General features: G+C 44.3%; 3 long non-coding RNA genes across 5 annotated transcripts; 2 read left to right on the plus strand and 1 right to left on the minus strand.

Annotated features, from left to right (window-relative positions):
- The first annotated feature begins 18134 nt into the window (after positions 1 to 18134).
- LOC129653965 (uncharacterized) lies at positions 18135 to 35012 on the plus strand. Its single transcript, XR_008715325.1, has 4 exons — positions 18135 to 18357; positions 18738 to 18825; positions 23600 to 23751; positions 34648 to 35012. It is a non-coding gene; the product is annotated as an uncharacterized LOC129653965 (long non-coding RNA).
- Positions 35013 to 42753: 7741 nt separating this feature from the next.
- LOC129653966 (uncharacterized) lies at positions 42754 to 54406 on the minus strand. Its single transcript, XR_008715326.1, has 3 exons — positions 53881 to 54406; positions 53600 to 53742; positions 42754 to 42981 (listed from the first exon to the last, which is right to left on the minus strand). It is a non-coding gene; the product is annotated as an uncharacterized LOC129653966 (long non-coding RNA).
- A 6427-nt stretch (positions 54407 to 60833) lies between these two features.
- LOC129653967 (uncharacterized) lies at positions 60834 to 75882 on the plus strand. Of its 3 annotated transcripts, XR_008715327.1 has the most exons (4): positions 60834 to 61165; positions 71468 to 71787; positions 75082 to 75140; positions 75470 to 75882. It is a non-coding gene; the product is annotated as an uncharacterized LOC129653967 (long non-coding RNA). The 3 variants fall into 3 exon arrangements; XR_008715329.1 differs by lacking the exons at positions 75082 to 75140; positions 75470 to 75882 and adding an exon at positions 72072 to 72090 and having other exon boundaries at positions 60846 to 61165; XR_008715328.1 differs by lacking the exon at positions 75082 to 75140 and having other exon boundaries at positions 60849 to 61165; positions 75470 to 75880.
- Positions 75883 to 144179: the final 68297 nt, after the last annotated feature.

The following is a 144179-nucleotide window of genomic DNA, read 5'->3' on the forward strand; positions in this document are numbered from 1 at the left end:
AGGGGCTGCAGGGACTGGCCAACATCTCCAGCAGTGTACAGAGAGGCCAGGTTCTCAGAGTGCTGAGTCTGAGAATGGGGGATGGGGGGGAGTGGGGGATGTATTGACTATATTTTCTTATTCTCTGTATTCTTGGTGCTCTGGTATCTGGGTCTTTGATTCTGAAGAGACTGCTACTCCCAGGGCTACTCATTCCTAGAGAGAGCAAATGACTCCCATGCGAGTGCACGTCTCATATGCACACCAACCCATCCTAAACCCATATTCCCCAACTGTCTCCTTTAAGAGATTCCCACACACCAAGCCAATATCACCCCAGGGCTGGGAATGGGACAACTGTGGACCACTCTTATAGTCCAGAACCTGGGTAAATTATTCTAACTATGCAGTCTTAAATCTACTCAGAGTACTGTTGCAGGAAGTGGGAGGGGGGGCCCTTCCAAGGCCTGAGAGTGGGCTCTTGTCTAATACTCAGAAGTGAATTGTCTGAAGAGAAACACGTGATGACAAAGCAAGAGACTTTACTGGGAGGGGCGCCCAAGTGGAGAGCAGCAGGGTAAGGGAACCCAGGAAAAGTGCTCTGCCACGTGGCTCACAGTCTTGGGTTTTATGATGATGGGATTAGTTTCTAGGTTGTCTCTGACCAATCATTCTGATTCAGGGTCTTTCCTGGTGGTACACACATTGCTCAGTCAAGATAGATTCCAAAAAGGAGGATTCTAAGAGGTTGGTAGGACATGTGGCATCTCCTTTGGAACTTTCCTGAATTTTGTGGTTGGTGGTGGCTTGTTGGTTCTGTGTTCCTTACCAGGATCTTCCACTGTAAAATACTCTAATGGTTACTCAAATGTGAAATACTCAAATGGTTACTCAAATGTGAAATCCCAAATGGTTACTATGGTGCGTGGCCAGGGTGGACAGTTTCAGTCTGTGTTTCCCCTAATAGTACCTGCCTCGCTTATTCCTTTCCAAGAAAACCCTCCAAAGGCTCTGGGTCACACTCTCCTCTTCCTTCTTCTGACTCCAAGCCATCCCTTCTCTTTCCCCATATGGTTCTGCATGGGTGTCGTGCCTCCTGTGTCTGGGTATCTGTGAGTATAAATGTCTTCCTTCAAAACAACCATTTCCATGTCTGCTATCTTACCAAACCCATTTAGACAAATTCTGGGTATATATTTATATTATGAGGTAGAAAATACAGTTGGATAAGGGAAATTTTATAGATACTGGAGCATTCTCCTGGGATATAAGATTTAACTCTCTGGCAAAGATCCCAGGAGACAGAGCAAAGATAGCTCCCAGAAGATTGGAGGAAGCAATGGCCCATGTTAAATCAAGTAGATGTGCCAAAATGCTGTGGCAGGAAGTGGAGGGAAAGGTCAGAGAAGCGGGCCATAATTATCTGTACAGTATAAGGCTGGAAAACCCACCCCAATGACCACATGCTGCAGGAGGTAGGAGGTGACTGGCAGGTCAGTCGGTCAGCCAAGGGACCAAATCTACACAGTTATGGAGATGGTTAATACAACACGTGTTGCTAAGACACTATAGATGGGCACCAAACACAGGCAATATTAACAACCAGAAGAGTAAAGGACAGACAGGGGCAGCTGCCACAATTAAAAGTCACAATCCTTTTCCCATTTTCTGGTCCTGAGATAGTTTTCAGACCCATTGATTGAAGAAGAAACTGGGTTATTTCAAGGAAAAACTCCACAACATCACAATTGTATGTAGTAATGTTTGTCCTAGTCTTTCTAGAGTGATTGTTGTGGTTATTTTCTTGCATAATGACGTTGATCACCCTCAGAGTTAGATGATCATGGCACCCCTGTTTGAATGGAGACATATGAGGACCAGGTAACAAATGGTATTCTGGCCTGAGTCTGGCTTATAGGGAGTCCACTGGGCTCACTGACCCATCTGGTGGTCTTTTCCCCAGAACCTGAATGCACAATCATGAAGGAAGTACTTGGTGCTGGTTTTACCCCTACATTGGTTCCTTGGTATAGCTACTATAGTTAAGCAGGAAGAGAAGGAGTCTTTGAAACTCTCCTCTTCTTCCCTGGATTATCGAAGACAGTAAAACAAAACCAATACTCCATCCTAAGTGCACGCTCAGTCTCTTTTATCAGGTCTGACTCTTTGTGAACCTATGGACTGTAGCCCATCAGGCTCCTCTGTCCATGGAACTCTCCAGGTAAGAATACTGGAGTGGGTTGTCATGCCCTCCTCCAGGGCATCTTCCTTACCTAGGGATCTAACCTGAGTCTTCGGCATCTTCTGCATTGCAGGCAGATTCTTTACCACTGAGCCATCAGGAAAGGCCATTCCATCCTGGAGGAAATGGCAAAAGTCAGATACAGAGATGTAGGGGTAGGGAATGAGAGATGTTTTATGATATGGAGAGAAAATGAGACTCCTATTCATCTCTTGTTAAGATTTTCCAAGTGCATCTGGGAGGTACAGAATGGATCCTGATAATAGAGGTTCACCTTGGAGAGAACTGCTTTGTTATTTTAAAAACTCATTGAGAATAATCTCCACATTGGCCAATTTTTCCAGTACTGTCTTTGGAGGGAAGCCTGGAGGACCACACACCCAGCAACCTTTCCTGGCCAGCCTGGAAGGAAGGTGACACACCTTGGAAATAAGCATATTGGAAACAGACAGAAAAACAAGTCTTGTATGGGCCTGAGAATGGTACCTCTGCAGAATTCCTATCCAGGGCTCAGGGCCAAATGGGTCAACCACATCCAGCCAGGCTGCTGTGACCTCCTTGACCCCGTCCTTTCGCCTTGTGAAATGTCATAGGTCACCAGCACGTTTCATTCAAAATTTGGTTAGATATTAAAGATCACTGACTTTAAAACACAGATGATTGGATTATGTGAGATGTAAACAATATTTTTAAGAGAATCATAGCCCTAGAGTGGATGAAATTTCTGAAGAGAGGGCAAGGATTCTGTGAGGACTATGGTGGGAACTAGACTAGAGGTTTCCAAGACAGATGGGAAATACAGCCTGCAGGGTCACTGCTCTAAATGCCTCATACCCTAGGGATCATCCTCTTAACAGTCACTGTCAAAGCCAGTCATTGCAAGGAAGAGGAAGAAAAGGAAAGAAGGAAAATCAGGGCAGGATGATAAACGGCCAATGGAAGTTTGAAAGATTAAAGGTAAAAAGTAAACGTAAGAAAAGTAAAACAAAGAGCAGTCAACAACCCACTAAACCTGAAAGGTAACGAGAAACAATAAAGGATAAAGTGAGATTTTAAGCAGAAAAATAAAAGGCAAAGCCCTTTTATGGGCTAGATTAAAAGGTTAAAAACACGCAGAGATAGATTTTAGATTGAGAGTAGAAACATGTGTGATGGGCAAAAAGGAATTGTGTTTCTCTTTCTTTGACAGGAGCTTCCCTGGTAGGTCAGCTGGTAAATACTCTGCCTGCAATCCAGGAGATGCCTGTTTGATTCCTGGGTCAGGAAGACCCACTGGAGAAGGGAATGGCTACCCACTCCAGTATTCTGGCCTGGAGAATTCAAAGAGTTCTGGGTCGCAAAGAGTTGGACACGACTGAGTGACTTTCACTTTTCTTTGATAGGAATAAAAAGAAAAGAAAATAAGGAAAGACAAAGTAAGAGCAAAAAGGCTAAACATGAGTCTAAAGTCAAATTAAAAATAAAAACTGAAGGCACGCAGCACATGTGGCACTGGGTGATCCTTAGGCCAATGCGTGGGTGCCCAGCCCTGGAGGCAAGGGCACAGCCCCCAGCCTTGTGACCCAGATGAACCACTACCCTCACTCTTAGGTTTTGCTTGAACAAACCCTCTCACCTGTGTTAGTTGCTCAGTAGTGTCTGACTCTTTGTGACCCCATGGACGGTAGCCCTCCAGGCTCCTCAGTCCATGGAATTTTTGAGACAAGAATATGGAGTGGGTAGCCATTCCCTAGTCTAGGGGAGTCTTCCGGGCCCAGGGATCGAACCCCAGTATCCTGAATTGCAAGCAGATGCTTTACCATCTGAGTCACCAGGGAAGCCCCAAACTTCTCATGATTATGGCCAAATTCTAAATCAGTTCCCTCTGAAATTTGAACTCCTTGACCCCAAAACAATATTTAAAACCCTGGAAAATGCTGAAGATGTGAAAGGGCAAGACATTGAGAGGAATGGGGGTTCTCATGCTCTTTCCTACCCAGTCAAGGAGGGTTGTCCCCAAACTTTGAGACCCTCAAACAAGATGACAAATGGTGGCTAAACCCATGGAAGCTTAAACATCTTGCTTATTGTTTCTTGAATATTGCCCCATGAAAACTTTCAATAAAGGTCAAAAGCAGGTTTTTAAAAATTTAAATGATTCATTTGGAAATAATTTCAAGTGTATAGAAAGTTGTGAGAATGTTCCACAAAGAATTCTTGAGTCCCTCATTATCACTATCTGAGCTTTTTGAGAGCAAGCTGCATGCACAACGCCCTGTCATCCCTAAACACTCCAGTGTGTGTTTCTGGATACAACCCTATTGTGGGTTGAATAGCGTTCCCTCAAAATTTTTTTCCCACCTGGAACCTCAGAATGTGGTCTTATTTTGAAATAGACTGATGGAATTAAAGGTCTCGACATGAGATCACTTGGGATTAGTGTGGTCCCTAAATCCAGTAGACTGATGCTCTTATAGTAAGAGGTAAGGACAAAGAGGGACCCGAGACATACAGAGGAGAAGGCCGTGTGAAGATGGAAGCAGAGACTGAAGTGATGCTGCCACAGGCCTGGGAATGGCAGGGATTGCCGGCACCCTTCAGAAGCTAGGAGAAAGGCATGGGGCAGTTTTGCCCCCGGTCTTCAGAAGTGATTTAGCTTCCAGGTGGTGCTAGTGGTAAAGGATCGGCCTGCAACATAGGAGACACAGGAGATGCAGGAGACGCAGGTTTGAGCCCTGGGTCAGGAAGAGGCCCTGGAGTAGGACATGGCAACCTGCTGTGTATTCTTGCCTGGGAAATCCCACGGACAGAGAAGCCTGGGGGGCTACCATCCCTGGGGTCGCAAAGAGTTGGACATGACTGAGCGACTGAACACACACACTTCAGTGAATAGATTTCTCTCATTTTAAGCTCCACTTGTGGTAATTTGTGATGGTAGTCCTAGGAAGCTAATGCAAACCCTTCAAATGAGGAACTAACAAGGGCCCAACATTAACATCCAGTCCACAGACCTCCTTCAAAGTTTGCCAGCTCAGCCAACTCTCTTTCCCTTTTGGTTCAGGATCCAGTCAATCCTGGAACACACACATTGCATTCAATGGCCACATCATTTCAATCTCCTTCAACTTGGAGTAATTTCTCAGAGTTTTTCTGTCATTAATGTCCTTTAGATTTAAAAAAAAATTATTTTGCATTGGGGTATAGCTGATTAACAAACAATGTTGGATGGTTTCAGGTGAAGAGTGAAGGGACTGAACCATATGTATATATGTATCCATTCTCCCCCAAATTCCCCTCCCATCCAGGCTGCCACATAACAATGAGCAGAGTTTCCCGTGCTATACAGTAAGTCCTTGTTGGTTATTCCTTTTAAATATAGCAGTGTGTACATATCCATCCCAAACTCCCTACATATCCCTTCCCCCTATCCTTCCCTCCAGCAACCGTAAGTTCTTTCTCTAGGTCTGTGAGTCTCTTTCTGTTTCTCTTATAATACAAATAAGCTTATTTGTATTATATCTTTTTAGATTCCCATGTGAGGATGTCATACAGTATTTCTCCTTCTCTGTCTGTCTTACTTCACTCAGTATGACAATCTCTAGGTCCATCCATGTTGCTGCAAATGGCATTATTTCATTCTTTTTAAAAGCTGAGTAATAATTCATTGTATATATGTACCACATCTTCTTTATCCATTCCTCTGTTGATAATGTCCTTTGGTTTTAAAGAGTACAGGCCTTTTATTCTGTAAGATGACCACAGATATGGTTCTATTTGATATTTCCTTTTGGTTAGACCTCACTATTCATTCTTGGCAGCAACACCATGGAAAAGAAGCTGGACTTTACATATTATGGCATAAGATGTCATCCTGTCTAGCCATGGGATATTGATCTTCATAGCTTGGTTGTGCAGGCATCTTCCAGATTTCTCATCAAATTACTACTTTCTCTTTAGTAATGGTAAGCATTTTGTGGGGAGATTTTCTGAGATACCAAGATCCTAGTCCTTATCAACCTCCAGTAGTCAGTTTTGCATTCATTGTGGACCCTTACCTGAATAAATCACCGCAGTGGTGTCCTATGATGGTTTTCTATCTTCATCATTTTGTTTCCATTTACAGCTTGGCAGTCTACTAGAAGAAAGAGCTTTCACACACACACATCCCATGAACTTATTTATTCATTTATCAATACAGATTCTTATTTCATTTAATAAATGAAAGTAAGATACTAGCATATCATTTTGATGTTTAGATTGTCCCAGATTTAGCCAATGGGATCTCCTTCAGCTTGTTCCTGTGTCCTTTTGACATGTCCTAGTCATTGGTGGCTCAGATGGTAAAGCATCTGCCTGCAATGCGGGAGACCCGGGTTCGATTCCTGGGTCAGGAAGATCCCCTGGAGAAGGAAATGGCAATCCACTCCAGCACTCTTGCCTGGAAAATCCCATGGACGGAGGAGCCTGATAGGCCACAGTCCATGGGGTCGCAAAGAGTCAGACACGACTGAGCGACTTCTTTCACCTTCACTTTTAGTCATTCTTTAAGCATCTCATTACTTTCTGGCATAAGAAGAAGTTCCAGGCTTATTTAATTCCTGGTTCCTTTTAGTGAAGAATGGTAGGGAGAAACCAATGTTAGATGGTCCATATGCTCACGGCTACTGGGATGTTATAATTTCTGGGCCCTCTCAGCTGATAGGGCTAAAATTTGTTTATATGCCTTTGTGTATCTCTCTCTATATATCTGTATTATCATCTATATCTATGTATGCAGGTTTATATTTTTATGTTTATATATTTAAAAACTATGAACTTGTACTATACTTCCAATTATAATCTAATACCTCAATAATACGAGTTCCTTTTCAGTCTTTCCTTTCTCCTCCCGTCATCTCTCCAGCCTGGCTCTCACTGCCCTCCCTACATTTACTCACTTGCTCAAGTTAATTATTTGCTCAGTGTAACCCACTCCAAGCTCATCATGGCCTCCACGGGGGACAGCTCCCTTCCCCTCACCTCCATGCAGCTCAGTCCCTCAACACTAAGGCCTCTGAGAGAGGACAGGAGGGAAGAGAAAGCTTGAAAGCAGTTTAAAAGAAAAACACAGAAAAGATAACTCTCCTGGAAGCCAGTTGCAGAAGGTGAACTTTGATTTTATAGCACACGTTTTGCCCTTAACGAAAGGAGGAAGTGAAAGGCATTATGTTATGCTGAGTCAGAAGAAGAGAGGCCTGAACTTCCCCTGACTCCACCATGATATCCACAATTAAGTAAAACTGATAGAGGAAGAAAGTGGGCTGGTGTGAGACCAGAGAGAAGAAAAAAGAAGAAAGGGGTGGAGAGAGCCTCAGTGGCAGACATAAGGCACTGACACTGGAGGCAAAATTCCTTCCCAGGGCTTCTTCCTCATCATTTGCCATCGGGGCCACCCCAAACCTGACTGTTACCCTTCCTGGGCCCAGCCTTTCTTTGTCCCCAGTACCTCTTCTCTTGGACCACCAGCACTGGGGTTCCCTCAACATAGCCCCTCCCCGTGGGCCCTGAGGCCCAACGCATTTTCCTTTCATCCTTAGGATTCACACTGACGTCTTTAGCACTTTGGGATTTCCTCTGCCTAAACTCCTATGCTGTAGATAACAAGTTGGCTCTGAAATCAGGCAGCCCTAGAATTAAAAATTCTACTTCTTCAACTGTCTAGCTTTGTGTCTTTGGGCAAAGATACTTTGAGTATCTCTGAGTATCTATTTCATCACCTTTAGATTGCACATGACAATATAAACCCTACAGGGCTGCTTGAGTATCATGTGAGTGATTTAGCTTTCCTTTTCTCCTTGCACAAATCAGGATGACTGATTTTAGGCTGCTTGTAAGTTCCCATTCGTTCAGAAGCCAAAGTCCAGTGCAGTCTTGGCAAAGACTCAGAGAAATGACCTTGTTTGTCTACAATGAAACAGTTTCTTAAGAAAACATTGCTATGAAAACGGAGATAGAGCTAATAGCAAAAGAAATTTTAGCCATGAAAAACTTCCATGACTCAGTAACCTGGAGAAAATTGATAAGGAGTAAGAAATTGTTTTGAAAGAGAGGAGAAACAAATTACGTAATATTATAAGAATTATATACTGACGTATGTAATTCAGTGGGTTCTGGCAGAAAGAATCCAGGATTCAAAGATTTAGGTCTAGTCTCCCTTCTCAAAACTGCTTCATTACAATCATAGTATTCCCTCTTTGTTACTTACTTCCTGGGTTGTGCTGTAAATCAATCACAGGGCCATTAGGGGAAAAAAAAACAGTTACTGGAAAAACCTGCGCAGGCTCACAGGGCGAGCTCTTGACTCACACCCTCCCCATAACAGCCTCCCTACTGTCTTTGTCAAAGACACACTTTCTCTTTCCAGTGTGGGTGAGGACTTCTAAAGGAAGAGAGCCCAGCCACCTGGGATGAATGTGTCACTTGAAACAGGAGTGAGTCCTCTTCCTTCCTCTGAGCAAGGACCACCCTTTATTTTGGCAAAGATGCTGATTTGCAAATCTGTTGTAAGGGGCTGGGGGGGTGTGTCTACAGCCCATCCTGGGAGGCTTCAGCACTGAGTTAACTCAAGAATCTCCTTATAAACCAGCCTCCTTGGAGGAAGGCACGGAGGTCTAGGTGGCTCCTAGAGCCTCCAGCATAGCCTCCTCCTCGATGCTTTGTTCCTTTTAGCCTGGTCCGTACCAACGGGCCTATTTCCGGGCAGCAGTGAAAAGTTGCTTTGTGACTTTCTGATGTACAAATTTGGCTTCAGAACTCAGCTCTCAGCAAACTGCTTCTGTAATTGAGGCTGGCTGCCTCCAGGTGGCACCAGAATGCCATCATCCTGAAGCGGATCTGCCCTGGGATAGAAGCAAGAATAGTTTCTCTCCCCCACCAGTTCATTTCCGCAACTACTGCCAAGATGAATCTTCTTAATGATGAGGTTTCTTCTCTGCTCAAAGCCCATCAGAGGCTTCCTGTTGTCTGCTGAATCAAGCCAGACTGTCAGTGGTCTGGGCTTGAGATCAAGCTGAGATTCAGTCTTGTCTGAGCAAGCAGGATGATGGAAGAGGCTGGAGTAGAGGGAGGAGGTTGTCTAAGTCTGGGGAAAAAAGTTGAAGCAACAAAAACAACGAGCCTGAGGAGGAAGCCCTGATGACCATGTCTTTGTGTCTGGGCAGAAGGGCACTGCAGGCAGAAAGTGCAGGCTCTACTTTCACACAAGACTCAGGACTCACTGTGTAGGTAATGAAATGAGACACAGGCTTGGGGATGGGGGTGGTGTATCCAGGCACGCCCGACACCCGTGACAGCGTCTGGTGGCAGCCCTCACCGACCTTCATGGGCAGCAAGCGATACAGGGCCAGGGCCAAAGGACGTGAGGGGACCCTGTGAACACATAAAACACACTCCAAGGGCCCCACAAACCCTGAGAGGCTTTTGCAAAGTCAGATAGCCTCTAATTAAGGGTGTCAGGGCAAGAGCCAGCGAAACAGGCTTAGGACCGTTGCTGAGGTCTCATTCCCACCTCCATGCTGAGAGACAGAGTGGTTATCTGAGCGACAGCAAAATATCACAGACTGGGAGGCTTATACACAGCAGAAACTTATTTCCCACAATTCTGGAGCTGGAAGTCCAAGGTTAAGGCACCAGCATGGTTGAGGGGGGTTGAGACCCCACTTCCTGGTTCATAGCTGATGCCTTCTCATTGTGTTATCACATGGTAGAAGGAAGAGTGGGATCTCTTCTGTAAGGGCACTAATCCCACCCTTGAAGGCTCCACCCTCATGACCTAAGGCCCCATCTCCTAATGCCATCACTTTAGGGGTTCGGATTTCAACATGTGCATTTCGGGGGGACACAGACATTTTGGACCATAGCAGTGGCCATACACTTTATCATCCTGGGTGTTTTTTGTTGTTGTTGTTATTTTTTACTAAAGTAATTCAAGAACACCCTTTTCCCCTTTTCTAGACACTTGCTGTTTTATGACCAGAAGAAAAACGATTATTATTTTTTTCCTATCACTGCACTCAAATACATTTGGTCAGATATTCTTTTTCTACTCCTGGACAGTCTCTTGGGCAAAGCCTATAACTTCTTCAGTCTCGAAAAGTCCCAAGCTTTCAGGAATTGGGATAGTTTCAGTTTTGAATGTAAAGTCAGAGCTTCGTCTTCCAGCCAATGCAAAGCTGAGGACTGACCAGCAGCCTTAGGGGAAGCTCCCGTTTTTCCTGTTGCTCAGCTCACTCTACTACCTCTGGGTTCTCCAGAGTTGGGGGCAGGGGGAGAAATGAGAGTAACTTTATTTTTGGCTGTGCTGGGTTTTCACTACTGTTTGCGGGCTTTCTCTAGCTGCAGCAAGCGGGAACTACTCCTCCTTGCAGTGCACGGGCTCCTCATTCTAGTGGCTTCTCTTGTTGTGGAGCACAGGCTCCAGGGCACAGGGTTGGTAGTTGGTGCACAGGCTTACTTGCCCTTGGCATGTAGAATCTTCCCAGAGCAGGGACTGAACCTGTATCCCCTGCATTGGCAGGTGGACTCCCAACCACTGGACCACCAGGGAAGTCCCTGACACTTCTGATAGTGAAAGGGGTGCTCCTAATATTTATGCTGGGGCAACTGATCTAAGTGCACACTCTTCTCGAGATGAGTGCAAAGCCATCCTCAAGGCCTGGGTGGCCAGGCCCCGGCCTACTTTTGCAGTCATACTTACTCTCACTCCCACTTCTGAGAGCAATACTTCAGTGTTCGGGCCAAGATACGTTACCCTCTCCCACACCTCCAGCTCCCCCAGGCTTCTGTGCTTCCTTGGGAACCTGGGTGATAAAGTGTGAAGACACAAGACCAGGATGCTGGTGACCTGGGGAATTGAGTCCAGCTCTGCATGTCATCTGCTGTGTGACTGTGGGCACGTCACATGTCCTCCCTGAGTCTTGCCTTCTTTACCTATGAAGGGGAGTAATGCATCTATTCCTTGGGGTTTCGAGATTAAATTATGTGAAAGTGAGATGGGAACTTCACACGGCCATTCAGATTCTAGAATTTTTTTCCTCGATCTTTTTTCTGGTCTCAATTTCCTGAGAAAAAGGAAACCATGAATTTAGTGTGGAGGGAGTGACGGAAATGGTGCAAGTATCTTTATTTTTATTTCTCTGATTTCCCCCAGCATTCATTCCTCATGTCCCCACCAGCTCACATGGGGTGGTTTGCTTTCGATAGAGTGAAAGTGTCTCCAGAGGTTTGTCAGTTTTGTCCAGCTTTATCCTACAACCATGCTTGATACGGGGTAAGAACTCAGTAGATATTTGTTGAGTAGATATAGTTTGTAATATAACAATAAGAAATAGGTTGATGGTGCTGTTTCTAAGCCCATCACCGACGTCCCTGTTTCCATTTGAGGGTCACTGGTCTGAGCTTGTTTGAAACACGTTGAGCCCAATTCCGTGCCAGATTCCAGTGGGGGTGTGGGGGGGTGGTGTCAGATGAACAGATGGATGAGAAGACCCTTGGCCTTTAAAAATCTAAAATCTAAAAGGGGAGAAAGGATACAAATATAAATGAAAACAATACCCTTACTTTCTTCAACTAAGAGGTATTACAAGTATCTTAGTGCTCAGAAAACACAGAAGTCCACACATTTCATCGATCAAATTGTATACAAAATTGTACATTTAAAAAACTTAAAAACCCTCTTTTTGAAAATGATTGACTTTGCCTTTTTTATTTTTTCTCTTAAGCTATCTGATAAAACCTTGCTTGCAACACATTCCTAATTTCCTAACAGTAGTGATTCCTAAAAATGACATGCTACAAGCTTTTTATAGTCTCACCCTGGATGTTAACTTGTAGTGAAGATCCCTTAAAGTTTAAACAGTCATCTAGCTCAAAATGGAAATTATGAATAGCCGATTACACTTGGTTGCCGAATGGGACCCCTGTGATGAATAGCTTCTCCTCTCTGACTGTAAAGTAGAATGGATAGAACCTCACAGCTGAAGACAGAAATGATTCTCTGTGTTAAATGTACATGCAAATTCATAATAGATAGGAAATTAACTGGAAGGCAACGGAACAAGTAGGGCTTCAGAATAGGGAGCTGTGAAGTCTGCAGGGCAGCTAGAGAAATGACCCAGAAATCAGAGCAAAGGAGGCAGCAGAGGATTGGAAGAGAAATACTGACAAATGAGGTGGTTTCGGTACTTTGGAAAGAGACAGATTTAAGAGCCATTGTGGGGGGTTGGGAAGGCCAGGGAGCATCGAGGCTGGAGTGTCAGGCAGATGCTGGCTCGTCTGTTCTGCATTTAACCTGGAGACTGAGCACAAAAGAGGGCGGGTTGTGCTGCCTAGGTCCTACTGCTGACCCAGCAAAGTGAGAGTATGAGTCACTACAACTTTCGACCTCAGTGTCCTCGGCGGCTTCCTAGAGGGTTAGGCTAGACCAGTGGTTCTCAGCTTTTACTAGAAATTAGAATCATCTAGGGAGTTTTAAAAATCCACTGCTGCCTGGGCTTCATCTCCAGACAGTCTGAAGTAATGGGATAGGACAGGGCACAGTTGTGGATGTATTTTAACAACTTTATGGAGATATCATACATATGCCAAAAAACCCCACAAAACTACCCTTTGAAAGTGTATGATTTGGTGGGTTTTAGGATGTGCACAGCATTGTATAACCAGCTCTAATTTTATAACATTTTTCACCCCCAAGAGAAACCCATGTATCCATAAGCAGTCACTCTTACTTCCCTCTCCACTAAGCCCTAAGCAACTACTAATCTACTTTCTGCCTCTATAGATTTGCTTTTCCTGGACATTTCATAAATGAAATCATATGTGGCCATTTGTGATTGGCTTCTTTCTCCTAGTGTAATGGTTTCAAGTATGTTCCATGTTGTAGCCTATGTCAGTAAAGAATCCACGTGCAATGCAGGAAGTGTGAGTTCGATCCCCGGGTTGAGACGATCCTCTGGAGAAGGGCATGGCAATCCACTCCAGTATTATTGCTTGGAGAATTCCATGGACAGAGGAACCTGGAAGGCTACAGTCCATGGGATCACAAACAGTCAGACATGGCTGAGTGACTCACACACACACACACACACACACACACACACAATATTCCATCATCTGGATATACCATATAATAAGCCTGAATAGTTTTTAAAGTACTTTTTAAAAAATAGAACTTATTTCTAGGAATAGTTTTAGGTCCACATTAAAATTGAGAGGAAGATACAAAGTTATCCTGTATCCCCCCTGCCCCAACACACGCATAGCCTCCCCTACCATTAACACCCCCACCAGATGGTACATTTATTACAACTGATGGACCTACAGAGGCACAACATCATCACTGAGTCCATGGCTTCCATCAGGGTTCACTCTTGCTGTTGTATGTTCTGTGCATTTGGAAAAATGTGTAATGACTTGTATCCATCATCATAGTATCATACAAAGTAGTCTCACCCCCACAATCTTCTGTGCTCCACTATTCATCCTTACCTCCCCTTGAACTCCAGGCAACCAATGATCTTTTTACTGTGTCCATAGTTATGCCTTTTCCAGCTATGATGAATAACCAGTAGATGATCATTAAGACTGTGCTGGGCTCCATGGGGCTCATGGGTGGGACAGGAGAGCCAACCAGAGCCTCTGTCTGGCAAAGCCAGTCTCCAAAAGAGCCACGTCTGTATCCTGACTTACAGGCCAGAAGAGAGCTTGTACCTCCAGTTTGGACCACATTTTTCAGTGAGGCTGACTGTTGTGCTCTGGGAGCTGGACATGTGTGAGTCTGTAGGTGAGGCACAGAACACCAGGGCCCTGGCTCAGTGTCTTTGTGACCAGAAGTCACAAATAAGTCCTAGAAAAAGGTGCTTCTAAAACCCAAAAAGGATTTCATGGAGTTTAAGAGGCTCCCCTGTTGTGGAGAAACAGATTTAGTTGTAAAGTCATCCTAATAAATTCACTGGTTGAGCAAACTCGTAGCTGTGCCAAGTTCCTCTTCTGGAGCCTTTGTTCGGCCCTTTGACCCTCCCACTACTAGACTCTTGCCCCTTAAGTGGGTTGATGCCAACCTACTGAAAATACCATTCACTGGGTCAGAAAAGATGGTCTCACCTGTTCACAACTTGGTTGGAATCTTTACTGTAGCCGGAGGTGTTTCAGCAGCTGTTCAGACCATTAATGGGAAGTGGGTTCATACTTCTGTCCCCGCCTTTTTTTAACCTGAGAAGAAACTTGGTGCTTTTCAACACTATCACAAAGCAGAATGAAGATGGATGAAGGCATAAAACTCGTAAAAGCAGCGTGAAGTCACCTCCCATTATCCTGGGGTCACAGAAGGGACCCCTGGTTCCACTGCCACCCGCACCAGCCAATCAGCTCTAGCGATCTTTGTAAAATATGAATGAGATAATGTTCTTCCTCTTCTTGGCTTAATAACCCCACAATGACGTTCCTATACTTAGGATGAAATCCAAGACGCTTAACCTGGTTGAGAAAGACTGAGGGATCTGGCCTTTGCACTTGCTTTTCTCTCTCTTTTCCTGTCAGTTTATTCATAACCCTCTGTCTCAGTATCAATGTCTTTTCCTCAGAGATGCCATCTCTTTCTCCTTTGAAAGTAAAAGTTGCTCAGTTGTGTCTGACTCTTCACGACCTCATGGACCATACAGTCCATGGAATTCTCCAGGCCAGAATATTGGAGTGGGTAGCCGTTCCTTCCTCCAGGGGATCTTCCCAACCCAGGGATAGAACTCAGGTCTCCTGTGTTGCAGGCAGATTCTTCCCATTCTTTCTTTTTCTTATGGCATCCTTTACTGGCTTCATACAGCTCCTCACCTTTAGTAATTCTATTTTTCTTGTGTTAGTTTCACAACCTTTCCCCGACTAGACTGTAAACTCCATGTTGAGTTTGTACCTGCTCTGTTCTGTGTGGTGCCTGGCTGTGGTTTCATACTCAGAGATACTTGTTGAAGAAGTGACTGAATGGTGCATGGATGGATTCCTGGGAGTCCGGAGTCCTGGGGCTCAGGTCAATGGTGAGTGGGTGTTTAGGACCAGGAAACAGAGGCTCAGACACCAAGCACGTTGTCAAGAAGAGAGATTCATGATACAACTGATGGCTTTACAAACAAGGCATTTCTGACTAGTGGGGCAGGAAAGGTGCTTTAGGGAGACGGTAGGTGACCACCAGATCTCTGAGTTTAGGGTGGTTCCCCAGGCTGCAGAACATGTTCTGTAATCTGGAAATCTAGATGAAAAGTCAGGGGAAGCCTTGTGGATATTGTTGCTGTTTGAGTCATAAGAGATCTTCCTCCTTCCCTTGAAGGCTAGAATGGAAACCTGGCTTCCCAGAGGGCTACCTCCTCCACAGGTAATTTGAAGCACTGAGGATGGCCAGGGGTCATGGTTGCCCAGTAGCCACAGACTGGCACCCAGTGCAGGGAGGGGCCTATGCCTTAAAGTCCCCTCAGAAGCCAGCAGTGTGGGCGAGCCGTGGTCTGCCCCCTCCACTTCTGGACCACAGCGGTGACATGAGATATTGGAAGGCTGAGGTAGGCAGAATAACAGTCCCCTCCCAGCTGCGGTCGGAGATGTGACGACAGAAGCTGAGTCAGAGAGATGCCACGCTGCTTGCCTTGAAGACGTGTGGTGACCTCTAGATTCTGGGGAAGGCAAGGAAATGGATTCCCCCTTTGCCCAAGATATGATGCCCACCTCAGGTGTTTATAATCGGTTCATAGCTCCTCCCAGTTCTTAGGTGATTTACCAATCAGGGGAAAATTTTAACATGAGCAAAGTTGCCTGGCAGTATAGTTGGCATTCCCATTTTATCTGGTTTCCCGGGTGTGGTAGGCAGCATAATGAACAGCTTCCTGAAGGTGTCCACCCCCTAATCACTGGAAACTGAACACATTACTGTTAAGTGGCAGAGGGGAACTGAGGTAGCAGATGTGATTAAGGTTATTAATCAGCTGACTTTTAAAATAGGATGATTATCCTGAATTATCTGGGTGGGTCCTTGCAAGTGGAAGAGGGAGGCAGGAGTGTTCGCATCAGAGGGATTCAATATGAGGAAGACTCCCGCAGACCCTTCTTGGCTGAAGCAAAGAGGGATCACGTGGCAAGAAAGACAGGAAAAGGCTAGCAATAGATTTTCTCCTAGAGACTTTCCCAGCCAATGATTGATTTTCATCCAGTGAGACCTGAGTTGAAATTCTAACCAACAGAACTAGGACAGATTTGTGTAGTTTAAAGCTGCTAAACTTATGATGATTTGTTACAGCCACCCTGGAAAACTAATACAAAGGCTCCCCGGACCTAGTGCAAACAGACTAAGATCCCAGACCAGATATAGACAAGTGTTACTGAACCAGGTTCATTTTGCCCAAGGCACAGCAAACCAAGACACAGAGACACCGAGGTTTGCAGCAAAGAGAGAGTTTATTTGTAAGGCAGCCATGTGAGGACATGGGAGAAAACATCTCAAATTTACCTCCCTGGAGGCAAGGAACTTGAGGTGCTTATGGGACAAGGAGTAAAGAAGCAGGGCAGCCTGAAGTGTGGGAAAGGTGACTGGATAAAGGGGTGATCATTCTGCTCACATACACTCACAGGGGCACCAAGTTGCACACACCCAGTTGAAGGGTTGATGCTTCTATCCAGTCTCAACCAGCTCAGCTCGAACTAGATGCTGCTGACTCTCAGTCCCTAGATAACAACTTGGGCAAACATCTTTTTTTAAAAAAAATATATTTTAAACTTTATTTGGCTTTGCCAGGTCTCAGTGGTGGTAAACAGCTTCTTCACTGTGGCATGTGGGATGTAATTCCAGACCAGTGGTCCAATCTGGGTCCTCTGCATTGGGAGCGTGGAGCCTTAGACACTGGACCACCAGGGAAGTCCCTCGGGCAAATGTCTTGCTGTTTAGGCTATGGGCAACTTGGAGGACGTGCAAGTCTTAAAATGACCTTGATTAGTGAAGACAAGTGAGGTAGATTTGACTAATAAAGTCACATTCTGAGGTTCCAGGTGGACATGAATTTTGAGGAGGCCGTGTTGGTATTTCGAGGTGGCATCAGTGGTAAAGAGTGGGATTCCCTGGTGGCTCAGATGGTAAAGCGTCTGCCCGCAATGAGGGAGACCCGGGTTCTATCCCTGGGTTGGGAAGATCCCCTGGAGAAGGCAATGGCAACCCACTCCAGAACTCTTGCCTAGAAAACTCCATGGATGGAGGAGCCTGGTAGGCTACAGTCCATGGGGTTGCAAAGAGTTGGACATGACTGAGCAACTTCATTTTCACTTTCAGTGGTAAAGAATTTGCCTGCCAATGCAGGAGACATAGGAGATGGGGGTTCGATCCCTGGGTTGGGAAGATCCCCGGGATAGGAAATGGCAACCCACTCTGGTATTCTTGGCTGGGAAATATCATGGACAGAGAAACATGGTGGGCTATAGTCCATGGTGTTGCAGAGTGACATGACTAAGCACACACACACACAAGGATTTACTGTGTCTCTGGCACCCTGCCAGGTTCTGGAAGAAGAAGTTCTATAAAAAAAGGGACTAAAGAAGGCCGCAAGCGAACTAGGATTGTGATAAATGTCCTGAAAGCCATGAGCAGGGGCATCCATGGGAATCAGTAGGGGTGGTAAGGAGGCCTTAGAAGGCCAGTCTGCAGAGCAGAGCTGAGCTCCCAAAGCCAACAAGGACCAGCCCACACAAAGTGAGCCGGAGAGCCTGCACACGATGGATAGGTGGAGCCAAGGGCCTTGGCAAGTTCCCAGTGGAAGAAATCCAGTGAGACTGGGGCAGGGGAGAGGGAAGGCAGTGATGTGAACTGAGCTTGTCTAGAGCAACCTGTGAGAATTTGGAGTAGTAAAGAAGACATTAGACCACGTGTCAGAAGGTTCCTTCTTGCCTGGAGGATGGGGCTGGAGGAAGCAGGGAGATAAAACAAGACACTATCTCAGCCTTCCTGGAGAAAAGATGCTGAGAGCTTGCCAGTTCACAGGTCCCCAGGAAGGGGTCCAGGCGGCTCAGAGAGGCTCCCAGGGGAAGAACGAACAGGACTCAGCTGGTGACTAGACTTGAGGTGAGGCAGGAGGAAGAACTCAAGAGGCCTTCCAGTACAGGTAAAAAGCAGTGCCATTTATTTCCAGGAAGATGCAGGAAAGAAAATGCCCAGTCATTTGGGACAAACAGCTCAGAAAAGGCTCTGCCACCCTGAACAGTCCTCCTCTGGGAGCTCGCTGTCTGCACCTACCTCAGGTCCAGGCATGATGGAACCACCACTCTGCCACATGTGGACGGCCATTGTTCTGTTCTCCACATGGCCCAGAGTGAGGAGACTGAGGGAGTGTATCCCCATCACTTCCAGCTGTGAGCCCATCATTTGGGGGATGTTTAGAATTATGGACAAGAGACTTCAGGTCCCACTGGGGGTCTCCAGAGGGAGGGAGGGGGGCCATGGCCACGTTCCTTCATATAGAATCTCCTTTATTTCTGCAAACAGCCCTTTCAGATAGCTGGTGTGATTCCCATTTTGAGAGATGAGGAACTAGCTGAAGAAGGTGAACATCCTGATCAAGCTCGCACAGCCAGTAAGTTGCAGAGCCAAGACCAGTTTCCTGATTGGGGCAACTCTCTTCTCTTTCCTGGCTCTCTGTAACCGGAGGAAGGCATTGTGGAAAACATGCGTCAGGGGTCCTGGGGTGGTTCAGGGTGAGCATTGACACAGGCCTGATTTCATGAGGTCAGCTTGAAGTAAAAGGATGTCAGTCTGTTTCAGAGACTCTGCTTCTTCTGTGAGGATGGGTTTGAAGAGGCTTGGGTGTAAGGGAGCTCTTTCTGGAGTGCTTATATAACATTTTTGAAAGATATTCATGCACTGTCTTTTATTCTGCTTCCAGGCAGAATAAAGTCAGCCACAGAATCAAACTAATCACACTCATAAATTCACGGGATGTAAGGAATTGTCCTGACAAGTCTCTTTTGTTGTTTAATTAGTTATTATTTTCTCAGTCAGTCTCCCAGCTCCAATCCCATTGCCCTCCTCCTCCCCTGCCCCTCTGTGCATACCTAGACATATTTTTAACACATCTCCTTCCAGTCCCCCTTCCATCACACATATGTGTGTGGAGACATCCTTGACAATATAGAGTGCTGTTTTGTGTGCTGTTTTAAAATTTTTATAAGTGTTGTGCTATAAATATTCTGTTTCTTTCATTTTGAGCTTAGCAGTGTGATTTTGAGAGTTATACATGGTTTATGTAGTCTGGGTAATTTCTTCTGTCTGCTGCAAAGTGTTTCACCAAATACCTGTAACATATGTTGCTTGTTCATTTCCCCAGTAAGGGCCCCTGGTTGCCTCCAGCTCTGTGACAGCATCCAAGTCTGTGTGAAACTCTTCACACACATGTCTCTTTGTGAACTTGTGATGGTTTCTCTAGTGGATAAACCCAAAGGTGGCTTTACGGGGTTCTAGGGATACACGTAGAAAATGCCCTTGGAAATGGCTCACCAGCTACCTTCGAACCAACAATGCTCAAAGGTCACATTTCCCCACATCCTTTTCCAGTATTTGATATGGTCTGGCTTTCTTGTTCTTGCCAACTTGATGCGTATAAAGTGGCATTTTGTTGACTCAGTATGATTCTCCCCAAATTCTAGTGTCCATCATCATCTTTGCTAGGACTGAAGGGAACATAATTAATGTATCAAGTGTTGTGGTAAGTGTATTTCTACATGCCTTACAGTCTTTCTTTTCCTGACATAAGTTTATAAGTTCATGAGCCTGCCTCACAGTGTTGTTGTAAGGCTGATCTAAGAATTTGGCCCACAGTTCATGCTCAGTAGAGGCAAGTTATCATCACTGTCATAAACTGTGAGTATAAAGTAAGTATCACAGTGTTAGCTCCAGTAGAATGTAGGCTCCATGAGAAAAGGGATTTGTGTGTCTCTTGTGCACAGCTATATCTCCAGAACCTAGAAGAGTGTTTGGCCCACAGTTAGTGCTCAGTAGGAATTTATTGAATGAATGGATAATAATAACTGTAAGCTGCTATAGTGATGGTGATGATGCTTATAAAGTAACTAGGACAGTGGATGGCACATAGACTTCAATCAGTTCAGTTCAGTCGCTCAGTCGTGTCCGACTCTTTGCGACCCCATGAATCGCAGCACGCCAGGCCTCCCTGTCCATCACCAACTCCCGGAGTTCACTCAGACTCACGTCCATCGAGTCAGTGATGCCATCCAGCCATCTCACCCTCTGTCGTCCCCTTCTCCTCCTGCCCCCAATCCCTCCCAGCATCAGAGTCTTTTCCAATGAGTCAACTCTTCGCATGAGGTGGCCAAAGTACTGGAGTTTCAGCTTTAGCATCATTCCCTCCAAAGAAATCCCAGGGCTGATCTCCTTCAGAATGGACTGGTTGGATCTCCTTGCAGTCCAAGGGACTCTCAAGAGTCTTCTCCAACACCACAGTTCAAAAGCATCAATTCTTCAGCGCTCAGCCTTCTTCACAGTCCAACTCTCACATCCATACATGACCACAGGAAAAACCATAGCCTTGACTAGATGGACCTTTGTTGGCAAAGTAATGTCTCTGCTTTTGAAATATGCTATCTAGGTTGGACATAACTTTCCTTCTAAGGAGTAAGTGTCTTTTAATTTCATGGCCGCAGTCACCATCTGCAGTGATTTTGGAGCCCCCCAAAAATAAAGTCTGACACTGTTTCCACTGTTTTGCCATCTATTTCCCATGAAGTGATGGGACCAGATGCCATGATCTTCGTTTTCTGAATGTTGAACTTTAAGCCAACTTTTTCACTCTCCACTTTCACTTTCATCAAGAGGCTTTTTAGTCCCTCTTCATTTTCTGCCAAAAGGGTGGTGTCATCTGCATATCTGAGGTTATTGATATTTCTCCTGGCAATCTTGATTCCAGCTTGTGTTTCTTCCAGTCCAGTGTTTCTCATGATAATGTTAACTAATACAGTTGGCTCTTCTTAGCATTAACTCAATGGCACCCCACTCCAGTACTCTTGCCTGGAAAATCCCATGGATGGAGGAGCCTGGTAGGCTGCAGTCTATGGGGTTGCTAGGAGTCGGACATGACTGAGCGACTTCACTTTCACTTTTCACTTTCTTGCATTGGAGAAGGAAATGGCAACCCACTCCAGTATTCTTGCCTGGAGAATACCAGGGACGGGGAAGCCTGGTGGGCTGCCATCTATGGGGGCGCACAAAGTCGGACACGACTGAAGCGACTTAGCAGCAGCAGCAACAGCAGCATTAACTCGTGTCACAAAGGCCCCATGTCTTTGCTGATGCTTTATTCACAGGAAGAAGTTAGGCCACTGATTCTCCAAGCTGGTTGCACTGTGAAATCACCTGAGGAGATGTAAAAGTAACTGATGGCTAGTCAGTCTCTCAATATGCAGCTCACTTCTTGCCTCTCATCACAAAATGCTAATTAATTTACAAAAGGAAAAAGAGTCCTTTTACAAAAGAGAAGTCTGGCAGACACCATCTTAATTAAATGATCAAAGTAAATGTCATCAGTAACAGGAAAATAAACGTGGACCACCCAAAAGGATGCAATGAGAACACAGCATCATTTCTGTGACATTCTTGTTAAAGAAGAATGAACCAGATCCCTTCATAAGGAAATGCTGGACAGACCCAAGCTGAAAGACATTCTACAAAATAATCTTCAGAAGTGTCAAGGTCATGAAAGTCAAGGAAAGGCTGAGGAATTTTCCAGACTGAACAAGACTAAAGACACCTGACCAATAGCTGCAACTCATGATTCTGAATTGGACCCTTTCCTGTAAAGAATGTTATTAGGACAACCCGTGAAATGTGAATGAAATCTGAGGACTAGTTAGTAGAGCTATAACAACAGTAATATCCTGATTTAGGGTTTTCTATTGAGTTGGACATGACTGAGCAACTTCACTTCACTTCACTATTGAGGTTATATAGGACAAAGTCTTTGTGGGAAACAGACACTAAAATGATTGGGGAAGATGGTGCACGAGGTTGGCAAATTACTCTCAGTTGGCTCAGGAAGGAATTTTTTTGTATTGTCACTCAGTCGTGTCCAATTCTTTGTGACCCCATGGACTGTAGCCTGCCAGGTTCCTCTGTTTATGGGGATTCTCCAGGTAAGAATACTGGAGTGGATTGCCATGCCCTTCTCCAGGGGGTCTTCCCAACCCAGGGATCAAACCCAGGTCTCCTGCATTGCAGGCCAATTCTTTAGCATCTGAGCCACCACAGAATGACTAAGTTAGATCACTTCTGAAAGTTGATGAGTTAATTTTCTGTGATGAATTATTTCCCATAATCTGAAACCTCAGAACTGGGAAGTGTTTGAGAGAGTGGTGGATCTTCATGTCCTGGTCTGTAACCTCAGGAAAAGGCCAGGTTATGTGAGAGGGGTGAGGGTGAGCTTCCCTTTTGGGGATGGAAGTGCCAAGACTGGCTAGGACTACCTCACCAGACCAGCAACGCCTTGACACCTGCAGCTGAGCCCCTGCATCATGGAGAGGATCTTGGATGATGGCTGAAAAGCTCACTTGTCAGATGAGACCGGGTTTCAAGTTCCGGTTTTGCCCCTCCCTGGCTGGGTGACATGGATAATTCACTTCAGTTCACAAGCCTTAGATTCATCCCACAAACCTCCTCATAGGATTAGCGTGAGGATTAAATGAAGTCATTAGGGCATAAAAATCAGTCAGCACAGTGCCCAGAATGGAATAAGCATTCAATTCATGCTAGCTATGTAATAGAATATCAGCATAATGTAAGAAGGAGGTACATGATTTCCTGAAAATACTAATATTACCAAGAGTTTCTGAGTGTGTGTGTGTCCGGGGAGATTTAGCAGACCAAGAAGGGGAACAGTGTGCTGACAGTGACATCAGTTAAGAGAGCTAAGACCCCAGGTGGGTGGGAATAACCTTGCCATCTGTCCTTTCTCCCTGCAGGCAGGCCTGGCAAACTCTGAGAGGTGAGTGCGGCCCGATGTGGGAGGCTAACTTTGGCCAGACTCCCCTCGGCTACAATCTCTTCACCACCGAAGCATTAGAGAAAATTCCTGTTCTCAGGAGGTGTAAGGTCCAGAAGGCAGTGGTGAAATTAGTGGAGCAAAGAGGGCAGTGGTGGCAGGAAGAAGCCCTGGGGACAATCCAATCTACCTTTTTATCTGAAGACTTTGAAGGGCACAGTCCACTTTTGACAGCGTCTTCGGCTCGCATCTTGCTAGTGCAGAGCCGCGGAGAACAGTTGTTTGAAGGGGAAAGGAGGTTAATTGTCTTAACTTGAGCAGAGCAAACTTGGAAAGTGAGAAATCCTCCCTCTTCCAATAGGTCTCCGGTCCAAAACCACACCTGGCCTCGCATCCTTCTAATGATAATCCCCACAGAGTTCCAGGTGTTCAGCCCAGTGACTGATGGTGAGCCCTGCCGAGTTCGGAGGGACAAGATGGAGGCTATATATAAATCCGACAAAGTTTCAAAAGGTAAAAGACGCATGACCGATTACGAAACCCTACGCTGCTCTGGGAGAGTGCCGAGGCCTCACTTCTGCCCTGGCTGATCCGCTGTCTTTGTTCCCTCTTGGAAGACACGGCAGTTTCTCCACCGCAGCTCCCCATTTGTTATAAGAGGTGAGATTATCCGCCCCGTGGGACTCATCTGGGCGAGGCACCTTTGAAGGCCTCAGGGCACGACTGCGCGCTGCGCTCTGAAGGGCAGGTGCCAGGACTCCCAATGGCAAAGGCGCCAGGGCCAGCTGACGCCTCCTGAGGCGTCCGACAGCCTGGTGGGGAGGGCGGGTGGCAGGCCACACCTGCGGTCATGATGAGGACTGCACGGTGGAGGCAGCGGTGGAGCGAGGTCAGCGGGCAGCCCAGGAAGCAGTCGGGCAAGACGCAGCCTCTTGGAAGGTGGCGGCTGGCATGGGGCTCTGCTCCCAGCTCAGCTGTCGTCACCGAGCCACACACATCGGCAGGAGGAGGCCAAACCAGGCTGATGCCAGGAGGGAGGAAACTCGGAAAAGTCGTGAAAGGTGAACGCAGAGCCACTCAACAAGATCCTGTCTCTAGAATTAAGATGCGCCCTGTTAGGGCAGATGGTCTAGCGCCAATCCAGGCTCTCCACAGAGGCAAGGGCTGAGACATTACCTTTCCTAATCCCTTTATTTTATATAATACAGGTGGGAACTCAGGCCTGGAGAGCATTGGTGACTTGCCCAAAGTCTCACAGCTAAAGAGCAACAGAACAGCCAATCATTTCTTACTTGGTTATTATATTCAGAATAACTTAGGCTCCCTAAATGGTTCATACAGGCTCTTTCGTTAAGTCGTATTTGACTCTTTGTGACCCCATGGGCTGTAGCCTGCCAGGCTACTCTGTCCATGGGATTTTCCCAGGCAAGAATACTGGAGCGGGTTGCCATTTCCTTCTCCAGGGGCTCTTCCCAACCCAGGGATCAAACTTAGAGCTCCTGTGGTGTCTTCTTTTCTGTGTGTGTGTTTTTTTTTCCTGACAACCATGAAGCTCTCCTAAAAGCGGCTAGGTCCCTCTCATCTCTGCTAAACAAATGCTGTCTCTACCTAAACCAAAACAAATAAATCAAGACCAAGCATCACTTAAGGGCAGCGTTCCTCTCGTTCATCTCTCTTGTGTCTGCCAAGTAAACCACTTAATGCAAACAAACTCTACTCCCACGCTTCAAAAGTGATGTTGATTTTTTTCTGATTGTGACATTACTTTGCTTATTATGGAGAGTTTAAAAATCATGTAGAAGTAAAACAAAGAAAGTGACAAAAGAAAAGTCACTTGTCATCCAACAAACTCTGGAACAATCTGTGTTAAAATTTTAGTCCTTTTTTCCCAAAGTTCACTTATTAAAACAAAACACAACCGCAAACTAATACCAACAATGACATTTTGGATTTTTTTCTTTTCCGATATTAGAGCAGGAACTTCTCCATGTGATTAAATAGACTTTGAAAATATAATTTTTAATGTCTGTAAATTATTTCCTCACTTAGCTCTCTCTTTGTTTCTATAACCAGATTCCTATAATATATTCAAGTTTCCAGCTGCCCAGTATTATATGTAATTTGGTGATTATCATCCTTGCACACAAATTCCTATCCACATCTCAGACATCATGGACATCTCAGACATCATGGACATCTCAGACATCATGGACATCTCAGACATCACCTGGACTGTTGAGGCTGTCCAGGTGAAATGGTCTGAAAACTGCTAATTCTGAAGCTAGTGGAAGCTGAAGACATCATCGAGGTTGCTGCTAACTAGGGGGGGTGGGGGCGGGTCTGGGTTCCCTGGCCTCCTCTGTTCCAGGTCTGGCCTTCCTCTGGGCTGCCTCAGTCCTGACCACATTTACCCTGACAAGGAACTCAGCTCCTTCTCTGGTTTTCACAAGATAAAATCACTTAAACAAAACTGTGATGTGTTTAGAAGATACTGCTGAAGATTTGGGGGTCCCTGATGGGGCCACTGGGTTGTCCTTTCCCTCCCTCCTTATTCTGTTCATCCTGGCATAGTCTTCTCTTTCTGTCACGCAGTGCTGTGACCTTATTATCATTGGTATGGCATAAGGCCACCTAATACTAGGCCCTTAAGAGTGGGGCTCATCTTCTAGCTAAGTAATCATCTCAACAAAGACAGTTCTCAGCCATAGAGGAATTCTAGTGCCAGCAGTGAATTCCTATATGTAGAAGAGATTGGAATGTTCCAGGGGAATGACTGAGTTGAATGGTATAAAAAGTAGGCATTGAAAGATGTTTAAAGCCTAGAATTAGATGTGGGATAATAAATATAAATAACATAGAACTAGAAAAAGTCATTTTAAAATCTGTATGGAATCACTAAAGACCTCAAATAGCAAAAATATCTTGAAAATGAAGAATCAAGCTGGAGGAATCACACTCCATGTCTTTAGACGACACTACAAAGCTACAATAATAAAGCAGCATGGTACTGACACGTAAAGAGAAATATAGACCAAGGGAACAAGACAAAAACCCCATAGATAAACTCATGTACTCATGGTAAATTAATCTACAACAAAGGAGGCAAGAATATACAATTGAGAAATGACCATCTCTTCAATAAGTGGTGCTGTGAAAACTGGACAGCCATGTGTAAAAGAATGAAATTAGGACATTCTCTAAAGTCATATACAAAAATAAGCTCAAATTGGATTAAAAACCAAATGTAAGTCTGGAAACCATAAAACCCCTAAGGAAAAACATGGGCAGAACACTCTTTGACATAAATCAAAGCTATATATTTTGGGATCTGTCTCTTAAATCAAAGGAAGTAAAAGCAAAAATAAACAAATGGGACCTAAACTTAAAAGCTTTTGCACAGCAAAGGAAAACATCGACAAAACAAAAAGACAACCTACTGAATGGGAGAAAACATTTGCAAGTGATCTGACCAATGAGGGGTTAATATCCAAAATATATAAAAAGCTATACAACTCAATATAAAAAACTGTAATTTAAAAAATGGGCAGAAGACCTGTGTAGCCATTTTTCCAAACACACACAGATGGCCAACAGGCACTTGAAAAGATGGTCCACATTGTTAATCATCATAGACATTAAAACAGGAATAAGATATCACATCATACCAGTCAGAATGGCTTTCATCAAAAAGAACACAGCAAATGTTGGTGAGGCTGTGGAGAAAAGGGAACCTTCATACAGTGTTGGTGTGAATGTAAATTGGTATAGCCACTGTGGTGAGCAGCATGGAGGTTACTCAAAAAACTAAAAATAGAGCTGCCATATGACCAAGCAATTCCACTCCTGGGTATATATCTGAAAAATAAATAAAAACAATAACTTGAAAAGATACATGAACCCAATGTCCAGAGCAGCATTATTTATAATTGCCAAGATATGGAAGCAATCTAAGTATCCATCAACAGATGAATGGATAAAGAAGACATGATATGCATACTTGTGTATATATATATATGTATATATATACATATGCATATCATACAATGGAATACAACTCAGCCATAAAAAGAAAGAAATTCTGTCATTTGTGATAACATGGATGGACTTTGAAGGTGTTATGTTAAGTGAAATAAGTCAGACAGAGAAAGACAAGTACTGGATGATATCACTTATAAGTGGAATCTAAAAAATACAACAAACTAGTGAGTATAAGTTCCGTCTAGTCAAGGCTATGGTTTTTCCAGTGGTCAGGTATGGATGTGAGAGTTGAACTATAAAGAAAGCTGAGCGCTGAAGAATTGATGCTTTTGAACTGTGGTGTTGGAAAAGACTCTTGAGAGTCCCTTGGACTTCAAGGAGATCCAACCAGTCCATCCTAAAGGAGATCAGTCCTGGGTGTTCATTGGAAGGACTGATGCTGAAGCTGAAACTCCAATACTTTGGCCACCTGATGCAAAGAGCTGACTCATTAGAAAAGACCCTGATGCTGGGAAAGATTGAAGGTGGGAGGAGAAGGGGACGACAGAGGAAATGGTTGGATGGCATCACTGACTCAGTGGACATGAGTTTGAGTAAATTGTGTGAGTTGGTGATGGACAGGGAGGCCTAGTGTGCTGGCCCAGTCCATGGGGTCGCAAAGAGTTGGACACGACTGAGCGACTGAACTGAACTGAGTGAGTATTAAAAAAAAGGAACAGACTCACAAATACAGAGAACAAACCATGGTTACCAGTAAGGAGATGGGAGGGGGTAGGACATATGCGTTGGGGATTAAGAGGTACAAACTACTCTATAAAGTAAATAAACTACAAGGACATATTGTACAACACAGAGACTATAGCCAATATTTTATAATAACTATAAAAGGAATATAACCTTTAAAAATTATGAATCACTATGTTGTACACCTGAAACTTACATAATATACATCCACAGTACTTAATAAGAAATTGCCAAAAAATAAAAATAAAGAGCCAGCTATTAGTTTCAACAACAACAAAAAGACTATAAATGACAACACAAGTATTTGTTTACATTGCCAGACTTGAAAGTCATTATTTTAATGTGAACAGCTGACTTAGTCTAAGGGCCTAGGCCTGGGCTATCCATTTGCCTATAAATAACCTGAGAATGATTCATTAGAAATGATTAGAAAATGAAAAATCAGTAGAGATTCTCTTCTCCTCCTAAACCATGCCCTTAACCTTCAGCCCCCTCCCCTGTCCCCTGCCCCCTGCCTTGCCCAGATGACACAGCAGGGCATCATGCTACTGGTGTGCCTCAACTCTTCTCTCCAGAAGAACCACCTATTAGAGCAGCTGTAGGACCAGCTGTAGATGCTTCTAGAAATCTGTTACTTCTATGACTGATATATGTATTAAAATTATTTTAATCATATCCTAATTTAATCATATTTAATCATATCCATTAAAATGGATATGAACTACAGAATGACTGGATAGTTCATCATACCAAGTTTTGCTTTTTAAAGTATTTATTTTTATTTACTTATTTATTGGGCTTCCCTGGTGGCTCAGTGGTAAAGAATCTGTGTGACAATGCAGGAGATGTGGGTTCGATCCCTGGGTTGGGAAGATCCCCTGGAAAAGGAAATGGCAACCCACTCTAGTATTCTTGCTTGGAAAATTCCATGGACAGAGCAGCCTGGCAGGTTACAGTCCATGGGGTTGTAAGAAGAGTTGGACATAACCTAGAGACTAAAGAGCAATCTTAATAATTAAAAATGAACCTCCAGAAAATTATGAGTTCAGTCGCTCAGTTGTGAAACCGTGAAGGCTGGCAGAATGAACCTTCTGGAGGCAAGGATGGAGCTCAAGAGGCACGCAGGTGCCCTTAAGTGCCTAAGTGGTGCACTTCATTGAGAAAGTATTTATGAAGGTTCAGATGTGTTTCCAGACCTCAGAGACCCTGTGAGACCAGTAAAAGTTTTTAAGGACAAAAACACTCAAAGACTAGAACCAGACCAAATCCCAGGGGAAAAGACACACGATGGGGACCTCATTCATGAAGAAATTGTGGAGCCTGTAGGTCCTGAGGATTCAAGCATTCTGAGGCCAACTCTGGGACACAGAAAATGAACCCAACTGGGTAGGGCAGGAAATGTTCTGTGGAAAATTCGGGAATAACTGATGCAAAGTGAAGAGAACAGGCCTCCCTGGCCCAACCTGGGTCTTTTTTTGAATGTCAGTTGCCCAGGCCTTTGTCTCCTCCGAAGGCTGTCTCCTTGGGGTCCACCAGTATCAGTTCTTTTGGTTGAGCTTGCTGTCTGTTTCCCATGGGGTTGGTTTTTTCTCACGTAGTTGGTGTCTCCTGGTGGGGGGATCAAAACTGCACTCAGGATTTCCTCATGCTTGCCTGGGCCTGGGGACTGCAGGGAGGGAGGCAGGCTGTGAGGTGATGTGTCAAAAGGGCTCTCTCTTTTTCAGTGGTACACCTTTCAAACCTAAATGTCCCAACTCATGAATCCCCCACGGCTACTCCAAGGCAGTCACAGCGATGGCCCCCAAGCCTGCCCTGTGCACTTGGCGGGCAGCACCAGTAGGGGGCTCCACCTGGGGGCACTGTCTTCTCACCTTCCTGCCTTGTGCTGTAGCTTCCTCCTTTAATTCCATCCTTACCTGCCACCTGGGTTTTGAGGATTTGGCATAATTTCTAAGTCATTAAGAGCATACCCTTGGTTTCCTTGTGTGCTTGTGATTTTAAAAAATGTCTTTCTAAAAGTATTGTTTAGGGATTTGTTCTGATGATTATCATCAATGGACCTCCCAGTAGAACAGTCTAAATTCCCAGTTCACAGGAAAGGGGCTCAGCATCATTAATCATCAGGGAAATGCAAATCAAAACCACAGGAGATATCACTTCACACCTGTCACAATGGGTATCACAAAAAATAAAAAAGACAGGAGAAAACAAGTTTTGGTGAGGATGTGAAGAAAAGGGAAACCTCGAGCGTACAGTGTTGGTGGGAATGTAAATTGGTGCAGCAGCCATGAGAAACAGCATGGAGTTTCCTCAAAATAATGAAAATAAAACTATCATATGATCTAGCAATTCCACTTCTGGGTATGATATCTGCACTCCCATGTTCACTTCTGCATTATTTATAATAACAAGACATAGAACTTAAGTGTCCACTGAAGGATGAATGGATAAAGAAGATGTGGTACATATATTCAGTGGAATATTATCCAGCAATAAAAGAAGGAACTCCTACCATTTGCAACAGTATAGATGGGCCTTGAGGGCATTATGCTAAGTGAAATAAGTCAGACATAGAAAGACAAATACTGTCTGATATCATTTATAAGTGGAATCTACAAAAAGTCAAACTCATAGATACAGAGCAGATTGGTGGTTGCCAGAGGTGGGGACAAGGTGGTAGGGGACATGGATGAAGGTGGGCAAAAGGTATAAACTTCCAGTTACAAATAAGTTCTGAGATGTAGTGTATGGCATGCTAAGTGTAGTTAATAATACTGCATCATATATTTGAAAGCTGTTAAGAGAGTAGATCTTAAAAATCTGCACACATGCAAATCTTAAAAATCTACACACACACAAAATTGTAAGTCTGTAAATGTGTGGTGAAGTATGTTAACGGAACTTATTCTGATAATCATTTAACAATTTATACAAGTATAAAATATTATGTTGTACACCTAAAACTAATCCCAGTGTTACATGTCAATTATATCTCAATTAAAAAAAAAAGTAAAACTTCCAGTTCAAAGGAAGGGTCTCTTAAAACATATCAGATTCCTCTTTAGCAGTTCCTTTCCCTGGAAAGGGAATCTGATATGTTTTAAGCAGTTCCTTTTCCTTTCCAGCTGGAGAAGTAAATGGCAATCCACTCCAGCACTATTGCCTGGAAAATCCCATGGACAGAGGACTCTGGTAGGCTACAGTCCATGGGGTCACAAAGAGTCGGACATGACTGAGCGACTTCGCTTCCACTTTCCCTTTCCAGAGAAGAAAACTAGCTTCATGTTATTATTGGTTTTTGGACTCTGGTATAAAGTGCCACTAAGTTCTTATGGCCCAGATTGTAGGAGAAAACAAGCTAATGAGAGTTCATGTAAGGGGATTTGAGTATAAAGGTGAAGAGACAGACGGACGGAGAGAGCCTCCCAGGGCACTTGTAAGCTCCAGGACAGAAATGACACTTAGAAGAGTACAGGTGGGGATGGGGCTGATCTGGGGGGTCAGGTGGGGCCCGATCCACACCCCATGCTGGGCAATGGGCAGTGAATACTCTGTTACATAATTAACTTACTCATTCAACCCACACGCACTATTGGATGTTTCTTCTGTAACAAGGGAGGCGAACGTGAACAAACATTAGGGCCCACACCAGTGCACCCTTGTGAATTTCCCCAGGGCTGTCTGTGATTTCTTCCACTGTGCAGTGTAATTCATGAATTAAGGCACACCCTCAACATGACTTCCCTCACTTCAGAAGCCAGCTTCTGGGTTGGGGGTTCCCAGGCCTTGTCCTCTGACCAACTGGCTAAAATCTGGGGGCTTCCCAGCACCACCTCAGGTTCCACAGTTTGTGGGGATGACTCACAGAACCCAGGGAAGTGCTGTACTTTATGACAGTTCACATAAAGGATGCAGATGGGGACGAGCCAGGGCAAGGCCAGGAGGGGCCTGGATATGCTCTTCCCTTGTCCTCAGGATTTGGTACTGTGTCAGCACGTCAGTGTGTGACCACCATCCAGGGAAGCCGGTGCACGTCCTGGATGGCCAGAGTTTTGACTGAGTTTTAGTTATGCAGGAATGATCCATTGAATCGTTGGCCACAGTGACTGAACCCCAACTCTCCTCCCTAGAGGCTGCGCTGACATCACATGGCTCAAAAGTCCAACTCTAATCACATGTAGGTCTTTCCAGCTCTGCCAGACCCCATCCTGAATCTACCTAGGAATGCACCATGGGTCACCTCATTAGCATAAACTCAGAGGTGGTCTGAGGGGCCACCATGAATAATAAGACTCCTGTGACTCCAGGAAGTCCAAGGGTTTAGAGGTGAACAGGGACAAAGGCCAGTCAAAATCTTTACTGTAGCCATAATCTGTATAGAAGCTTCCCTGGTGGCACTATTGGTAAAGAATCTGCCTGCCAGTGCAAGAGGTGCAAGAGACTTGGGTTCTATTCCTGGGTGGGGAAGATCCCCTGGAGTAGGAAATGGCCACCCACTCCAGTATTCTTGCCTGGAAAATCCCATGGACAGAGGGGTCTGGTGGGCTACAGTCCATGGGCTCACATGAGTCAGAGTTGGACATGACTGAGCACAGCACACGTGTAATACACATTATATTACATATATAGTATATATTTATATACACATAGCCATATATATCATATTTAAAGCTGATAGTACCCCCGCTTCCACAGCACCTATCACAGTTGAACGTGTGATTGTGAGAGCACCCAGTCCCGAGGGCATTCTGACACCCCCACACTCTGATCTCTGGCTGCCTCTTGCACATTGTTGGCACTCACACCTACATGCTTGAATTCCCAAAATCCATCTTTATCAACTCACAACAAAAACTAATAATGTTGCCAGCAGTCTCAGTGCGCTGACAATCACCTTCACTTTGTCAGATCATATGAACTTCAGCTCAGAACGTTTCGCCACCATACCTTTGGTTCCTACTCTCATTTGGCCGATATAAGTAGTTTATAAAGTGAGGAAAAACTCTGAAGAAAAACCTGACCCTCTTATAGCTTCCAGACAGAAAAACCTTGACTGCTGCCCCTCATGGTTGCAGCAGAAGGAAGAACCACCGCCCCACCTCCGTAGGGGTGACCTTGGAGAAAGGCTTTTCCACAGGCTGGTCTCTGTGAGAGATTCTGGGGCAGCCCAGTGAGGACTAGAAGGGGGAATGAGTGGCCTCTCTGGCTGTGGAGGTCTGCTCAGCCTAGGGAAGGAGACCCTCACTGGGCAGGACAGGAGCATGACCTTCTCTTCTGTCCCCCTCACCTGCCACAGGACCTTCCTTGGTCCCCCTCACCTGCTAACACACAGGCTCACCGGTAATATTCGGAAATCTGAAGGTGGCTTCCTGAGGACAGGCCTAGATGAACAAAACTTGGAAACAGGTGGAAGTGGAGCCCAGCCTGGGGGGCAGATGGCCTGGAAATCTGAGTCAGAGCTCCTCACCACTCACCCAAGGATTTGATGTCCTTTTGGCTGGCATGCTATTTTCTGTCTGCAAAACTAGTGATCCTGCTGCCAAATGTGCCCTAAGCCTGCCTCCTGCATCAATGAGACGTGTGATAAACTGTAACTGGAGGACGAAAAGGGCCAGCCCGTGGGTGGGAAACCTCTGAGATCAGGCTAGGGCCTTGGACATTCTTATCAGTAGACCCAGGACCGGCTAGTCCGCCAACCCAGGCTGGGCAGAAATTTTAGCACAAAGTGAGGACTGCAACATTTGAGTTTGTTCACCAAGTCCAGAGCAAGGCACCAGAAATTTTTGGCTTCCTCCAAACAGCTGCACAGAAGCAGCGGCCAAACCCATCTTGTGTTTGATGAGTCATCCCGCGTCAGCCCTGTGCAGCTCAGGCCTCTGCGGGTGCTTCCTCAGCAGCTGCATCTGGCTCAGGCTTTTTCCAGAAGACAAGGTAGCCAAGTACTCAAGCTCAGGCATTAATGGGCACTCTGTGACTCCAGGTAAGCAGAGTTTAACCTCCAAAAGCTCACTGATGTTCCTTGTTCCTCATGACTGATTTGCTGGCCCTATGAAGAAAGGCTGAAGAAACTGGTTTTACTTGCATCAGGAAAGTGAAAGTTAAGGAATTTGACAGTATGCATTTAGGAAAGCATGGAGCAGTGTGAAGTCCTAAGGCTCAGGCTTTATCCTTAAGGAGGTTAGGTAGCGAAACAGGCTTTGAGTCTCTGAAAAAAGTCTTACCGAGTATAGTGAGATAATCTACTTCTTTAGAGATATTACCCACTCCAGTGTTCTTGCCTGGAGAATCCCAGGGACAGGGGAGCCTGGTAGGCTGCCGTCTATGGGGTCACACAGAGTCGGACACGACTGAAGTGACTTAGCATAGCATAGCATAGCATGTGTGCCTACTCAGTCACTTCAGTTGTGTCTGTCTCTTTGTGACCCCAATAGACTGTAGCCTGCTAGGCTCCTCTGTCCATGGGATTCTCCAGGCAAGAATACTGGAGTGGGTTGCCATGCCCTCCTCCAGTGGATTTTCCCTGTGTCTCCTGCATTGCAGGTGGATTCTTTACCCACTGAGCCACCTGGGAAGCTCATATTTATGTGTATTTGTGTATAAAGTTTACAAGTCACTTTTTATATGAAGTCTTATCTAAGCTTCATGAAACTCAAGAATCAAACATTTATTATGACCTCTACTTTACAGATGAAAAAACTTCATAAAAATGAAATGATTTGCTCAAGCGTGATGCCTCGAGAGGTGGACGGGCGCTGAGATACAGAACGACATTCTGACTCCAAACCCAATCTATATCCTCCCCAAACAATCAGATCTATCTTCTCAAGGTGTCTGCAATGAAAGCCTGTCTAAATATTTGGAAGATTCCTTCAAACAACCTGTGTTCTATGATGTTTGGCAGTTGATTGTCTCTAAACTTGCACATTCGGGAGATGGCCACAAGATGGCAGGGTAGCCTCGATGATCGGTGAATTGGCTCCATCTCTTGCACCGGTAGAGGGCTGTAGCTCCTTGTTTCAAAAAGTGAGAAATGAAAACAGAAAAAGATAAAGCAAAACAATAAAACTTCAGTGGCTACACTGATGAAATGGGATGGTGGTAGGTGTTTTTTTCTTTTTTTTTTCTTTTCCTTTTTTAAGTTACCCAGTGAGAGTTCAAACAAACAAGTCTCCACGTTCACCACCGTGCTTGCTTTTGGAGGCACGAGGTCAGGGCTCGGGCTAGCCGCCTAGCCTACATTATTCATCTGTCCAGCTCCAGCCCTGGAACGAATGTGAAGAAATGAAGTAGCTCCAGCGGAGGGGAAACAGTGTTGTTATTGTTGTTGGTGACACTTTCATTTGCCAACAAACATAAAAACATACTTTGGAACCCAGAATGGGCTTGTCAGAGGGAACTTTTGTTCCATGTTTGGGCTGGGAGGCTTCCAGATAGAAATCAGGCTGGCATTTGAACTTGGGGAGGCAGGGAGAGAACTGAACACAGCAGCCACTGACCCGAAAGGTCTGGCCCTCAGCTGCAGTTTGCATCTGGGTGTTCTTTGACTGCTGTCCATGCGGCCCCGTGCTGCCAGCTGGGGTCACTGGCCTGCATGGGTACTACGGGGGAGGAGTGTAGGGCAGGCAGTCCAGGACCAGGCGCTATCCACAAAGGGGATGAACAGACTTTGGATTCTGAGCTTTTGGAAGGTGGTCCTCACTTTGGGGCTTTGGGAAAAACGAGTCCTAATTCTGCAGGATTTATTTGCTGTCAGGTCCCAGTTATCCCAAGACTGTTGGCAGCATCCTTAGGATCCCTTTACTACATGGACTAATTGCTCTAGAGATAAAGCCATCCTTAACCGTGTCTGCCGGTGCTAGTTTTGGGTAGGTAAACTCATGCTGATGCCCGTCTAGAAGGCATAATTCAGAGGGCCAATTATGTGACTGCTGCCACATAATTCAAGGTGGAGGGCCTGTCCAAAGCTGTCCAGGGGCTACTGTCTTTCTCTACAGACAGACTGGACTTACAGTAGCATGGTGTCTATTTGGAAAGAGGTAAGCTCGATGAATTATGACCGTGGTGAATGTCATTAAGACACGGTAGAACTGGAAGCATCCCATGCATGTAAATTCACTGCTTCTCACATAACCGTCCCCAAGGCCACGGTCTCACAATGTCAAGTCTCACTTTACATTAAGCTTTAAAGCTGGAAAAGTATCTTGGAGAGGACACGGCCAAAATTTCCATATCTGTGTTGGCAAGTTCCCTCCCAGGAGTAGTTCAAAGATGGTGGATGACGAGCCCCTTATTTTGCAAATAAAGTAACGGCTCCTGGAAGGGCAGCCATGGCCCCAATCACACTCCTAATTGGGGCTGGAACACAGCTGCCAACATTCACGTTACTGCTGCTTCTACCCCATCCTGCTTCCTCTGTCTGCAAACCCCCACAATAATTTTTTTTTCTGTAGTAAACAATGTTTATGCAGTTGTAATATAGGAAATATCAACTATTGATATAAATAAAAATGTTTTAAGTACAATTTTTGATGTAATTATATTGGGTGGATGGGGAGATAAATGTGTATTTTTTTAGAAGGGAGATGAGGTGATGTAAGAGCTCAATAATCATTCATGTCATCCATGATAGAAAATCAATAGGTAACATGAAAAAATTTTATATATTTACAATTGGAAAATATTCACTTAATTACTAGTTGCTTTGGGCTGTAGAATTTTGTTGGGGGGGAATGGTAGACAGAAGAAAACCCCCACAATAATTTCAAAGCCTTATTTTAACCTACAATTTGCTTCAGGACTACACAGTAACAAGCCAGATGTAACCTGGAGAGAGTCTCTCTTATTTCCAAACTTCAGATTCATTTGAGTCTCAATTTCAACCACTGGGTCTTGTGAACCTCAACTGACTTGAGAGCTAAAAAGTTTAATTTCCAACATTCAGCTTCAAATTTATGGATATTTGCGATAGAGGAACAGAAGGTATTCAATAGAGCAGAGGTTGACAGCCTCTCTCTCTTTTTTTTTCTGTAAAGGGCCAGATTGTAAATATTTTAGGCTTCATGGGCCATACATTTTCTGTTACAGTGATTCAGTTTTGTGGTTCTGGCATGAAAACAGCCAAAGAGGATTTGTAGGTGAATGAGCATGGCTGTGATGCGATATAACTTTATTTACAAAAACAGGCAGGGGTGGGGAGTGGGGGTGAGGTGGGACAGATTTGGCTTGTGGGCCCAAATTTGCTGTCCTTCTGCAAGAGAAGGCTTCCCTGGTGGCTCAGACAGTAAAAAAAAATCCACCTGTAATGCAGGAGACTCTGGTTCGATCCCTGGCTCGGGAAGATCTCCTGGAGAAGGGAATGACTACCCACTTCAGTATTCTTGCCTGGAGAATTCCATGGACAGAAGAGCCTGGCAGGCTACAGTTCATGGGGTCCCAAAGAGATGGACACAACTAAAGGACTAGAACAACTCAACACTGCCAGAGAAAACTTGGTCTCCGACTTACCCTTCTGCAGCACATTCCAGATCTAAGCAAAGGGATTTTATTCATCTTGGCAGAATATATTGACATTCACTTGCCTCCACCCACCTTAATAAATAGAATGAATGTTTCCAACTGAGACTCGATAGTCCTGATAAGGCGATTGATTTGTGTGGGGCTCTTGTGTTGATGTATCGTGCAGTTTGAGCCTGTAATATAGGTCAGTCAAGCCAACAAAGTAACAGACTTTAGAGATGAGGAAACTGAGGGGAGGGGGGCTTGGGAATTGGAGCCTAAATTCTTCTTTGTCTATAGTGTGCCTGGGGCTGTGTTATGCCAGGCACTGTCCCACAGCATCTCATTTAATCCTCCCAAGATCCTGGGGATTTTATACATAGATCCTCAGGAAGATTAAGTGAAGTGCTCCAGTCTATTCTAGTAAGCAGCAGACTTTCCCCTGTACCACACTGAATGCTCAATGCTGAGGAATAATCACCTGTTCAGGGCAAGGAGGGCATACTCAATCTGTACACGCTTAACTCCGACACTTCCTACACTTCCGTTAGTGCTCAGTAAATGTTTGTAGAATGTTAAATAAGTTTTTGATGGGATGACAAGATCTTTTCCTTGCAAATGTTTATCTCATGTTCTTTAGGCTTCCCTGATGGCTCAGTAGTTAAGAACCCGCCTGCCAATGCAGGAAATGCAGTTCGATCCCTGGGGACAGGGGGTGGAGTATCCCCTGGAGGAGGAAATGCAACCCATTCCAATATTCTTGCCTGGAAAATCCTATGAACTGAGAAGCCTGGCAGGCTACAGTCCATGGGGTTGCAAAAGAGTCAGATATGATCAAGGGACTAAACAACGACAACAGCAATGTTCTTTTTTTAAAAATATGTATTTATTTATTTTTGGCTGCACTGGGTCTTCGTTGCTGTGCAGGAGCTTTCTCTAGTTGCAGCAAGCAGGAGCTACTCTCTAGTTTTGCACAGGCTATTCCCGTTGTGGGAGCTTCTGTTGTTGTGGAACACGGGCCCTAGAACACTTGGGCTTCAGTAGTTGCTGCATGTGGGCCCAGTAATTACAGCTCATAGGCTTAGCTGTCCTGCACGGCATGTGGGCTCTTCCTAGACCAGGGATTGAACCGGTGTGCCCTGCATTACAAGGCAGATTCTTAACCATTGAACCACCAGGGAAGCCCAGCAAAGTTATTTTTAAGAATAATTATCTGCAGGAGCAGGCCCACATTGGCTTGACCCCAGCTCTGAGTTATTAGGTGCAGAATTTCCCCTTGACTAGGAAATGTCAGGAATGGGCGGTGGGAGTGGAGGAGCCACCCCACTCCCAGCACCCTCCCCAGGTTGTAGCCCCTGCTAGGGGTGCTGGGCTGTGGGAGGAGATGGCTGGGAGCAGGGCTTCCATTTCCTTCCAAGTTCCCATCAGTGGCTCAGTGGTGAAGAGCCCACCAATCAATGCAGCAGCTGCAACTTAGGTTCAATCCCTGGGTCAGGAAGATACCCTGGAGGAGGACATGTTAACCCACTCTAGTATCCTTGCCAGGAGAATTCCATGGACAGAGAAGCCTGGTGGGCTACAGTCCATGGAGTCACAAAAGAGCTGGACATGACTTAGCAGTCAATTAAACAACAACAACCCTGAGTGGCAGAGGAAAGTCACAGATGGAAACAAGAAGTGACATCTAGAATATCAAAGATATATTCTTTGTCAAAATGGGTGGCCAGGTTAGCCATTCTCTGATAGACATGGGGTCTTCAGACCAGTGTTGCTGGTGTTGAGAGCTGTGGCCCTGCCACGTGACTTTGGAGAGGTGGGCTCCCTGGTGGCAGTTTCATTCTCCTCCTGGGGCGGGCCCAGGCGTTCCCAGGACCCCACCTCATTAGGGGATGAGGGCAGCCAAGCCATTTCATGTTGTCTTCGAGAAGCCTTGGGGTTGCGGGGTGGTGGTCACAGCATTTCAGGTAGCGGTCAGGGGTTCCCTCTGATCTAGGGCCGTCTTGGGTGACGAACTCCCAAGATGTCTTTTCATTTTCAACTCTCCATTTGGGGGCCAGACCTCAGTTCATCCTCAAGGAGAATCTGAAATAGGGAGAGAGGGGACTTGGGTTCTGACAAGATTGGGAAGATTCACTGTTTTCAGATTTTGTCAGGGGCAGGGATGGAGGATGTGAGTGGTAAATTTCTAAGCTGCAGGAAACTGCCCATCCCAGCCTCTCCTTTCAGGAGGGCTGGCTCCCTGCTGAGAGGGGCTGTAGCTTCCTGCTCTGCCACCCCCCTCCCCCCCAACCCCACAACAGACTCACCATCTTTAAGGATTTCTGTCTGTAAAATAAGCACGTGGGATGATAGTTTGAAAAGAGTCTGAGGCTGAGTGCCTGGAGAGTCAGGGCTTTTCTGAGGGTGGGGAGGTAATGATCTTATTTAATAATCAGTTCTGACCACTTTTTAATACAAAGAATTAATTCTCTGTCATATTGGGTGCTAAGTTATTATCCAATTTTGGTTTGGAGAGAAGAAGTAGCTTCGGTAGTGTCTGACTGTTTGTGACCCTATGGGCTGTAGCCTGTCAGGCTCCTCTGTCCATGACGAGGAGATTCTCCAGGCAAGGATACTGGAGTGTGTTGCCACGCCCTCTTCCAGGGGATCTTCCCGACCCAGGAATTGAACTCGCATCTCTTATGTCTCCTGCATTGGCAGGTAGGTTCTTTACCACTAGCGCCACCTGGGAAGCCCAGGTTTTGGTTTACCTTTTAATTTTTTTTTTTTTTTGACAAAAGAAGCAATTAATGTAGTTAATTCTAGAAATACTTTTCATGATTTTTTTTACATTATTTTCAAAGATTTTTCCTTTTCAGAGACCAAGCATTCATGTATTATTTTTAATGGTTTTATTCTTTACATTTAAGTTTTAAAATATTACCTTTGTTTTTAAAATTTTAAAAATTAATACATACCCATTAAAAAATTCAACTAGTGTATGTGTGTATATATATATAATTTTCACGAGAAATTAAAATGCCACATTACATCCAGTCCCATTACCTTCCCCAGAGGTGACTACTATTAGCAATTGATGTGTGAATTCTTTCAACTTTCTATAAGTTTGTGGCATATGCACATGCATGTGTATGTGGGATTTATTTTTACATAAGTAAAACACACACACACACACACGTATACAGCTTGGTTTTCTTCACACAACACTAGCTGTTGGAGATCTTTCCATGCCAGTGCACAGAGCTGTATCTTATTCTTTTTAATTGCATGGTATTACATATTATACATGTACTGTAATTTACAATTGACTTTTAAATCCATCTAACTTCACTTTCATGCATTGGAGAAGGAAATGGCAACCCACTCCAGTGTTCTTGCCTGGAGAATCCCAGGGATGGGGAGCCTGGTGGGCTGCCGTCTATGGGGTCGCACAGAGTTGGACACGACTGAAGTGACTTAGCAGCAGCAGCAGCAACTTTTGTGTCAGTGAATGGTGTGACATGAGGATCCAAATGGATTTCCCTTCCCCAAAGAGCTGATTTTCCCAACAGCAACCCTTTCACATGTGTTGGGGAGAGGGGATGTTTTCGTTTATAGCCTGCTTTCTAAGTCAGCACAGTGGACAGTACTTTCTAAAGATAAGGATGGCAAAATGTGCATGCCCCTCTCCTGTTAGAAAGTGCGCTCCCGTATGGATCATATTTGATCTCACAGTGACTCTATGGCACCTGAAGTTACTATTTTTAAAATTTTACACCTGAACAGGTGAGATCTAAGTATAAGGGGTGAGGTCAAGGGACTGCCTAGAGTCACACAACTAAATGTGGACTGGGGCTTGAATTCAGATCTCCTCATGTCCAACTCTGAGCTCTCCTGGCCCCTGAGGCCAGGACCAGGAGGAGTTTCAGCACGTCAAAGCCATGAAGAGGGTGAGCACCTCTTTCTTCCTTCCTCCCTGCCACCTACTCTTCTTCCTTCTTTCTTTCAACAATTATTTAGTGAGTGTTCTCGGTGTGACAGGCACTGTGCTAGGGTTCATCACAGAAAAGCTTCAGAACTTTCAGAGACTGCTTATTCTCCGTTTCAGCTGCATCACCTGAATACATGATCTATGAGATACGTTTAAGCCCCATGATTCTATTTAAAAAAAAAGGTTCTTCCAATTAACCAGGAAATTAAATTCAGCAAATCACCTATTTCCTGGAACATTTTGTTTAAAATCAAGGATTTACTGTATTATTTGGAGATTTAGGCTCCCAGCACCGGAAGGGATTGTACACAATCTTTTGTTCTGTCTGGCCTCTTGCAGGTGATTGATACATTTTTTTCAGGAGAAATGTTGCCTAGTCTTTCTGCTTCTCTTTAAAACAACAAATGTTTATTATTTCACAACCTCTGTAGGGCAGGAATCTGAGCAGAAACCCGACTTAGCTGGGTTTCTCTGGCTCCAGGTCTCCCCAGGCTGCATCGTCTTGCCCTGGGGGAGGACCAGTTTCCAAGCTCACTCACTGGCTGTGAGTAGGACTTGCTGGCAGGATTCTGGTTCTCACTGGCTGGTGGCTGGAAGCATTAATTCCTTGCTCTGAGAGCCTTTCCCGCAGGGCAGCTCCCAATGTGGAATATAACATGAGAACTGACTTCCTTTAGAGCAAGTGAGTAAGAGAAGGTGTGTCCAAACAGAAGCCACAGGTCTTTTGCATCTCAGTTTGGACGTAAGAGCCCATCACCTCTGCCACTTGAGGTGGGAGCAACGCGGCCTCGTGACTTCGAGGCTGCCGGTCACTGTAGGAATTACTGCTCCTCATCTGAGGTCTAGAGAGGATAAGAAACTCTGCTCAGTTGTACAAGTGGCAGCGGAGGAGCTGGGGGACAGCCTGGTAGTCTGGCTGCCAGGTTGCTCTCAGCCTTGCTCTGCTCTCCTGCCTCCCGGTTAGAAGGCAGAGTGGACGGGCTCCTGTACTTAGAGCCAGCGGGTGTGGGCTGCATGGGGAAAGTCTGACTCGGGCTGGCATCTCCTTTGGGAAACGAACAGAGGAAAAGCTTTCATTAGCTTAGTTATAATAGGTTTTGTGTTAATATCTTAAATACATGGACTTAATAATGATTTTTCAAAAAAAAAGAGTGTAAGAGGATAATGGAGAAGGGTACATGTCCCCCATGGGGCTTCCCACGTGGCTCAGTGGTAAATAATCCACCTGCCAAGGCAGGGGCCTCAGAAGACACAGGTTAGATCCCTGAGTCGGGAAGATCCCCTGGAGGAGGAAATGGCCACTGACTCTAGTATTCTTGCCTGGAAAATTCCATGGACCGAGGAGCCTGGTGGGCTGCAGTACACAGGGCAGCAAAGAGTTGGACAACACTGAGAGGCTGGGCACGTAAACTCCCCTCCCAAACATTCTTTCCCCGCTCCTTTACTTTCCCTCTTCAGAAGCAGTCCCAGGCACCACATTCTTGTGCATCCTTCCAGAGATATTCTGTGCATGTACAAGCTGGTGGGAACAGCCCTTCTTCTTTTTAAAGACACACCTGAGAATAAGAAGAAGACACACAGAGTAGGAGATGAAAAGGATTCATCCAGTATTTATTAAAAACAGCAAACAGAAGTCCTGCAAATCAAGAAGAGACAGATGATAAGATAATCTAAGAAGAAAATGGACTACGGACATTTTGCAAAGGAGGAAAGGCACATGCCCACTACATACAAGTTGATGCCAGAATTCGCCTGTCCAAATTGCAACGAGACACAAGCACATCTCATAGTGCAGCGAGGATGTGAAGGTGCAGAGCAATAAGAGCTGCTGCCCACAGGGTGTGCGTGTCTCAGTTTCCCCACAGCTCCATCGGCATGTGGCGTTGTCACTGCATCTTGTTTTTGCTGTTCTCACAGGTGACCCTTCTAGATTGTTCCTTTAAAAAATGTTATTGCTAAAATTTGCTTTGAAAAGCAATGAATATATAACATGTGGAATTTCTGTTTCTTTGTGAGAATAAGCAGATTTGATCAGAGCACTTTGATTTCAACTCTGATTTCTTTGTTTGAGACTTTTTTTCTTTTTAAGAAAAAAATAAAAACAGGCGAAGCCCTCTATGCATTCTTTCACATTCCGTTTCCACTGGCTCAGAGGTAATAGCTTATTCTGAATTTGCTTATCACTCCCACAAATATTTTAATGTTATTTATATGCAGAATAGTATATAATACGGGTTTTCATGTTTAAAGCTGTATCTACATGTTATCATACTGTACATATCATCAGACAGTATGTTTTTCTTCCTTTTTAAAATATTCGACGTGGTATCTTTGAGGGTTCTCTGTGTTAGTGTATATAGCTCTAGTCTATTCATTTTAACTATTGTGTAGTGTTCTGTTGAACCACAGTTTATTTACCCATCATCTCAAGTTGTCTCCCTTTTTCCCCTGTTATAAGCAGTACATCTCTGTGCATCTCTAGGAGTGGAATTCCTGTATCAGATGTGTCTCTAACACACTAGCCCTTTCTTCAAAGGGCTTATACCAATGCTCACTCCCCCTGCAGCTTGTGAAAGGCCACTTCTTTTCTCTCCCTCTTCACCAGCACTCAGTATTGTTAGCTTTCTTCTGTTAGTCAATCTGCTTGGTGGGAAATGGTATTTCAGTGGTGACTTAATTGGCAATTTCCTGATTACTGGCTTGGTAAGCATCTTTTTGTAGGCGCATTAACCACTGAGTGTCCTCTTGTGAAAGGTGCATCCTCATCTCTTGTCCATTTTTTCAACTAGACTGTTTTTCTTACTGACTTGTAAGCATTCTTCAAATATTCTAGATTTGCATCCCTTTTCACTTGTACAGATCACAAATATCTTCACTCGTCTTCTTGGTCTGCAATTTGCCTTCTGACTTTGCTTGATTTTTTTTTTTTTTTTTGGATAAAGGTTATTAATAACAATATAGTCAAATTTATCAGTCTTTTTCTTTAGGACTTGTTTTTTTGTACCTAGTTTGGAAATCTTTCCCTACTCTGAAAATGTAAAACTATTTCCTTCTAAAAGTTTTGATATATTTTTCACTTAGGTATTTAATCCATGTGTAATTAATTACTTTAAAATTTTTATATTAAGAATCTGCTTTTATTTTGTTTTTCCAAATGAGATAACCTAATGACTATCATTTATTAAATAGTTTATCTTTTCCTTACAGATTCAAAATGCCATTTGTATCATATACCAAGTTTACAAATATGCCTGGACCTGTTTCCCAACATCTGTCTGTTCCTTTTCGTTTTTTTTTTTTTTTTTTTGTCCCTTGTGCTGATACCAAGTCCAGAACTGTAGGTCAATAAACATTTAAAATATTTGATAGGCTTGTTGCTGTTCCTTGTTCTTTGTTTTCAAACTTGGCTGTAGCTGTTCTTGGCCTTTTGTTCTTCCATATGCACTTTTTGATCAGTGTGTCGGGTTTTATCTAAACCCACAAGGTACAGAGAAATGTAGACAATCTGTGCATAATTGGCATATTTATGGTATGTGGTCTTCTCATCCATGAATGTGATCTAATTCTCTATTCAGGCTTCCTTTTATGCCTTTTGATAACATTCAGTAACTTTCTTCAAAGGATCTTGAACATTGTTAGAGGGGAAATGTGCCCTTTGATCATGATTTCTGTGAGGAAGAATTTTCCCCAAGCAGACTTTCTTCTTTCACCCACTTCACCTGGGAGAGTTGCATTGACTCATCGGGTGTCAAATTTGCAAAGACTAACTCAGTTCAGCTATATCCTGTTTACTCTCAGGGAATAAGAAGCCTGTAGTGAGCAGGCAATTTTCTTGTTCCTCCAAAGCAGGCTGTTTTTCGCTGAAAGTTCCGTTGAGTATAAGTTGTGACCGTAGCATCCTTCTCTCATTGCTGACATCAGAGGAAAAGCTTCCACATTTTTTTTTTTTCCCATTGTGATGTTTCCTACAGGTTTTTGGTAGATACCTTGTATTAGACCTTCTAAGGTGCCATGGGTTGTTTTTTTTTTTTTTAAATCAGGAATGGATGTTGAATTTTATAAAATTATTTTCTATACTTATTGAAGTAATTGTATGTTTTCCTCCTTTATTCTGTTTGCAGGTGAATTAAATTGATTTTTTACTTGTAACTTTGAATTTTGGTGACATTTAAAACTTACATAAAAAATTTGTTTGTATAAGGACTACCCATAACTCTACCCAGATGTACACACACACACACCCAGTTGCTCGCATTTTGCCTCATTTGTTTTATCATTCTATATATTCATATATGTATATACATATATATGTTACTTATTTTTCTGAACCATTCTAGACTAGATTGGAGATATGGTGAAACTTTACCCTTAAATACTTTAAGTGTATATTTATTAAGAACAAAGACATTCTCTTATATAACTGAAGCTCATTAATCAAGTTAGGAAATTAAGCACTGATCCATGACTATTCCTATGTGTGAATGTTAAACTAACCTTGCATTCTTGGAATAAACCAATACAATATGACATTTTGTCCTCATTATCCATATGTCATTGGATTTTATTGGCTTAAAAAAAAACATGTATTTATGAGAGACCTTGGGCCTGTAATTATCTTCTTGCTCAGTTTTTAAAAGTTGGGAAGTATTCTCTTTTTTTTTTTTCCATTCCCTGAAAGAGTTGTAAACAATTGATACTATTTCTTCATTAAATTTTATGAAGAATTTACCCTTGAATAAGAGAGAAGGTTTTAAATTTAGGTTTAGGTTTAGTAGATACAGACTAGATTTTCTCTATTTTTGTGTCCATTTAGTAAGTGATTTTTAAATTGTCATTTAATCTAATTTTCTAGTTTATAGGCATAAAGTTGCTCATAATGGTGTTCTATTATCTTTTAAATATATGAGGATATATAATTATGCCCTCTTTTTCATTCCTATATTTTTATTTCTGCCTTCTCTCTTTTCTCTCCCTTGATTAGTCTTACTATGATATATTAATTTTCAGTTCAGTTCAGTCGCTCAGTCGTGTCTGCCTCTTTTCGACCCCATGAATTGCAGCACACAGGCCTCCCTGTCCATCACCAACTCCCGGAGTTCACCCAAACTCATGTCCATAGAGTCGGTGATGCCATCCAGCCATCTCATCCTCTGTTGTCCCCTTCTCCTCCTGCCCCCAATCCCTCCCAGCATCAGAGTCTTTTCCAACGAGTCAACTCTTCCCATGAGGTGGCCAAAGTATTGGAGTTTCAGCTTTAGCATCAGTCCTTCCAATGAACACCCAGGACTGATCTCCTTTAGAATGGACTGGTTGGATGTCCTTGCAGTCCAAGGAACTCTTAAGAGTCTTCTCCAACACCACAGTTCAAAAGCATCAATTCTTCGGTGCTCAGCTTTCTTCACAGTCCAACTCTCACATCCATACATGACCACAGGAAAAACCATAGCCTTGACTAGATGGACCTTTGTTGGCAAAGTAATGTCTCTGCTTTTCAATATGCTATCTAGATTGGTCATAACTTTCCTTCCAAGGAGTAAGTGTCTTTTAATTTCAGGGCTGCAATCACCATCTGCAGTGATTTTGGAGCCCCCCAAAATAAAGTCTGACACTGTTTCCCCATCTATTTGCCATGAAGTGATGGGACCAGATGCCATGATCTTAGTTTTCTGAATGTTGAGCTTTAAGCCAACTTTTTCACTCTCCTCTTTCACTTTCATCAAGAGGTTTTTTAGTTCCTCTTCACATTCTGCCAAAAGGGTGGTGTCATCTGCATATCTGAGGTTATTGATATTTCTCCCGGCAATCTTGATTCCAGCTTGTGCTTCTTCCAACCCAGTGTTTCTCATGATGTACTCTGCATATAAGTTAAATAAGCAGGGTGACAATATACAGCCTTGACATACTCCTTTTCCTATTTGGAACCAGTCTGTTGTTCCATGTCCAGTTCTAACTGTTTTTTTCTGACCTGCATACAGATTTCTCAAGAGGCAGGTCAGGTGGTCTGGTATTCCCATCTCTCGAAGAATTTTCCTTTGTTGTGATCCACACAGTCAAAGGCTTTGGCATAGTCAATAAAGCAGAACTAGATGTTTTTCTGGAACTCTCTTGCTTTTTCCATGATCCATCGGATGTTGGCAATTTGATCTCTGGTTCCTCTGCCTTTTCTAAAACCAGCTTGAACATCAGGAAGTTCACGGTTCACATATTGCTGAAGCCTGGCTTGGAGAATTTTGAGCATTCCTTTACTAGCGTGTGAGATGAGTGCAACTGTGTGGTAGTTTGAGCATTCTTTGGCATTGCCTTTCTTTGGGATTGGAATGAAAACTGACCTTTTCCAGTCCTGTGGCCACTGCTGAGTTTTCCAAATTTGCTGGCATACTGAGTGAAGCACTTTCACAGCATCATCTTCCAGGATTTGAAAGAGCTTAACTGGAATTCCATCACCTCCACTAGCTTTGTTCGTAGTGATGCTTTCTAAGGCCCACTTGACTTCACATTCCAGGATGTCTGGCTCTAGGTGAATGATCACACCATCATGATTATCTGGGTCATGAAGATCTTTTTTGTACAGTTCTGTGTATTCTTGCCACCTCTTCTTAATATCTTCTGGTTTTGTTAGGTCCATACCACTTCTGTCCTTTATCAAGCCCATCTTTGCATGAAATGTTCCCTTTGTATCTCTAATTTTCTTGACGAGATCTCCAGTCTTTCCCATTCTGTTGTTTTCCTCTATTTCTTTCCATTGATCGCTGAGGAAGGCTTTTTTATCTCTCCTTGCTATTCTTTGGAACTCTGCATTCAGATGTTTATATCTTTCCTTTTCTCCTTTGCTTTTCACTTCTCTTCTTTTCACAGCTATTTGTAAGGCTTCCCCAGACAGCCATTTTGCTTTTTTGCATTTCTTTTCCATGGGGATGGTCTTGATCCCTGTCTCCTGTACAATGTCACGAACCTCCGTCCATAGCTCATCAGGCACTCTATCTATCAGATCTAGTGCCTTAAATCTATTTCTCACTTCCGCTGTATAATCATAAGGAATTTGATTTAGGTAATACCTGAATGGTCTTGTGGTTTTCCCTACTTTCTTCAATTTAACTCTGAATCTGGCAATAAGGAGTTCATGATCTGAGCCACAGTCAGCTCCCAGTCTTTTTTTTGCTGACTGTCTAGAGCTTCTCCATCTTTGGCTGCAAAGATAATAATCAATCTGATTTCGGTGTTGACCATCTGGTGATGTCCATGTGTAGAGTCTTCTCTTGTATTGTTGGAAGAGGGTGTTTGCTATGACCAGTGCGTTCTCTTGGCAAAACTCTATTAGCCTCTGCCCTGCTCCATTCCGCATTCCAAGGCCAAATTTGCCTGTTACTCCAGGTGTTTCTTGACTTCCTACTTTTGCATTCCAGTCCAAAAAAGGACATCTTTGTTGGGTGTTAGTTCTAAAAGGTCTTGTAGGTCCTCATAGAACCATTCAACTTCAGCTTCTTCAGTGTTACTAGTTGGGGCATAGGCTTGGATCACTGAGATATTGAATGATTTGCCTTAGAAACAAACAGAGATCATTCTGTCATTTTTGAGATTGCATCCAAGTACTGCATTTGGACTCTTTTGTTGACCATGATGGCTACTCCATTTCTTCTAAGGGATTCCTGCCCACAGTAGTAGATATAATGGTCATCTGAGTTAAATTCATCCATTCCAGTCCATTTTAGCTTGCTGATTCCTAGAATGTCGACATTCACTCTTGCTATCTCCTGTTTGACCACTTTCAATTTGCCTTGATTCATGGACCTGACATTCCAGGTTCCTATGCAATATTGCTCTTTACAGCATTGGACCTTGCATCTATCACCAGTCACATCCACAGCTGGGTATTGTTTTTGCTTTGGCTCCATCCCTTAATTCTGTCTGGAGTTATTTCTCCACTGATCTCCAGTAGCATATTGGGTACCTACTGACCTGGGGAGTTCCTCTTTAAGTATTCTATCATTTTGCCTTTTCATACTGTTCATGGGGTTCTCAAGGCAAGAATACTGAAGTGGTTTGCCATTCCCTTCTCCAGTGGACCACATTCTGTTCGACCTCTCCACCATGACCCACCCGTCTTGGGTGGCTCCACATGGCATGGCCTAGTTCATTGAGTTAGATAAAGCTGTGGTCCATGTGATTGGATTGACAAGTTTTCTGTGATTATGGTTTGTGTGTCTGCCCTCTGATGCCTTTTGCAACACCTACCGTCTTCTTTGGGTTTCCCTTACCTTGGACGTGGGGTATCTGTTCACGGCTGCTCCAGCAAAGCGCAGCCACTGCTCCTTACCTTGGGCAAGGGGTATCTCCTCACAGCCACTCCTCCTGACCTTGAACGTGGAGTAGCTCCTCTGGGCCCTCCTGTGCCCACACAGCCACCGCTCCTTGGATATGGGGTTGCTATTAATTTTATTACTTTTTAAATAACCAACTTTGGCCATGCTGTTTCTCTTCCACATATTTGCTTCCGTTTTTTTTTTAACTCCTATTTTTCTGTTTTTAATTTCTTCTTTTTGCTTTCTTTGGATTTAATTTGCTGCTCTTTTTCTTTTCTTAACTTCTCAAGATTAATTCTAAGAACATTGATTTTCAGCCCTTTTTTTCTTTCCTAATAAATACTTTTAAGGCTATAATTATAGGTTATTAAAAAGCAGAGACATTACTTTGCCAACAAAGGTCATCTAGTCAAGGCTATGGTTTTTCCAGTGGTCATGTATGGATGTGAGAGTTGGACTGTGAAGAAAGCTGAGCACCGAAGAATTGATGCTTTTGAACTGTGGTGTTGGAGAAGACTCTTGAGTCCCTTGGACTGCAAGGGCATCCAACCAGTCCATTCTAAAGGAGATCAGTCCTGGGTGTTCATTGGAAGGACTGATGCTAAAGCTGAAACTCCAATACTTTGGCCGCCTCATGGGAAGAGTTGACTCATTAGAAAAGACTCTGATGCTGGGAGGGATTGAGGTCAGGAGGAGAAGGGGACGACAGAGGAGAAGGGGACAACAGAGGATGAGATGGCTGGATGGCATCACCAACTCGATGGACATGAGTTTGAGTGAACTCCGGGAGTTGGTGATGGACAGGGAGGCCTGGCGTGCTGCGATTCATGGGGTAGCAAACAGTCAGACACAACTGAGCAACTAAACTGAACTGAACTGAAGGCTATAATTTTTTTCAAAATACAACTTTAGCAGCTTTCCATACAGTATTCATCATAATTTCAAAATACTTTCTAATTTCTATTAAGATTTCTTCTTTGACTCAAATAATGTAGCAGTTTATTACTTAACTCCTAAATATATGTAGAGATTTCTAGTTTTAGGTAATTGATGTTTAATTTAATTTTACTACAGTCAGAGAATATACTTTATATGACTTCTATGCCTTCACATTTTTTGAGACTTTATGGTAATATTCTTTCTTTATTGTATATGTACATATACTTTTTCTCTGTGTGTTATGGGTAAATTACTCAATATTGCTTTCTAATTAACATTTTTTCTATAGTATCCAGTCTAGAGTTAATCTTATATAATGAGTTTTTTTAATTAATATTTTTTGTATCCTGAGCCTTAGAAAGTTAACTCTTTTTCATATATTCCTGTTCTTCTTTTATTTCTTCCCTCTTCACATTTCCCTGGTCTTTTAAAATGAAAATTATTATTTAATTTATGTCTTTTTGCATTATAAACATATATATTTAAATTAAAAAAAATCTTTTCTAGGCTATTTCATAGCTTTGATTTAATAATAAATGAATTCACATCTGTATCCTGATTTCATTCTCATTGGATTTCTCCTTTGGCTTGGGATTTGGGTTTGTGTACTTATTGTGAGTGGGAAATTTTTGCTTATGTTTTTTCTTTCTCTCTCCACCATATCCCTCCCCATATTTTCCTCTTCCTATAGTGATTTTGGGGCTTCCCAGGTGGCTCAGTGGTAAAGAATCCACCTGTAGTGCAGGAGATGAGGGTTTTATCCCTGAGTCTGGAAGATCCTCTGGAGGAGGAATTGGCAACCCACTCTAGTATTCTTGCCTGGGAAATCCCCTGGGCAGATGAGCCTGTTGGGCTACAGTCCATGGGGTTGCAAAGAGTCAGAGATGACTGAATATGCGCACGCACACACACACACACACACACACCCATAGTGATCTTACAGTTGTTCAGAGCTGTTGTGATCCTGCCGCTAATCCTTAGCCATTTCCACTATTTCAAGGCTTTCTTTTCATTGTAATATTGGGAATATCATGTTCACAGTTACTAAATTTGATTGAGGTTCTTTGTTGTAAAGCCTTTTTCTGTCTTTCTGTCTTCCCTAGTCAAAGCCCCAAACACTATCTTGTCAGCAGCTTAATTTTTCAGATTTCTTTCATCCCAGCTCTTGCTTTTCTCAGTGAAAATGACTCTAGTTCCTCTCTCACACAGAGCGCTCGTATCCCCTCAATCTGCAGGAGAGAAATTCTAGATCATTGCTACCTGTAGGCCTGTGGTTTCAGCTGCTGCTCACCACCTTTTGTTTCTATTGTGCTCAGAAGCTCAGTCATGTCCGACTCTTTGCGACCCCATGGACTGTAAGCCCTCCAAGCTCCTCTGTCCATGGAATTTCCCAGGCGAGAATACTGGGGTGAATTGCCATTTCCTTCTCCAGGGGATTTTCCCAACCCAGGGATAAAACCTGTGTCTCTAACGTCTCTTACATTAGCAGGCAGATTTTTGACCATTAGCAAGAGGCCAATTATTTTGCTTCTGTTTTTTTTCTTACCTGACATTACTATGCCTTTGCAGCAAAGGGGGTGTGAGACACAGCATGAACTCACTGAACTGACTTGATCGGGGTTCTATCCTGATTGAATTACTCCGTATTCTTCTTCTAGTCAATGTCACCCTTTCGGTTGCATAGTTCTGAATATGGCCTTGATGCTGGACCTGGATGATAGCAGAAGACTCCTTCTACTCTCAGATCCCCAAGGGTTTTCTGCACTATCTCTCGGGGAACTTTGCCTGGAAAAGGAGATGTCAGCTTAAGCCTTCCCTGTAGTGGTGGTCATGAAGGAGAGAGAGGAATGGAGAACAAGCTTCTTCTCCACCTTGCTCTGCTTTACAAAACTTTCCAGAGAAAAACAATTTCCTAATGGCCAGAAACATAGACATGGAAATATTGAAAGAATAAGCCATTAGTTGCCTACATAGTGTCACTTTTTTATGTTTCTTATGATACTGTAAAAAAAAAAAATCTCAGAAATTCCCAGTTAGAAAATAAAAATGAAGAAACATTATAAACTTTTTATATGTAAATAACTAGGATATGGGGAATTGGAATTAAAATTTTCTGCTATAGTTATTTTATATTACTTGTTGCCAATGAATTTTGCTTAAAGAATATTTGAAAAATTGCATATTTAAATGATCTAGCTTGTATATTAATTGGTTCATGAGATTTTTTAAATTAAAATTTTCTAGTGAGTTTGAATTATAACTAAATTGGTACATGGTATAGAACTCTTTAATTGGAAGAAATATAGATCCATTTTTTTTTCCCCTAGGATAAAGCTGAACATAACAGCTGGTTCAGTGTAAACTGTCTCTTTAGAGCCTGTTAACACAGTATAGAGGCGCATTCAGTTTTGTGTGCGTATGTATGTGACTACAAGGGGTTAAAAACCCAGGTTCTCTTAATTCTGAGAGCATGTGGTGGCCAGCCCAGAGCCAGATTGAGCCATGTTAATTTCCCAGAAGATTTCAAAGAATTATCTTTTGAAAAGGGGAAGTTTGGCTAATAAAAACCAGGATAACCTCGGGCAGTCACATGGAGAAGAATAGAAACAAATTACTCCTGGCTTGTTCGACATTGTTGCTGGGGGCTTTCTCTGGCTAAACCAGACTGCTATGTTTTTCTTTACTCCAAAGAGGGAAGTTATTTCAGTAATGTCCTGAGAAAGGTAGGAACTTAAAGTTGTGCCAAGTGCTCGTCTGTGTCTTCTCTTTTTAGGTTCAGTTCTTTGGGAAGCATGTGAGGACCGTCAAGGCTTTTGTGCCATCGGGTCCTGGGTTTGAATTCCTATTTTGCCACTGATATCCAGATCAGAGAAATTTATGTTTCCACTCTGAGCTTCAATATCTGCATCTCTTAAGGAAGATAAATCACACCTACCTCATGACCATGATGGTGAAGATTTGGATATGATAAGGGCTGTGATGTGTAGGTACTGAAAAAATGCATAGGGATTCCCAGATTCCTCCTCCTCTTTTCCTCTCTGACAGTTCCTGAAATCTCACCTCTCTTGTAAGTAGATTCTTGAAAGTTGGAGCCAGATGATTGATACAGGTTTTGTGTGAAGATTAAGGAGTTTTAAAATAAAATATTGGTTATCTATTGGCTGTATAACAAATTACCCTCTGCCCCCCCACCCCCGGCCCCGACCCCAATTTTACAGTTTGAAACAACCATTTCACTGTGCTCACAGATTCTGTAGGTCAGGAATTCAAGAAGAGCATAGCTTCATGATGCTATGGCCTCAGCTGGGAGAACTCAAGGCTGGGAGAAGAAATCCTGTGTCGGTATCTTCACTCATGTTCCCTGCCCAGTGAGTCCTCACATTATGAGCACTCATACAAGGCAGCTCCATGTGGCTTGGGCTTCCTCACGGTATGGCCACACTATGTCACTTCAGTCGTGTTCAACTCTTTGCAACCCGCCAGGCTCCTCTGTCCATGGGATTCTCCAGGCAAGAATACTGGAGTGGGTTGCCATTTCCTCCTCCAGGAAATATTCTCAACCCAGGGATCAAATCTGTGTCTCATGTCTCCTCCATTGGCAGGGGGATTCTTTACCACTAGGGCTACCTGGGAAGCAGTGGCCTTTATTGTATGGCAACCAAGGGTCTGAAGGCAAGTTTCCTGAGAGAACCAGGCAAAAGCCATAACACTTTTAAGGTCCCAACCCTGGGAGTCACATCATATCACTGCTGTGAGTCTCAAGCCCCTCCAACTTCACGAGGAGGAAACAGACTCCACCTCTTAAAGGGAGGAGCATCAAGATCACATTGTAAGAACATGTGAAAAGGGAGCTATTGTTATAGACTCTTTGGAAAATACAATTTGCCACACGGTGAGGCAATAATGTTAAGTCCTTGAACTTTTTGACTAGATTAGGTAGGAGTGTGAAAGACAGATCTGAGAAGAACATCTACAAGGCCATTGCCACAGTGATTCAGGCTGAAATAATGAATGGAGAAAAGGGAAAGGAGAGTAGCAGACATTGGGATAGGGTCAGTCTCATGCAGGCGATGAAGAAGAAAATGAAAAGGGGAAAAAGCAGTCAAGAGGCTCTGAGGTTTTGACCACAGATGCTCAGAAGGTTGGCACTGCTATTACCTGAAATAGGGAAGTCACAGAGAAAAGCAGGAACCTCTTCTTCCCTCTGTATCGACCACAGACTTGCTAATCTTCCAGCAACTCACATACATAAGTCTCAATCTAATTTGCATGCATGCTCTTTGCTTTTCACAGATCTGCATGTTAGCTCTGATACAGAGGTCTCAGTAAGTCCCTAAGGGGCTGGAATGATGACTCTTTGAGACATGACATCAAGGGCTATAGCTAGAAATGAAGCCATTTATGAATCTGGTTTTGAATCAAGATCTTGTGTTAATTAAATTCCTATATAACTAAAAATCCAGGAAGAAACAACTGCCCAGGTGGAGCTTCTACAAAATGTTTTAATACGATCATGAAAGGTATGATCCAAACATTCCCTGGGGGAGGATTTCAGGTTTCTTTTATTGTATTATCTGTCCTTGGAGATCAGGCCCTTAGGAAAGCCAGGCTGGATCATTTTTTCAAGGCTCTGTTGGCAGTATCCTCTTCCCTGGTCTCTGCTATCCAGGGTACAGATTTAAGTAATGGTTTAAACCATTACTTAATGGTTTAATACTTAAACCATTACAGGTTTAAGTAATGGTTAACTTCACTTCATTCCAGAGAATTCAGGGTTCCCAAGAGATGTTGCAATGAAGTTAGTTACAAGATCATTTAAGAACATTCCAGGGCTTCCCTGGTGGCTCAGTGGTAAAGAATCCACCTGCCAATGCAGGAGACATGGGTTTGATCCCTGATCCAAGAAGATCCCACATGCTGTGGTGCCACTAAGCCAGTGTGCCACAGCCATTGAGCCTGTGGTCCAGAATCTTGGAGCCACAACTCAACTGTGCCCATATGCTGCAGTTACGTAAGCCTGCACGGCCTAGGGCCCATGCTCCGCAACAAGAGAAGCCGCTGCAATGAGAAGCCTGAGTACCACAGCTAGACAGTAGCCCCTACTCACTGCAACTAGAGAAAAGCCTGCAAAACAACGAAGACCCAGCACAGCCAAAAACAAATGAATAAATAAGATTATATATTAAAAACAATCCTAAACGAGGGCTATCCTTCTCCTAGTGGCCAAGGGAGGCTAAGCAATTACTCCAGAGAAATCACCATTGCTCAGACATTTCAGGAACTGGCCTTCAGGAACTATTTTTGAAATCACTCCACAAAACCATCTTCACTATATACTTTGTTTTTGACCCCAATTGCCTTACCCACTTTTATTTGTAAGTGACAGGGATTAACTCAATTTAAGTGAAAAAAGAAAATTTATTGGTTCCCATAACTGGAAAGGCTGGAGCAAATCAGCATCAGTTCTGACTGGATTTAGGGGTTTAAATGGTATCATCAAATCGCTGCCTCTTCCAGTTCTCTCTGTAAGTTCATCTAATTTTCTGTCATTGCAGTTGACTTCCTGTATGTGCCAAGCAGGATGGCTACCCCAAGACTACGTCATCCCAGTTTAGTAACCTCTAGGAAAGGATGGCCTGCTCCCCACTAATCCTCACTTCCCCGTTCCCACCATTGTTCTCATATCAATCCCAGGCAGGACTCTCTTTGTCCCAGACCGAGTCTGCATGTCCATGACTGTGGCTAGGAGGGAAAGATTTGTTACCAGAAAAACAAATTCAAAAAGCAAGCAAAGCACATGCTCTGGGAAGACAAAAATAGTAGTGGCCAGTGGCTGTCTCATCTGCTTTGGTCAGCATTCTTGACACTGATTAACCTTTAATTGTTCCCAAAACCAACCCTGGGAGCTTGTTAGAAATGCAGACTCTCAAGATCCATCCCCGCCCTACTGAATCAGAGCCTGCAGTTCAGCAAGTTCCTCTGTGAGTCTCATGTACATTGCGTTTGGAAACAGCTGGGCCAGAGGAGAAAGGCAGGGCAATGACTTTGAAGGAGCTTTCCAAAAAGGACTTCTGCTCACGGCAGCATGACTAGAACAGGCAACCAGCCTGCCTGGGTTAATACCACAAGGAAGGCAGCAGGCCTGGGCACCACACTGGTGTCCCAATTAGGGATGCAAGACTGTGGTTCAAGGTCAGAGGCAGATTGAGTGAAGGAGGTGATGCTCATTCTGCTCGCCTTTTGAACCAGGCACTCCCTGAGCTCCCAGAGTTCCTGGGTGGTCCACGTCTGCAGTGCCTTCAGCAGCTTCGACAGAGAAGAGAAGAAAGCTTCAAAGCAGGAATGTCCACTCCAGGGCTTTTATAATGCAGGCCAAAGCTGACATGACTTTGCTCTCTCTCTCTCTTTTTAAAACAGACCTTTACTGCAGTCATTCATTAGAATGATTCTGAAATTTGGATCCGATCTAGTTGCAAATAGAGCCACTTCATGCATAAAAGTTTATGCAAAACACAATCATACCTAGACAGACTTTGCCCTTTCCCCAGCACATTAGTCATAGGAATTGGATGTAGAAATTAAGTAAATTCTCAGTCAGCTCAATCAGTTCCCCTCTCACTCACTTTCAGTAGAGTGTTTCTCTAAGAAGGTTGCAGAAATGAAAGCCAGTGGAAGTGAGTTAGATAGAAAGTTTTAAAGGACTCAAGGTCTGGGCCAGAAACTGGAATTGCTTCCTGCTGCCTGTCTCGAGGCCATGAGGCCTTGGAAACACAACACTGGAATGCGACACAGGCTGTAATCCAAAGCGATGGGGAGCAGACTTCCCTGGGTCTCCAGGCTACTCTGTCCTTTCAGGGATGGTTCTCCCAAACAATGTCATTCCCCTGCATGCATCCCCTTAGGTGGCCACACAGTCCTGAGAACTCGAGAGATGCCTTTGCATGCAGAATCCTACCAAATCCTAGAGTGTGGGATAAGGACGTGGTTTCCAGAATCAGACTCACTGAATTTGAATCCTTTTTGCCACTTACAGATGCACGATATTGGGCAAATAACATGATTCAATCTCCTCAACTATAAGATAGGGTTAGCAATAGGATCACTGTGAGGATTAGATGAGAAAATGTGTAAGAAATGAGGCGTCAGAGCATGAGTCTTTTCCTGAGCACCTGGAACAGAGGAGGCATCGATACTGGATGTTAAAGCACTCAGCTCTCTGCCCAGAGCACAATAAGTGCTTAAATCACAGTAGCTGTTATTATTCCCTGACCTTTGTTCAGTTCTGGTTGATAGTTTCCCTCAAGATGCTGCGTGGTCAGCACCTGCATTCCATTCACATATGATGAATGTGAATTAACGTGACCTCGGTAATGAGAATTTCATGCCATTCTTCTCTTGAGATAATCGGACACACTCTGAGGCTTTAGTGAAACGTGGCGTCCTGGACAAATTTAGAATTCTCAATATGTAGTTACTGGTCTTGATCACATTAGGAAGAAGGTTCTGGCACCCACACTCATTCGCTCAGGTTCTTGTGGCTCCTCTTGTAAATAACCTCTTCCTGTGCACAAGCAAACAGCACTCGGGGGACTTGAGCTCATGACTCTCTTAGATCACTTTATTCCCTCTGGCTGTTTTTAGTACTGGGCCTGTGCTCACTCACATTAAGTATTTGGGTTTCTGGCCTGGGTTAATTTTTTTTTTTTTTATTCATTCTTCACAGTTGTTGAGCACCTCACCTGGAAGAGGCAGGGTGCCATGTATAGTTTAGGTCAGTCACTAATTTGTCTCTAACTCTTTGTGACCCCATGGACTGCAGCACGCCAGGCCTCCCTGTCCATCACCAACTCCCGGAGTCTACCCGAACTCACGTCCATTGAGTTGGTGATGCCATCCAGCCATCTCATCCTCTGTCGTCCCCTTCTCCTCCTGCCTTCAATCTTTCCCAGCATCAGGGTCTTTTCAAATGAGTCAGTTCTTTGCATCAGATGGCCAAAGTACTGGAGTTTCAGCTTCAGCATCAGTCCTTCCAATGAATATTCAGGACTGATTTCCTTTAGGATGGACTGCTTGGATTTCCTTGCAGTTCAAGAGTCTTCTCCAACATCACAGTTCAAACCATCAATTCTTTGGCACTCAGCTTTCTTTATAGTCCAACTCTCACATCCATACATGACCACTGGAAAAACCATAGCTTTGACTAGACAGACCTTTGTTGGCAAAGTAATGTCTCTGCTTTTTAGTATGCTCTCTAGGTTGGTCATAACTTTTCTTCCAAGGAGCAAGTGTCTTTTAATTTCATGGCTGCAGTCACCATCTGCAGTGATTTTGGAGCCCAGAAAAATAAAGTCTCTCACTGTTTCTACTTTCCCCATCTATTTCCCATGAAGTGATGGGACCAGATGCCATGATCTTAGTTTTCTAAATGTTGAGTTTTAAGCCAACTTTTTCACTCTTCTCTTTCACTTTCATCAAGAGGCTCTTTAGTTCTTCTTCACTTTCTGCCATAAGGGTGGTGTCGTCTGCATATCTGAGATTATTGATATTTCTCCAAGCAATCTTGACTCCAGCTTGTGTTTCATCCAGCCCAGGATTTCACATGATATACTCCACATATAAATTAAATAAGCAGGGTGACAATATACAGCCTTGACATGCTCCTTTCCCTATTTGGAACCAGTCTGTTGTTCCATGTCCAGTTGTAACTGTTGCTTCTTGATCTGCATACAGATTTCTCAGGAGACAGGTCAGACGGTCTGGTATTCGCATCTCTGGAAGAATTTTCCACAGTTTGTTGTGATCCACATAGTCAAAAGCTTTGGCATAGTCAATAAAGCAGAAATAGATGTTTTTCTGGAACTCTCCTGCTTTTTCTATGATCCAACGGATGTTGGCAATTTGATCTCTGGTTCCTCTGCCTTTTCTAAATCCAGCTTGAACATCTGGAAATGTGCTGTACACAGGAGGGAGTAAAAGTGCCAGCTTTAGGGAGCCACTTTCCTCTCCAGCCTCCATCTCCATCATTCCCTTGGCCGTACTTGGTAACAAGCATGTAGAATTCTGTCCATCTTCTGTTTACTCGGTACAGTCTCTTCCCCTCAAAGCATTCCCTGCCACTGGAAAGACTATTAGACTATCCTCAACTCTACTGCATCCTGAACTCATTTTCAAACTCACATCCTCAAGTCTGGTGGACACCCTCCATAGCTGTGTCTCCTTCTCAGGGTCTTTTATGTATCTCTTTTGTGAACTAGAACCAGTTTCATTCCACCTGAATTTTTGAAGGGCCATGTAAATGTGTGTTTGGGCTTGTTCATTTATTTTTTTTCTTTAGTGGCAGTTTTTCCTGAGAATACCTTGGCCTTTCTTTTTCACTGATGTGCCCAAGCAAACCTCTCCCTCTAGAGTATTCTGCTTATCTCACTTTCCTGACTGCATCTGTTTGTTAACGTGACTCATACTAAAAGATTCAGTTCCAGTATTTCTCAGAGAAGCCTTTGGAGCACAGCTTCATGTGCTCCCAAATCCTCTCTTCTCGAATTCCCTGGGGTCTGCATGACCTGAATGACCCCAGCTTCAGGACTCTGTGTGTTTGCGTTGGGGCTATCTGGGTGCTAGTTCTCTGTCCCCTTCCCCTTTGGGGAAGCTCCAAAAGGGCAGGGGGCATTCTGCATCTTTCTCACAGAGCCTCTAGCAAAGTTTTCATTAGCTGGCTGACTATCGGTGACTGCTTTACCTTCTGTGAAAAGGGAATCTTGTTGCCCAACCTCACAGAATAATTTATCAAGAACCTGGCTCAGGGTTCCCCACACTCAGCATTAGATGTTTTTACTTTCCTTTGTGCTTCTTAGGTATTCAACACATATCTCCTGAATGAATGAGTTAATAAGTGCATCAATCAGACGGTTTTCTATTCCAAAGTCCTCACAGCCCTGATTGATGCTGAGGACGTGCTTATTACCCAAAACACTGTAACTAGGGACTAGTTCTTCTATTTCTCCATCTCAGATATCGTTTAGGGCTTGGGGTAGGACAAAAGAGTAACTCAACATATGCCAACACTGGCTGTTATTCTTTTAAACTTTTTCAAACCTGAGGGTAGAAAAAGGTTGTTACATTGTTGTTTTAATCTGCATTTCTCTGATTACCAGTGATTTGAAATACTTGTGAAAAAGCAACAGAAATATGTGCTTTAAACCACTTGAAGGCTGCAGAGTACTTCTGTGAGACACAAGGCACAGGATTTAGAACAGCTGGGCAGGCAGGCTAATGCAATCAAATTCCCACCACTTCCTAGGTTGTGAGGTTACACAGAAGGTGGTAGACCAGTTGTGCAGCCAGTGAAGCTGGGTGTTTCAGCCAGGGCAGCTCCCTAGCAAGGCCCAGGATGGAGCATGTCGTCCTCTGACCTGTCTGTGTTGTGCTTTGTCGCTGTCAGAAGCCACGGCCTTCTATCAAGACCCCCCTCCTTGGAAATCTCTCTCTTGCTCCCTGGACACTGGTAAGTGAGGTCTTAGCTTACTGGGAGAACCCTTGGGCCTGTCCGTCCTTGGCCAGAGTCTGGGCTTCACTCTTCAGGATCCAGGGAATGAATGACCACCTTCCTTGAGTCCAAGGCCCTCCTTTTAGGTGCTCACTCCAATGTTCATACAGACTTCTTCCCCAGGCAGATGACAGTGAGAGCAAATACACTCTTCCATTGAAGGGACTTCACTAGCTACCTGAGGAGTCTGGCCTTAGCTTTGGGCTTCTCCTGGAAGAGCCTTCACCATCCAATGACTGGGCCATTCCGTCCTGGATAATCTGACCTGTGGGCTTTAGTAGGAGGTCAAAATGGGCTTCAGCAACTCCTCTCTGATCTTTTTTTGGGGGGGAGTCTTGCCTGCCCAAGGTGATGATCTGCTTCTTACATCCTCCCAGGGTCTGCTGCCAATCTCTTGTGAGCCAGTACTTGGAAAATGAACTTAAGAATATATCAGCCAATGATTTTCAGAGACCATATAATCTGAACCCATTTTGGGGAAAGTAAGGAAAGAATGCACCCACCCATGGCCAAATAATCAAATAAGTAATTTACCCTAATAATATAACTGCCTGGGTTGAAATTCTGGCTGTGCCACTTACTAGCTGAGCAGCCTTGGCCATGCTAACACCTCTAGGTGTCCCTTTCCTTCTCAGTAAAATGGGGTCAGAGTCACTAATTCAGCCTCTGCATAGGGTACTGTGAAGATTCAGTGATGTAATTCATATAAAGTGCTTTGAACGGTGCCTGGCACATGGACAGTGTCCTGAATGGTATTATAGTTACAGTCACCACTGACCTCCCTTCTGGCTGTAGTGTCCAGCTCCTTGGCAACACTGACTAAGAGCCTACGGTGAGGACCAGAAGCATGGGAGGCCAAGAGGGGCAGGGATTTGGGGCAAGTTCCATCTGGGAGTTTTGGGGATTTTTGTCATGAAAATGTTCAAACACACAAAACAGTGGAGAGAAACATAAAAATGGACACCTTACTGTTGCTGTTCGGTCGCTAAGATGTGTCTGACTCTTTGTGATCCCAAGAACTGCAGATCACAGTCCTTCACTATATCCTGGAGTCTTCTCAAATTCATGTCCTGAGTTGGTGATGCTGTCTAATCATCTCATCCCCTAGTGCTCACTTCTTTTGTCTTCAATTTTCCCCAGCATCAGGGTCTTTTCTAATGAGTTGACTCTTATCTGGATATGTAACTGGTTAACATTTTGCTATGTTTATTTTCTGTTAAAAAAAATTTTACTGAAGTATTTTAAAGTAACTTAGAAATATTATATTTCTTCCCCAAATGCTTTGCTTTTACTTCTGAAACATAAGCACATTTTTTTCCAGCAGCACCATATCATTGTCCCTCCTAATGAAGCAACAAGTTCCTAATCTAGCTTTCTTAGAGTATTTCAAATGACTCTTTTGACTTCAAGATAGACTGTGCTGGGGAGGAGACCACTCTGAAGACAAGATACAAGTGGCTCTAGGTAGGAAAGAATGTTCCAGATGTTAGGATGGGGAGGAGGATGTATTGTTGGCCACTGTCCCCCTTCCCCCCTGGAAAAACATAGCCTGGTCTGAGGTCCTTTGTGTGACTGTACTCATTCCGATCTGCTTCTTTCTAAAGGAGGAAAACATGTTTTTGAAGGCTGCTTGACAGACAGGAGAGATATTAATAAATGACATGCAAATTTCTTAATTTCACTTTGGCTGGATATGTGATTGCTACTTCTGAAATACAGGCTGGTGATGGGGCTTCTTTTTAAAAAAAAAAAAAAAGATTTCTTGAGCTCTGAGTGTATATTAGGTTGTCCAGCTGAGCTTGGCTGGGGGCTGGGGGCAGGGTCATTCTGACCTAAGAGGAGGTAAATAAGGACATATTCAAATGAAAACTGGCCCCTAAATAAGAAGTTGAGAGTTTAATTTTGAGGCTGTTTCTGGGGTGGAGATACCACAAAGGTTTGACTGAGAAGCTGAAAAGTTCTTTTTATAGCTCTGTTGCTTGCACATGAGAGAGCAACTTCATCAATTGGCCTTTTCACACTTAGCGTTTGTGCTGTTGCTGTTCCCCTATTTCTCCTTCAATTCCACTTTGCTGGGTGGGGCACACTCTTACTGCTCTGGCTTGGGTGCTCCGGGCTTCCCAGTTCAAATAATTCTTCCCCTTTTTCCTAAGAGCTGGGGTGAGGGTTTTCCCCAGCAGTGTATGAAATCCACAGGGTCCCCTCTGGCCGGAGTGTTGGCTGGTGGTGTTGCAGGGTGGGGCTCGAAGGTGCGCAATAGGGAAGACATGGGCTCTAGAGCGAGAGTACCTGGGCTCAAAGCTTGCTTTCACCACGTGTTGCTGGTTCCCCTGCTCTAGGGCAGCGAGGAGACAGTCTTTCAAATATGTTGTTCTCTTAAATTTACGCCTTTGTGAAGGTATTTACATTTGTCCTGGCAAAGGGTGGTCTCTCCAAAGAAGGAGTGAATCACATTCTTATGAAATGAAGAAACATCACAAGTACTAGATGAGGACGGCAATGTGTTTCCTGCTAGGTGTTCTTAACTGCCTGACTTCTTTAGTTTTAGTAGAAGGAACTCAGTTTTCACGGCCCCTTCTTTTAATAGACATGTTTTTTCTTGCCTGTGGAGTTTGTGTTCTTAGAATAAAACTCCATGGAATCCCAGGTTTGAGAGAGAAAAATGACTGGTTATACAGAGGAGCTTTTTTTTTTTTAATATATGATCTGAAGGTCATAACCAAGCATAAGCCAAATACGATTTGATTGTGTAAAGGTGTTATTTAGCAAGCAACCCAGCACGTATAAATCTTGCTATTTAGATTTATAAGTAATACTGTACAGTAAGCCATATATTCAAAATAATATCACTAGCTATTAGCAAGTTATGAACTGTGAATAATTTATAAAATAGTGTTTGTAGATGCCAACAGGACTTTGAAAGATGTGAATATTTAATTTTAAACCTAACCTATTGACATTGTTCAGAAATTTTCCGAGTCAATTGGTCCTGGGCGGGAACCTCCTTAAGGAAGAGCATGTCATTGCATGACAAGCAATACCAGGGCACAATTCTAGAAAGTGCTGAGAGGTATAGTCAACTGTTCAAATTATTGGAAAAAGAGAATTTAAGTAGCCTTGTCTAATAGTCAACATGAAGAAAAGGAAGAGTGAGTGAGAGAGAAAGGAATCACTTTCTTAGCCACAAAGGAAAATTGTGTATTCAAACATGAGCCATATGAATGAACTGCCTAACTGGTAACTTCTGGTGATGATTTTGCTATGCACCATTAGAATGCTAGAAGAAGATACGTGTAATCTCATTCTTTCCCCTCGTTTAAGGCCACAGGCATCATAGTCCTTGGGATGCTTGCTTTCGGTCTGGTGCCATTCACTGTAGCCACAGACTGGCTGTGAATCTGGTAGACAACTGTTGAAATTTTTGGTAGGCTGGATCCTGACTCATATAGCGGTTGCAAAATTCCTCGCGAGGTCCCAGTCACTGTGGCAGATACTTCTCATTGTTCGCCTACCATGTAGGACTTCCTCGGACTTCCTGTCTTAGAGAGCCCCAGTTTCACTTTTGGGTAGCAGCATGGCTGACCAACAACACTGTCATTCTGCATGTAGCTGGTGGAGTCCACTTAGCATAGTCAGGCCAGTGAGAAGTGGGAAGAAGTCCTCGGGAGAATGTCCTTTATAAATAAAAAGGCTGAGGTTTACGAGGAGAAAGCCTCTTTTACTCTTTATTCCCACCTCACTTCCAGGAGGTAGATGTCAAAGGCCCAGGTGTCAGTCAGCAGATGAGTATGGAAGCCTGGCCAGGTTAAGAATGGAGTGAGAAGCAGAAAGATGGGAGAGATCTGGTCCCTGGGCGCATCATCAAGACACCATACCTGCCCTGGACTGCCACCTCCAGACCTTGTCCTAAGAGAGAAATAAAAGCCTATTTCTTTAAGCCACTATAGCAATGTTTTCTGATACTTGTAGCCAACTTCACTCGTAAAGCATACTGATCTGAACAAAAGTTCTTCCAAAAAATCTGACCTGCCTGACATCATTTAGCAATTTAGTAGCTGGTGTTTTGTTTTGTTTTAGCAAACAGCACATTTTCAGCCCTAAAAATCTAATATGAAGGAAAAGTTTATATTTTTTTTCCTTTTCAGACTAGTTGATTCCAGGTATCAATAGTATTTCAAGTGTGTGAGGAGCAGCAGTTTTGTGCTTCTGACACTGTGTGACTTCATTGTTCTGTTATCACCATTTTGATGGAAAAAAAAAAAAAAAGCTGATTGAGACATTTCTGTTCAGTTTCTTTACTCTCTCCATTGCTGGCAAAACCCTTTTGTCAGGGACACTCTGAATAAGTCTTAGTACTTTAATTTATGGGCATCCCTAGTGGCTCAGTGGTAAAGAATCCTCCTGTCAATGCAGGAGACACGGGCTCGATTCCTGGGTTGGGAAGATCCCCCGGAGGAGCAAATGGCAATCCATTCCAGTATTCTTGCCTGGAGAATCTCATGGACAGAGGAGCCTGGTGGACTACCATCCAGGGAGTTTCAAAAGACCGACTAAACAACAACAACAGACTTTAATTTTTACAGCACGACCTTGGCCACAGGTTAGATAGGAGAGGTTAAAGAACAGACCAGATGTCGTCATGTATGTTTCAGTGGCTGTCACAGCTGCTTTACCTTTCACAGGGGAAGTGTGCTTGTCCTAAGACGCTCCTAAGACAACATCCTAAGGTTCAGTTCATTGGCATAAGATTTGTCCAAAATCCATGATAACCGGCATGATCTGTTCTCCAGTGTAAATGGCCAGAACTGGTCTTTTTCAGCCTAAACGATTAAAGCTTGCTGTCCGATACAAGATGAGAACCAGAAAGTGTACCAGAATGTTTCTACGGACTTGCATAAACTCTTCATCTTTATTGACCACGAGAATAGCCTCAAAACAAGATGAGTGTCACCAGAAGACAGACTGCAAGTGACTTTTCCTCAAGTGCTTTGGGAAGCCTGCACTGTGGCGCTAAGGGTTGACTGTAAGTTTGAGGAAAGCTGAAGTGCTGTGTCTGCCAGTGGTGTCAGCTGCTAGTCAAGGTGGCTCATCTCGGTCATAAGGGCTTAAGGGCTGTGGTCAAACAGGTTTTGCAGGTCTACAAAAAGCCTGAAAATAGAATAAAAGCCAACAAGTGTAAATCCCAGTCTGAGGGGTCAAAGGCATGTCCAGGATATCCATAGGATCTCACCGAGGATTGGGGAGGAATTACTGATGTAGCTGAAGTTTTTGGAGCCTGCAAGTCGTTTCATAAGCAATTCTAGTGTAAGGATTCTGATACATTTCAGGTAAGCCCATTTTAAGCTCACCTGACCAGCACTTCAGACTTAAAGAACCCTGTATTACTCAACCAGGGAACCCTCCCTAGGGGAAGGAGACTAGCAGAGAATCTAAAGTCTGTGGAGCCTGGATCTGGATCCACTGCCACCTCCTTGCTCTCTGGGAGGCCCTCATCCTGGAAATCCTGACAGTCACCCTTGGCACAGGAAGTGCTTAGCTGCTCAGTTGTGTCTGACTCTTTGCGACCCCATGGACTATAGCCCACCAGGCTCCTCTGTTCATGGGATTCTCCAGGCAAGAATACTGGAGTCGGTTGCCATTTCCTACTCCAGAGGCTCTTCCCCACCCAGGGGTTGAACTTGGGTCTCTTGCACTGGCAGGTGGATTCTTTACCAGTGTACCACTTGCGAAGCTTGGGCACATGGAGAGTCACAGGATAAACCTGGAGCATTTTCTTGGACCATTAATTTTGCTTCATGATAGACCACCAAGGACATTTTTATACTTCAACAATATATTGTGAAGTATAACCCAAAGTTTGCATGAATTTTAGGGAGAAACACAGGCTTTTACAAAGTCCGCATTGTTGGTGGGTTATGTCAGGCGTTCAGCTTCACTGTCCTCCGATCGTGCAGAAATGCTCTGGTGGAAAAGTTTCGAGAGCAGTAAATAGATGACCGTGTTTTGTGGGGCACGGAGCTCTGTGTGGTCTTTGGGTTGGTCTCTCCTCAAGGAGAGAGCTGTGTGTTGTTGGTCTTTCTCTCCCTGGCCTCTTCCCAGATAACACAGAGGAGAACAAGGATGAAAGGAAAAAAATCACTCAAGGTCTTGCCCTCCAAAGACAACCAGGGGTGACATTTGGGTGGCCATCTTTTGGAATGCCCCTTGATGATGTAGTGGGTTCCATTTTACACAAAGGGGATTGCATCTGTGGGCTTCTCCAGTGGGCAGGACACTTTTTAAGTTTTCAGATTGGTTTGAGTTAGGTTGACTCGAACAAATGGCCATTTCCAGACACCCTGTCACAGTGAACAAGGTCACGCACCAACGCGAACAGAGAGAGGCTTTCACATTTATCAAGATGTAACAAATATCATTCTTGCTTTTCTTAAAAAAAAAAAAAAAAAGGGTGGGGGGACTTGCAGCTGCTCAATTCATGATTGCGGGATGAGTTTCTAAGGCTGAAAGTTGAAGTGCCATGGTCCCCCAGGGCAGGATCGTGCATGAGTGAAGGGCTCTTTCTAGTTGTGTGTCCAGACGACTGAAGCATCGTTTTCCACCCTCTTGCTGGGTTTCCATCCCCCACCATCTCCCCAGGGTTTCCATCCCCCACCATCTCCCCAGCCGTGCGATGAGCCCCACAGGCAGAGCCTGGAGAGCTGAGCCCACCTGCCCGCACTGACAGCTCCTGATCTGACACCGGCCTGCTGGGATGGACGCGTGCCAAGAGCGGCCAAGCACACGAGACCCAAGTGAGGGGAGTGGAGCGGGAGGCAGAGAGACCCTCCGTGGGGGTCCTGGATACAGCTGCGGCCCACATGGCATGGGCAGCTCTGCCGGGAAACCCCGCCTTGAACACAACTGGCCAGCCCCAGGGTGTGGGCCGCCTTCAGCAAGAGCTTTGTTCTGAGAGTGACTTTACAAGGTGGTTCTATAATCAGTGGCAGGACTTCAGATGGGGAAGCAGGCTCAAGCCTCTCTTCTCTGTGTTCTGTGTACACTGCTGGGGGCGGGAGGCCGACTCTGCACAGTCTGTGCCCTGACTTTCAGTGCCGCGAGAGCATTCTCCCTCCCCCCTCTTCCCACCCTCTTTAAAAATATCCACGTCTCTCCTCTCCTCTTCCTCTCTCTCACACCATGATGCTTATCCTACCCTGAGATCCACTTTCCTGGTAGCTCAGACGGTAAAGCGTCTGCCTACAATGCAGGAGACCCGGGTTCGATCCCTGGGTCGGGAAGATCCCCTGGAGAAGGCAATGGCACCCCACTCCAGTACTCTTGCCTGGAAAATCCCATGGACTGAGGAGCCTACACAGTCTAATACGACTGAGCAACTTCACTTCACTTCACCCTGAGATCCATGAGTGGGAATTTTAAGTACCAGCTTTCCTTTGAGCTAATGCATGTAATAAGAACCATCTCCTTAAGGATAACACAGAAAAGTGGGTCCTGATGGAAAAAGGAAAAACTCTAACTCTAAAGGCCTGGAAATTACAAAGTATCCATCACGACTAAGACCTTGGCTGTGGCGTTAGTGGTAAAAGATCCTGCCTGCCAATGCAGGAGACGTAAGAGACGTGGGTTTGATCCCTGGGTGGAGATGATCCCCTGGAGGAGGGCACAGCAACCCACTTCAGTACTCTTGCCTGGAGAATCCCATGGACAGAGAAACCTGGTGGGCTACAGTCCATAAGGTCACAAAGAATCAGACATGACTGAAGCGACTTAGCACGCACGGATAGTGCCTTGGTGGTGGCTCAGTTGCTAAGTTGTGTTTGACTCGCTGCAACCCCGTGGATGGTAGCCCACCAGGCTCCTCTGTCCATGGGATTCTCCAGGCAAGAATACTGGAGTGGGTTGCTGTGCCCTCCTCCAGGGGCTCTTCCCGACCTAAGGATAGAACCTGTGTCTCCTGAATCTCATGCATTGCAGGCAGATTCTTTAGCACTAAACCATCAGGGAATCACAAATATTAGCTTTACTTCATTTTATTAATACTTTTATTATTACCATATTTAAATTAATTTAGTACTGAAGATAAAACATGACAAGACTATGGGTTTTGACCTACATAAGGGAAAGATGCGGCTTGTTATCCTTTGCACATGCCCAGGGTGTACCTTGGATGCAGAGAGAGGAGGGGAATGCCCTCAACTCTGGCAAAGTAGGGACAAGTCCTCTGTGACCCGAAGGGACTCCCTGCTTTGCTGGAAGCTCCTATTGCTGTCCTGTGACAAGTTCTGTTGTCCAAGACCATTGACTGACTATTATTTATGAGCTTTTCAGGGAACGACATTAGATCCATAGGACGTTAATTGTTATTATATGAAGGAAGGAACCTATGAAGTGTTCACAGTCCTTTTCAGTGGCATACTTTTTCATTTCTTTTTCTTAAAAACTCTGCCTCTTTTTGTTTATTTGGTATCTTCTTTTCTCTTTTCTGTTTCTGAAAAGAACAAACGTGCAGCCTCCACCGTGTTAGCTCATGGAACTCTGCCTAAGCTCTTCCAAGCTTCTCCACTCCGTTCAGATGTAACCCCAGTCCTGACAGTGGCCCCCGGAGCTGCAGAGCCTCACCAAGCTTCTCCACTCCACTCAAATGTAACCCCAGTCCTGACAGCAGCCCCCGGAGCTGCAGAGCCTTGCCTCTCCTTCGTCACTCACCTCTATTCCTCCTGCTCCTCGTGGTTGCTGGGTCCCAGCTGCACTGACTTGCTTCTGGTACATGGAATATGCCACGCCAGCTCTACCACAGGGCCTTTGCACATCCTGTGCCCCTGCCTGGAATGCCCTTCCTTCGGGTGTCCTCATGGCTCTCACCTCACTTCCCTCGGGCCGCTCATCTTACCAGAGAGGACTTTCCTGAGAACCCCATCTGAAACACCGCCCCTCTGCCCCCTTCACCCTGCTTTGTCTTTCAGCATGGCACTTACTACAGCCTGAAATGCGCAGTTTGACTGTCTGACTTCTCCCACTGGAATATAAGCTCCCCAAGGGCAGAGAGTTTTATTTTGTTCACTGCTGGGGACCCAGAATCTAGCTCTATCCTGACACACAGTGGGCACTCAGTAAATACTGAATGAATGAATATTGAGTGAGCCAGGACTGCATGATGCTTCAACTTTGCACATGAGCATGGCGGGAAGAGCCACTTTTGCAAACCGACTTCATTATGAGAGCTTCAGGTGCCCCAAAGCCAGGGTCAATTTGCTCCATGAACCAAATGACTCAGATGGATGGGATCCTCCTTCCACTGTGGTCTCCATGACTATTTTGAGTAACGGGCCTGTGGCAAAGTATAGCAAACAGATGAAGGGATGGCTTCCAGATAGAAGGTCTTACATATAGCACAAGCTCAATACAGGTTCCCCCCACTCCCACCCCTTCCTGAAACTACAGCGTTCCTGTGAAAACTTTCAAAAGCCAGAATGGCTTGTAAATTGAAGAAGCATTTATTGTAAGACACATCTTGCCAATGGATGCACAAAATAAATCAAGATAAAGTACAGACATTCACAGACCCAGTTCAAAGCTCCGTTGAGCTGCTGAGCATGGTTCCCGGGGAAGGAGCTTGGGAGCCACTCTTGCAGCTCCAGATGTACCCTGACTCTCCAATGGCTCTCTGCAAAATGTATGCTGAGTACTATTCTCATAAAAATCAAGAGTCCTCTTCAGATTTCTTTCAGTTGGGAAAAACAGATAATAATGTTGGTCTTTCATAAAAGCGAATTTTTGCACAGTGGGGGATACCCATATGCGTTTGAATGAAAAGTGCTAAAGAAAAAAGGGAGGAAATGACTATGTAAAAATAGACCTTATGAGATATGTGTCAGTTTTCTTTGCAAGAAGGTTGAGAAGGGTGACTTGTTAGAATCCCGAGAGAGGCTTGGATGGCATCTTATTCTATGTCTCTTCTCCCCAGTATGTTTATGATATTAGGAAGTCAGAGAGCTTTACTCTGTTAATCGTGGTATGTCCTGGAAAATAGGAGAATGTTCAATGCCCTTCTCACGGCTTAATCATAAATTTTCACTAAGATGAAAAGGTGAATTTTATTTTTTACAGAGATGGATTTTTTATAGTGCTTTTGTTTTTTAAGTAAATGCTCTGTGTAAGAAAAACAAATAATACACAAGTAAACAAGGAAGAAAGAAAAATGGCCACTCAAGGTCTCATCCCCTGATGAACACCACAGGTAACATTTTCGTGATTGTGTTTCAGGATACCACTTGATGCATGGGGGCCTTCCTGGTGGCCCAGATGATTAAGAATCTGCCTGTAATGTAAGAGACCCGGGTTTCATCTCCTGGAGAAGGGAATGGTTACCCACTCCAATATTCTTGTCTGGAGAATTCCACGGACAGAGGAGGATGGCAGGCCACAGTCCATGGGGTCACAAAGAGTCAGACACAACTGAGCGACTTTCACTTCACACTTGATTCATGGATTTCCTTCTACATAAATGGGCTCATATTATACATTTTATAGAAGCTACTTTCTTCACCCAATACTGTATTTTGAGGACACTTTTTTATATCAAGGTATGTAAATGTTTAACACCACTTTTAATAGCCTTAAAAGAAATAATAACAGTCGATTTAATAGCCTTTAAAGGAATAATGTTCCTTTAATTTGTTTGTATAAATTATATAGATTTATAATAAAATATATATAAATTTATATACATTATATAATTTATTTATAAAGGAATTATTTAAAGGAATAATGCCAAAGAATTAAATTAATTGTGCGGTAGTTAAAACTACCGCACAATTGCACTCATCTCACATGCTAGCGAAGTAATGCTCAAAATTCTCCAAGCCAGGCTTCAACAGTACATGAACCATGAATTTCCAGATGTTCAAGCTGAATTTAGAAAAGGCAGAGGAACCAGAGATCAAATTGCCAACATCCGTTGGATCATAGAAAAAGCAAGAGAGTTCCAGAAAAACATCTACTTCTGCTTTATTGAGTACGCCAAAGCCTTTGACTGTGTGGATCACAACAAAATGTGGAAAATTCTTCAAGAGATGGAAATACCAGACAATCTGACCTGCCTCCTGAGAAATCTGTATGCAGATCAAGAAGCAACAGTTAGAACTGGACATGGAACAACAGACTGGTTCCAAATAGGGAAAGGAGTATGTCAAGGCTGTATATTGTCACCCTGCTTATTTAACTTATATGCAGAGTACATCAGGCAAAACGCCAGGCTGGATGAAGCACAAGGTGGACTCAAGAGTGCCAGGAGAAATATCAATAATCTCAGATATGCAGATGACACCACCCTTATGGCAGAAAGCAAAGAAGAACTAAAAAGCCTCTTGATGAAAGTGAAAGAGGAGAGTGAAAAAGTTGGCTTAAAACTCAACATTCTAAAACTAAGATTATGGAATCTGGTCCCATCACTTCATGGCAAATAGATGGGGAAACAATGGAAACAGTGGCTGACTTTATCTTTTTGGGCTCCAAAATCACTGCAGATGGTGAGTACAGCCATGAAATTAAAAGATGCTTGCTCCTTGGAAGAAAAGTTATGACCAACCTAGACAGCATATTAAAAAGCAGAAACATTACTATGCCAACAAAGTCCATCTAGTCAAAGCTATGGTTTTTCCAGTAGTCATGAATGGATGTGAGAGTTGGACTATAAAGAAAGCTGAGTCCCGAAGAATTGATGCTTTTGAACTGTGGTGTTGGAGAAGACTCTTGAGAGTCCCTTGGACTGCAAGGAGATCCAATCAGTCCATCCTAAAGGAGATCAGTCCTGGGTGTGCATTGGAAGGACTGATGCTGAAGCTGAAACTCCAGTACTTTGGCCACCTCATGCGAAGAGTTGACTCATTGGAAAAGACTCTGATGCTGGGAGGGATTGCGGGCAGGAGGAGAAGGGGACGACAGAGGATGAGATGGCTGGATGGCATCACCGACGCGATGCACATGAGTTTGAGCAGGCTCCGGGAGTTGGTGATGGACAGGGAAGCCTAGCGTGCTGTCGGATGCCAGGACACATTTGAGTGACAGAACTGAACTGAAAAGCACAATGGTATTCAATTGCACGTAGCCAGCTCTCCATTGTTATGTATTTAAGTTGTTTCTGACTCTTTGTTATTAGATGAGATTGTGTATATATAAACTACTTTGTGGGCACATTCTAGGCAGCTCTTGTCCCAGTGAACTATAAGTCATCCATGGCATTTTCACTCAGGAAATCTGTTATCACCCTGGGTCAGTGGTCCCCCTCCCTATGCCCAGCCCCCAAATACTGTTTTAAAAGCTCCCCAAGCCCAATTCTTAACATCAACCAAATAGTCTCTATTTAGTCCATCTACCGTAAACTCCGGGAGTTGGTGATGGCCAGGGAGGCCTGGAGTGCTGCGATTCATGGGGTCGCAAAGAGTTGTACACGACTGAGTGACTGAACTGAACTGAACTGAACCATATTTCGAGGAGGGCTTTTGTACTTATTTTGATTTCCTAAAAAAATTCAGAATACTTTACTATTGTTTCTGGCCTCCGTTGTTTGTGCCTGTCTCTTACTCCATCCCCTCACGGTCTGCTAACCACAGTTCCCGGAGAGTTACACCTCTTCTGCTGGGAACAGTCCTGATGGACCTGGGGGTGGTGCAGGCGGGCCAGTCACTAAAGCCCAGTGTGTGAAGCAGTTAGCCTCTTCTTTCATTCTTCCCTCTGCGCTTCCACCCTCCACAGCCTCCAGGTATAGGTCTGGAAGCTACTGAGGTTGGCACAAGAGCCCCCGCACAGGACTGATCTATCTTCAGTGGGGATACGAAGGTACTTCCTAGGGAGAAGTGGGTGTTATCACGATGGCCTTCACTATCTGCTTTGTTTCAGAATGTGGAGAAGAGCAAAGCCTGGAAATAATAGATCTCAGTGTTAGGTGGACTTTTTAAAAAAAGTCCTCTCATAATGTTCTGTCATCGCACTTGTTATGGTGACTTTTCTTTGCAAAACCCTGCTGCTCTGGATCCAAGCATGCCCCACTATTATTAACCTCTTGGACAGCTGAGGGTCAGAAGCACTCGAGCTGCATGACCCGCCCAGGATCATGTGGCAGTGCCCCAGAGGCCCAGGACTCCAGCTTCTGCTGGTTGACCTGCCCTGGGCTCAGGCAGAACAGCCAGTGGGCACAGGGGTCAGCTCATGTTACTGGACCAGGCCGCACACCACGGGGTGGGGTGCTCTTCTTGTTCTTGGCTCAGTGTCAAACAGCCATGGCTGGAGGAGGCGAGGAACCCTGGTGGTCTCATTTTAGAGGGTCTCTGGAGATGGGTGGTGACATCTTTCTTAGGCCTGTCATCGGCATGGGTGGATTGGGAGGTCCCAGGCTGGGTAACTCAATAGTTGACTATGGCCCTCCGCTGACAACACCACATACTGAAGGGTAACAGCTGTTTAGCCCTAGTTATAAAGTTATAGGGAAAGAGGAGGCCGGGCAGCCGAAGGGAAACGAGCCCTACTGAAAATCTGCTCTGAGCCAGGCATCATGCTGGTGCCCTCACATGTACTATCTCCACTTCCCTCCGAGAACCCAGTCAACAACTCTGACTCTTCTTCCTCTTTGGGGTTAAAAGAACAGGATGATCAGAGCTGCTAAGTGGAAAGAAGCTATTACATGATGGAGGTATGATTTTAATGCATTTATGTCTTAAGTCCAAAGTTCAGCTCTTTGCCTGTTACCACATTGCCCATCAACAACACCCCAGGATGGCCTGAAATCTGCAGTAAATCTCTTTGGAGTGAGACATCTTCCTGTGATGGACTGCTGCTCACCCTCACGTGGACTCATCAACCCCATTTGCTTCCTTTCCCAGCTGCCATGTTATCCGAGGAGAGCAAAGTCAAAAGTTGGTGCTTTGCTCTGAAACCCTCGGTGAGTTTCTCTCCAGACTGCAGTTGGCTCAGGGGCACCATTTTGGCTGCAATCCCACAGAGTTTCATTTTCACTTTTTTATTGAAAAATTGAAATCTGGGGAATTAGAGTCTTTCCATATTGATTTTTCAGGGCCAAGTGAAAATTACATTCTGTACAGAACCAAGAAAGTGCCACCTTGAGTGGTGACAAGGCTGATGTTGGATTGGCGTGCAGCATGGGGCACACACATGCAGTCTCCGTGGAATCTTTCAACATGGCCGAGCAACAACTAATTTTTGATCCACAGAAAATGATTTCTGGAATTAAAACATTTTTTTTTTTTTCAGTTGGAAAGAAAGTTGAAGAAAGAGATCAAAGTGAGAAGAACTTTGGAAACTGAGTTTCCAGTTTCTCCTTTCAGTGCATTGGGAGTAGGTCAGACCCACGCTTGACTTCCGACCTCCTCCAAGCCTGGTACTTGAGGATGGGGAAAGCAGTTGCCCAGAGTCCGGCTTTATTCATTCACTTTGAGGCCCAGACAGCTATAAGCCCAGATCTTGCTCTACCGCTTACTACCCAGATGCCTCTTTGAAAAGTACTTTACTGAGCCTCAGTTTTTTTCATCTGTGGATTGGGGATAGATTAGAAACTACAGTATAAGGTTGCAGTGAGGACTGATTTAGGAAATATTAGTTGACTGACAATGAATAAACAAGATGATCCGAATAAAGTATTTGGGTTTGATAAAGGTGTCCGCTGCATGCAATCAGTATGTCCCATGAAAGCCGGGCCAGCCCCAGAAGGAGTGTGAAGCATCATGGAGCTCATAGCGTTCGGGGCAGGTGGACCAACTGAAGGCATGAGCTGCCATTTTGGATTTTGCTTCCTCTTTATGTTCCATCAGGTAAATTTGGCAGCATTGGTTGTGAGTGAAAACTGCTACCCACCTGCCCCAGGCCATCTCTACCAGTGACAGGCACTCTGTGAGTTATTAATAATATTCAGAAGCACTCCATTCTTCTCTTCTCTGGTTCCTCCCTCCACCCTCTTTAGCACTTGTGAAATGTCCTATCTTTCCTCTTTTTCATATACAGGCTGGTTGTGAACATCAACCAAAGCCCTGGAAGTGACTGGCGAGAAGTGAGCAGGTCTCTGTGAAGCAGAGGAGCTGGACTTTGGAGTGCTCGGTGTCTGCAGCCTCAGGGATGAGGGTGAGGTGACCACCCTAGGTGGGTGCTGAGCCAAACTGCAGCTGCCTCTGGGGTCTCCCAGGACCAGCTTTAAGGGTAACCCATCAGCCTGCCATCCACAGTTTCAGCCAGATGTGCAGCCCGTGGAACAAGAAATCAAACAACTGCTTTGAAGATGAAAAGCCGTGGGAGAGCATGGAGCCCCTTTATTACCATCCAGATCGCACAAGTTCCACATGGTCCCTGCTCTGCTTGGGCTGGTGAAGGGCAAAGCCAGCCGGAAATGCCTAGTGCAAAGAAGAGGAGCAAGTAAAATTCTGGAGGTGGGAGAAGGGAAGGGGTGGGTGACTGTGCTTTGAAATTCTGCCCTGGAAAGGCCTCTTCAGTGGATCCCCTTCCAACCTGCCCAGTACAACAACTGGACCTGGCATGTGACAGGCGCTGTAGACAGATCGCATTTCACACATGCAGCTGTAATATCTGGCCACAGGTGTTTGGTTCTGGGTTTGCCAGCTGCTCGGCAGTGCCCTGTTTCTCTGGATGGGGCCAGGAGGAGGGGGAAACTCTCACACTTGTTGCTGCCAAAAGGGAGGAGAGGGCTGGAAATTCCTGCCACGGGGTGGGTGCTCAGTGTGGGAGTCAGGGCTTGCTTCTGGGGGTCCTGGGCCTCTGCCCATGTGCTGTCCTGGGGTGGGGGCTGTGGCTGCATGGGAGGGGGAGCACGGTGACCAGGACACCTCTGGCAAGCTGGCCAGGGCCGCAGGAAGGCCAGTCAGGAGGCAGTGAGTCGAGGGAGAATAAGCCCCTGGGCTCTTGGGTTGGTTGGTTCAGGGCTCGACTCCACCTCTGAGTAATTGTGAAATCTCGGCCAGGTTTCTTAACCTGTCTCAGCTTCAGTTTGTTAATCTATAAACTGGACTGTGGAGCGCCTGGTCCACGGGCCCTGGGTAAGGATCCCGTGAGACCGTATGTGTAGCACTGAGGAGGCAGCCCTGCTCCTGGAAGGTGGGTCAGGGCGCTCGCCCTCCAGGGGATACCCTCATCCCTGTCAAGCAAGCCTCGCCCAGCAGTTCTGTGTCTCAGGGTGGATGGTCTGGCCCAGGTGCCCGCAGTATGCTGACCCAGATCATTGGGCTTTTGCTCTATTTCCTTCCTCAGGGAGGAAGATGGTTGTGGGCTCAGAAAACTAAAGTCATTGAAGAAAAGCAAAGCAAAGGAATTTGGATCTGGATTTCTCACCTCTGCCCTATCCCCAGCCCCGACCCAGAACTCAGCACTCATGGAGATCTCTTTCCTACTGGACTCTGCAGGCCGTGGGCCGTGTCTACTTTGCCCACCATTCTGCTCCGGCATGTCTCCTATAGACAGTAAGGCCGGCTAAACATTTGTTGCAGGAGCAAAGGCCTGTGTGGGTGGGTGAGCGGAAGGTTGTCTTTACTGCCTCTGCCTCTCTCATCCCTATTTTTAATTTATTTTTTATTGAAGTATAGTTGGTGTACAACATTATGTAAGTTTGGGGTGTACAACATAGTTGTTCATAATATTTAAAGGTTATACTCCATTTATGGTGGTGGTAGTGGTTTAGTCACTAAGTTGTGTCCGACTCTTGCTACCCTGTAGACTGTAGTCCACCAGGTTCTTCTGTCCATGGGATTTCCCAGGCCAGATTACTGGAGTGGGTTGCCATTTCTTTCTCCAGGGATACTCCACTTACAGTTATTATAAAAATATTGGCTATATTCCCTGTGCTGTACAATGTATTTTCATAGTTTTGTTTTTTTTAAGAATTCTTGTTGGAGTATAGTTGATTTGCAATGTTGTGTTAGTTTCTGTCGGGCAGCAAAGTGGATCAGTTATACATATGCATATGTTGCATATATCTACTCCTTTTCAAGAGTCTTTTCCCATATAGGTCACTACAGAGTACTGAGTAGAGTTCCCTGTGCTATATATGGTAGGTTCTTATTAGCTATCTATTTTATTTTATTCGCTTTTTTTTTTTTTACTTTTAAAAGTTTTGGCTGCACTGGGTCTTCATTGCGACATGCGTACTTCTCTAGCTGGGGCACAAGGGCTTCTCTTGCTGCGGAGCAGACTTTAGAGTGCTCAGGCTCAGTAGTTGTGGCCTAGGGACGTCTCTGGTAGTGGCACTTGAGCTTAGTTGCTCATGGCACGAGGGATCTTAGTTTCCTGACCAGGGGTTGAGCCTTGCATCCCCTGCATTGGACGGCAGATTCTTATCCATTGGTCCACCAGGGAAGTCCCATTAGTTACCTATTTTATATGTAGTAATGTGTATACATCAATCCCAATCTCCCAATTTATCCCTCCCCCAACATTCCCCCCACCAGTAACCATAACTTTGTTTTTCTATGTCTGTGGCTCTATTTCTGCTTTGTAAATAAGTTCATTTGTATCATTTTCTTAGACTCCACATTTAAGTGATTCCTGGTATTTGTTTTTCTCTGTCTGATATACTTCACTTAGTATGATAATCTCTAGGTCCGTTCATGGTGCTGCAAATGACATTATTTCATTCTTTTTTAATGTCTGAGTGATAATCTATTGTCTAAGTGGTGCTGGGAAAACTGGACAGCTACCTGTTTTTAAAAAATGAAATTAAAACATTCTCTAACACCATACATTAAAAAACAACTTGAAATGGATCAAAGACCTAAATGTAAGGTCAAATGCTGTAAAACTCTTAGGAAAACACAGGCAGAACACCCTTTGGCGTAAATTGCAGTAATATCTTTTTTGATCCACCTTCTAGAGTAATGAACATAAGATAAAAAATAAACAAATGGAGCCTAATTAAACTTAAAAGCTTCTACACAGCAAAGGAAGCCATAAACAAACAAACAAAAAAAGACAACGCACAGAGTGGGAAAAAATGTGCAAACAAAGCGACTGATAAGGGATTAATCTCCAAAATACATAAATAGCTTATTTATTTTATACATAATAGTTTGTATCTCTTATCTCCTTCCCCTATCTTGCCCCTCCCCGTCCCCTCTCCCTAATGGTAACAACTAGTTTGTTCTCTAAATCTATGAGTCTATTCTTTTTTATTGTATTCACGAGTTTATTGTATTTTTAAGTAATATCATCCAGTATTTGTCTTTCTCTGTCTGACATATTTCACTTAGCAGAGTACTCTCTAAGTCTGAAAGTCACTCAAGTCATGTCCAACTCTTTGCAGTCCACGGAATTCTCCAGGCCAGAATACTAGAGTGGGTAGCCTATCCCTTCTCCAGTGGATCTTCCCGACCCAGGGATCGAACCAGGGTCTTCTGCATTGCAGGCAGATTCTTTACCAACTGAGCTATCAAGGAAGCCCCCCAAGTCTATCCATGTTGTTGCAAATGGCAAAATTTCATATTTTTTTATGGCTGAGTAGTATTCTCTCATGTATATATGCCACATCTTCCTTGTCCATTCATCCGTTGATGGATAATTAGGTTGCTTCCATATCATCCCTCTTTTAAGGACAAGAAACATGCATGTTCAAAGGATGGAGCTGTGGCCATGTGTTCAGCCCCCCACCACTCCTGGCCCTCAGACCTGCTCTCTCCGCTTCTCCCAACACTTCTCTCTGTCTCCTGAGACTGACAGGTGGGAATGCCTTGGTCTGCAGGAGGCTGCAGGAGGAAGAGAGTGGTGGCGATCCTGGGCAGAGGCCACATCAAGCTCTGTGTTTGGACAGGGGCTAATGCCGCCTTTCTGAGTGTGCCTCCTAGAGATTGCAAACTCTATTCTCTGTCCCTGTCTTGTCCCATTTCTCTCAAGGAGCTGGCTCCTCCCCTAGCAAGTTGGGACAGGCAGGATCCCTCTTGCCATAGTCCCCCACATTTGAGTCTCATTCCAACTTGACCTGTGCCTGCTAAGATGTCTCTCCCTGAAGGCCCCGTCTCTTGGGCTGAAACCTCTCAGTTACCCCTCTGTGTTGTCCTCTCAACTGTTGTCAAGTATGAGAACTATGAGGAAAGGAGTATGTTTACTTCACACCTGTTATGTATAATCAGCATGTCACTGAGGTAGCTGTAATCACTCTCCCCACTTTACAGGTAAGAAAACTGAGGAACAGAGGTCATAGAACTTTCTCATCACAAAGTTGGTAAGTGGGTAAGACTGGGGTTTGAATCCCAGTCTGTGGGATGCCTCTGCCTTTGCTCATCCCATCCACTCACTGTTATTAAGCAACCTCAATTCATCTGTATGAGCTAATATCCATGGTCTTGGGCCTGTATCCTTCCTTTCCAGGCACGAGTGTCTTTCTAGGTGATGATGGTGTTCATTCATTCAGTCATTCATCCAACAGGTAGGTGTTGAGCACCTGCTGTGTACCAGGCTCTGTTCTAGTGCATGCTAAGTTGCTCTAGTCATGTTGTGCTCTTTGAGACTCTATGGACAGTAGCTCGCCAGGTTCCTCTGTCCAAGGGATTCTCTAGGCAAGAATACTGGAGTGGGTGGCCATTTCCTCCTCCAGGGAAACTTCCCAACCCAGGGGTCAAACCTGTGTCTCTTACATCTCCTGCATCGGCAGACAGGTTGTTTACTACTAGAGCCACCCGAGATAAAGTGGTAAAGTTGATTGACAGAATTCCCCTCCAAAGAGCTTATAATACAGTTGAGAGGAAAATGCTAAATGGATAAGCACATGACTAGTTGGATGATTATAATTGTATTAAGTGCTGTGGAGAATCAAGGGAGGCTTCTCTGAAAAGGAGACAATATTCCAAAGTTTGAGAGTATTTGAGACAATACTCAACCAGACAAGGGTCTCACAGGGCAGAAGCTTCATGTGAGGACAACATCCCACCACCACAGGGAGCAGTGCCTGACTGTGCCATTTCATAGATGTGTGCGGCTAACGCCTCAGCCAGCTCCTCACGTCCAGCTCTGAAGGGAGTAACAAGCAAGAAGGAGGGGAAATCCACACCAGAACAGTCAGTGCAGTCTTGGCACTAGCCCACCAGTGTGGCCAGGCTGGGTCTGTTTCGGTCTGCATTTTTCCTGGTGCCTAAAGGATTGTCTCAGTGACCTTCACATGCGCCACTCATCCAGCAATGGAAAATCACTTGTTGAAAACATAAACAGAGCTTATAATAATTGGCAAGACCCAGACAGCTAATCGCCATTCTCTCTCCTCAGGCCCTTCCTCTGTTCCTGTTTATGAGACATACTGCCCATGTTTTCTATCACATTTCTGCTTTGCTCTTGAAATCACAGAGAACAGCTCCTTTACTTCCCTGACTTAGTCCAGGAGAACTCTCTCTCTGTCACAGGCTGCAGAGCCCCTTTGGTGATGTGACAGGACACAGACCACAGAGAAGCAAGAGAACCAGCTCAGACTTTCTCAGCCACCTCTCCTTCCCTGAAAACTGTGGTTTCTGGTGGGGTAGAAAAAGGACACCTCAGTTCCTTCTTCCTCCTCATCCAATGAAAGCTGCAAAGGCTACTTTCCTGCCACATTCTGAAACTTCCTCCAGAGTTGTTTCAGGCAAGCTGGACATCAGATCTCTATTGATTTTTGTTCTTTCCAAAATGTAACCTAGCCAGAAGGAAATATGGGAAGGTTAGCCCACCTTTCCTATTGATGAGTTATTTGGGGGCTGCATAAAAGGAAACCGTGAGATGTTTTCTGTGGAACCCTAGAAAGGGGCAGCAGTCTCCAAACTCATCTTTTCTCAGTAGGGCATGCAGCCAAGCCTGGCACACATGGGCAGATGTGTTCTTTCCCCCAGCCACTCTTGGACTGCAAAGAGTCAAGAACACAGCTGATCCTCCCCACCATGAGTCAAGTCTCTCCAGTTTACAGTCTTGACTTCCAAGCACCCAGGCTCCCAGCTGGATTGCAATTCAGTCCTGGGAAGGGAACAGGGAGATTCAGGCAGGGAGAAGGGTACCCCATTGCCAAAAGACCATCGAGTGACCTTAGCTGATTTAGTCTCCCCCCACTCCACCCACATGGGCTTCCCTGGTGGCTCAGATGGTAAAGAATCTGCCTGCAATGCAGGAGACCTGGGTTCAATCCCTGGGTTGGGAAGATCCCCTAGAGGAAGTTATGGCAACCCATTCCAGTATTCTTGTCTGGAGAATCCACATGGACAGAGGAGCTACAGTCCTTAGGGTCACAAAGAGTTGGACACGACTGAGCGACTAAGCACATTGCATCCACCCACCCATGATGCTTCTTTATTTGGTGGGAAAACAAAACATTAACCCTCTGGCTGGCTGTGCCCACAGGACACAGAACATCTGGTCCAGTTTTCTTGTTTCCAAGACCTCGAGTGTCTGTTTGACTTTTAACACAGCTTTAGCCTCTCAGGGCACCTGTCTCTTCTTGGCGTGGATGCTTGTTCACACTTCAACTCTTAGTAATCTTTCTCCCTTATAAGCCTCAATGTCCACATCTGTAAATTGGACTTCACTCTAAAGACAAATGAATTTCCCAAAGTGTCACACTTCTGAATAGAAAGACACAAGGGCTGCTTGGTCACCTGTCTCAGCAATTCCTCTGTTGCTATCAATTTTCCTTTGGATGTTTCTCCATAACTCCAAGGGCTGTCTTAACTGTTGATGACTTTCAGATGGGAGTGGGGGTGGGACAGGGAAGTCTCATGAGGTCTTAAGACAGGAAGGGTTGATGGCAGGCTATCTACCCCACACCCAAGCATATGCTGAAATCAACCCAAGTTTAAGCAACCATCTGATATGTCATTTTAGCCCTCCTGATCTGGAGATTTGCAAGAAAAATTGCTGGTTTTTTTTTTTTTTTTTTTTTTGAAGGGGAATTTAAATCTCCCCCTTTCCTCTGCCTTCTACATCTGGCCAATATGGTCTGATCTTTGTGGTGTGTAGGTAGCCAGAAAGAGCTCTGGAAGTCTGTTTACAGATCCTTCCTTCTTTTAAGAAGGATATGTGTGTGTGTACCTATGGCTCAGATGCTCAGTTGTATCTGACTCTGCAACCCCATGGGCTATAGTCCACCAGGCTCCTCTGTCCATGGGGTTTTCCTCCTCCAGGGGATTTTCCCGACCCAGGGATTGAACCCGGGTCTTTTATGTCCTTCATTAACACATGGATTCTTTACCTCTAATTATAATGGGGCAATTGATGATTCTAAACAACAAATGACATACTGACTTACATGACATACATGCCTCATTACTTGGGCCTTTGCCAGCTCACAATGAGAAGGGCTTTGTGAGGATCAGATTTTTGGTTTCACTCAGCCTCTTAGAACAGGAAGATTCAGAATTTGGAAACTGACCTGTTCTTCCCCTGAGATGGGGGAAACTCCACAGTTTCTATGTCAAGGGAATGTGTCAAACACACTCAGGCATAAAAGACTTTTCTCAAAGAGAATTTGTGTGTCTTGGTTTCTACTCTAGAGTTTGCCATGTTATGTATTTGAGATCAGTGGAGAGGTCTACTCTCTTTTTGCTTGACTGCTCTCTACTGAAGTACAGGTAGAATTGATTTGTAATCAATTCCAGTGATAGTCAGATCTGTACTATTATTATTATTAACTTTGAGAGTTGCCACAAATATCTGAAGAAGGTTCCTTCAATTCAATCAAAACTGAGCTTGAGTCTGTCATTTGATCATTTGTTCTAGGTCCACTCTTCAGAGCTACAGAGAATTAGCCCGCCTCCCCCAACATCGCTGCCCCTGGGTATTGGAGACAGTCATTGTATGTCCTGAAAACCCATGTGCTCTTTTCCTGGAAGGCTGTTGTCCACTGAGTCCAAACCACTTAGAAAGGGCTCCCTCCAGTTTTCTTCCTGACCAAGGACTCTTCCTGCTGGCAGGGCATGCAGCTGGCTCTGGAAGTTCTCTGCTGGGGTTGCAGCCTTACTGAGCAGACTTCCTGCCCTCTGCACCCATCAACTCTATTGTGTCCTTTCCTCATTGCAAATATCTGAGAGTTGATTACACCACCTGAACAACGCCCCATTTGGAGGCCTGGGGTGCTCAGAAAAATTCAATGGAGTTAAAAGTATGCCCCCAAAAGTTAAAAGTAGAGATGTGAATGCAGAAAGGCAGAAGCAGATAAGGTCTCTTGGGTCGTGATGCAACACCTAAGTAAGGAAAAGAGGAAATTCTGGGGCATCCGTGGTCCACAGAGTTTGTAGGTGGTCAGGAGAATGAAGCAGTGCTCTTCTTCCCTTGAATAATTTTTCTGGAGGATGTGGCGAATATTCTAGTGAAATAGAACCTCACAAATCCTCATCTTTGACCACGGAGATTCTTGAGAAAAAAGCAGTTAGGGGAAGCACACTGATTGAAACTGCCCAACCTGGCCAGGCACCATAGTAACCATTTACATGAGTTGTTTTATGACAGGAGATCCTGATAAGGAATACGGAACTAATAAGCCACCGCCAACCGGAAGAGTTCGGGAAAGGTTGAAAGGAGACACTGCGTGTCCGTCCACTTCCGAGAATCCCTCTCACTAGCATCCATCTTGGCTGAGCGATGCGTGTGCCACCAAGAAAGACTATGAATTAGAATGATTGGCCAAAGACCACCCAGAAACTAATCCCAATACCATAAAACGCAAGACTGCGAGCCATGCCGCAGAGCAGTTCTCCTGGGTCCCCTTACTCTACTGCTCTCCACCCAGGTCCCCTTTCCCAATAAAATCTGTTGTTTGTCAGCACGTGTGTCTCCTCAGACAATTCATTTCCGAGTGTTAGACAAGAGCCCAGTTTCAGAACCTGGAAGGGGTCCTCCTTCCTGCAATAGATAAGGTCTCTTGGGTCATGATGCAATACCTAAGTAAGGAAAAGAGAAATTCTGGGGCATCCATGGTCCACAGAGTTTGTAGGTGGTCAGGAGAATGAAGCAGTGCTCTTCTTCCCTTGAATAATTTTGCTGGAGGATGTGGCAAATATTCTAGTGACATAAAACCTCACAAATCCTTGTCTTTGACCACAGAGATTCTTGAGAAAAAAGCAGTTCTGCATTAATATGAGACCAAGTTCTGGCCTGTTAACTGCCCTCCAAAGCATCTAATTCAGCATCCCAATTCCTCTTTCATAACTTCATCATGATTATTTGAATCTGCAGATGTCTTATTGAATATGCTTCTGTTTTTGACTTATATAACCACCGGGAGAAAGAATGGTCTTGTCAATTTGGGGGGGATAGTAGATAGTATTCTACAAATGTCCTTAATCAGAATTCTCAAAGAGAATCTGGGTGCTGAATTATGGAACTTTCCATTAGCAGAGGCTTCATTCTCACTGATGGTGAGAGCAGTTGCTCAGCCTCATGGGCCTGGTTGGAGGGACATAGAGCACATGTCAGCTGTCACGTTCCCTCCTTCCCACTCTCACGACCCAAATCGCACCTTCAAACCAAGACTACTACTGTGTTCCCTCCAAATCTTCCTGCTCCGGTTCTTTTCAATGCTCTCTTCCCACTGGTCAAACTACTTTTCTTAAGCATTGCTTTGTGTATGCCACTCCTTTCCTCAAATGACCATTAGTTTATAGCAGCTTTTCTTAAGCTCTGTAAGGATTAATAAGCACTCCATGAAAAAGGGATTTTGTAGACAAAACAAAATTAAAGAGTTTCTTTACAGCAGGACTTTTTGGAGCCTTAAGATGCTAATAAGCATTGCAAATTTTCAAGCATTTCCCCCAAATTTACTTGACTGGGATCCTGGCAGGAAACAGATGGCTCATTCAAAGGAGTAATTGCAGGGACTATTAGCAAAAGTGTGAACAGATTAAGGAAACCAACAAGGGGATGATGGAGTACACTGGGACTAGCAACAGAGGGAATTTGGGATAAGGAAGAGAGCAGAGCCCAGGACAGGTATGGGCTTGGAGAGGTACTGCCTGACCAGAGCAGAAACCTCTTGAGGCTCTGCCACTTCCAAACCCACATGTAGGGGGGATAGACACCCCACCTCCTTCTCCTTCCACTCCAATCACCTGTCAAATCTCCCATCATCTGAACTCAAACAGAAGCCAAAGGGCACAGGAGTCCAAACCATACAGCTGCTAGAAGTCAACCTTACAGGGCACAGAGGAAGGCAGAGAAAAGGGTGGAGGGTGGACACTGGGCACATGTCCATGGAACATCTGTTAACATCTGGAGAACACTAGGTTTTCCAGAATGGCATCTGGCCAACATCTGGCCTAAAATGTCCAGTCCATGCCCCAAGGCTGGACATTTCAGCTTCTTCATCATCTGCCCACAAACCAGCCCCCATGCTCTCCTCCTCTCAGTACACTGCCTCCACAAGGCCTCAGGAGCACAAAGTCTCACATCTCAGGCTTCCCCTCACATCTTTCTTTCTGCTGAGAGATTCCATCACTGGTGACTGCTCAGCTCAGGCTTATCCCATTTTCCTCCTCTTCAGGGAACTTCTGTGGCCTCCTCAGGCACAAGTTAACTCTAATTGCCCTCAGCAACAGGGACCATGGATTCCAAATAAGAATAGACACTATTTATAAAGGTTTTGTGTGGCCAAAAGTGAGAGACCATCTGAGAGATGTTTAGATGCCCTGAAATATCAGAAGGGCTGGAGGTATAGAAAAGAATGAAATAATGTCATTTGCAGCAACATGAATGGACCTAGAGATTGTCATACTGAATGAAGTAACTCAGACAAAGACAAATATCATATGATATTGCTTGTATGTGGAATCTAAAAAAAGGTACAAATGAACTTATTTACAAAACAGAAATAGAGTCACAGATGTAGAAAACAAACTTATGGTTACCAGAGGGGAAGGGGAGAAGGATAAATTGGGAGATTGAGACTGACATATACACTATGATATATAAAATGGGCTTCCCAGGGGTGCTAGTGGTAAAGAACTCGCCTGCCAATGCAGGAAACACAAGAGATGGAGGTTCAATTCCTGGGTCAGGAAGATCCCCTGGAGAAAGGCATGGCAACCCACTTCGTTTTTCTTGCCTGCAGAATCCATGGACAGAGGAGCCTGGAGGGCTACAGCTCATTGGGTCACACAGAGTTGGACACCACTGAAATGACTTAACAAAATATATAAAATAGATAACTAATAAGGACCTACTGTCTTGCACAGGCAACTCTACTCAGTACTCTGTAATGATCTATATGGGAAAATAATCTAAAAACAGAGTGAATATATGATATATATGTAACTGATTTACCTGGCTGTACGGTAGAAACCAACACAACATTTTAAATCAACTATAATCCAATAAAATAAAATTGAAAAGAAGAAGAAGATGGGCTGGAGCACATTGGTGGCTTCTGGAGGCAGACTCTCCTGGGAAACTCAGAGAACTTTCCATCAAGGGCACTGACTTGGCTTACACTCAGTACCTGGATTTCCACTTAGTCTTTACCAATGTTACGTCTTTTCTCTCTATAAAAAGCTCTGTGATCCCTGAGTCCACAGAAGCTTGCTATTTTTCTCCTTGCTCTGAGCTATCATAATAGCACCGCCGTCTTGCCTAGCGGGTCCGAGAGTGGTGATGCGGGGCGGGGCGGTAAGAAGGATCAAGCAGTTGGAGCCGCGACGTTTAAACCAGCGGCGTTTCTGTAGGGCAGTTACCATGGGGAGGCAGGGCTGAGGCGGCGTCTCCTCTGGCCTTAGTTAGGCAGACCCAAGCGTGGCCCGAAGGGTGGGGCGGGCTCAGCTGCTGGGAGCTGCTCGGGATGCAGAGGAGGGTCTGTCCCCAGCAGCAGCCCCGCCTGACCGGTTGGTCCCCTCATCTTCCTCCTTCGCGGCTTAGGAGCTGGAACAAGGCTCCCTTTCACAGCTCTCCTCCACACCATTCTCTTCCCTTGTCTGGTTTCAGTTTAACTGGACGGCAGGCGAGAGAACCTCTGGCCGCCTCCTCCTTGTTCAGGGAGAGGCTGTTTGGGGGAAGAGTGTGACATTTCGTGGGAACTGGGGATTCAGGAATGTTAATCTCTGCTTACGTAAACATGCCGGCTTCAGTATTCCAATGATTCCCACATTATCTGAGCTTTTCCAAATCACCTGATTGACGGCTGTGCCAGGCACTCTTCGTCTGGTGTGTAAGAGCTGAACCCGGACCTCCCGCCCAAGGGTTCCTACTTTTTTGGGGTAAGGCTTGTGCCCCAAATACTAGATTTTAAAGGAACCGGTGAACAGAATTGCATCTCCTGCGGCACACAGGAGACTTCAGGCCCTCCGCGCTCTCTGGCTGTTCAGGAGGCTCTTGATCGACCTCAGTCTTGAGTCTGAAGGAGCACACTCGGCTCTGTAATGAAGTGATAGTGGAGGGCGTGGGAGGGGAGTAGGGAGGACAAGAATAATGCTGAACACCCGTTATCGCCCCAGGGATTAATTTTCAACGATGAAACTAAAAAATGCCCCCTTGCTGCTTTTGCTTCTCCTCTTTAAATGCCCCTTTTCCTCCTTCATGTGGGGTTAGAAGAAATAAAGAGCTCATCTGAGGGAAGGACTGGCCCCCACAGCCTGGCAGGGGGACCACCTGGGGGTCATTTCTGGCTTCAGCAGAAAACAGAACCTTCCTGCCAGCGTGGTCTCTCCTCACTGTGGCCTCAGAGCAGACAAGACTGTCATCTGTGCATGGTGCCAGGTGCCTGGGGATAGTCCCCTTTTCCCGGACGGGGAGTGTGAGGAGGCAGGCCCATGACAGGGGGACAGGAGCTGTGGTTCTAGTGGTTCCACGGGCACAGGAGTTAGCAGACACCTGTGTTTTCCACTCCACACAAGAGGGGGTCCCACCAGCACGCCCTGCACACGGGGGACCCTGTGAAGCAGCCCAGCAGCTGGGCTCCTCTCCACCTTCTAGGCAGAAAGTTGCCCCTTGCCATCAAACTTCCAAAAGGAGTGGCTTCCGGGGGCTCAGCACCTCACCACCAGTTTCTTCCTTTCCTTGGTTGAGGATGCAGGAGGCACTGGAATCAGCAGCCTGGCGAGCTCCTCCTCCCAACCTGGTGCCCATGAGGTTCCTTTTTCTGGAGGTGCTGCTTGTCCCCAGCCAAGCCCTGTCCCTGCCTGTCCCCACCCCCAGGAAGCTGTGTCTCCACCCTGGAGTAGCCTCTTTCCCGCCCCCAACCCCTTCCTCTCCTGGTCCTTGGGGCCCCCATTCCCCCAGCTGCCACCTCAGACCCTGGCACTGAGCCCTGTCTGTTCACAAGCAGTGTGGGCCCTGAACCCCAGGAAACCTGGGACCTCATTTCCCCAGGGGGGGCTGGTTAGTAGACTCCATGCTTCTTTGTAAGCTCTTTCTCAGGATTCTGTTTTACTCCAGCACCCAGTAATTTTGTGCGAGATGGGTGGGCGAGCAGCTTGGCGGCTATTTGTGTACCATATTCCCATTCCTTCTCAACTGAACGCACGTTTTGAATGTCAGCCATTCACAAGGCACTGAGCGCAAAGCTTCAGCGGAACCCAAAATGTCTAAGATAGAGTTCCTGCTCTCAAGGAGTTCGACATTTAGAAGAGGTAATAAAACAAACATTCCAGTACCTCCAGGCAAGGCAGGTCAGGGTAAGAGGTCCTACAGAGTGAGTCCTGGTCCTGGGATGAGAGCTGGAGCCAGCTAGGCAAGGGTCATGGGGAGATGGTGTTTGGGCCAAGGAGGGGCAGGAGCCACAGGCCAGGACAGACTTGTATGCAAGCAGTGACCACCCACTCCTCTGGGGGAGTCCTATAGCCAGACCTAGAAACTGGCAATGTGAGTGTTCTTTAATTCCGCCATTCCTCAATCCCACTCCCCCTCCTGGGCTTGTTCCTGCTCATTTCCATCCAAGACAACGAGATGAGCACCAAGTCTGCCTGGGGAGCTCGGGGGAAATGGGTATTCTTCCTCAAAGCTAGATTTCTTGGGAATATTTCATTCTATATGTGTGTCTGTGCATGCTCAGTTGCTACAGTCATGTCTGACCTTTTTGCGACCCTATGGACTATAGCCCTCCAGGCTCCTCTGTCCATGGATTTCCCAGGCAAGAATACTGGAGTGGATTGCCATTTCCTTCTCCAGGAGATCTTCCTGACCCAGGGATCAAACCTGTGTTCCTTATGTCTCCTGCATTGGCAGGCAGGTTCTTTACCGCTAGCCCATCTGGGAAGCTCTTCTTTCTGTATACGAAGGGAAGTAAAATTCCAACAGAATTTCTGTTTTCCTGGGAAATGCCCCTGGTAGCATAGCAACTTTTTACAATTGGAGATGAACAAACTGAGAAAGAGGAACTTCCTTTCTTTCCTTTTTGGCAGGATCTTCTCACTCTGCCCTTCCCTGAGTGGCCCAAACTGTAAAGAATCTGCCTGCAATGCAGGAGACCTGGGTTTCATCCCTGGCTCGGGAAGGCCCCTTGGAGAAGGGAATGACTACCCACTCCAGTATTCTTGCCTGGAGAATCCCACGGACAGAGGAACCTGGCAGGCTACAGTCCATGGGGTTGCAAGAATTAGACACAGCTAAGCCACTAACAATTTCCCTTTTTCTCTTTCTCCCTCTACCCAGGTATAGCAGTGCAGGTAAAAGCACTCTGCAGTTTTTTCTATAGTGATTCTGCTTCTGCTGTCCTCTGGCCTACCTTCAATTTGATGAAGATTCTGAGTGCCGTTTAATGCTGCCTGTCTCCTGATGTGCAACAGGCTGAAAGAGTATTTACTATAATGATTCTTCCAGCCTTGGTCTCCTGGCTCCTCCCTCCCGACCCAAGCTACATTCAACCTCCACTCACAAAGGCATGCACTGTCATCCCCTAACAGGTCAGTGTGGCCCAAGAGGCACCTCTCACAGTTGGTGCTTTGTGCATCCCCCGGGGAAGGCGGTCACTATCCTTCTAGACAATTGGCAGGTGGAATCGATAGCCACATGGTCTCCTGGGAAGGGGCCTTGGTCCATTCCAGCCACACCGGAGCCTCCTCACTCAACCCTGCCAAGGATTTCTCCTCCAAGGGCAAGGTCAGTGCCACCCCTGGGTGGGGAGAGACAGAGGAGGGTTTCTGCTGTCATAGCACTGACAAAAAGACTAGAAGGAGATGGTGGCTGAAAAGGTCAGGGGCGGGGTAGTCCATGCATGGCTGTTATTTATTTATTCATTTATTGAAATGCAATTGATGTATAACATCATATTAGTTTTAGGTGTAAAAATAATGATTTGATATTTGTGCATATTCCAAAATAATCACCCCCAATAAGTCTAGTTAACATCTGTCACTATACAGTTACATGTTTTTTGTTGTTTTTTTTTCTGGTGATGAGTGATTTATCTTGATTATTTGGCTAAGAGCTATTGACCAGAAGGATTAACATCTTCACTGTGAAATATCCATTAACTAGATGTGAAGAAGGCTGCGTGCAAATGTGCTGCTGATGTCTCAGTGTGCCCGGGTGCCATCATTTCCTGCTCTGTGGCCCTGTGACGTTCTGTGCTTCTCCCCAAACTCCTCTCCCCCCTGCACCTGCCCACGTGCTCCAAACAGTGCTGTATGGCATTCACTTCTACACTATACAGAACATGTATCACTGTATATTATTTCTGTCAACATCCATCCCACACTTAAATTGCATCTTTTTTGGAACCATTCAAATTTCAAAACCAAAATAAAATAAAACTGATCCTGAAAGCTTCTGAGAATTCCAGCGCCCGTCCCATCAGTACTAGACCCCTCGGTTCACTGGGATCATGAGTCCAAGGCTGGGAATTTGTCCCCCAGGAGGGTAGAGATGGAAGTCAGCTTGCAGCTTCTGAATCCTTAGCCTGTCTGTTACAGGTCTGAGATGTGCGGTGTTTCAGTCTGCTGGGCTGCCATAACAAAATGCCACAGGCTGGGGAGCTGAAACAACAGACTTTTATTTTCTCACAGTTCTAGAAACTGGAAGTCCAAGATCAAAGTACCAACATGGTCAGGTTCTGATGAGAGCTCTCTTTCTGGCTTGTGGGTGGCTGCCATCCTGCTGTGTGCTCACCTAATGGGGAGAGAGCAAGCTGTCTGGTGTCTCTTCTTCCAAGGATGTTAATCCCATCATGGGTGCCCCGCCTTCATGAACCTCTGTCAACCAAATCACCTCCCAAAGGCCCAACATCTAAATACCATCATACTGCAAGGTGGGGCTTCAAGAGATGAATTTGAGTGCTAAGTCACTTCAGTAGTGTCTGACTCTTTGAGACCCCATGGACTATAGCCTGCCAGGTTCCTCTGTCCATGGGATTCTCCAGGCAAGAATACTGCAGCGGGTTGCCATGCCTTCCTCCAGGGGATCTTCCTGAACCAGAGATCAAACTTGAATCTGCTGTATTGGCAGGCGGGTTCTTTACCATTTGGGGGAAGACATAATTCAGTCCATAGCACGAAGGTTTTTAATGACCAACCTAGATAGCATATTGAAAAGCAGAGACATTACTTTGCCAACAATGGTCTGTCTAGTCAAGGCTATGGTTTTTCCAGTAGTCATGTATGAATGTGAGAGTTGGACTGTGAAGAAAGCTGAGCGCCGAAGAATTGCTGCTTTTGAACTGTGGCATTGGAGAAGACTCTTGAGAGTCCCTTGGACTGCAAGGAGATCCAACCAGTCCATTCTGAAGGAGATCAGCCCTGGGTGTTCTTTGGAAGGAATGATGCTAAAGCTGAAACTCCAGTCCTTTGGCCACCTCATGCGAAGAGTTGACTCACTGGAAAAGACTCTGATGCTGGGAGGGATTGGGGGCAGGAGGAGAAGGGGACGACAGAGGATGAGGTGGCTGGATGGCATCACCGACTCGATGGACGTGAGTCTGAGTGAACTCTGGGAGTTGGTGATGGACAGGGAGGCCTGGCGTGCTGCGATTCATGGGGTCCCAAAGAGTCGGACACGACTGAGCGACTGAACTGAACTGAACTGAACTGAATGTTGCTCCTGTGGTAGTGGCAAAAATACAAGACGACTTGTTGGAGTCCCTGAGGTGTGCAAACCCCTGAAAGAGGTCTGTGTGTACAATGTTTTATTGATTTATACACACACACACACACACACACACATAATCTCACTGGATCCCCACAGAGTGAGCGCCCTTGTTTTAATTTTCAAATGGGTACACTGAGGTTTTCTGGAGTTAAGGAGTCCAAAGTCCCTTCTGAAGTTAGAGCAGATGTACTATAAAAAACTCCAGCTCTTGTTGGTTCATCTAACTCTTTTTGATCAGGCATCTTCTTTATAATTGAGTGGCCAAGATAAGAAGGGAAGAAAAGTGGAAAATAGTGAGAAATCACTAAGGAGAGCTGCACAGTACATGTCATGTACTGAGTTATGGGACAAAATTGCCAGTGCACATTCGGGTCTGGCTCATAGTAGGGACAGGGTCATTGCTAGGAAGAAACCCCACTTCTGCTTTTGACAGCTCAGGCTCAAGCTGCTTGCCTCCTGAGAGTCTGGGAGCATAACTCTTGGGGTCAGGGAGAGAAAGGCCCAGAAGCAGGCATCTGTCCTCGACAGGCGACTGGCTCCTAGGCCACACAGGATGCCTCCTGGCTCAGGTTCCACACTGCCCTCTGGCCAGAGGTCAAGGGCAACTCATGGAGGTTGTTGCTTGAGCCCTTTAGCCACTGGGTCCTGATGGAGGCTCCCCTTAAAGAATCTTGGCAGCAGTTATAGTCTCTAGTTTCTGTTTTTAGAAACGGCAAAAGCAACATGAAAGGACAGTGCTTCTGTGATAAGGGGCCACCTGATAAACATCAGCTTCCTACCACTGCAGCTGCTGCTGGGGGCCTCTTCTCATTGTCCAGGTGGGTGTGGACTCCCTGGATCACATTCCTTCCTCTGCCGACAGCAGCCTCCCTCTTACCGTGTCCCCTCTGCCAACCCTGCCTAGTCTCCCAGCTACTTGGTGGCCCATATCAGAATGTATATATTTATGCATGTATATATGAATGCCAATAGAAACATCATATATATATATATATATGCTGATACATATTACATAAACACTCGTGTGTATATATGTGTGCATTACATGGGCTTCCCTAGTGGCTCAGACGGTAAAGTGTCTGTCTGCAATGCAGGAGACCCGGGTTCGATCCCTGCGTTGGAAAGATCCCCCGGAGAAGGAAATGGCAGCCCACTCCAGTATTCTTGCCTGGAAAATCCCATGGACCTCAGAGCCTGGTAGATTACCATCCATGGGGTCGCAAAGAGACAAGACTGAGTGACTTCACTTTCACTTAATGTATACATACACGCACACATACATGCATACATACGTATATACATACATATATATGTGAGTGTCCATACCTCTCTTATCAGTGCTTGAATGTGCCCTGGCACTGTGCTCGACCCTATCTGCAGGCCATCTTTGTGAAGCAAGAATGGGCTATTGTACAGATGAAGAAAATGAGGACAGGAGATCTTAGTTGGCTGCCCAGGGTTAGGATGGAATCCGGTGCTTCCTTTCTCCGAGGACTGCTCTACTCTGTGCTGGCCCTTGGCCTTTCCTGGTCCAGGAGCCCCAGGGATGAGACCACTCCCCCGCCCTGCCTCCACCTTCCAGGTCCCTGCTGGCTTGGATGGAGTCTCAGGGGTAAACCAATGTGGCTGAGCCCTTGCTTTTTCCCCAGACTTCTTGAACTTCTTTCCTGCCTAGTCTCTAAAGTTAATAGAACAAACCCAAAGCATGGTTTATGATGCACAGGGCTTGATTTGACTTCATATATAAGAGTGCACGTATTCTGCAGGAATCCATTAAGTCTACCCCAGCACAGGCTACGACCATGTCTGAGAAAGGCCTGAGCCACCACGGGCCGGGTTCATCCACAGTTCACGTGGCAGAAAGGAGTGAGTCACTCGTCAATGGCACAGCCAGGGCTGGATTACCCTGCGGCTTCCTTCCTTAAATGGGCAGAGATTCCAACTGCTGCGTGAATAACAAAGACTGTAATGTCCCACTGGCCAATGGAGAACAGGCCAGGGAGCAAAGGAACCGCAGCAGCTGTTTTTTTCCAGAGTGCTGAAGGCTGCAACCCTAGCCCCCCTCAGCTGTCACGGTCAGCCCTTGTGGGGTCCGGCAGAGAGCACAGATGGCCCAGGGCCATTGGTCCCACCCCTGGAAAACCGCAAGCGGAATCTGTGTCCTGCGGACAGGGCTCCCCCAGTGAGCTCGGCGGCCAGCTCCCTGCCCGGGGCAGCACGGCTTTTTTAGTTGAAGGAAAACAGTGGTAGTTGGCGACGCTTTGGGCAATGGAACAACACTAAGAATGCACAGGACCGCAAACCTCATCTTCTCCCTTAAACCTTCAGTGCCTTATCTAAGCCTCACTCCCTGTCCCTGCCTTTTTGTTCTTGATTCTCCTCTTTGCCTCTTTTGGAATACGGGCTAAGTGTTGGATAATTATTAAATGTTAAATGCATTAAAGAGTCTTCACGTACTTGTGTTTTCTTGCTAATTAAGCTACAGCAGAGGAATACAAAAAAATCACCCCATCCCGACTTCAGATTCTTTCCTGCATGACGTGTAAGTCTATGAAAAACTAAGCTTTCACATGTGTTATAATTACATATAAAAGTTCAACATTCTGCTTATGAAAAGGAAGATAGAATCAATGGTAGAGCAGAAAGAACAGTGTGAAGGGGGCTGAGATCAGAACAGCGTGGAGATAAGAACATGAGTTCTGGGACCAGTAGACAAGGCTGCCAGTGCCAACCCTGTCACTTTCTTGTGGGACCCTGGGCAAGTCTCTTAACCAGTCTCAACCTCAACTTTCTCATCTGTGAAATGGGAACAGTAACCCTGAGCCTTCTAGGGCTATTTTGAGGATGGCATGGGGAAATAACAGAATATTCTGTAGTTAGCAAGAGTTCAGGAAATGTTCCATTCCCCATCCCCCCACCAAGTATTGATATTTTCCAGCTCTAGGGCAAACATCTCTTGGATTGGCCTTGGTAGATAATTTAAGGCAAGTTGGCTGCCCAGCAGAATTTGCTGCAGTTCTAAGGCCTCTCCATATTAATAGGACTAATTGTGTCGAAGCTGATGGAGCCTTTGGTTTGTGGCCAGAATGCGGAGGCATGAGGCCCTCTTTCATGCTTGTGAATGGCTGGGTTTGGTGAGCTCCTTTGATGAGTTTTTTTTGTCTGTATTCAATCGGGTCAGTGTCCCTTCCCTAGAATGGAAATGGGGTCAGTGTCCTTTCCCTAGAAACACCGCACCCACGTCTTTGCCCTTTCGAGGGGCTGGTTTGTGGTTGTTGCTGTTGTTTTATCAAAACTTTCTTTAAAGTGACCTCCTTTCTCCACAGCGCATGCTAAAATTCTGGGCTCTGATTAAATGTTTCTGAAAGCAGCCCTACTGCCTTTAGTTAGATGCCAAATAAACAACTCTCCCGCTGGGAGAGGACCCTCTTCTCACGCAATCCCAGCCCTGCAGGGCGTAAGGGACGCTGACCACTGTGCCCTCTGCGGATGGAAAGGACCCCAGATTTATCTCCCCCGAGAATAGGGCAAGCGCAGTGCTGCTGCGCTGTGTTCCGGCTCCGCCTCCTCGCACCTCGTCCGACGTCCGCCTTGCAAAGCGCTGCTGTCCCCGGGCTGAGCTACCGGTCCAGGATGAACAAACATGTTGACTTCCAGTAAGTCCTTGGCTACCCTCTTCCCCAATCCTGCCCGGTGCTGAGAGCTGTGGCGTGGAATTAGTGTGAGACTGGGAACCCAATGAAACTATTATGGTTTTAAACTAGTGGGCAGCACCCAACGCTCCACCAGGCTTGTTGGGTTTCAGCAGCTAAAACTGTCCAGTGTGCTCATAGTTATTTCTTGACACAGATTTCACCCTCTAAAATCACCTCACAAATAAGGATTACGATCCCATTTGGAGGGCAGACTTGAGAAAGAAAGAGTGATTTGCAAGAATGCAAACCAAAATGTTAGAAGTTACCTCTTCATTGTGGAATTATGGTTCATTTCATTAATCAGTTTTCTTATTTGTTTTTGCTTAGCTGTATTTTCTAAACTTTCCCTACTGGACATGTTTCATTCTTGTAATAAAAATAGATAAAGTTTTATGTTTTAGAGTAAATATGACTGAAACAGTAGTCTGCATGTACATCATTCTTTCCTCCGGATGAACTAAATCCTGACAGTTTTTCCCTTTTTCAGGTATAAATCATTATTTGCTCTGTGTGAGTTGGTGAGTGCTATTTACAAGGCTATTTTAAACTAACAAGCTTATTTTGGAAGGTTGTGATGGACTTAGAGGGAATTACAGGATTTGAGTTGGGCCATGTCTTGGATGCAGTGTGTTTTGATAGACAAAGAGGAGAAATGACTAAGTGCCTCTTTGGCCGAAAGGAAGCAGGATCGAATCTCTTCAAGTTTACAATGGATCCAAGCAACTACTTGTTTTATATGTCAGTTAAAAAGTCTGGCACCCCCTTAAGAGGCTAAGCATCTCTCTCTTTACACTTCTTTTTACAGGAGTGTTTGGTTACTGAAGGAGTTTGCTTGATTAGCACCCTTAGTGTGTGCAAGCTTCTGTGCAGAGGTGTTCCTCCTGAGGGGCTAACCCACCTTTCAGAACATCAAGGCAGTATTTGTGACATAAAAGAGACATGTTAAGATGACTTTCTTCCACAGAGGCTGAAAGGTCTGTGCTTAGATGCTCAGATTGTATGTTGCCTTATGGAGGCACAGTGGTGATTTGTAACCTGCAATGAAGCCCAGAGAAGATCAGGGGGTGCTGTGGTGGTGGAGGGGAGTCCCACTTGTTCCACACTCCCTCCACCCTCCATCAGGACTGGGTCCACTCTTTCAGCTCCACTGCTTTCTCTCTGTCCATGAATAATAATAGGGCTTGCTGACCTGGTGTTTCCTTGAGTGTTTTCTGTCTACCTTCCCTCAGCCCCAGAGATGCAGATACACGAAAGGCAGGGGGGCCTGTGCATTTAGGCCCCCGGTGCTGAGTGCCTGGCACTGCTGGCTGGACCTGGAGTGGCAGCATCTGAGCCTGGGATGCCAACTCTCAGCAGAGCAGATAAGGCTTGATCGACCCAGGCTCTGGGCAGGACGGGAGAGCCCTCCATTTTAGAAAAGCTTAGGAGGTGTTGGAAGAAATCGGCAAGGTTCAAGTCAGCTTCTGAGAATCCATGCTTCTCTGCCATGAGGATTTGGTGAATTTCATAGACATAGGAGGCCGGCAGCAGAATTATAAGTAGACTTCCAGAATATCCTGGAGCTAGCCTAAGGGAGAACTGCTGGAGAATTGCTCTCGGAATGGCGAGGGAAGGAGCTTTTGATGCTTTCATTGGAAATTTAGTAATTTATTTCCTCTGTGTGAAAAACACACATGCAATCATGTTACTGCTACATATTATAAATGGTTTTGTGTGCAGAGCCAATGGGCAGGCTTGGGATCTAGTGCTTTCAGGAGAATCATAACGCTGGTACCTGTATGCTAAGGCAGTTTTAAAAAGGACGTTTAGTATCAGGCACTGTTCATTTAGGAAATAGGATCAAATGGAAAGTTAGTTCCAATAACTGACCAGATATGGCATACTGGTGGCACTTTATTTCACTTAATAGGAGTTTCCATCAAAGCTTCTTTTGGGTGGTGGTATAAAGAAAGCTGAGCGCCAAAGAACTGATGCTTTTGAACTGTGGTATTGGAGAAAACTCTGGAGAGTCCCTTGGACTGCAAGGAAATCCAACCAGTCCATCCTAAAGGAGATCTGTCTTGGGTGTTCATTGGAAGGACTGATGTTGAAGCTGAAACTCCAATACTTTGGCCACCTGATGCGAAGAGCTGACTCATTTGAAAAGATCCTGATGCTGGGTAAGATTGTGGGCAGGAGGAGAAGGGGACAACAGAAGATGAGATGGTTGGATAGCTTCACTGACTCAGTGGACATGAGTTTGGGTAGGCTCCAAGAGTTGGTGATAGACAGGGAGGCCTGGCATGCTGCGGTTCATGGGGTTGCAAAGAGTCAGTCACGACTGAGCGACTGAACTGAACTGAACAACAAGGTAAATCTTATTTTCTTGCTGACTTACATTTCAAATTCATAGACTGCCAAAATTACAAAAATAAATCTTAATTTGGCCCGTTATAAGTTCAGAACTTTTGATAACTCAAATGTGATTTATGAAAGTTTATCTTTGTCTATTTAGCTAGCTCTTGTTCCCAGAGAATGCAAACTAATAGAACAACACCCAAAACCCCCAATGAACAATGTCTGAAATCCTTGATGAAAGAAACTATTTCCAAGCAACTACAAATATTTTTAGAAGAACTAATTACAGAAAAATTACCATTGTCCTAAATAAACAAACATGCATTGAACACTTTGTTGGTTCCATGAGAGGCATTTAAAGATAAACAAGTCAGTTTCTGCTCTCAGCATTTAAATAACCAATGCCTGCGTGTGTGCTAAGTTGCTTCAGTCATGTCTGACTCTTTGTGACCCTATGGACTGTAGCCCCCAGGCTCCTCTGTCCATGGGGCTCTCTAGGCAAGAATACTGGAGTGGGTTGCCATACCTTCCTCCAGGACATATTCCCAACCCAGAGATTGAACCCACGTATCTTATGTCTTCTGCATTGGCAGGCGGGTTCTATATCACTAAGCCACTTGGGAAGCCCACCCAATGCCTTGGATTTAAATAAATTGAATACAATACTGAATGCTTTAACTACATCATTTTCAACTCGCAGCCTTTTAAAAAGGGAATACAATGTTTCTTGGTGTACCTCCTATACTTCATATTCAAATCTAAATCAGTGACGCCCAGTTTCTAATCCTATCAGTTAACTGACAGTAAACTTTCATGAACCAGCAGGCAATGAATAGGCTACCTTCAGTCCTTTTCTTGCTTAAAATTTTAGAAGCATTCACTACTGATGACTGTTTTCAACTTCTCGTTACACTATCATCCCTGTCTGTTTTCTTCTTTCTGGTCCATCACACCTCTGTAAGTACTCTTTATTGAGTTTCTTAATAGATGTTCTGCTGATCTTTTAATGCCAGTTTTCCCAGCTTTCTCTTCTCATGTTTCTCTTCTTACTCTAGATACTTTCTCTGAACAAGCTCACAAGCTCCTGTCACTTCAACCACAGGTCAGCAATCTACCCTTAACATTGACCTCTCCATAGACAGGAGGAAGCCACCCAATCTTCAAGGCACTAAGTAACACAAAAACAGGAACATTGTTATGGCAGCAGTGTGCATAATGGACTGGATGAGGGTATGATAGAGATGGCTGTGGGCTAGGAAACTGGTTACAATGTGTTGCTTTACACACATCGACCTATTGTATCATTTACTTTACCTCCATTATGCTTCTTGCCACAATTTCTTGAGTTGTCTGTTCATGTGCTTGCCTCAAAGGAGGGTTCTTTGAGGGGAAGGGCTATGACTTTCATCTTTTGGTCCATAATAAATGTGGTAGTATGATTTACTTCTGCTCATAGGGGAGCAGTGGGATTGGAAAGAAGGGATAAAGAAGACATTTTAGATATTGATAACACTTATTGGAGGCTTCCCTGGTGGCTCAGATGGCAGAGTGCCTGCAATGTGAGAGACCCGGGTTCAATCCCTGGGTCAGGAAGATGCCCTGGAAGAAGAAATGGCAACCCACTCCAGTATTCTTGCTTGGGAAATCCCATGGACAGAGGAGCCTGGTGGGCTACAGTTCATGTGGTTGAAAAGAGTCAAACATGACTGAGCGACACCAGTTGGATGTGGAACCTTGATGAGGTGGGAATAGTTAAGAGAACTTTGAACATCAGAACAAGGCAACTGGCAAAGGTGAGGCCATTAAACTGAGATCAGGCACACAGAAAGGAGGCACTAATCAAGTCAACAAGTTGGGTTTGGGATGCTTAGAGATTGAGGCACAGCAAAATTTGGATGTGGAGGTATTTGGGAGGTAGATAGAAGCACAAAACTACTGACCTACTGTGAGTTATTCCATGAAACTAAAGACATTAAAACTGGGGATTTAAAAAATTCTGTTAATGATTGAATGAGGGCATCTCTGGGTTTAGCTCAGTTCAGTTTAGTTCAGTTGCTCAGTCATGTCTGACTCTTTGCGACCCAATGAACAGCAGCATGCCAAGTGTCCCTGTCCATCACCAACTCCTGGAGCCTACCCAAACTCATGTCCATTGAGTCGGTGATGCCATCTAACCATCTCATCCTCTGTCATCCCCTTCTCCTCCTGCCCTCAATCTTTCCCAGCATCAGGGTCTTTTCAAATGAGTCAGCTCTTCGCATCAGGTGGCCAAAGTATTGGAGTTTCAGCTTCAACATCAGTCCTTCCAATGAACACCCAGGACAGATCTCCTTTAGAATGGACTACTTGGATCTCCTTGCAGTCCAAGGAACTCTCAAGAGTCTTCTCCAACACCACAGTTCAAAAGCATCAATTCTGCGCTCAGCTTTCTTTATAGTCCAACTCTCACATCCATACATAACTACTGGAAAAACCATAGCCTTGACTGCTGCTGCTAAGTCACCTCAGTTGTGTCCGACTCTGTGCGACCCCATAGATGGCAGCCCACCAGGCTCCCCTGTCCCTGGGATTCTCCAGGCAAGAACACTGGAGTGAGTTGCCATTTCCTTCTCCAATGCATGAAAGTGAAAGTGAAGTCGCTCAGTCGTGTCCGACTCCTAGCGACCCCATGGACTGCAGCCTACCAGGCTCCTCCATCCATGGGATTTGCCAGGCAAGAGTACTGGAGTGGGTTGCCGTTGCCTTCTCTGATAGCCTTGACTAGACAGAACTTTTTTGGCAAAGGAATGTCTCTGCTTTTTACTATGCTGTCTAGGTTGGTCTTAACTTTCCTTCCAAGGAGTAAGCATCTTTTAATTTCATGGCTTCAATCACCATCTGCAGTGATTTTGGAGCCCCCAAAAATAAAGTCAGCCACTGTTTCCACTGTTTCCCCATCTATTTGCCATGAAGTGATGGGACCAGATGTCATGATCTTAGTTTTCTGAATGTTGAGCTTTAAGCCAACTTTTTCACTCTCCTCTTTCACTTTCATCAAGAGGCCCTTTAGTTCTTCTTCACTTTCTGCCGTAAGGATGGTGTCATCTGCATATCTGAGGTTATTGATATTTCTCCCGGCAATCTTGATTCCAGCTTGTGCTTCTTCCAGCCCAGTGTTTCTCATGATGTACTCTGCATATAAGTTAAATAAGCAGGGTGACAATATACAGCCTTGACATACTCCTTTTCCTATTTGGAACCAGTCTGTTGTTCCATGTCCAGTTCTAACTGTTTTTTTCTGACCTGCATATAGGTTTCTCAAGCGGCAGGTCAGGTGGTCTGGTATTCTCATCTCTTGAAGAATTTTCCACAGTTTATTGTGATCCACACAGTCAAAGGCTTTGGCATAGTCAATAAAGCAGAAATAGATGTTTTTCTGGAACTCTCTTGCTTTTTTGATGATCCAGCAGATGTTGGCAATTTGATCTCTGGTTCCTCTGCCTTTTCTAAAACCAGCTTGAACATCTGGAAGTTCACAGTTCACATATTGCTGAAGCCTGGCTTGGAGAATTTTGAGCATTACTTTACGAGCGTGTGAGATGAGTGCAGTTGTGCGGTAGTTTGAGCATTCTCTGGCATTTCCTTTCTTTGGGATTGGAATGAAAACTGACCTTTTCCAGTCCTGTGGCCACTGCTGAGTTTTCCAAATTTGCTGACATACTGAGTGCAGCACTGGGTTTAGAAAGCTCCTTAAAAATCATCTAGCTCAATTGTCTGTTGAATGCTTTAATCCTCTATAAAACTTACCTGCCAATCTTCCTACATTTTAGTCTCCATTGGTGAGTTTTTTTTTTTTTTTTCTTTTTGATTCATCTTTAAAGACTGTGGCCTTTCTTAATGCCAGTATTAAGTTTTGGTAGCTTTAAAAAAAAACCATAGCACATTTTTATAAGTCATCTGTTTAGAAAAATATTTTATTGAACATTTATTTACCTGGCTTGGGTATTCATAATTTTACTGCTGGACAATCTGAAAACACAGTTCTTGTTAACAGAAGCTTTGGATTGATTAGGAGACAAAAGGTAAGAGCTGGCTTAGCTCTTAGCAACTGCCTCATCTTATCTCCAAGGCTTCTACTATTGGATTTTCTTAGGCAAGCAGGAAGCAGACTGCCTGGGAGTGGGTCCTGGCTGGTCTTCCTACTAGCTGAGAGGTATTGAGCAGGTTAACTTAAACCACTCAGAGCTTCAGCTCCTTCCAGTGAATGGAGACAGTGATTCTATCAATCTCATAGGGCCATTGGGAAGTTTGTCTTAATAAATATTAGCTTGTATTATTACTATGTCAGGCACACCCATCCAGGCAAAAATCACTTCTGGGGAAACATCAAGAGAATGAAGAAAGATGACAGAAGCAGTCCTTGTTTCATCTAATGACAAAGAAAGGAAATGACTAGAATCAGGGAGGTCTAAATGTAACAGAGAGGAAGCTTCAGCACTGAGCCAAGAGTCACTCCGCTCACCGTTTTCCAAGGGAGAGAATTATGGGAAGATACAGCTTCCGGCATTTAGAAGTGAGAATGTTTTCATCCTCATTGTGAGCCCTATTTTAAATAGTTTGGCTAATTAGGTGATGATTAAATTACACGTCTCCCATATGTTTGTGCTTTCTTCTATGCAGAATATATCTGCCTGAAAAGTTGTAGGTGAATTACGTGTTTGTGAAGGAATTCTTTGATACTTTGCACAAAATAAGCACTCAAATGTATCGAACAGTAGGGGCTTCCCAGGTGGCGCTAGTGGTAAAGAACCTGCCTGCCAATGCAGGCAGACAGTGATAGATGCAGGTTCAGTCCCTGGGTCCGGAAGATCCCCTGGAGAAGGGCTTGACAACCCACTCCAGTATTCTTGCCTGGAGAATCCCATGGACAGAGGAGCCTGGCAGGCTGTAGTCCATGTGTTCGCAAAGAGTCAGGTGCAACTGAACATGTGTGTATTGAATGGTAAATTACTTTGTAAAGCCGATAATAATAACACCTAACATGTTCAAACAGGTACTATGTGCATCACAGGATTATCTCATTTAATCATGTGAAGTTGATGCCATTGTTTTCTCCAGTTAACTCTTGAAGACACTGGAGTCCGTAGAGCAATGAATTATTGGTACTGTCAAGATCTCTCTGTCGTCTCTTTGTTTGCATGTTTTGACTTTTGTTGTTCGGTATTCTTAGAACAGAATGCACCTGCAGGAGAAATGATAGAAATGACTTTCAATGGATCTTTAAATAGACGTGACTGCTGAAGCATCAGGAGGGATGGCATATGGCTAAACTGAGGATAGGAGCCATGGAAATAGTGTGGCGACTCTGAGGACGATGGGCAGAGAAGGGACGATAAGGAGAAAGAAGGAGGCAGACTAAGCTGGATCTCCCTGTGAAAGTTGACACAGAGAGTGCCCCGGCAGAGCAATTACGAGTAAGCCTGAAGGATGTTGGCCTTCTCTTCACTGAAACAACACTAGCCCAATATAAATGGGCCCAGCCAACCTGTCCAGCCTTATCTATTATTCCCTTCTCTCAAGACCTACTTTCCGAGAGCAGTAAACTACTAATATGCCAACTAATATGTAAACTAGTAGTATGCCAGAAAATACTCTTTCTTTTCACATGTCTGTTTTTACATACAGTATACCCTCTATCCGAAATCCCCCTCTTCACAGCTGTTTCACTTAATAAAGCCACTACTTACTTTTTACGCATTCTCTTGCCAAATACTTAACATAGATTATCTCTAATTCTTATACAATTCTGTAACGTAGGTATTATTATTTTCACTTTGCAGATGGAGAAAGAGAGGTCCACCAGTTACATAATGAATCCAACTCTACACAATTAGATCTAGGGCTAGAATGTAGTTCTGATTTTAAAGTCTGTCACTTTCTCCTTTTCCCTTCCTTTAGAAATTCCCAGTTACTCTTCTAGAAGCAGCCCGAATACCATTTCCTCTGTGAAGGCTTTGTAGATTTCCTCAGATAACGGTATTTCCTGATAGTCTTGTAATACTCTGTGTATGTGTGTTCAGTTGCCCAGTCTGTCTGACTCTTCGTGACCGCATGGACTGTAGCCCGCCAGGCTCCTCTGTCCATGGAATTTTCCAGGCAAAGAACCCTGGAGTGGGTTGCTATTTCCTACTTCAGGGGATCTTCTCCATCCAGGGATTGAATCCGCATCCCCTGCATCACCTGTGTTGGCAGGCGGATTCTTTACCATTGCGCCACTCGGGAAGCACTTGTAATACTCTGTACATGGTACCTACTGTGAATATATCTACAAAAATACCTACAAAAAGAGCATTTACTAAAGTTGTATTTTAATAATATGTCTACATGGGGGCTTCCCCGTTGGCTCAATGGTGACCTACCAATGCAGGAGACGTGGGTTCGATTCTTGGATTGGGAAAATCCCCTGGAGAAAGAAATGGCCACCCACTCCACTGTTCTTTGCCTGGAAAATTCCATGGGCAGAGGAGCCTGGCGGGCTACAGTCCATGGGATCTCAAAGAGTAGGACACGGCTGAGCAACTAAACAACAGCAATAGCTATCTTGCTCTCCAGATATGGGTTCTATTAAAAGAAGGGGGTATATTTTTACATGTCTTTATAATTGTATCTTCCCTCTCTCCCATCTTCCAACCAAGCCTCCCACATTGTTCATCATATTATATGTCCTTAATAAATTATTATTGAATTAATGAATAAATTAATTAATGCTAAGGAGCTCATTTGAGAAGCTGTGAACTTCCTCCTCTGTCAGATTATTGATTCTGCCTTGAAGTATGTTCCCTGTCTGCATCCCACATGAGAGATGAGCACTAACCAGATGGCCAGTCATGGAGGCATCCTTGGAACCCAAAGCCCACTTCTGAAACCAGTGGCTGGAAATGATTGGAGACCATACAGGCCCTTGGCTACCTTTTCTGTGGCCCCAGCAGCAGCAGCAGCAGCACCAAAGCTGAAGACTGTGTGAAACTGAATTAACTCTTCAGGATTTGACCTGGTTGAGAGGTCCTCGGCCTCCCCAATCCAAACTCGCTTTATAGTAATTGCTGAGTCACCTCATGTCAACATTATTCAGCACAGATACTGGGCTGCTCTGACTGATGCTTCTTCCAATATATATTGCAGCCAGACATCCAAGCCCCAACACTAATCTGAAGTTTATGACTTAATAAAAGTAGAATCACTTGACCTATCAGAGGTTCCCCCACATTTTCTGTCAATCATTCCCTGGTGATTGTGTCAGTCTTTGACCTACCTTCTTTTAGATTCCATCCCCCTCTCCTCCTTCAGAACATGACGTGGTTTGTTTCCAGAATGGTTGTCTGGAAACATGATTAGAGAGAACGGAGCAAGTCTCCATCAGTGAAAGGGTTAACATCCCTTCCCTGGGGGCTGACCAAAGCTGAGCTCCCACCCCGGCGCAGATAGAGACGTCTGTTCAGTCACAACAGGGCAGCATGGGCACCCCACTTCCTGAAGAGGCTTGTACACCAGCCATAACATGCAATGGAATAAGTCATTCAGCTTTTATTCTCAAAGCTGTTTTACAAAGAACATAGACTTCTTGCTAAAGTGACCATTTATCCTGGTTTATGCCAGTTGTCCCAGCGTCACCCTGTCCAGGCTTGCATTTATCACAAATAGAAGTGTCCAGGTTTGGAAGATGTAAGCTTCCCTGTTCCTGGCTGTCTCTTCATCCAGTCCCAGTCCACTAAAAGGACAGCTGTAGCTAGGAAGTGTATATTGCCCTGTGCATCCGGGCATGGGAAGAAACCCAGCCAACAAAGGGCAGGCGATTCAGCAGATGTGTGTAAACCAATGGGGATCTCATCAAGTCAGGCAGACCCGGGTCCATGCCCAGGCAGCGAGGCTACTGCTGGGCATTATGGAAGAAGGTCCATCTCAAGGTGGCCCCTGTCACCACAGAGGCCCTTCTTGGAGCTTTTAGGAGGCTGTGCTTTTTTTCTGGATAAAGCCATTATGTAAATCCTTATGAAGGAGCCATTAACTGATTAACAGCTGAGTATAAATTAGCTTGTATGATTAAGTGATTAATACCTATTGTGAACTAACAGAGCCGGAAGAGAAAAGAGTCTGATGAAAAGAGACTAAATATTTAGCCTGTGCCATTATAAGGTTTTTAGGTAGATGTGTGGCATCTCATTTGGATGTGATTTCTTCTACTGTTTCATCAGAGGGAAAGAATAAATAATGACAGGAGGGGGGACCTATTCTGAGTAAGTCAGACTTGTAGACATGCTGTCTACACATCGCATTAACCCTCCCAGCAGCCCCTTGAGGAAATAGCTGGTTTCCCCACATTATACGCTTACACGTGAAGTGGTGGGACTTGGAGGGACCAAGCAAATTGTCCAAGATGGCAGAACCAGGACTGAGAGCCAGGATAGACACAGATTACCTCACAGGGTCACTAGTGATGAGAAAATTAAAGAAAAAGTGTGACTTGTTCTTCAAAGAGTTACAAGAACTGGGGATGATTGAGAAAGTGATGATAAAGAGGAGAATATGAAGTGGGTGATGGTGATGACTAGTTTAAATACTATGTGCCAGGCACCCTGCTAAGCTTTTCACATTTATTATTTTATTTAATCTTTATAAAATGCCTGTGTGGTAAGTGTTATGAATCTAATTTTTGCAAATGAGAACATCAAGACAGTGACTGAATTGTTGTGCCAAAATTTGAGTTCAGTACTTTCTGATGACCAAAGAGCTCAGCCTTTCCGTGTTTCTGGCCTCTTCCCTCACTGACCTTTGGTCTGCTGCAGCGAGACCCAAGGACAGGCAAAAGCTCCCAACTAGAGCCTGATGCCAAGACACCTTGAAGTGACAAACCCTGGGAACAAAGTTGGAGATAGAACTTGCTGTTCTCCATCAGGATTTTGACTCAAAAAGAAAAATTCTGAGTAATACGATACTAAAAAAAAAAAAAATAGTCCAACATTAAATCAAGTGCCTAAATTAATTAAATATAACATAAAAGTATAGAATTGGATCTAAGAATATGTATTTTCTTAAATTTTATTCTCTGTATCATTTATATAAATAAAGATTGGGAGTCATGTGAAGCTAATTTAATTGATGACTCTTGAATGAAAAAAGATAACTGAACACTTTTAGGGTCTGTTTTAGGAAGAGATTGACTATCCAATGGACAGATGAGACCTTTGGGTGCTGAGGGGTGAGGATCCACCAAGAAAAGTCCAGAATGAGGCTGGTGTGCTGAAATATAGTTTAGGGATGGGGACAGAACCAAATCCAGACTATTTTACTTGAGAAAAGCAAATCAATGCATGAGTACAAAATGAGATGTTATGGTTGCTGCTCAGGCAGTAAACCATGTCTGCCTCTTTGGGACACCACCAACTGTAGCCCACCCAGCTCCTCTGTCCATGGGATTTCCCAGGCAAGAATTTTGGAGTGGGTTGCCATTTCCTCCTCCAGGGATTCTTCTCAACCCAGGGATCAAATCCATGTGTCCTCTTTTGACAGCTAGATTCTTTACCACTGAGCCACCAGGGAAGCAAAATGAGATAGTAGTAACTTAAAGTGAAGACAAAACCTGTCCTAGACAGACCATCATTGCCCTCAGCACCGGAGCATTAGCAAAATCACTAGGTGGGGGAAACTCCCTTTTTATTCTTCCTATTTCAGTTTTCAGTCTCAGTTTTCACTGAGGTTCAAGTGCTGAGGTTGCTGCTGGAGATCCCAAAGCTTCACTGACGGAACACTTCGCCCTTGCTTCAGGCTTCTACCCCCATCATCAGACTCCGAACCTTTCTTTGGGGATAGATTTTTCCAGATAAACAAATCCATGCAGATCCTTAGCAAGTCGCTATTAAATGTTAAAACAGGAGTTGCTTCAATCCTTAGATATGCTACTAATGCTGAGCCTTTTATAGATGAGGGAGAGCTGGTAGGGGACAGTTTTGGGGTGCTGCTCTGTGCAGTCTGGATAGATCCCTGGGGAGGTTCTGAGCCAGGGAGAACTGGGGCTGCTGGCAGGACAGGAGAGTGTGTGTGTGGCGGGGGGAGCGCTGAACAGATCAGCAGGTAGAGAGTCTATCTCTAGCATGATTCCCACAGATGCTCAAGACATGTTGGTGACCCCAGCCTTCTTTTCTTCAAAAATTTGTGTCACAACCCCATTTGGATAAGGATTTAGAGGAGGAATCCCCGTTGTTTGCCACAAACCCCTGAGCTTCTTGTAGGCAGGAGCATGTCTTAGCCCACATGGAGCCAGCGCCTTGCTCACACAGGTGTCGATGCTGATGCCATCAACCCCCGTGACAAGAAGAGCTCAGAAATTATCCCTCCTTAGCTAGTGGCTCAGCTCTATTACCGGGATAACCTGGTCATCTGTACATCTGCATGCCAGATTTTTCCTCCTACCCCTAAGCATTTGGGCTCTGATTTTTCATGTATCTCTAGATATTTTTAAATTTCATTACATAAATTCTTGTAATCCACTCATAAAATAAGTCAGTGTGTAAATAAAGCAATAAAGTGTTCAGATTTGTTGGATTATCACAAGCTATTACCTGGCCCTTTAACAAGCTTTTTATGTAGAAAAATGGTACTGATGAACCAACCTATTTACAGGGCAGGCATAGAGACTCAGGTGTAGAGAACGGTTTTGTGAATGCTATGGGGAAGGAGAGGGTGGGACGAAGTGACAGAGTAGCACTGAAGCTTGTACACTGCCATGTGCAAATAGCTAGCTAGTGCGAAGCTGCCGTATGACACAGGGAGCTCGGCCTGGTGCTCTGTGACACCCTGGGGCGTGGGATGGCTGGGAGGGAGGGAGGTCCAAGAGGGAGGGGACATTTGTCTACTTACAGCTGATTCAAGTTGTACAGCAGAAACCAACACAACATTGTAAAGCAATTATCTTCCAAATAAAAGTAAATTTAGAAAAACTTTTAAAGAGAAACATGACGATATTATGACAGGTCATTGCTGGATCTCCTGTTTGTAACGTTATGTTAGAAAGAGACCACCTAGGCTTACATGTGGGTTACACAATTTCCCTTGGAATTGCCATCTACCTGGTACTTTTTTTCTTCACTTAATGCCTTAGGAAATCTCTGCTAACATCCTCTGACAAAAGTGAATGCCACAAATGTATTTGAGCTTTAAATTTTTCAATAGTTTCAAATAAGGTTGAAAGCTTTCTTACCCCAAGGGATGGGGCATCAATTCTGCAGAAAACTAGGGCACAACAGCATCAGGGGACCTGGTCCCTGGAGCAAGAGAGCAGGTAAATCAGAGCCTGGTTTGTGCCCAGTGTTGGCCACGCTGTCCCTGTCACTGGGGTTGGAGCAGCTGAAGCCAGGTGGGTGAGGAGCAGAGCGGCTGTGAGCTCTCTAAGGTGGCCAGATGGCAGGGAGCTGCCTGCTGGGCACGAGATGGCCAGCATAGGCATGGGCACTTTTTGCTGGAATTTGCTTTCTGTTATCAGGGCGCCAGGTGACATGGGTCATCTTCCGCTTCAAGCCAAGTTACAGGACAACAGGAGAAATCTGCCACCTGGCCGAGACACCTCGGTGAACAGCCCTCACATGGGCTGAGTTGCAAGCCGATTCTCAGAGAACAGCACTCTCTCCTGTCTGGTCCTCAAGGGCTCCTCCTGTCCAGTCCTGTGCAGGAGCTCAGCCGCCTGCAGGCCTCTGAGCGTCAAACTTTAAGTTCCTTGGCCAGCTGACCCTTCCAGCAGACCCTGAGGTGTCTCACAGTTGTGCTGCAGACCATAACTCCATCCTCACCCCACACCCACCTCACTCCCCCACTCACCATCTGTTTTCTTGTGTGTACTTCCTGAAGGAATGTGAGTCACAATAGATTTAGCAGGGGTTGAACCAAATGACTTTACAAAGAAAGACAATTTCATATAATGAAAAATAGTTTAGAAAAGAGAAGGTCAAGGGTAAGAGTGCTCTCTGATGGAGGCCAAAAACTCTTCTAGCCGAGGACTCAGGCTCCATGACTTGAACCAGGAAGGGAAGGATTTCAGTGAGATTTGCTCAATAGCAAAGTAGCCCAGATCCCTGGGTGGGGAAGAGCCCCTGGAAGAGGACATGGCAACCCACTCCAGTATTCTTACCTGGAGAATCCCATGGACAGAGGAGCCTGGCAGGCGACAGTCCTTGGGGTCACAGAGTCAGATACGACTGACGCGACTTAGCACAGCCTCTGTCTGGGCTTTCCTGGCGGCTCAGATGGTAAAGAATCTGCCTACAATATGAGAGACCCGGGTTCAATCCCTGGGTCAGGAAGATCTCCTAGAGAAGGGAATGGCAACCCACTCTGGTATTCTTGCTTGGAGAATCCCATGGGCAGAGGAGCCTGGTGGGCTACAGTCCATAGAGTTGCAGTCACACACAACTGAAGCAACTGAGCATGTATGCATGCAGCTCTCTAAGATTAAAGACTGCAGCTACTTTTTTTTTTTTACCCAAAATGCCCCAACAGTCTAGCAACTTTTCAGTGACTGGCAGGTGCTATAAATAACATCAGAATCGGAGAAATGAACCAGGATCTTACCATTACTCAGCCAACCCTCTCCCTTTAGTGAGCTCAGGCATGCATGAGTGTTTGGTATGTATCATGGAATTACCCCACAGATTTTATTGTGTGTTCTAAGTCACTTCAGTCATGTCTGACTATTTGCAACACTATGGTCTATAGCCCATCAGACTTCTCTGTCCATGGGATTTTCCAAGCAAGAATACTGGAGTGGGTTGCGATGCCCTCCTCCAGGGGATCTTCCTGACCCAGGGACTGAACTTGCATCTCTTGGGTCTCCTGCATTGCAGGTGGATTCTTTACCTCTGAGCCACCAGGGAAGCCCACAGATTTTATTAAACTTTATCAATGTTTGCAATATGTTTTTGGGCCCTCCCTTCCCCTCCCATCCCTGCCAATAATTGAGAAAGGCCCTGTGATATGCAAATCATGGTAGAGAAAAAGGATAGTCAAGTCCCATAAAGGGAATGGTGAGCTTCATTGATCTGAACTCCAGATTGTGGACAACAAACTTTCAAGAACAGGACTGGGAACTTTGGTTCAGTATTATTAGTCCTGTGACACCAGTCCTCTGGTCTTCACAAATACATATTTAGGTGTGTTGAGAATACATTCGGCCTAAAGTAAAGGGCCCTTAGGAGGCATCATCAATCCAGGAATAAGACTAAAGATAAAAGGATAGTTAGAGGACCCTTGGGGATTGTCCTGTTGGGGCTAAGGAGAGTTGTACCAGCAGGGGCGGGCAATAGGGTCCTGCCGACAGGAGAGTGACAGGAGCTTGAGGAGTCTCCTAAGGAGGCACGAGATGCGTGGGGTGGGGTGTACTTGCAGCCCTAGTAGGACACGGCCGTGGGGGCCAGGCCTCACGTGCTCGTGTGTGTGTGTGTGCTGCTGGGAAGTGGCCAGGTTCTGACCCCAGTGGCCAGGTTCTGATCCCACCTGCCCAGCAGGTGGGAGAGGATGGGCAGAGCTGCCCTGCATCCCAACCCAGCAAGGAGAAGCACGCAGACGGGGTGAGTGAGGGTGAAGAAGAGGCCAGCCAGGTCAAGGCCTTGGAGACTGTTCTCTGCTGGGCAGGTTCTGTGAGAGCACAGAGCCCTTGGCTTTCATCATGTTGGCTTCTGCTTGAAGGTGTCTGGCAGTCTGACAAGTACCAGGAGCCTTGGGGTGTGTGCTGTGGTTGGAGAACAAAGCTTTGAGCCACTGGAAACTCAACACCCTCGTGGGCTGGATGCCCTTGTCTGGGGATTCTCTGAGGGAGAAATCAGAAACCTCGCAGCAGCATTTCTGTCATGCAGAGGCTCCAGGACAGTTGCCCATGAGGAAGGAAACCCTAGGCCCAGCTGGATGCACTGGTCCGGAGCTGGAGCCAGGTGACCCTTGGGAAGCTATGACTTCACAGGCACCGCTGGCTCTTCAAGGAGAGCTCGCGAGTCGCTCAGGAGAGGGACGAGCTGAGCACTTACCTGGAGCCCCCTGCCTTGCTTCCTTTGCTTGGCTTCCTCAGACTTCCTCAGTTTTCCAGTTTCCTTACTTCATTCTGTCAATGGAAGTCTTATCTCCTATAAATAATTTTGTAACTTCCTTTATCCTGAATGTAAATGATGGAGAAATCTTACATATTCCAGAAGGGCTGATAGTTTAAGAAGAGCAAAACCTTGACCCAATGAAAGGAAATATTGGTGGGTCAAATAAAAAGACCTGAATGCCTGTGTGTTCAGTTTAGAGCATTTGAGAAGATACACAGGTTTGTCTATTGGCCTGGATTGGTGGGTGGGGGGGCAGACGTTTAATCTTATGTGAAAGGAGTGGGCACAGCATTTTGGGGGTGTGGTGATGTCGTGTGGGGTGGTGGACTGGACTGGCAGTCAGACTGCCTCCCTCTCAGGCTCTCCATTTCTGATCTGTCAAGTGAGCGAGCTGGTGCAGGCAGATGACATGTAAGAATTCTGCAGCTCTTGAAGTCAACAGTTTTTCCCATCAGGTGGGATCTGTCATTCTGAACCTGGAGAAGCTGCTAAGCACCTGGATCAGGTGCCATATAGACAGAGGCCCCATCAGAATGGACCTGAGAGTTGCTCAAGCCTTTCAGAGTAAGTCAACCTGATACTTACTCCTGGCAGTGTCTTTTCAAAGGTAGGGGAGGAGCACGTGACCGTAAATATGGGGAGAGGGGTGATCTCCTCTGTGGCTCCTGGCATTGACCCCAGTTCAAGACCAGCCTGTAAGAGTTGGTATCAGCGATACACAGCTTGAAACTTGATCCTTTCCTAGGGAACAGAATGGGGGTGCAGTTCCCGAGAAAGCAGACTGTGAACAGAAATTAGCCTTCACCAGCTGCTCCTGCAATTACATTTAAATTCAGTTAAACTAATTTCTTACACTTGATAAAAGCAGTTGTCTTTCCAAATTATTCTTAGACTCTTCTACTCCAAACACAGTATAAATATACTACAGTCAGGTTAGGAAGGTCTTTCTTGCTGGGTCTCTGTCATGCCTGTTCTGCTGGCCCTGTGCTGGGACACAGTTGTGGTTTTTTTTTTTTTGTGAAAAGCTCAGAAAACTCAACTGCCCTATTAGCATAAGAGTCTGTGACTCATTGACTCACAGATTGTAAATCAGACTAACATTGGATTTTAATTAATTATATTAATTTTAGGGGAAACAACAAAACTGAAAAGTCTGCAGTGCTTCATTTACTGAGAAAGTCTGAAATGTCTTTTATTTTTAGCAAGAGCCATAAAAACATCTCATACCGAAATAATGTAAAAATGAAGGAAGGGTTGTATTACTCAGCGTGATCACGCCCTTTAAAAGGCTTTGACATTTTCTTTATTTTTGTAAGTTTTTTTTAGAAAGCAATATATGTATATATATATTATATTACATCCACATATGTATACGGTACACCAGACCCTCTCTGTAACAGTATTCACCACTGACTGTAATTCAGTATAAAGTGTTTCTCTCTTAGAGCCTCTCATAGGGAGGCTAATTGCTTGAATTATCATAAAGAACTTGCAAATAGTTAGCTTCATCAAAGAGACTGCCCCATGGTAAGAAAGGCCAAAATACTTGTTGTATACACATATACAACTTATTCATTATGTATTGTTCATTTGCGTTCATTGATTTCCTCAAGCTAATGTATATTAGCACCTACTATGGGCCTGGCACCTGTGCTGGTGCTGAGAGAATAAAGTGGAGGTAAACTGGGTTAAACCTGGTTAAGCGGTTTCATAGATTTAAGGACACAAGGCTTTGGGAACAAGAAGGGAGCATCTGAGAGCACCTGGGAGCAACGGGAAAAACTCAGATTTGGCAGTGCGAAGGAAAGTCAATAGTGAAGATCTACAGTTTTCAGTTCAGGGAGTAGCTATCACCTGCCGTGTGTGTGCCAGATGCTGGCCAGGTGTTTGGGAATCCAGAAATGAATAAGCTAGACATTCATCACCTTTTTGGAGTTTACAGTCAAGTGGGAGATGGTAATCAAATAACACAGGGATTAACTTGCTATTTTGGTAAGAGCCTTTAAGGAAAAGTACAGGTGCTTTAAGAATATACTTTGTGGGGGAAGCAAAGCTATTTGTTGAAAGTAAGGACAGGTTTCCCTGAGGAGGTGACACTGGAGCAGAGATCCGACAGATGAGGAGAGAGGCCAGCCAGGAGACATGGTGGAAAGCGTGTTCCAGGCAGAAGGAAAAGATAGGCACGGCATTACTAGGTGAGGAAGCTTTGTTGTCTAAGAGCTGAAAAGCAGCCAAAGAGATTAAAACATAACCAGGAGGGTTACTGTCCTAAGATCAGGGCTGGAGGAGCAGGCAGGAACTAGATCATATAAGATTTAGACTTTAAGATAAGAGCAATAGAAGCATAATAACATATTCAAAAAATAAAGATTAAAAAAAAGGAATTTGGGGAGGGGAATTATGAATTTAAAAGTGCCTAGCACTGTGCCTGGGATTTAAAAAAAAAAAAAAAAATCAGTCACTCTCTTTCTATTCTAAGCTTAAATCATTTTACTAGGCTAATAATCTATGTACTTTGCAACTTTGTCTTGGGCTCAGGGAGTGTATTGTGTCCTGTCAGTTCTGATTTTGATTCCTAATCTAGTTTTTTTCAATTTGTCCCCAGCCTCTGTGACAACCTATGATTTACGCTATGGTTAGCCACTTGCATGATAGAATAGCTTGTTCATTCAATTATTCATTCAACAAATGCTTATTCAACACCCCCTTTGTGCAATGATCCACTCCTCATTGAGCTTACAGAATCACAAAGGTACAAGATATGTGCATGTAAGTTACAATATTGAACATTTTCCTGGAGGACCTAGACTGTGCACAAAGGCAAGAAAAAAGAGGTGGGAGGTAAGTGTATGCTCACAGGAAATCCAAACCTACAGATAAATTATTAGAACTAATAAAGAGCTTTTCCAATAGCTAGATACAATAACAATACACAAAACTCAGTTGTATTTGAATAAATCAGCAAAAAATGTAGAAAAATGAAGTAACTAATGTAAATATATATGCAAGAACTCTATGGACAAAATTGTAAAACTGTGTTGAGAGATATTGAAGAAAATCTTAAAAAATTGAGAAATATACCATATCATGGATGGGAATATCCAATATAGAAAAGATACTAATTTTCCCAAATTGATTTATGGATTTTCTATAATCTTGGACTTCCCTCATAGCTCAGTTGGTAAAGAATCTGCCTGCAATATAGGAGACCCAGGTTCGATTTCTGGGTTGAGAAGATTCCTGGAAAAGGAAATGGAAATTCATTCCAGTATTCTTGCCTGGAGAATCCCATGACAGAGGAACCTGGCAGACTACAGTCCATGGGGTTGCAAAGAGTCAGACACAACTTAGCAACTAAACCACCACCACCATGTAATCTGAACCCTAGTCAAAATCTAAGCAAGTCTTTTTTTGTTTTTAAGAATTTGACAAGTTGATTCTAAAACTTAAATTCTAAAAAAGTACCTCACTGTCTCGAAGAAAAAGAATGAAGTGAGAGGACTTGCAAGACACTAGATTTAAGTTACAGTCTTGGACTCCAAAATCACTGCGGATAGTGGCTGCAGCCCTGAAATTAAAAGACACTTGCTCCTTGGAATAAAAGCTATAACAAATTAGACAGCATATTAAAAAACAGAAACATCACTTTGCCGACAAAGGTCCATATAATCAAATCTATGGTTTTTCCAATAGTCGTGTATGGATGTGAGAGTTGGACCATTAAAAAAGGCCAAGTGCCGAAGAATTGATGCTTTTGAATTGTGGTGCTGGAGAAGACTTTTGAAAGTCACTTGGACTGCAAGGAGATCAAACCAGTCAATTCGAAAGGAAATCAACCCTAATACTCTTTGGAGGGACTGATGCTGAAACTGAAGCCCCAATACTTTGGGCACCTGATGTGAAGAGCCAACTCATTGGAAAAGACCCTGATGCTGGGAAAGATTGAAGGCAGGAGAAGGGGGTCACGGAGGTGAGATGGTTGGATGGTATCACTGATTCAGTGGACATGAGTTTGAGCAAACTCCAGGAGATTGTGAAGGAAAGGGAAGCCCAACGTGCTGTTGTCCATGGGGTCTCAAAGAATTGGACATGGCTTAGCGACTGAACAACAATAGTAGAAGCAATGTGATATTAGCATAGAGATAGACAAACAGACCAATGAAGCCGCATAGAGAGAACAAGAAAAGAATATGCATATGCATGGGCACTTGATATCTGATAGAGGTACATGACAGCTCAGTGAAGGAAGGAATGCCTGTTCAATGATGAATTCTAAGTGGATTAAAAGTCTAAATGTGAAAGGTAAAACTACATTTAAATCGTAATAAAGGGCTTCCCTGGTGGCTCAGCGGTAAAGACTCTGCCTGCAGTGCAGGAGATGCAGCAGGAGCCGTGGATTCAATCCCTGGGTTGAGAAGATCTCCTGGGGAAGGAAATGGCAACCCACTCATTATTCTCGCCTGGAAAATTCCATGGATAGAGGAGCCTGGCTCTATGGGGTTGCAAAGAGTCAGACATGACTTAGTGACTAAACAAGAACAAACAGAGTATTTTCGTACAAGGAATATAAGCAAAATCTCCTTGAATAAGATTTTAAAATGAAAGATTTATTACTTTGGCTACATTAAGGGCTTCCCTGGTAGTTCAGAGAATAAAGAATCTGCTGCAATGCAGGAGACCCAGGTTCAATCCCTGGGTTGGGAAGATCCCCTGGAGAAAAGAATGGCTTGCCTGAAGAATTCCATGGACAGAAGAGTCTGGTGAGTTATAGTCCATGGGGTCTCAAAGAGTCAGCTACGTTAAAATAAAACACTTGTGTTTATCAAAGGATACCCTAAAAATAATGAAAGGTCAAACTTTAGGGTGGGAAGATATAAATGTTAAGATATTTGTAAAACATAGCTGGCAATAAATTCACAGTATATGTAAAAGACTGCACCATATGAATAAGAAAAACTCAACCCCTCCACCCAAAAATGGGAAAAGTCCACAAATTACAAGAGAATAAATCCAAATGGCCAATAAATATATGTAAAACATTTTAGTAGTAATGAGAGAAATGCAAATTAAAAGCAGAAAGAGATAACACTACATATCTATCATATTGGCAAGAATTAAAAAGTTTGATGATACCAAGTATTGGCAAAGATGTGTAATAATTAATAAGAGGATGAGATGGTTAGATAGCATCACTGATTCAATGATATGAATTTGAGCAAACTCTAGGAGACAGTGGAGGACAGAGGAGCCTGGCGTGCTACAGTCCGTGGGATTGCAAGGAGTCGGACATGACTCAGTGACTGAACAACAGCAGTGTAATAATGAGAAGTCTCAAACACCGGGGAGGAGGGTGCAGTATAAATTGGTATAGCTGCTTCAGAAGACAATGGGCATTATTCACTACAGTTGAAGATGTACACAGATTACAACTCAGTGTTTCTACCACTACATGTGTCCCAGAGAAACTCATGTAGGTGCACACCAGGATGATGTATGCCAGAATATTTAAGGTAGAATTGCTTGTAATTACTCAAAATGGGAAATAAGCCAAACAACCTTCTGCAAAGAATGGATAGATAAATTGGGATGTTAATACAAAAGATCAGGTTATCAGTAAAAATAGATGCAAGTATTTGCAATAAATGGCTCTCAAGTAGTGTTGACCCAAGATATAAAATGAAAGACAACATGCAAGCTGGTGTCTATTCATAAAATTTAAAAACAGGTAAAACCAAACCGTATTGTTAATGGAGACATATCAAAGTGGTAAAACTATCAAAAAAGCCAGAAAAGGGTTATTACAAAAGTCACAACAGCAGCTCTTTCTAGGGTAGAGAAGAGTGATATTGTTGGTGAAGGATGTCTGGAGAGTTTTCAGACATCTGGCAACATTCAGATTCTTGGCCCAGGTGGCAGGTACATTGGGTTCACTTTATTATGTTGTGTTGAATTGTACCTATGTTAAAGTTTTTTTTTTTCTGAATTAATATCAAGACAAATTTTTTTAAAATTGTATGTATAATTTGTGTGTTTCCAAGGATTTTCTGTCTTCCGGAATTACTCTTTCCTTGAATAATCAAATTAGAATGTCTCCATCATGTGTGACTATGGGGTTAGAGTTAGGGCTAGGATTCATGAAATGCTTTAGTCTGCTGGTCATTATAAGTGTTCCAAATGCTGCCAAAATGCTGCCCAGGGCTGTACCTGCTACCTGACCACTACCCATCCTTGCAATGATGATGCTGTAACCAAGCAGCCTCAACACAGGGGACCCGGTGCTCTCCGCACAGCAGTCACCAATCTTCTTGGTCTTGCAACCTATCAGAGAGGTATTTTGGGCCTTGCATGAATGTGTGAATATTTACTTATTTATAATTTTTATACATTTTAAGCTAACATTTCAAGTGGTTGTAAACCCATATTTTAAAAATGTTCACTTGTGGTCACCATCTTGACAGATCTGATTAATTATCATTATTTTTTTCCTTTAAATGAAGAGCCATTTTCTTGGGATCAGTTTGTCTGTGTTATCAGCATTAACATCAGTCTCTGGTTTCTTTGCCAGAGAAGGCAATGGCACCCCACTCCAGTACTCTTGCCTGGAAAATCCCATGGACAGAGGAGCCTGGTAGGCTGCAGTCCATGGGGTCGCTAAGAGTTGGACACGGCTGAGCGACTTCACTTTCACTTTTCACTTTCATGCATTGGAGAAGGAAATGGCAACCCACTCCAGTGTTCTTACCTGGAGAATCCCAGGGACGGCGGGGCCTGGTGGGCTGCCGTCTATGGGGTTGCACAGAGTCAGACACGACTGATGTGACTTAGCAGCAGCAACAGCAGCCAGTTTCTTTGCAGGATTTTTTTTTAAGTATTTGTCCATTTTTTATGAGAATGAATTTAGATAAAACTGGATTGTATAGTCCATAACCTCACTCAATTGCCCATGTGTAAATTACAATACATGTCAATAGATCAGCATAATGAGTAACACTATATTAGCTATCTTTTGCAAGTGCCCTCAAAAACTTGGTGGCTTAGAGACTTCCCTGGTGGTCCAGTGGTTAAGACTTCGCCTTCCCATGCAAGGGGTGTGGGTTCAATCCCTGGTCTGGGAGCTAAGATCCCACAGGCCTCATGGCCAAAAAACCAAAACATAAAACAGGAGCAATATTGTAACAAATTCAATAAAGACTAAAAAAAATGATCCACATAAAAAATTCTTAAAAAAAAAAACAAACTTGGAGTCTTAAAAGATGTATTGTCCTATAGTTTCTGTGTATCTGAATTCCAGACTTGAATTCATAAGGTGACTTTGCTTCACAGTCTCTCATAAGGTTGAAATACCATCCTGGGCTACAGTGTCATCTTAAGGCTTGCTGGGATGGGGACAGGAAAGGCTAGTTATTTACTTCCAAGCTCATTAATGCAGTGATTGGCAAGCCTCCATCCTTGCCAGCTGGGCTCTCCATGGAATTGCCTTACAACATCCTGCAGGTGAGCAATTCAAGACAAAACCCAAGACTAGCAGCCACAATTTGATCACAGGGCTGAGCTTCCAGGCAGAACCAGCGTCATGGGCATGTGACCTGTGAAGTCTCACAGGGCCCTGGGCTTAGAAGGGCCCTATATTTGGTTTAATGCTCTGATATACCATCTTGAAATGCTTGATAATTCTTGAACAAGGAACTCTACATTTTCATTTTGCACTGAACCATACAAATTATGTAGCAAGCCCTGTACTCCAAGAAGGAATGTTTTTGCTGAATACCACTTAACTCAAATTAGAGCTGTATTTCACCAGGTGAGGACACCTGAATGAGGACAATCAGATTCTCTCTCAGGAATTTCTACCAGAGTCAGAAACTGGGAATGAGTCAAGTCACAAAAATGAGAGAAGTCTGGAGAGAGGGTCCAGAAAATGCTGTTTCTGAAGTCACCAGAGCAATGCTTGTTCTTCCCAAGACATTCAGTTCTTCCTTGGATTCCGTGATCTATCTCAGGCTCTTCGCAGTAAATTTCTCTTTTTGCTTCATCTAGCTGTGGTTCGGTTCTGTTCCTTGTAACCAAAAAATCTTAATGGATTTAACCAACTTTGTTGGCTAAGACTGCACAATAGTTTCCAACTAGTTGATGATGAGCTGAAAAGTTAAATGAAAGTGTTAGTCCTTTAGTCATGTCTCTTTGCTACCCCCATGGACTGTAGTCCACCAGACTCTTCTGTCTATGGAATTCTCCAGGCAAAAATATTTTTCTTGGCCTCCAAATCACTGCAGACAGTGACTGCAACCATGAAATTAAAAAATGCTTGCTTCTTGAAAGAAAAACTATGATAAACCTAGACAGTGTATTAATAATCAGAGACATCGCTTTACTGACAAAGGTCTGTATAGTCAAAGCTATGGTTTTTCCAGTAGTCATGTATGGATGTGAGAGCTGGACCATAAAGAAGACTGAGTGCCAAAGAATTGATGCCTTCAAACCGTGGTGTTGAAGAGTCTTGAGAGTTCCTTGGACAGCAAGGAGATCAAATCAGTCAATCCTAAAGGAAAGCAATCCTGAATATTCATTAGAAGGACTGATGCTGAAGCAGAAGCTCCAATACTTTGGCCACCTGATGTGAAGTGCCAACTCTTTGGAAAACCCCCTGATGCTGGGAAAGATTGAGGGTAGGAGAAGAAGGGGGTGACAGAAGATGAGATGGCTGGATGTCATAACCAACTCAATGGACATGAGTTTGAGCAAGCTCTGGGAGATGGTAAAGGACAGGGAAACCTGGCTTATTGCAGTCCATGGGGTTGCAAAGAGTCGGACATGACAGCGACTGAACAGCAACAATGAATGAAAATTGAAAAGCAAATAAAACACAATAGAATGTCCTAAGTGAGATGTAAAGTATGAAATCCACATACCAAGAACAGAATGCTTTGAAAAAGGAACAAAGCAAATGGAGAAGCAGTGCAATGGAGGCAAGAAAGCGCTGGTGTGTTAACTGTAAAATTAAAAAAAGTAAAAGTAAACTTCTGGTTAGGAGCTGGCCCTTTCCTCTGTGTGGCGTGGAATTAAACATTTTAAAACTCAGGATCTGGGTTTACTCTCTCCCCGCAGGAAAGCACCATGAAAGAAAGTCAACCTTTAGAGAAGAGTGAGAAAGTAAACAGCAGACACAGAAAAAGAACATGAGCACAGCTGTATTTCCAGTTTCTTTCCCAGTTCCTATTTCATGCTTCTTGAGGAGTCCCACTGCCGTTGGCTTCTGTGAGATATCCCAGGAGCTTATTAATAAAATCCCCATCTTGGTTCAAACTAGGTCAAGATGGGTTTTGTAAGGCAGAAGACTGAAGAGTCTTAACTAAGACAACAGGGCTGGGAAACTGGAAAGCGACCCAGTCTTGAGTCCCTCAGGATTGAACATAACTAAACAAAGGTTCAGAGGAAGGATCAACCCTAGTGAGAATCTTGAGCCCTTGTTACTGTGGTTAACTTTTCCTAAACACTACACTGACATTCAAATCGTAAAGTTGGACAGCAGATCCCCACATGCAGTGTTTCCTGCATTTACATTTATTTTCTTCACATCTTGAAAGAAAGATGGGGCTCAGCCTGCCAAATCTCTAAGCACCTTATAATAACCTATTCAGACATCATATGGAAGGATTAATTTAGCTACTTCACACATTAATATAGCAGCAAACAAACTAAACTACCTTTTCATGTATCAGAGGCAGCCTGGGAATTTTAAATGCAACTGCGGATTTACCTGAAAGTAATATATTTTCATCCTTAAAGCCAAACTTGGGGGGGAAAAATACAACTTAAAGAGCTCAAATTAGCAATTTGACTGGAAGAAGATTACATCAGTTCTCTTCCCTCCTCAAGATGTTTTCCCCAAATGTCCTTCCTTCACTTTGCCCTCTGGAAGAAAACAAAGTGCAAAGGAGACTTGGCATGTTTTGATCCAAAAGAACATTCGTGGCTCTGGTGTGATCCAAGTAAAGAAGAGAAATATAATTTTGGCGGGAGAAAAAGAAAAGGTAAGTTGTCGAGAAAATGGGAGATTTCACAAAATGAAGGATACGGATATTGGGGGAATGGGTCACGGGGGGAATGATCATCAGGCCAGCTTTGCCTTTTCCAAACACAGTGATTATATTTTTTCCTTGTGGATTTTGGTCTTGTTGGTTTGTTTGCTTGTGTTTCAGCTTGAGACAAGTTGCCTTCTCAACCCAGCCACAGTCCCTGAATTTGTTGTTTAACCCAAATCCAATTGAGAGTTGCAGCAAAGAGAAGAGGAAACATCTCACACCCAAGTGGCCCGCACCATAAACAAAGGGGAGCCTTGCTGTGCCAACTCTTGGCTTGGGCTGGGCCCAGCGGGGAGCTGGAGTCCCTGTGCCAGGGTGAGGGCAGCCACTGAAGCAGATGCTGGGCAACTGAGAAGAACTATTGATTTCAGTCGCTCAGATTCCTCAGGGCAGCCGCCCACCCCCTCCCTCTGGTGGGAGGGCGGAGGTAGCTGGGAGCTGTGTTGCCCACCACTGCCCATCACCAGCTTCTGGCTTCAAACAGGAGGTTTGTTAGGAATCAGCATTGTCTCTTTATGAAGATTTATGGAGAAGCTGATGAACATTAGGCTCCGAAGCAGAACTCAGGTGAGCTCTCTCCCCTAGGTGGAGGATTCGGGAAGCTGGTTTGGATGATCAAGAATGATTCCCTTTACCCCTCTGGTTCCCATTGGTAGCCCAGCCCTGGGCTTGGCCCAGGAGGAACAGCCAAGGTGAAACATGCATGGTTTTCTGGCTACATCCATTCTTCTTCAGAGAGAAAGAGAGAGACTGGCACTTTTTGTGGCATCTCACACAGAGGGGAAAGGCCAAGATAAATGGATAGTTTCGAGGTCATTAGCTTCCTGAGCTCACAGTTTGCTTTTCTCTGCCAGAGGACTGCTTGGAGAGGTTATAAATGTTTTGCGGCTGGACCAGGGGAGTCCATTGTTGGACCTGGGGTTCTGAGACCTGCTGCCAGTGGCAAATTTGGATTCTGGGGCTGTGGACTATGCCTTCCTTTCCTTCACAAACTTGTGCTGAAAGAGATGGAGCAGTGAAATGCAGGGTGCAATCTCTGGGAAACTCTAGATCCCCCAATACAGAGTTCTTTCTCAGCTCAGTTGTAAAGAATTCATCTGCCAATGCAGGAGACAGGGGTTTGACCTCTGGGTCAGGAAGATCCCATGGAGGAGGAAATGGCAACCCACTCCAGCATTCTTGCCTGGAAAATTCCATGGACAGAGGAGTCTGGCAGGCTACAGTCCAGGGAGTCGCAAAGAGTCAGACATGACTGAGAGACTGAGAACATGTATATGTGTGTGTATATATATTCACACACACACACATATATATATATACATTTATTTGTTAACATATGTATTGTTTAAAATTTCTTCTTTTTGTTTTTTAAAGAAAAGATAGTCTTTTTCTTTTACATCACTCCTCTGGGTTATATCCTTAGAGAATCAGTTACCAGGTCAAAAATATAGATCTTTCGCAATCCATATTACCTACTACCACTCAGTTCTCCAAGAAACAGAAGTCAAATCCTGATGCATAGTATTTGTTGTTGTTCAGTCGTTCAGTTGTATCTGATTCTTTGCAACCCCATGGACTGCAGCACGCCAGGCTTCCCTGTCCTTCACCATCTCCTGGAGCTTGTTCGAACTCATGTCCATTGAGTCAGTGATGCAATCCAACCATGTCGTCCTGTGTCGTCCCCTTCTCCTCCTGCCTTCAATCTTTTCCAGCATCAGGGTTTTTTTCTAATGAGTCGGCTCTTTGTGTCAGGTAGTCAAAGTATTGGAGCTTCAGCTTAGGCATCAGTCCTTCCAATGAATATTCAGGATTGATTTCCTTTAGGATTGACCGGTTTGATCTCCTTGCAGTCCAAGGGACTCTCAAGAGTCTTCTCCAACACCACAGTTTAAAAAGATCAATTATTCAGTGTTCAGCATTATAGTGTTCCTAACAGTGTGTAAATGAAGGATCAGTGCAGGTTTTTATCATTTTTCATGTACTTTTGGGAAGGCTGCCGTCTTCCATGTCTGTTTTTTGCTCTAGTTGCCTTTTCTCCCAGACAGTCATATTTTCCAAACCCCCTCACATATATCCTGTTTCCTGTCCTCACAACTTGTCATTTAGCACCCTGTGCATTTGGCAAATGGCTGGTGTAACACCAGCTGCCCAGAAGACTGGCCTCGACGAAGTGGCTGCCAGTTTAACAACCACACCTAAAGCACGACCTCCAGATGCAGAATTGTCAGGCAAGAAGGCCTCCTTACTTCTGCTCAGCGCTGGACACTTTCCTAAATTCAGCCTCAGGGTGTAGTTGGTGAGTTGATGAGGTAGGAGGTGAGGCACTGACCATGGCTCAGGTCCCCTGGCTGAGCTTTTTGGATGTGAGAAGACAAGGGGCAGGAGTGATATGATTTCCAGAGGGGTCTGGCTGCCCCATGGTTCACTGCTCAGAAAAGACCCCAGTGCCAGGCAGAAGCAGGCGCACAGCTCCCATTGAGACAAATGGGGACAGGCAGTTCCTCATACATTCTGCAGGACTGAAAATGTACAGCAGGGTGTTTTATTTCACATGGAGGAGGACTATGGATAGAGCACTCACATCAGAGATACCGTGCAATGTGGCGCCTTCCTGGGATTCTAGATCCACTGAGAACATCATACAGTCCCTCACTCGTAGAGTTAATCACTTTTGGATTCAACCAGGGAGCTGCTGCTGCTGCTGCTAAATCGCTTCAGTCATGTCCAACTCTGTGTGACCCCATAGACGGCAGCCCACCAGGCTCCCCCGTCCCTGGGATTCTCCAGGCAAGAACACTGGAGTGGGTTGCCATTTCCTTCTCCAATGCATGAAAGTGCAAAGGGAAAGTGAAGTCGCTCAGTCATGTCCGACTCTTCGAGACCCCATGGACTGCAGCCTACCAGGCTCCTCCGTCCATGGGATTTTCCAGGCAAGAGTACTGAAGTGGGGTGCCATCGCCTTCTCCGAACCAAAGAGCAGGTACTGATAAAATAAACAAAAACAAATACCTTAGACATGGCATAGCCAGGATCCTTGGTAGCTTGGTCAGTACCATGTATTTGTCTATAACTGTGGGCTTATGAGTTAGGGTGAACTCTGGGAGTTGGTGATGGGCAGGGAGGCCTGGTGTGCTGCAATTCATGGGGTCGCAGAGTCGGACATGACTGAGTGACTGAACTGAACTGAACTGTGGGGTTATGATAACGTCCATAAAAGTGAGTCTGAGCAATTGAATTTGGGGGAGCTTTAGGAAAAATTTCCAAAGTAGTAGCTTTCCGAAGGAGACCAAGTGGCTGATGTTGGACCTGCAGAACTGGGGCTAGAGCAGTGCTCCAGGGTTTCATCTTCTCTTTAGTCACCTCAACAGATCTGCCCACCACACTACATACCCTGGGCAGTGCAGACAGTGGAAGCAGGTGCGATAAACAGTGTTGAGCAAGTGAGTTAGCAAAGATGTGCTTATTGTCCTCGCTTTAGTGATGAGACTTTGGTAAGGGAAAGTTCAACAGCTGGTCCCAGGGACAAGGGTACTTCACCGGACACCTGGACCAGAGTCAGGCCTTCTGCCTCCAGGCTGGGCTTTTCCTCTTATCCTGTCTTATGAAGCAGTGATGACTAATTCTTGCCCATGCTTAATAGGGACGTTTTTGAGACATTAAAGCAACATAAAGAAGAACTTGTATTTTGTGACTATGCATGGTGGTAGATGTTAACTAGACCTACGTTGTGATCGTTTCATAGATATATTTCCCAATAAATAAAATATTGATCATTATATTATACATCTGAAACTAAAATAATGTCATATATCAATTACAACTCCATGTTTTAGAAAAGGACTTCCCCACTATCAGGGTAGTGTAGCATCAGACCATACCAGGAGAAAGTGTTGGAATCTCTCTCCCAGGAGACTTTTAAAGAAAGAACAGACCAATCACCTTGTCTATACTATATCAGCTAATCACCAAACACCACATAGCATTATGTAGCTTTGTGCTGTTCCCAGAGAATTTATATTTGCAGTACTCCTTGGATTCTTATAACAATGTGTAGATAAAGGTATTAGTGCCTTTACAGAAAAAGTGAAGTGAAAAAGTGAAAGTGTTAGTCACTCAGTTGTGTCCAACTTTCTGTGACCCCATGGACTGTATATAGCCCACCAGGCTCCCCTGTCCATGGGATTTCCCAGGCAAGAATAATGGAGTGGGTTGCCATTTTTTTCTCCAGGGGATATTTCCAACCCAGGGATCAAACCTAGGTCTCCTGCACTGCAGGCAGATTCTTTACTGTCTAAACCATCAGGGAAGCAAAGCAGCCATGCTGTCTCCTTGATCACACAAAAGCAAAGCCAAGATCAGGACACTTAGTATTTCCTATAAGAAGCCAACAGCAAGGATCAGGACCAGGTCTGTGACACTGTAGTGGCCTGGGATCATTATAAGAGCTAACCTTGCTTAAGCATTAATGTGTCAGATATAAACTCATCTGATTCCCACCGCAACCCTATGAAGTGGGCACAATCCTCACCTTCATTTTTCAAGTGAGAAAACTGAGGTGCAGAGAAAACAGTGGCGTGGTCAAGATTTCAACACTGGTAAGCTGCAGAGGCAAGATTTCAACCCAGATGGTCTGATGTTAGACCTTAACCACTAATTGCACACATCTCCAAGGAGAGGAGAAGACGCACATGATCATGGTTATCACATGGCTTCTGAAGGGTCTGCTTGCTTCTTTGAAGATGATATCAGAGTTGCCCCCCTCCCCCAAATCAAGGCAACACCTCCCCACAGAGGTGGGACAGGCTGATACAGGAACCGGCCCCACATACAGGAAGGGTTGTGACCTTCAGCCCTGAACACCCTCAGAGCAGAAAGGAGCAGAACAGTTCAAACTGAACCAGAATAAATGAGAATGAGCAAGGGAAGTATGGTCCCTGCCTAGCCCCAGATGACAGGGTTTTGGGCTTCTCAAAAGGCAACAGTAGCATGGCAGCACCCCAGAAATGGGTGCCATGGTTCAGCATTACAGGGTGTGCCCAGGCTCTTAGGGCAGGTCCTGCAGTGGCCCAATCACCCAATCACCCACACAGACTATATTACCCAATTACCAAACACCACATAGCATTGTGTAGCTTTGTGCTGTTTCCAGAGCATTTATATTTGCAGTACTCATTGGAGTCTTACAACAATGCGTAGATGTAAGTGTTAGTGCCACGAGATAGGTATAGCGGCCCGTGGGCCTGTGTGGTGTCCCTAAGAGAGAAGAGATAGCCCTGCAAGACACAGAAGCACAGGCAGAAACTGTTAATAACTCCGAGACATCAATCGTCAGCTAGTAGCCCTGACACAGTTGGGGACTCCCTGAGCCAAAAGAAAAGAAATGGTTTTTGCATTTTTCCTTGAAACTGCTCACTGTGGGCTGGGAGCTGCCATCCCCCGAATGTCAGAGAGGGACAGGGGTCTGGAGAGTTGCTGGATGAAGTGACTTGGCCCTGGTCGTGGAAGGTAGATTGGCACGGCTCCGCGAGGCCCGGCCTGCCGAGGGAACACGCATGACTGCTCCCGGCAGCAGCATGCCTTCTGACACCGAGCCCGGGGAGGCCTGGCGGTGCAGAGATTGGGGTTTGGCGCCGAGAGCCCCAGAGTTGGACAATTGGACTGTTCACAGTTGGGTCACTTTGGGATGCTGCTCGTTCTGGCTTTTGCTGGATGCCATTTTTGCTTTTCAGAATCGTTTCCCTTTGGGTCCCCTTATCTTTCCTTCTGTTTTCATCCTCGTCTTACACAAAGGATGAGGCTAAATATTCAAGGATCCTCCACCCTAATATCTAGTCGATTAACTGATTCATTTTTATTAATTCAACCATTAATCAGACATCATTTACTAGCCCCCAACTGCATGTCAGGCCCTGTGCCAGGCACCATATATGCAGCACAAATATGAATAAGACACAGTACCTCCCTCCAGGACTTTCTAGACTGTTTCATCTTGGCGGTCAAAAGCAAAAATCAGTCTCGGCAAGAAAAGAACTTAGCAAGGATCTGTGGACCACTATTAGAGTCAGAAGAGAGGGCTGATTCTACTTACTTCATAAGTCAATTAAGCCAATAAAATAATTAAGGAAATTGTCCGTGGTTGCTGCCCCATGAAGTGACTGTCCTTATCCTTCTCTGTGACTTCAGAGGGAGTTGCAATCGGAGTGGATGGGAATCCAGCTCCCTAGTTCCCCTGGTGACTTGTGCCCGGGCTTTCCCAGTTCTTTTAGTCCCTGAGGACCTCAGAGAGGAGGAGGACGTGGAAGTCGGCACACCCAGGCCTTTCACCAGCAAGTAGGAAATGTGGGGAGTGGGTGATAACAACTAGCTGGAGGAAGTATTTTTTAGAAAGGAAATCTCATTATAAAGAATACTTTTGTGAGTACCTGCTCCATCTTGGGCATCTTATATCTATTGTTAGCAGTCTTCAAACACGTCTTCAAGGGAGCATGTTATCTCCATCTTGCCTGTGGAGCAACTTGAAACCCAGAGGGGTTAACTAACCCATGCCAGATCTCACAGTTAGTTCAGGACCCAGTGAGTATTTGAACTCGTGGAGCAGAGGTTCCCCAAAGATAGACAAGAGAGTTTGGTCAGCTGTTCCACTGATGATCATATAACTGGCCCATGCAGACTCGGGCAAAACAGTTTAACTAGAGAATTTCCATGCAGGGATCAACCAGCAAAACTGAGATTCTTGATGAAAGGATAATTTTGAGTTTTGTTTTGTTGGCTTCTGGTTTCTGTTCATTTATTTAAGGACAGGGTGTGGAGAATCAGAGCTCTGACCTATGTTCCTGGAGGCAGGAAATAACTTGAAGCTGTCTGAGTGGCAATAGCTGGAATTACTGTATTAGATTGACTTAATCTGTTATAGAGCATCCTAATAACCTCATTTTAATTAATTACCTCTGTAAAGACTCTGGCTTCCCAGGTGGAGCAGTGGTAAAGAATCCACCTGCAATACAGGAGACTTGAGTTCAGTCCCTGGGTTGGGAAGATCCCCTGGAGTAGGAAATGGCAACCCAGTCCAGTATTCTTGTCTAGAAAATTCCAAGCACAGAAGAGTCTGGCAGGCTACAGCCCATGGGGTCCCAAAGAGTCATACACAACTGAGCGGGCACACACACACACACACACACACAGAGCCTCTGTGGCCACTACTTAACTCTGCTGTTGTTGCTCTGAAGCAGCCACTTGCACCCCATGGACAAATGTCCACCAAAACTTCATTTTTAAAAATCAAATGGCAGGTTGGATTTGGTCCAGGAGACACAGTTTGCTGACCCCTGCTTTAGATATTTCTCTTTTCAAACATACCCTCCATGGTAGGGAAATCATCACAGTTTAGTGCCAGTGATTGATAGTTTGCAGGACAGAGCTCTGTCTTCCAAAATTCAAGGCAGTGGGAACAGTCAAGCCCCTGAGCTGCATCCATCAAAGAGAAAAAAGAAGCAGGATGCCAACTTTGTGCACTAGAACAAAAAGATCATTTGAGGAGAGAAAGAGTAAGGAGAGACAATCCTGACAATTAGTACTTTCTAGCTCAAAGAGAATCATTAATGAGGGGTGATGTCCAATTATAGGGAAATGCATGTCAATCTTCTAATTTACCTCTAGTAAGCCTCTCAATTTTAGAAGGGGTTCAGATTATAGTTGATTGAAGAGTTAAAACAGGTAGATGATTGTTCCCCAGGATCATCTCCCTTACCATCTCAAGGGCAAATGGGTTTAAAAAAAACTCACTCAAGGATATGGAGAAAAGGGAAGCTTTGTGCACTATTAGTAGGAATGTAAATTAGTGCAGACACTGTGGAGAGTAGTATAGAGCTTTCTCAAAAAAACTAAATGCAGAACTGATATATGGCACAGTGATTCCACTCCTGAATATACCAGATTGGCCAAAAATTCATTTGGGTTTTTCCATAAGATGTCAAACCAATTTTTGGCCAAACTGATACATATGAAAACACGAAAATACTGATTTGAAGAGATACATGCAACCCAGTGTGTTCATAGTAGAATTATTTATAACTGTCAAGACAGGGAAATAACCTAAGCACCCATCCACAGTTGAATGGATTATATATATGTGCAATACTATTCAGTCAGGAAAAGAGAACACAATTTGCCATGTGTAGCCATGTGGATGGACTTAGAAGGCATTATGCTAAGTGAAATAAGTCAGAAAGAGAAAGACAAATACTGTGTGTTATCATTTATATGTAGAATCGAAAAATACAACAAACTAGTGAATGTAACAAAAAGGAAGCAGACTCACAGATACAGAGAACAAGCTATGGTTACCAGTGGGGAGGGAGGGGCACTATAAGGAAGAGGAAGTGAGAGGTGTGAACTCTGGGGTGTAATATAGGCTCAAGGATGTATGGTCCAGCACAGGCGACAGAGCTGATTCTTCCTAAACTGTAAATGGAAAGCAGCCTTGAAACATTGTACAAAACTAAAATATATTTTAAATATTTCACTCAAAGGCTCGAGGGTGTCTGGTCAAGTCAAACCTCAGTCCATGTGGGCAAGAGGGGCAATCAGGAAGCAGAGATGGAAGAAGTGTGAACCCAGGAGGTCCTTTCTCAGTACAGCTGTATATTTCATAGGAGAAACACTCCTTTCCTCAAGACTTTTCAGTGATGGGTTTATGTGCGTTTTCAATGTGGAATCTTAGGGTCTTTTGTGGGATGAATCACCAAAGCAGTGAGTTTCTTTAATGGCATCTTTTTATCTTTAGAATTTACATCTTTCTCGTAGATTGTAATCCCTCTACTTCATAAGAAGAATGCCCTTCAAAATTTTAAGACTTGGGATTTTTCAGAGAAGAGAGTCACAGTCTTATGGTGTTTGATTCACTTGGAAAAGTCCAAAATGTGAAAAGTAGTAGAGAGAAATCTTATTGGCTCTTTTCAATTTTGAAAGTTAAAGTCTATATAATTCCAGTCTCTCCCAACTTCTTGTTCCTATCTTGGAGATCAGTAAGAGTTTTTGGAGCCTGGAAGACATTCAGCCCTCCTTGAATCCTCCAACCCTGGTCACCACGTCTAAGAGCAGCAGGGCGAGTGGAGGCGGCATCTGTGGTATTGGGTATTTTGGAACTGATTTTAAGGTTCCCTAGATGTACCACTTCATGGGACACAAGTATAGTTTCTAGATAGGTTCAAAACAAGTAAGTTTCATGACTCTTTAAAGAATTTATAGAGTAAGGGACTGCTGATTCCTACTATTACAAACACCTGAGAGGCATAGTGCTGATAGTATTGGATATAAATCTAAGCTTTCAAATCAACTCTTTTCATGCCCAGAGACAGCAGTCTCTCAGGTTTTAAGCTTGTTTGAATCTATACTGCTTATGTGAGCACCTCTGATACTCACTTTTGAATTGTTTAGTTGCTAAGTTGTGTCCCACTCTTTTGTGACCTCATGGACTGCCAGGCTCTTCTCTCCATGGGATTTCCCAGGCAAGAATACTAAAGTGGGTTGCCATGTCCTTCTCCAGGGGATCTTTCAGACCCAGGGATCAAACCTGCATCTTTTTCATTGGCAGGTGGATTCTTTACCACTAAGTCACTCACTTTATTGGTTCCCTATTCTCTATTGGAACTCGACTTCTCTGAAAGGCAACTAAAAATTGTTGATTATTTCCCCCACAGGTGATCTCAACTTACTTTTAAGTTCTGTGAAGTGAATTTTGATTGCTAGGAGCTGTTTCCTTTTTATCCAAGTGGAAAGAATATGGAAACATATCTGCCTTGCCCTTCACATTTGATTGATACTTTTCACTTTGAAAGCTAATTATATCTGATGTGAAGGGAAAATGGGATTCAGAAATATGGGTGTTCTTTTCATGAATTTTCACTCTGAAAATGTGGGTCATCTGTTCATTTTGTGTGTGTGCCTCAGTTTACTTGGGTGACCTACTAAGGTAATGTTCCATTTCTTGTCCTCTAAAAGGAGTGAATGAACTGACCATTATAACCCATGATCTCAGACTCTCAGCCCAGGAGGGACCTCCAAGATCACTCTGTCTGACCCTTCACTCATTAGAGGAATGCTCTCACAGGGTCCATGACATGTCGTGGGCAGTCCCCGTGTAAACTCTTTCAGTAACTGGAGCCCTCCATGTTCAAGGCAACTATTTTGTATCTTAATAGGTCTAATCATTAGAACCTTTTCGCTTATATTCATACACCTTTCTGTTATATCTGCCTATTTATTGTTCTTGTTCTGTGTTCTAAGTCATTTCTGTCATGTCCTACTCTTTGCGACCCTATGGACTGTAGCCCACCAGGGTCCTCTGTCCATGAGATTCTCCAAGCAAGAACACTGGAGTAGGTTGCCATGCCCTCCTCCAGGGGATCTTCCTAACCCAGGGATCAAACCCACATCTCTTACGTTTTCTGCATTTGGCAGGTGGGTTCTTTACCATTAGCACCACCTGTCTTTGAAGCAAAGCCAAATAGATGGGATTTCTACTCTTTAGTTTGATTTCTCTTTTACAGCCATTTCTGTAAGTTTTTTGAGCCACATATTGAAGAGCACTCTGGAAAAAATAAATGTATTATTACAGTTGTTGTGGTCAATCCTGCTATTAGTGAAAAGTGAAAGAAAGTGAAGTCACTCAGTCGCGTCCGACTCTTTGCAACTCCATGAACTGTAGCCTACCAGGTTCCTCCGTTCATGGGATTTTCCAGGCAAGAATACTGGAGTGCTATTAGTGAAGTCTCAATTAAACAAACAAAACATGTTCTGACAAAGTCAGAAACCTATTGGGTATCGATGAATATATTCATAACTATCTGAGACACAGGTAACACAAGGTCTGCAGTGCACATCCCAAAATCCTGCCTGGATGACGGCTTCTGTCCCATCTGCAGTGTTAACACAGCTAATGAGGTGGCTGCATTTTCAGTCTGACTAGGAAGTCAAAGATCTGGGAGTCCCAAAAGGCTTTCAGATGGGATACTTTGGATATGTTTATCAATGTTAATCAAGAGGGACTTCCTTGGTGGTCCAGTGGTTGAGAATCCACCTGTTTGTGCAGGAGACATGGGTTTGTTTGATCCTTGACCTGGGAAGATTCCACGTGCCTCGAGGCAACTTAGCATCACAGCTACTGAAGCCTGCACACCTAGAGCCATTGCTCCACAACAAGAGAAGCCACTGCGGTGAAAGGCCCGCACACCGCAACTAGAGTGTAGCCCCGCTTACCACCACTAGAGAAAGCCTATTCGCAGAAACGAAGACCCAGTGCAGCCAAAACCAAAATGTTAATCAAGAGATTATAGCACGTGTTGGGAGAATTTTTATCAACTCCCCCACCTTAGGGGATGGAAGGAGTATTATTTGTTATTTATTTGTTCAACAAATATTCATTGACTATCTCTTATATGCCATGTGATGTTATTAGATATTTGTGTTAAATCAGAGAACAAACAGACAAAAATCCTTTCCCTCATGAGGCTTACATTCTGGTGAGGAGACTTTTTAGTTGTGCAAAAAAAACATCAAAATAAGTAAATCATATCATAGGTTAAAATGTGGCAGGTGCTTTAAAGAATATACAAGAGAACCAGGTTGGGACAGAAATACTGGGAGGGTAGGGATAAAGGTTGCAGTTGTATGTAGGGTGTTGAGGTGGGCCTCCTAAGACTGACAGCTCCAGCCCGACAAGAGGCCTATTAGGAATGACCAGAGAAGTAAGGAGAAAACCAAGAGAAAGTGAAATATAAAAATGCTGTCTTGAGTGTTTAAAAAGTCCAAGTAGAAATCACTGTGCGTGCATGCCTAATCGTTTCAGTGGTGTCCGACTCCTCACCGTCCCTTGGACGGTAGCCCTCCAGGCTCCTCTCTCCATGGGATTGAATCCGATTCTCCTATGTCTCCTGCCTTGACAGGCAGGTTCTTTACCGCTGGCACCAGCTGGGAAGCCCAGAAATCACTGGAGGTTGCCCTTAAGATGCTTAGTGTGATTTGATCATCGGGAACTAGATTTGTGAGTTTGAGTCTGTGTGCTGAGAGGGGAAAGGTGAGCTAGCTACTGGGCAGAGTGTGGTGATACCAAGGAGGCAGATTGATTCAAAGTCAGAAGGAGTTGCTGTGTAACGCTGGAAGACTTGAGAGATAAATCTGTGTGATGAGAGTCACACCCAAATGAACAGCCCTTAAGCCAAGAAGGATGGGCCTGATCCAATATGGGGCCTCCACATTCCAGAGAGGAGCATGGAGCCCACCAGTGTGACCAGAGAAAAGAAAGAGGCAGAAGGAAGAACTCCCCGTTCTGTCTATTTTATCTGAGGGAGTAGTTAAAATATACATCTCAGGCGGTATCTCTCTGCACTGTTCTAAAAGCAGAATAAATTAGGCAGACAAATCAGAGAGATACTCCCCCGAATTGAGCTGAGAAGGAGTTGTTGGCACATTCTCTGAGTTTTTACCAAGGTTAGAAATGTTGGAGATGTTGTGCCTAGAGCCTTAAGCCTAAGGAAACTCACTGCAGAACCAATAGACAGAATATAAATTCAGAAGCATGCCTTGGGCCTAGAAAGACAAAGGATGAAGCCTCTGCCAGAAGAAGCTGTTATCTCAAGGTTTGTTGTTTAGTCGCTCAGTCATGTTCAACTCCTTGCAACCTCATGGACTGTAGCCCACCAGGCTCCTCTGTCCATGAAATTCTCCTGGAAAGAATATTGAAGTGGGTTGCCACTTCCTTCTGCAGGGGATCATCCTGACCCAGGGATTGAACCCGAGTCTCCTGCATTGCAGGTAGATTCTTTACTCCTGAGTGACCTGTAGGTCTATTGAAAAGGATATTAAAAAATCAAGATCACAAAAGGGACCATCTTGTCCTTGGAGTCTTTGGAGCCATCCTTGTGATAGACTGCTACAGCGGTCTGCCTCCTGCCGTGGTATTCCTTCCCTCACAGGGCAGTTTCTTTGGGCACCTAAGTGGGTTTTGTGTACTCTGTTGTCAGAGACCTGTAGAGAAACCAGAGCTCTGGGGAAACTTAGGACACTGGGCTGCAGAGTTTAACGGATGGAATCCCCTCATGCGACGGTTTTACTCTTCAGGACTTGGGACAGCTCATTCCAGTTATTAACCACTCAAATAGGTATTTAGAGACCAAGCAAATATTTGAGAACTGAAAAATGCATTGTCTCAAAGGAAAACTATAAAACTGAAATTAATAAGTCCTTAATTTGCACAACATGACCTGATCACCGCTACCTCTTCAATCACCAAATTTAGTATTAATAAAAATCACACTGCACTTGAAAACAATGTACAGATTTTCTCTTTACAAGAATTCCTATGTAGACTCAAGAACTGCCCGGAAACCATCACTGAAGTAATTTAATGATTTAAATTACTCATAGCCATATAATTTCAAAAGCAAAATTATAATTTGAAAATTTATTTTTATAGCATAAAAGTGCTTTCTAATGTGGGATGTTGGTACATTTTAATATGGGTGGTATAGAGTGGGGTTTGGAATCTTCAGAAATAAACCTAGGAATTAAGAAGATGTGAATGTAGCCCTAACCTGATGCCATATGTTGGATGTCACGGGGACAAACACCCATTTAATCTGCAGTTAGGAAGCCAAGGTATATAAAGATAAAATAACAGTTTCATCACAGGCTTTAGAGAAAAGAGCTCCAGTTCAAGTGCCAGGGTTCTTGATAGGAGAGTCTCTCTCTCTGCTGCTGTTTCCTGTGTGCTGACTCTGCCCAGCTCCCATCCTACCTCCACCCCACTCTCCTTTCTATAACATGGCCTCATTCATTGCTTCAGTCACTTCTTTCTGGAACAAATTCTCACATAGCAATCTCTTCCAGAATGCTTCAGTGACAGAGTTCTCAAAGGCTTTGATTGATGGGATTTGAAACACTCTTTCTTTTTGGAAATATTTATATTTGATCCCTTTTGGACAGACTGTACATAGCTAGAGCTTATCACATTGCTGGAAATCATGGGTAGACACTAAGAGGCAGCAACCCTGAGCTGGCCGAGGCCTGGGAGTGTAAAGATTAATATCCATTTGCGCTTTGCCATCTTCAGCCCCTGATAACTGTAAATAACGTTTGGAAGAGATTGGGGTGCATCATGATCTATTACATGGTGGCGGTGATTCTGGTTCTTGTGTCTTCAACAGTGATTTATCATTCTCTGCAGTGACACAAATCATGGGCCTCTGCCTGACACTCTGGAATGTACGTATGCTCTGCTGACTGTAGCAGTGATGAATTTGTGTTTATATCCTAACAGTTTTAACCTGAGCTAAACCTGACCCCCTGCTCCAGTTTGGAAATGTATCAAACATGAATTTTTGAAAATCTCTTTGATTTTACTGGTATGATAGTCTTATCCTTTTTTCTACCTTTTTGGGGGACTAGTGAGAATCAATAAAGAGTGAGAAGGTCAAATCTGAGATTAAAAATATTTTCTCAGTTTTTCTTGACCCGTTATCCTTTTAGCACAAATACTATAGTGAGTAAAAGATCAGTGCAGACTTGCCTTGTTCCAGCAATCAACATCCTTGTAAAGTGGAAGAGAACTTTGATAGCTTGATCTTTCAAAATCTGAAAAAGGGTGTGTGGGTTCTAGTGGGTTTCTCCAGTAGTTCAGCTGGTAAAGAACCTGCCTGCCAATGCAGGAGATGCAACAGATGCAGCTTCAGTCTCCAGGTCAGGAAGATCTCCTGGAGAAGGAAATGGCAAGCCACTCCAGTATTCTTGCCTGGAAAATTCCATGGACAGAGGAGCCTGGCTGGCTAGAGTCCACAGGGTTGCAAAGATTCAGACATGACTGAGCACACAGGCACAAACATATGTGGGCTGTAGTGGACGAGTAATTTTGTCTGTGTGTGTACACTTGTTCCAAGAATGGAGTAGGAATTTGAATCCAGGCCTTTTCAGGCTTTCCTTTAAAGCAATGATCTTCTCTGAAACATGATCTGAGGGGTTGAGAAGGTCTTTGTGAGGGTTCTAAACAAAAATGCTGTATTTCTTTGGGGTCATTTTTCTTTCTGTAAATTGTGAGAACGGTATGAAATACCAAAAAATAAAGTCTTCCCTATCTGGAATAATCTTTCATATTCCAATTGATTGCCTTTTTTCATTCATTTGAGAAACCCAAGAATCTTGGGTTAAGAAATAATATTTAAGTTGCAATGATTACCTTTAGATGGAGGACTTAGAAATCCTAGAAAAGTGAAAGTTGCTCAGTCATGTCCAACTTTTTGCCACGCTATGGACTGTAGCCTGCCAGGCTCCTCTGTCCATGGACTTCTCCAGCCAAGAATACTGGAGTGGGTTGCCCTTCCCTTCTCCAGGGGATCTTCCCTACCTAGGAATTGAACCGGTGTCTGCTGCATTGCAGGTGGATTCTTTACCAGCTGAGCTACCAGGGAAGCCCCCTAGCAAGAAAACAGCTGCAATTTATACCAAAAACTTGTTTCTTTGGGTATTTATCCTAGATTCTCAGTTTTGTGACAGAACATGAAATGATGCTCCAACATGGCCAAGCAGTGATGAGAGTGAATTTTCCCCAGGGTTGCACCTGTTTAGAGCACTGGCCCCTATGACCCTCAGTCAGCACTGGGTGCCAGGCTTGCCTTACCTGATGCCCTCATCGCATCCTTCCTCACCCACAGATTGTCCCTTGTTTTCAAATGCCTGTCAACAAGCTAAGATGACAGATTTGCCTGTGATAATGTGCTGAGGCAATATGCATTTTAACTGAAGCCTCCTGGAATCAACTCCACTTGTGCTACTCAAGCCTGCAGTGACTTCGAGGGCAGAATTTCAGGTGAACGTGAATCCGGGGAAAAGTGGAACCTCAGTCTCACCCGGCAAAGAAGGTACAATCCCTTTTCTGTCTGGTGTTTTTAATTTTCAGATGTAGAACTCTGAGTGATTCTCAAAACAATAGAAATTTCACAAGGATTATCAAAAGTGATATTAATCTGCTAATTTAAGCAGATGAAGAGGAATGACAATGAATTTTCACTGTGTACCAGTACTTTACACAGTACTTTGTCATATATAGTGGGTTATTAATACCACTCTGGAGCCTTGGCAAACACAATTCTTCACCACATTCTACTTCTTCATAAACATCTTATCTCATCCAACCTAACATAACTCCTAATACTTTATATAACCATGAAATTCAACACTCCACCTTCATTGGATAGTTCTTCTTTTTTCAAAGCCCAATCTTTCTTAAACTCCCTTCATATGACAACAACATTAATTGCTATTTTATGCACATAACACAGACAGACTTCTTCACAACTTTACTTCTTGGTAACTTACAAGTGCGCTGGTTGACAGCATCCTCAATTAGCAGAGTCATTTCCATATCCTGGACATATACATTGATCAGAAAAGATGACAATTTATTTTTAGACAGACGCAGACTGCATATTTTAAATATATTTCCCATTTGGCAAAAATAGTGTTGTAGCTAATGTATGTACAATATTTCCAAAAACATTGGTACTTTCCCATAAATATCTTCCATATTTTTTTCCAGTGAGTAATAAAAAAGGTTGAGGTGGGATGTGTTTTATCCCACCACATTATATCATTCCTATTTTTCCTCTTTGTTGGATGGCAATCAGGGGCCCTGATGCCAAGGTTTGGAAGCAACAGCATCTGGCTCCTTGGCAGATCCTGCAGGCAGACTTGTTGCCAGCCTCTAAGCTGTGTCTGGGTCTGTTGCATGGTTTGGCTGCAGATGGACTCTCTGGGTTGCCTCGTGCTTCTGGAAGCCAGTTCTGGCTTTCCTTTGATTCTGAGGACTTTACTCATTTTTATTCATTTGTGAAGAAGGGCCCATCCAAATGCTTTATGAAACCAACACTGGAGAACATTAATGGATCAAATTTTGCCTTTGAAAAGGCAGAGGTCAATGTGTATCTGGGCAAGAGACATGGCATGCTCAAGTTGGGTCTACACATGTCTGTGTGTCTTTCTATGAACTTCTATCCTAAGGTGCTTGGAGAGAAGCCAGTTATGTGTTATCATCTCTCCGTTCCCCAGGGTGAGACTGTGTGGTTACCTGGAAAGACAGAAACATGGGAGAGCTCAGACTTCCTCAGCGAAGTGAAACCTCCCATTTCTCTTGTCTTTTCAATGAATCAAACTCCGAGGAAATAAACACACATGAGGGAGGTCCTCTCATCTTTGTTCCTGTTGCGTATTATTGCCCATATGAGTATGGGATTCTACCATGACTAGAAAGGTTGAATCGTAAGTCTTAAGTCTGAATTAAGCACACAAATCAAAGCCAGATCATTTTCATCAGTGTTCCCTGAGACTTTGGCCTCTAGGGAAAGACTATTGCATTTTCTTAGCACCACGAAACCCTGTCACTGTTGATTTTTATAACCATACAAATCCGCTAAAAATCTTTATGTCCTGCACATGCAAACACACCCATAGCTTAATTAAAACATAAGTTATTTTTGTTTTAAGGATGATAAGAATTTCATGAGTGCATTCACTCCCACAGTGATTCCTTTGTTAGCAGCTATTTATTGAACATTTATTATTTGCTAAACAGAAAATATTTCTCATGGAGTTTATATTCTACGGAGGAAGCTGGGAAATAAAGCAATAATTAAATCAGTTACCAAGATAATTTTAGATAGTGAGAACGCAATGAGGAAAATAAGAGTCACTGGATGAAGAGTGTGTGTGGAGTAAGACTGTTTGGAAGGATCATTCAAGGAAGCAACATCAGATCTAAGACCTAAATGACAGGGAAAAGGAGCCAGCAAATCTGGGAGAACAGTGGCCTGGGAGAGGACATACGAGGGCAAGGGCAGCAGGATGGGAATGACCTTGGCACATCGGAGGGACAGAAAGATGTTAGATATTACAGCAGAGAGTGAAGAGAAGAGCGAGTGGCGAGAGAGCCTGTGAGAGAGCCAAGTAGGAGCCGGATCATGGAGAAAGTGCTGCCCCACTGTGGGTGACAGCAAAATGAAACGCTTGTATTTTTTTCTAAGAGCAATGGGCAGCCACTGGAAGCTTTATGGAGAGAAACGACATGGTCTTATTTGTATGTTTAAAAATTACCCTTGGGATTCCCCTCGTGGTCCAGTGGCTGAGACCCTGTGAATCCACCACAGCAGAGCGTGGGGGTTCCATCCCTGGTCAGGGGAACCAAGATCCTGAATGCTGTGAGGTGCACCGCAGATAAAATCTTACTCTGGTGACTGTAAAGAGGAGGAAGGGTGGAAGCAGTGAACCAGTTGGAAGGTTGTCGCAATAGCGTGACAGATGGCTTCAGATAACAGAGCTAGTAATACCTGCATTTACTGAGTGCTTACTGTGTTTTGGGGACTGGTCGTCCTTTATATTAGGTGGATCCTCAAAAAAAGCCTCTGACTTACGAATTCCCTTCCCTATATAATAGGTTTTTAAAAACAAAGGATTTCAACCTATAAATGTCTACTTCAGGTAGGCATGTTACCTCCTTGCGCTATGAAATCAAACCCTAGTAGAAAACCCATTATTTTCCTTTTTGTGGTATGCCTTCAAATGAGAAGGATATGCCAGTAAAAAGAACATGTTTAGATATCAAAGCCTTACCAATAAAATGAATATTTCTCTCACAAATTCTAATTGGGATTTTAAAAAATTGTGGCAGATTGCTCTCATAAAGCACAAAGAATTTAGACAGCAAGCAGTTAATCAAGACTTAGGGTAGCTTTTTGTGCAATTGTAAGAATGGTGAAGGAGATTCTGCTTCTATTACAGAAAGCTGAGTTTTCTGGAAGACTTCACAGTTTTTTCCTTCATCCCTAAATTCCAGTGGGCTCTTTGAATGCCTCTTAGTATACCCATGGAGAATGGAAAAGGAGAATTTCTTTCCCTGAATTATCAGGTGGTATATTTCACATCTCTTTTAGTCACCAAAGTTATCTGTTTATTTGAGTTGAAAGTTTCTGGAGATTGGAGAAAAGTTAAGTTCTAAATACCAAGAAGTAGAAAAGGGCTCTGTCAGCAAATATGGGTATTGACTGTAGTCTATTGGTTGCACATGTAACAAAAAACATAACAACAATAAGAACATCACTACCACCAAGACATGACTGAGAACGGGGAAATTGCATCGCAGCGTTTGTGGGGCAGTTGCCACCAGACTTTCGTATCTATGCTAACCTTGGACCAAAGAACATTGTTCTCAGATCATCACTCCACTTAGTTACCTTCGCCAATTCTTTTTTTCCCTCTGTTTTAAATCACTACAAATGTCAATTGCTGTTATTTTTATATTGGTTCCCAATTCTGGTTTCTTATCACTTTCTATAACAGCAAAAGTTTATTCATATAAACTTACATTAAACATCAACCCTCCCCCAATTCCTCTAAATCAGTCTAATCTAATTAAGTTTTTATCCCTAAGAACCATGTAGATGCCTTGACCAAGATGATGCATTCATTTGGACTCAAGTCATCAAATCCTTTGACTTGAAGTAACAGAATTTTTAAAAAATCAGGTATTTGACAGAACTCACAGGTCATTTGTCTGAATATAATTTAATCAATAAAACAGAACCAATTATGTATATATGCTTAATCATCGTATTGAAATCACTTTCATCTGAATTTCATTTTTAAACTAATGCTTTTGGACAAAAGATTTTGCTTTATACTGAAAGTTTGTATGCTCTATCTAGGAGCAAATACCTTTTAAAAATTCTGCTACTTGTATTCTGTCAGTTAAAAATGTTATGTCACTTTAAAGTATTATGAGATCTTCCCTATAATTTATTATTGAAGTATATTAATAGCTCATTTCACAGCCTTATGATCACAGATATTAGGGTCCAGGCATAATGTCCTTGAGATTCCTCATTTAGGCATTCCTACTCTAATATAAACACCACAAAACAAAAAGGGGGATGATCTTGAAGACTGAAGTGTTCTTTTGCTAAATTGCTCAGAACCTTCCTAGAACTTTTAACTTTTCTGGTCTCAAATCTAATAGCTTCTGGGTTTCTTCCTTTACATATGGAGTTCTTTGAAAACATGATATTTGAATTCAGATGACTAGGATCAGTTCTAAGAGAGAAGTCTGGCCAGAGAGGGAGCTGTCAGGACCCCCAGCATTCCACAGGCCCCTTCCCTTCACTACAGGCAGCCTCTGGTTGGGTTACACCATGTGTTATGTGAGTCCCGCTTTATAGCATTTAGTAGGCAGCCTAGTGGCACTGTTTACAACTATAAATCTTTCAGAGTCATTTAATCTCCTGGACAGACCATCTCTATAGTGTGGTCCTTAATCCTAGGACCACTCAACACAAACACAGCAGGCTCTATGAAATACTGTGAAGGTTTGTGGAGCCCAGGTAAATAACCCTGATGAGACTGGAACAAAAGGTTGGAGTATATCTTAGTTGTCCCACTGAACACTGCTGCTGCTGCTGCTGCTGCTAAGTCGCTTCAGTCGTGTCCGACTCTGTGCGACCCCATAGATGGAAGCCCACTGGGCTCCCCCGTCCCTGGGATTCTCCAGGCAAGAACACTGGAGTGGGTTGCCATTTTCTTCTCCAATTCATGAAAAGGAAAAGGGAAAGGGAAGTCGCTCAGTCGTGTCCGGCTCCCCGCGACCCCATGGGCTGCAGCCCACCAGGCTCCTCCATCCATGGGACTCTCCAGGCAAAAGTGCTGG

The sequence above is a fragment of the Bubalus kerabau genome, chromosome 5, assembly GCF_029407905.1.
Source record: "Bubalus kerabau isolate K-KA32 ecotype Philippines breed swamp buffalo chromosome 5, PCC_UOA_SB_1v2, whole genome shotgun sequence".
Classification (NCBI taxonomy): Eukaryota; Metazoa; Chordata; class Mammalia; order Artiodactyla; family Bovidae; genus Bubalus; species Bubalus kerabau.